This window comes from Puma concolor, chromosome E4 (assembly GCF_028749965.1).
Source record: "Puma concolor isolate L17-30 chromosome E4, mPumCon1.1.hap2, whole genome shotgun sequence".
In the NCBI taxonomy this organism is placed as follows: domain Eukaryota; kingdom Metazoa; phylum Chordata; class Mammalia; order Carnivora; family Felidae; genus Puma; species Puma concolor.
Genome location: NC_141683.1, coordinates 59,174,219 through 59,318,397, shown reverse-complemented (window position 1 = coordinate 59,318,397; position 144,179 = coordinate 59,174,219). Strand labels below are relative to the sequence as shown.

General features: G+C 45.3%; 1 protein-coding gene and 1 long non-coding RNA gene across 3 annotated transcripts; one reads left to right on the top strand and one right to left on the bottom strand.

Moving 5' to 3' along the window:
- The first annotated feature begins 32,382 nt into the window (after window positions 1-32,382).
- XCL2 (X-C motif chemokine ligand 2) lies at window positions 32,383-109,481 on the top strand. 2 transcript variants are annotated; one of them, XM_086694319.1, is made up of 5 exons: window positions 32,383-32,508; window positions 41,694-41,809; window positions 106,396-106,544; window positions 108,394-108,508; window positions 109,129-109,481. In XM_086694319.1, exons 3-5 carry the CDS (start codon window positions 106,484-106,486, stop codon window positions 109,289-109,291), a joined length of 339 nt encoding a protein of 112 aa, XP_086550445.1. In that variant the 5' UTR covers window positions 32,383-32,508; window positions 41,694-41,809; window positions 106,396-106,483; the 3' UTR covers window positions 109,292-109,481. The 2 variants fall into 2 exon arrangements, with proteins under 2 accessions (XP_086550445.1, XP_025782114.2); XM_025926329.2 differs by lacking the exon at window positions 41,694-41,809 and having other exon boundaries at window positions 32,410-32,508.
- An 18,431-nt stretch (window positions 109,482-127,912) lies between these two features.
- LOC147572716 (uncharacterized) lies at window positions 127,913-137,065 on the bottom strand. Its single transcript, XR_015246244.1, has 4 exons — window positions 136,459-137,065; window positions 135,622-135,681; window positions 130,566-130,640; window positions 127,913-129,276 (listed from the first exon to the last, which is right to left on the bottom strand). It is a non-coding gene; the product is annotated as an uncharacterized LOC147572716 (long non-coding RNA).
- Window positions 137,066-144,179: the final 7,114 nt, after the last annotated feature.

The following is a 144,179-nucleotide window of genomic DNA, read 5'->3' as shown; positions in this document are numbered from 1 at the left end:
TGGGGAAATAATGAGGCGTTACACTTGACTGAATTTACAAATTGACTGGGGTTGGCGGTGAGCGAGGACGAGTCTAGGAAGGTGAACATTCAGGGCTTGGAGGGCCTGCCCCAAGTGACAAAGTTCTTTGAGTCGTGTTCATCTTAGAAACTCACGCAAGGTTGCATTGTTAGGAATTTGCATTGTTAGGAAAAATGATGTTTCAGACCAGCTAAAAAAAAGACATAACCCTTCCGGGCCAAAGCATCAGAGAAAATCGGCACTTGAGAAGAACGCGTCTGGTCACCTGTGGCTTCAGATGCTCCCAGCGGCTACACCTTTTGAGAAGCGTGAGAGCCCTCTGCGATCTGGCCACATCCCTCCTTCCAACTTCCGCTTTGACCAAATTGGCCTCCTCGCTGTCAGCGGCCCCCAGCCTCGTCATGACGATTCCCCTTGTCTGGTTTTGCGTGCATTTCAGATTTCCTTCCACGGCTCTCTCCCATCTTCAGTGTCTAACGCAGACACCCCCTCCCCCAGGCAGCCTCTGGGCTCTGTCTCTCATCCTTCCTTTCCCGTCTCTGAAATTGTGCAGACTTGTGTGCTGTGCTACTGTCTTGGATTTAACTGTAGATGAAACCATAAAGGAAAACTGCTACAAAAGTTAGGATGACTTGGGGCGCCTGGGTGGCTCAGTTGGTTGAGCGTCCTCCTCTCAGCTCAGGTGTGGGTTCGAGCCCCCTGTCGAACTCCGTGCCGACAGCTCGGAGCCCGGAGCCTGCTTCAGATTCTGTGTCTCCCTTTCTCTCTGCCCCTCTCCCACTCACGCCTCTGTCTCTCTCTCTCTCTCAAAAATCAATAAACATTAAAAAATTTGAAAAAAGTTACGGTGGCTATTATGACGATGATGATGGCAGCATTCAAGGGTGTTTACTTTGTTTTCCCAAGCTGATTACAAGTCCTGTGAGGTCAGGGACTCCGTCATTGAGGTCGTATTCACCCCAGCACTCAGCGCAATGACTACTTTTCGAATAGATGCAGTCATCCTGTGGATGTACGTAGCAAATTTCTAGCCCAGTAGAAGAAACAGATATTCTTTTTCCCCCAATATATTTGTGACTTTAAACTTCAGGTCCGTTTCCGATAAACAAAAACTTTCCTCAGCAGAGCACATTTGACTCTCAGAAGGCTCGTATCTTCCCCCCACCCCCCCCCCCCCGCCCCGTTCGTGTCCTCTCTACTTTCCTTCCCTTGGCTGGGAAAGTAACAGGTAGGGGCAGGGGCATCTCAGGTGGCTGTGACTCTGACGTCTTGAAAGTATAAGCAGCTGTTCAGCCAAGCCTGCCCGAGCTCAGGTCGTAGCTGTTTAATCAGACATTGCTTTGCGTGCAAAATCAAAATGCAGAAAAGTGAAGAGGGGAGCGATGGGACATCAATACGGACGCCTGAGTCTTCTCCCGAAGCCCTCCTTCCTCCCCTGCTCCCTCACTGGGTTAGAGGTCCCACCAGGTCACGCTTCGTTGTTAGTGCTTGGTGGTACCCAAGGACCGAAGCTCCCTCGAGAGGTGTCTGCGTCTACATAGCTCATCGTTATATTCTTAATTGTGCAAAAATCTCATGAAAGAGGGTCCTGGGTCCATTTCTGGAGACAACCTAGGAAAAAATGTGCCAGAAGGAGGTAGGAGGAGATAAGGATCATGTGATACTTTTTTTTTTTTTTTCATCCTCCTGAAGCTCAGCATCTGGTACCCACGGAAGGGGAAAATGTAGGGAGAAAATGCGGAGAGCTGCTGGTGAGGTTGTTGCTGCCAATAGAAAGGCTGGAGGACCGAAGTCAGAGACCCAAGCCGAGATGTAAACATGGAGTAAACGCGGGAGGGGCTAAGCTTTGGAGGGACGGATATAGAGTTAAGTGGTTGTGGATTCTGGGATCTAACTGGGGCCTTCCGAGTGCATTTCATCTTTCACACCGTCACGGAGCCATTCTCGTTCTAAGCGACAGGGCACTGGTTATCCATCTGACGCGTGTCTCCCTCACGGGGCTAAAGTCAAGGTGGGGGGGGGGCGCTGCTTTTCTCGAGGCTCTGGGAGAGAATCTGTTTCCTTGCCTTTTCCACCTTGCAGAGGCCACCCACACGCCGTGGCTCACGGCCCCTTCCTCCCCCTGCGAATGCAGCAACGTGATGGGTCTCAAACCTTGCTCCCACCCACACGTTCCTTTCTCCAGTCTGCTGATTCTACTGCCCTCGTCCATTGCTGAGGACGCGGTGACGGGCTGGGTCCACCCAGATGGTCTTCTAGTGTCAGGTGAATCCAAAGTTTCCATCTGCAACCTTTCCGTCCTTCGCCACGTAACCTAACCTCGTCGCTGCCTCTGCCCTCACCCTCGTTCCCTGTTTCTTCTATACTGAAGTCAGCTCCATGTCTGTTCCAACACGAGCCCATCCTACCCCGCGTCCCATGCCACGATGTCACTCCCGTCGCGGCCTTGGCCATCCATCTCCCTCCGCATTTCACTCATAGCAGCCGATCTGAAGTGAGACGGGGTCTCTGCCTAGGACGCTCCTCTTGCCTGGACTTCTTCCTTCTCTTGATTCTGCGTCCCACTTCATGCATCCATCGTAGCCAGTCTTCTGACACCCTGGGCAGAGCTGGCCCCCCTCCCCCCCCCCCCCGGCTCACCTCTTCCTGGCAGCTTCTCGTAGGCAGGGACCACGCTCTACCTCTGCCTGGAGCCAGCCCCACGCCAGATACTCAAGAAACGTGTCGGAAGCGTGTGAAATGGGAATTCATTATTATTTTTGAGATGTATTCATGTGTTTTCCCTCATGCATTCCTTTACACGTTTTCCCTTCCTTGCTGCCAGAGGCATCGCTTTGCCTCAGGGACTACTAGGGTTTTTACGCAGGAATGCAAAAGAAAATATTAAATATCCAGCTCGTGACACCCAGAGCAGAAACCATCTTGAGTAATTTTTTGCGTGTTTTTTTTTTTTTTTTTTTAATTTTCAGTAAGTTTTGGAAACTAGGCTTTACAAATGAAGAAGACGTTTTAAAAACTTCTTTAGCTCTTTCATCATATTAAAAACCAGTTTGTGAGGCGCCTGGGTGGCTCAGTCGGTTAAGCGTCTGACTTTGGCTCAGCTCATGATCTCACGGTTTGGGAGTTCGAGCCCCGCGTCGGGCCCTGTGCTGACAGCTTGGAGCCCGGAGCCTGCTTCGGATTCTGTGTCTCCTCCTCTCTCTGCCCCTCCCCTGCTCACGCTCTGTCTCTCTCTCAAAAATAAACATTAAAAAAAAAACCCGCTTTGGTTGGAGTAGGGCACAGAGATTCTTCCATAAAGGTGGAGAAGACACTGTTTTGTGCAATTAACTTGAACATGAGGGTGTGTGGCTCTAAGGACAATAAGTCATAGAGGAGACACAATGAACCCCCCCCCCCTTTGGGTCCTGATGGATTCTTAGAAGGAGGGAAGTTATGGGGGTGGTTATGGAGGACCGTGTGCCATGGTTCCCCCAGGTAGACAGATGGGAAAGGCAGAAGCAGGGGACATTTTCCTTTGGGGACTCAGAGGAAAACCCCCTGCAGGGTGTTCCCTACATCACCTAAAACACTACATTGAGGTAAATGCTGAGGTGGGGTTAGGCAGCAGGAAACCTTGAGTGTAGCTTCCCGGGGTCTTTTCATGCTCCCAGGTGAAGTGAGAAGGATCTAGAAATTCCTGGATCAGTCTTGCTGACTGATGTGGCCACAGTTGATGGTGCTGGGGGCTGGGGACCCCAGTTGATAGCACTATGAGCTGGTGACCCCGTTGATGGTGCTGGGGACCCCAGTTGATAGCATTGTGAGCTGGTGACCCCAGTTGATAGCACTATGAGCTGGTGACCCCAGTTGATGGTGCTGGGGACCCCAGTTGCTAGCATTGTGAGCCGGTGACCCCAGTTGATAGCACTATGAGCTGGTGACCCCAGTTGATGGTGCTGGGGACCCCAGTTGATAGCATTGTGAGCCGGTGACCCCAGTTGATAGCACTATGAGCTGGTGACCCCAGTTGATGGTGCTGGGGGCTGGGGACCCCAGTTGGTGATGCTATGAGTTGGTGACCCCAGTTGATAGTGCTGTGGGCTGTACGGCAGAGTCTGGCCTAGGGGTCAAGTGGGCATCGCAGCCAGACCCCAGAGGGCCATGCCGTGCTAGCGGGAGCTGACGTGGGACCAGCCAGCAGGGAGCCCACTAGGCTCAAAGCAAATCAAGAGAAGGCAGACTGTGAATTCGACCAACTGTTGACTTTGGCCACGGGGACTGGCAGGGAGAGCACTGACAAGAAGCCACCATGCTGCAGGGGGCTCCTGACCTGCATGCAGGTCCACAGTCTCCCCATCGCCATGACCTCTGATGTACGTACAGATACTGTCTTGGTGGGGGCAGGGGGGAGAAATGGGAAGGGAAGAGCTCAGAAGCATGATGTTCGGTACCTAGTCTCGAGTTCGTTCCTTATCGTGTAAGCCCAAGGCATCCAGGAGTCTTTCTGTTTCTGAAGGTGGGAAGGGCTTGCCCCCATGGGCACAGCTGTCTAGAAGTGTTACGCTTAGCGAGTTATCTTCTGAATCCCATTCCTAATGGAACTAACGGTGTATTTGGGCCATGTAGATCCCTCCTGGCTGATTGGGCTACCGGGATTTTTTTTTTTTTCCCCTTTGCTGTAGAGTGGAAAAGTTCATAGCAAAACTAACTTGGGATCCTAAAAATGTTAAAGGCGTCCTGAAGACTGTTCCCAGTTTGCAGATGGGTTATAATTAAACTGTCATTTGCAAGTTGGTTGTTTGGAACTCAGAAGGGACTATTTTCACCCAGAAATAGTGTACTTAACCGGTGGCTAGGCTCCCAGACACGTGTATCTTAAAATGCAACCGAGATTCAGTATATTTGAAGTAAATGGTTAAGACCATGAAGGTACCATGCCAGAGATTAAACGAAAAAGAACAGAATAAGATTAAACCACGTTTCTTTTGAATGTTAGAGTCGTAGGGAAAACACATCGAATTAAATAGGGATAAGAGGTATATGCAGATTTTGAAGAGAATTTCTCAGCAATTTTCAGGGCTTTGCCGGCTCTTTGTAATCTGATTTTTGTGGAAATTCTATAGATTTACCTTCCTTTGTTATTGCTGCAGGCATCAATCTTATGCATATCGGCTATGACAATAGCTTTTACATTATTTTAGGAGATGGAGATTGGGGAGAATTCCTATTATGTGCCAGGCACTTGAGGTGCATCGGGGACGGAATAAAGTTTCTGACTTTGAGAAATTCCCTTTATTTTTTTTTTTAAGTTTTATTTATTAATTTTGAGAGAGAGAGAGAGAGAGAGCTGGGGAGGGGAAGAGAGAGAGGGAGAGCATCTCAAGCAAACTCTGTGTTGTCAGCATAGAGCCCGAGTCAGCAAGGCTCAAATTCATGAACCATGAGATCGTAACCTGAGCTGAAACCAAGAGTCAGACACTTAGCTGACTGAGCCACCCAGGTGCCCAGAGAAATTTCCTTTCTTATAGGAGTATTCAGGCAAACTAATATAGGGCAGATCTATCTATCTATCTATCTACCTACCTACCTACCTACCTACCTACCTAAGTAGTGATAAATATTTTGGAGAAAAAAATTGGAGTGAGAGATTAGATTTAAAAATAATTTTTTTAATGTTTATTTATTTTTGAGAGAGACAGAGCCAGAATGCAAGTGGGTTAGGGGCAGAGAGAGAGGGAGACACAGAATCGGAAGCAGGCTCCAGTCTCTGAGCTGTCAGCACAGAGCCCGACGCAGGGCTCGAACTCATAGAGCTGTGAGATCATGACCTGAGCCGAAGTCAGACGCTCAACTGACTGAGCCACCCAGGCGCCCCTGGAGAGATTAGATTTTCGTCAAGAAATATCTCTTTAAGGGAGCTGATAACTGACAGACTTCCTCAAAGAAGTAAGGAGCAGTCAGTGCAGACATAGGGGGCGGGAAGGATAGCCTAGAGGCAACAGCAATGCAAAGGCCCTTTAGCAAAGATGTGCTTGGGCATCCTCAAGGAAAAGCAGAAACCTAGTGTGCGTGGACTGGGGTTAGCAACGGGGGCAGTAGAACATGTGGTCAGCGAGGTAGAATGGCCACAGAAATGACTTTGGGTCTTATTCTAAGTGGGATTTTTCTGTGTATGAAATTCTAAGTTTTTCTTTTTTTTTTAAAAAAAAATTTTTTTTTTCAACGTTTATTTATTTTTGGGACAGAGAGAGACAGAGCATGAACAGGGGAGGGGCAGAGAGAGGGAGACACAGAATCGGAAACAGGCTCCAGGCTCTGAGCCATCAGCCCAGAGCCTGACGCGGGGCTCGAACTCACGGACCGCGAGATCGTGACCTGGCTGAAGCCGGACGCTTAACCGACTGCGCCACCCAGGCGCCCCAAAATTCTAAGTTTTTCTAAGAGAACTGAGAAAAAATTGTCTAATTTTTTAGCTCTCCTTTAGAGGAGAGCCAGAGTTGTATACCTTCTGATATTTTGTGGTAGAAATTTCTACACTGTTAGTGATAAAAGAAAGATAAGAGGAGGAGAGAGCATTTTTGTCATACCCCTGAGTAAATAGATAGTAAAAGGGTTCAAGGGATAACTAGTGAAGGTAGAGGGGGTGAGGTAATTCCCAGAATTGACCACCAGGTGGCGCATTGAGCCCAGGACAGCTTGGTTGCTGTTCGGAGCAGACCTGAGCTGGGAAGGGAACAGAGCAATCACAAATTTGCTCAGGCTGAGAAAGTCTATGCTTCTGTGCAGTAACTTGTCATTTGCTGAAATCATGAAAAATAATGACTCTAAGGTGACTACCTTAAATAGAGATAATCGTGAGTAATTTACATGACTATATATATATGCATATATATACACATATATAATATATTACATAATATTCCTTTATTGTTTCAATGACAGTGGTTCTCTCCTGGCTTCCGTATCTTATTTTTCAAGAATAAGGAGGGAGTTGAGACCTCTGTGTGGTCTGGGTAAGACCACTCTGCCCCTAACAAGCACCTTATCAATGGGAGGAGTGGGAGGGGCCAGAACTCTGGGTGATCCCGGCAAGATCCTGCTCCTCCTTTCCCAACACACATCATCACCACAACTACTGAACCTGACTGCATTTGGTCCTTGATCCCATTTGACACGAGTTACCACAATTCCTGGACTCCCAGGTCATCCCTCAGCCTTAAACTCTCATCCTCATAAGGGTCTCCTCAGGGTGTGGCAATCCTCCTTCCAGTCAGTTCCCTCCCTCTCCCCCCTCCCTGCTTTATTGTTCTCCATAGCACTTACAGCATCTGCCATTTATATAATGTATATATGCTAACGTAAGCTCTGTGTAGGCAGTGGTTTTTGTCTGTCGTGCTCACTTCTATATTCTCAGGACGGTGACAACGCAGTGTTTAATAAATATTTTTTGTGAGGTTAAGCATTGTTCAAGGGGAAGGACAATACCTGGTCTGAGCAGGCACAGGCATGAGAAATGGCAGATAGGATGTTCAAGAACTTCCACAAGCAAAGAGACTGAGTGTTTCTTGCCGCCTGGACAGCTGTGTGTGTGTGTGTGTGTGTGTGTGTGTGTGTGTGTGTGTGTTTAATCCCAAAGACTCTGTGGAGCTTTTATTAGAAGAACGGCTTAAATGACAAGTTTCACACGGTCTCTAATGCTCTGTAATGTTTGGCATTTGCTTACAGGCTTTTCAGCGAGGGAGGCTGGCTACCTAGAATGGGGTCACCGGGGGCAATTGTACAATCGACTTTTGTAAGAGCCTTGGGATGTCGCTCTTTTGCCCACTCACATAAGGCAGAGTTTATAGTATGGATTATTGTATCATACCCTATAATTGGCCATGGTTTGTATAGCTTATGTAAGGTCCATATGGCTGTTGCCCTCCTACCCCTTGGCTGGGCAAGTAGGGTAATGGTGGATACCTCCAAGCCTGCAGGGAAATCACAGCTATGGGGGCGGAGAGCCTGCCCACGAGACCTTACAAATTTCCCTTCCTTAAGTTTAGTGGCTTTACCACTGTGAGCCCCTGGAGGGCAGGGCGAGGTCTTGTCCATTTTCGCAGCCCCACAGGCCAAGCTCGACCCCTCTCCCCCCACCCCTACCCCCCAGGAGGCACGGTAGGTCTACCGTGCATGGTGACCTTGGCTGATATTGGCCTGGTGGCGACTTTCAGTTCTAAAAGGGAGTGCCCAACGGGTGTGGGGTCACCTTGATCATGTAAACACTGCTACCGGACCCGTGTACCTCCTCCTTCCTCCTTCGTGCAGCGTGACCACGTTACTGCTCATTAGCCTTTCTGCCAAGGGATAAGCCAGGGGACAGAGGAGGAAAGCAAACGAGTCCATTTTGCTGCACCTTTGTTGTTCTGCAAAGCATGTAATCAAAGGTGGGGGCGGGTAACGAAATTAATGGCTAGGACCACGACTTGAGATTATTTATGGCACAGCCCTTCCCATTAGATTGGCCTGGAGAATTCTTTTTTTATTAGCTCAGAGAATCTTGTCCACATATCCATCTGAACAAGATCCCACTGAGGTGAAAGAGAAATGTGGCTGTCACCGCAAAGTTGATCATGGCCTCAAACGGAGGTCTCTCTCCTCTCTTTTTATATTTAGCCTCCAAAGTGAGGTATAAATATCGCTTCAGCGGGATAATCTATTGTGCTGCAGGCGTAGCATATTAGAATTTCAATGTCTATTTATTTGTGGTTAAAATAAGAAAGAAATTGAGCTCTACTAATACAAGCTATATGGATCGACAGTGACTTACGTCTACAATTTATAAGTGAATATAGACGTGTTTTGGAGACACATGCCTAAACTGTTTCACTCGTAAGTGTGGATGATCAAACAAAGTTGGAGACAGTGATACGAATGGTCACCGGGGGCAAATTCCCTTAGCATATTGGAAGCCTCTCTGAATTGTATGGGATTCAGAACAAAAAGGATAGATTCATTTAGATAATTATTCTACCACCCAAATTTAATCACAGCTCAGGGTTTCTATTCCCAGAAATATTACTACATATTCCCTTGAAGCTCATGTCAAGACAAGGTGTCAAGGCAGAAAATTTAAAATGCCATGAAAGGGGTAAATAAACTTGCATTAAGTTGAAGTTCAAATATGGGAAATGACAGAAAAGTTTCTGAGGACCTCTGGGGAAAGCATCACAACCCGGCCCCCCAAGGAAGACGTCTCAGTCTGGTGTGTGAGGGCCAGAGGGGTCCCGTGCAGGGGTCCCTGTCTCTTGTGCCCTTCGGAGGGTCCTCATGTAGGGGGGACTAGAGGGAGAAACTACCGAGGAGGGTTGTGACAAGGAAGCTGGGGGGATGTTCAGGCCAAAGGATGGCAAGCTCAAGATGGGAGGGCTGTGGGCCGCTGTGCAGGGAGAAGCCAGGGGCTGAGGCCAGTGTCAAACTCAAGGCCAGTTTTTGTACCTGGTCCTGTGCTCTTTGTGGCTGTCTTCCTAGGAAACGACATCCTGACAGTGAGCCGGCCAATGTGAGGATCCGGGGCCTTATGGCCCCTTTTCCGTGTTCTATTGATTTGCTAGACCTGTGTCTTCATTTCACTTTAATATATTTCTCTTTGAATTACTGAAGCATCGGAAATACATAAGAAGGAGCTCCTTTTTCAGATTCCATCCTTGCCCGTCCGTGTGAGGCTTGTTGGTTGCATACGGACAGTGTTTAAGATGTGTGGCATTTAGGGGCGCCTGGGTGGCTCAGTCGGTTACGCGTCCGACTTCGGCTCAGGTCGTGATCTCGCGGTCCGTGAGTTCGAGCCCCGCGTCGGGCTCTGTGCTGACAGCTCAGAGCCCGGGGCCTGCTCCGGATTGTGTCTCCCTCTCTCTCTCTCTGTCTGCCCCTCCCCCGCTCGCACTCTGTCTCTCTCTCTCGCTCTCAAAAATAAATGAAAAGATTAAAAACAAAACAGATGTGTGGCATTTACCGGTGACTTCCTGGTCTCTGCAAAGTCACAGGGATGTCATTGCCTGCAAAGGTTTGGGAAACACAGCTCTGGTTTAATGCCTGCTCATTTCTCCACCCCCCCCCCGCCCCCTCCTCTCTGTTTGGGGGCGTTTAATGCCTAGTCGGTGCAGAATGCAAATCGACGAAGATTTATCTAAGTTGCTTTTGTTTAGCAACTGGCTGTTTTAGGGTGGCTTTAAATTTAGCCTCTCACTAATGACTGTGTGCATTTGGGAGGAGAGGCTGGCTTTGCAGATAATAAAGCAGCTGTGCGTCTATGCCTGCCTCCCTCATCACATCTTCCTCTACAACCAAACTTCCTTTCCGTGAGCCTTGGAAAGCTTTGAGGGCCTCCTCGATCCAGGCACCGCTGCGGCACGCTGCAGAGAATTCAAAGAGTTGGGGGAAAATAAGCCATTCTGGAGCAGAAGAGGGAGTGCGGGCTTTGCAATTGGGCAGGCTTGGGACTCCGTTTCAGAACCTGTCAAGTGGACGTAATGATCTTTATCTTGCCAGGTGGTTTGGAAATAAACGCTAGGCGCCAAGGTTTGGCCTCCAGTAGACGCTGCCGTTATTTCTAAGAGCCGGTACTTCAAGGGGGTCTGTGACGTGGTGACCAGTCGCGTGAAGGAAAATCGGAGGCAGGGAGGGGCGGAAGGCTGTCAGGAAAGCATTCACCGGCGAGGATTATTGTTGCTGCTGTTTTCGTTGCTAAGAGAAAGGAGCCCACGTGTGTCGTTCATTTCTCCGTCTCCTACAACGCTGACCTGCCTCCTTTCTGAAACCTTAGCTGCTGTTGCTAATGGGCGGCCTGGAGCCTGCTGTCTCTGGGAGATGGGCTGTGGCCAAGGTGCTGCATCCGGGCCCCACTGGGGTTCTAGAGGATGTCCATTAGCTCGCTGCAGGAGCGGGAGGGGGGCAGCTCGGGCCTTTGCAGGTATCCGTACACAACAGGAGAGAGTCAGAGAAGGAGGCCAAAGGCCGCAGGGAGCTCCAGGCCCCCGAGGCGGCTGGACAAGGGCAGGAGGGAGGAGGAGGGATGGGGCAGGAGGTGAGAGGGAGTGTGGTCTTGAGAGATTCAGCCGTCCATGGCCACCTTCTCGCCCAACCACCCCCTCCTCCGCTGTGCTTTGGAGTCAAGTGTCTTGCCTTTACCTTCCTTTCTCATCTCCAGTCTGGGAGAGCACGGCGGAAAAATTCTCCTTAGGAAAGGTCCTGAGGATCATTTTCTGCGACCACGTGAGCAGGCTCAGCGCTGCTGACGCCTCACCATCCCTCTTTCTTTATTTTCACCCTCATATCCCTTCTCTACCTCCTTCTACTCAATCCTCTTCCTGTTTTCTCCCAAGGGTCAAAACGAGAGCCGGGAGAGAAGAGGGAAATGGAGGGAAGGCAGCCCGGGCGTGGCTGTGGCTAGTTTCCTTCCTGGGTGGGGGGTGGGGGTAACAGTGCCCTCTTCCAGTGAGCTTCCTCAGGGCCATGGGGACCAACCAGCCCCTTTTACTGAGGCTGCTTTTCTAACAAGCCTTTTGGTCCATTCTTCTGAAGGTCCGTAGTGCTTATTTCTCTGGCACGCAACTCTGGTGGGAGAGGGCAGATCAAAGGAGTTGGAGGGGGTAGAAAAGCAAAGGATGAGAGATGGGACGGTTCCTGGTGGCATGGGTGTAGAGCCCTGGTACCTTCGGTGTTGATTTCCAGCCCTTCCCCCCCTCCTCTGCCATCCAGCCCAGGGAAACACCGCGTATGGCCATGGATCTCTTAATTCTGGCTCTGCCTTCCTTCCAGAGTCCTCTTGCCACTCCACAGCCTGGAGTTATTTCCCGCCGCTGAGTTACTCTATTCCACGTTGGCTTTCTCCTGTGGCAGCAATGAACACACTGCATCATCGTGACCTTTTGGTTGCCTTTTCCTGTCAGTGGACGGTGATGTCCTTTGGGAGAGGGACCGTGCCTTTCTCCTGTTGTGTCCTTTGGCACGAGGTGGACACTCTGTTGATGGATGCTGAATGTTGACTGACTTAATGGATTCTGCCGTGTAGAACCTGGCACCCGTTTACCCTCTTCCTCCTCTTCTGAAGCTCGCCTGGCCCATGTCCCTTTACCCCAGGGTATTCTTCTCTGGTGTTCAATATGAGAGTTGGCATAGAGCTCAGCTAGCACCTCCAGACCCTTCCCCAGACTCCATCCTCGGAATAAGTGCATAAATCGGCCATGATGAGACAGTGCCTTATCTTTGTGACCTTGAGAAAGTCTGACCTCGAAAGAAGAAATGTAGGCTTTTTTTTTTTTTTTTTTTTTTTTTTTTTGCGGGAAAGGGTGGCTCCGGGAGCAACTGAGAAGAAATCTAGTCTTCTAGTCACGTGAGTGGGCGCCACGTCTCAAATCACAGAACCGGGCCGGGCGGAGAGATACGCGCCGCACTCCGTCAGGTCACGGGTGGGTTGCCATCGTTCAGGCTCTCTCCAGTTCCTTGCCAGCAAGCGGAAATGAGATGATCCTTATTTTCAGTTGAGCCCAGCATGGTCATTTCTTGGAAAGTGCAAAAGGAGGCAAAACCTAATGGGATACAGAGGGAAGAACAAGCCAACGAGGATCCAAAGGAGGAGGGAAATTGCTTTTCGCCCTGGTTCCGGAATAGGTGATGGTCAGAGCTGGCAGAAGGCCCGGGGCATGTCAGCCATGCTGGAAAGGAAATGTTCTCGCTGTAAATCTTGTGTCCACCTCAGCCCCTCCTTTCCTGCCTTGCTCTGCAGCGTCATGCTCTCCATTGCGGAAGCCTCTTACACAGGCTCACATTTCTCTCCGAGTGCTCCCCCACTGCCTCGCTTCTGCCCCCGCCCCCCTCCCCCCGCCCCCCAGCACTCTGTCCTCTCCAGTAGAGCAGGGATCACATCCGGACTTTGGAGCGGTTGTGGGTGCACCTGTCTTCTTCTCTCCTAACAGACACACTGGAATTTCTCATCTGCGTTTCTGCATCGGGGCCTGCAGACAACTGTCCTCAAGCAGAAAGGACTACTCCACCCACTGTTACTTCCTTGAATCAGATTTGCCCGTTTGGCCAAAGTGCCTGACGGACAGGGAATTTCACCCGGTCCCAGAGTAGTTTTGGCTTCCCGGTGGGAAAGAGTTGTACCAGGAAGCTTCCTTTGGGCCCTCCTCCCACCTCAGATCACTCCTATCTTTCTGCCAAGGCCCTGTGGTCTCAGCTGGCTTTCCTCCTTTCCCTCTCAATTCATCCTTGGCGTTCTTTACTTAAAAGTCCCCCAAGATTGGGCCCGGAGCAGGTAACAGTGCCCCCAGATGTCCCTCTTTTACTACCTCGCATAGAGAAGTGATAACCCGTCTTACTGCTTTTCCTGGTCGGGGGCGGGGAAAGGCGGCAGAAAAACCGAGTCAGAGGATCACACAAAGCTGACCTTTAGTTCCTGACTTCCTGGTACACAGTGACTGGGAACCCTGCTAGAATCTGCGCCCTGTTCTCACTCTTCCACCTCCCTGTCCCCATCTTTACTGAAATAGAGGCTGGAGGAGAAAACTGAGTTAGAGAGATTCGAATAATACCTGGCATTTATGGAGAACTTTCTGAGTACCAAGCGTTATACTAAGTTCTTTACGTACTTTTTGTTTACTCTTTCCACCAACCCAATGAGGTAAGAAATGGAGCCTCAGATAGGTTGAATTACATGTTCAAGATACCCCAGCTATACAGTGATGGGCCAGGGCTTGTATCTTGCTCCAAAACAACGGTATTAACGAACAGTCACCTCCCGAAAGATATCTTCTAAACGCCAGTGTGAAGTTTGCATCTTTGAGACCCTCAGATGGATAAGCATCCATTTCACTGCTTCTCAAAGAAATAGACCATTATGGTCTATTTCTTTACTGTTGGTCTAACAGGAAATAGTCTGGTTCACTACTGACGAACCAGTTCTTAGAACTATGACCATAAACCTTGACTTAGTACAGGAAATGGTGTGGTTTACATGCTCAGCAAAGAGTGACCAGAATGAAATATTTGGCAAATTTTATACTCTGATTGAGAACTGGAGAGCTGGGGGGAAATACCTGAACATTTTTCCATGCTGCTAAACGGTTTTCCACCATGTGATTTTTAATGGCCACAGAGTACTCTATTGTATGGTGTGCCACAATTTGGTTGAATGAAACCTCAGCAGTGGGGGTGTTAGTGAAAACAGGAGTAATTTAAAGAGAGAGAATTTGAGGATTCGGTGTATAGGAGCAAGCGTTTTCCATCTTTAGAAATGTATGTGGGACGAGCTCTGTCCAAAGAAGGAGACCCATACACGTTGTGCGATTTTCCAGGTAATGCTAGGGCAAGGAGGGCATGCCTCTTCGTCAAGCTTCATCCCAGCCACTTCCATAGAGGTCATCCCGTTCAATCTTGTAGTCTTAGAGGAGGTCCGAGATTCAGGTTCTGGTTCTCTTAAACCATCTATAGACAACACAATCCACTCTAAAGACCTAATCCAATGGGGTCAGACTTGTAGCTTAGATCTGCAGAAATCTTTTTTAAGTGAAAGAAGATAGAAGCCTAACACCATTCCTAACTGGGGGCCAGCCATGGGAAGAATTTCTGGAATATGATTCTCTATCTTGGCTAAGTTTGAAAGAATAGTATATTCTGGGGAAAAAAAAAACCCACAAGGGGGTTTCCTCTGATGTTACCTACTGGCTAAGGATCAAAGCATTAAGAGAGGCACAAGAGATCATCTTTCCAAAGTGGGAAGAGTCTACAAAGATCACGTACACTGAATTAAGTCAGTAATTAGAGTCATGTCCTAGGATTGTCTCTATGTACCCAGCCAAGTCATTTCCTATTTTTTTTTTTTTTCAGGTCCCAGATAATAGATTCTCACAGCAGACCGTTGACCTAGACCCCTGTTTCAATAAGAACGGACAATAACGATGGGGGTCTCTCAGGAAGAAGCGGGTGGGATACTGAGATGGGAGGAGAGATAAGGAAGAGCCATTAGTTCAGTGGGGGCAGGGGCCAGGTCGCACCCTCGATTCCTCAGCACCTAGCATAGCACCTGCATAGTAGATGCCTAACACACATTTCGAGGATAACTCGAACAATTAGAGGTTAAAGCATAACTGTGGGCCGTGGGCTGCCCACTGTCATTCTTGGTATTACGACAGAATGTGCAGCATGTGGCGAAGAGCATGGAGTCCCCCTCCTCTCTGGGGGTTTGGGCTGGGCCTTCCTCAGCTTCTTAGCTGACAGGTCAAGAGTTTCCCAAGAGGTTATCTTACTTCAGTCTCCGGAATAGAAGTGACGGAGAAACTCGTAAGAAGGGGCGGTGGGAGGGAAGAGTGCTGGCTTTACTCCCTAGTAGCAGGATCCCCTTGTGTAAGCCGTGCTTTGAGCCATGGGGAGAAGCTGGGGGGCTGGGCTGGTGCCTATAGAGGGAGAGATGGCCTGGTTGGCCTTGATTATTGACCAGCCTATTATAATGGAAAGGTCGGGAACCCCAAGTTTAGATGGAAAGAATTCCATTTGCAATAAGTAAACCTGATCCTTACATAGTTGTCTTCTTTCCGGGAAGGTGGAAATCTCTTCCTCAGAACAAAGATATCCTGGTGGTGACCCATGCAGAACAGAAAGCAGATTTGTCACCTTCGGTTCTTGTTTTTGTTGGAAAGAGCTTTGGGAAGTCAAACAAGCCTGAGAAAGGAGGATCTGTTTCTCTTCTGTAAAGCCAGGTTGGCCATATTTATATCCCACCTCTTACACAACTAGTGTGAGAGTGAAGAGTTGGGGGATGTCTCCTGTAATAAGCTGCTACTAGAAAGCCCCGTCGTGTTGAGAAAACAAAGACACCCTTGCAAATGGCGGCGCTTGGAATGAGGACAAACTTTCCGGGGCGACAAAATGGTGGAAGACGTGGCATTTTAACAAATTGTTTCTAGTCTGTCATTAAGCCACGGAGCTTCCTCCTCAAGCTACTACTAGCTCAAATAATCCATATGGATGCAAAAGGGGACTCAAGGGCTTATGGAATCCCTAGCATACAAGCAGGAAGCCAGTTCTCCGATGTTACTCTTGGCCAGGAATGGTGTGGTAGCAAGTGGAGTGGGCACGAGTCACTCCAGACCTCGTCTTGGCACCTTGCTTGGGGAGAGGCATGCCGTGCCATGGTTCTGAGTACAGGCTTCGGAGCCACACCGCCTGGACAAGCTACTCAACTGCTCTGTCCTTCAGCTTCTTATCATCTGTAAAAGAGGGGTTGGGAAGAGGGGAGTAACACCTACCGTATCGGGTGATGTGAGGATTAAATAAGCTAATACACGTTGGGCACTTAGAAGAATGCCTGGTATATTTGGTGAGCGATCAGTAAATGTTTGAGGCTATTAACTCTTGAGGGCTTCCACCTTCAGTTCCCTCTTCTGAGCCTCTGATTCAAGGAACTCTGTAGGACAACTGTTTTCCAGAGCAGCAGGTGATTTCTAGGACAATGACGTGGGTACCACCTGTCATTTAGTGAAAATCTCTATAGTCGGAGGGAAAACAGCCCTTAAGAGTCCAGGTATTTTTGATTTATATATCACAATAAGAGTGGATGCATAGATTAGAGTAATTGGATTCCTATTACTTACCACTTATATTGCGATTAAAATGTCATTTCCAACACTGATGCTCCATTGTTTCCCATTCTTCTCACTATAAGGATTGCTATCTACATTTTAGCCCATGTCAGCAAAAAATTTATGGAATATATTCCATGTACCAGACACTGTGCTAAACTTGAATAGATAATGTCCTTTCCTGCAAAAAGGAGGAAAGGGAGACATAAATGTCCACAACCAAAATTAGGTTGAAGTATTAAATGTGAAGATTTGGGGGCCAGAGCCTTGGAATGAAAGAACGAATGGTGATTTTCTGGGTCAGTGCGTGTTGATAAAGTCTTCATTTGTTTTAGCCAGAAAATTGTCCCAAGGTCATTTATGCTGAAATGACCCAAGAGCCAAGGCTTATTTCAAGGCTCCGAGCGGCTTTCACATAGACGAAATCAATAACAAATATGGGCCCAGCCTGGGAGCCTTGTAATGATAAGAGCATGATATGAATGAGAATAAAATTTAAGCTCTGCACGGCTGACTCAAGGTTTTCCAATCGATTTACCAGCAGAATTGAATTCAGATTCCATAGCTGGTCCAGCTTCAGACTACACACTGCAACTCATTTCTCCACTGAGTGATCTCCCGTAAAGGAATTCTCTTTCCCAGCATAGGGAGGGCGCCTCCTCGATCCAGTCTAGCTTTTCTCTCTGAGAGTCTTGTTTTCTGGTCTCGTGGAGTTCTGGACTACTGAGCACTAAGACCAAAATTAGGACTAGTTAGAAAAGCTACTGTTAGAGCCCGGACAGTTGGTGACAGTGCCTTCCTAATGATCTGTTTGGGCAGCTGCAATTCGTGCTGTGTTATCAAGAGACAACTGGCAGGCCCAACCCTCAAGCCCCAGATTTTCCCCACAGCTTGACCCTATGCCTGCTGAAGAGCCCACAGACTCTCAGACTCAGCTCATTATGGTTATTCTCGAAATCTGCTTCCCTTCCATGGATACCAGGAACAACACCAACATTCATCCAGTCGCCAGGGCCAGAAATCTGAGACTCATATCTGTTTCACTCATGCCCGACATCCCAGGAGGTGCAAAGTCATTTGCACGTCTGAATACCTCTTGAATTTGTCCCAGCCTCTTCACGCCAAGTGAAACCTTGGGGGAGGAGAGTGCTGCTGGGATTATGGGGGCTGGGGGGTAATCTCTTACCCTGGAGCCACCTCTCCTTTCCTCATCCTTCATCTGGATTAATAGCCTGAATCTTGCCCTCCTCCACTCCACCTCCAAATTGCTGCCCAAGGACTGTTTCTCAAGTGCATCTCTTAGGAAAGCATTGCTATGAGTCTCTTGATAAAAAGAGTCGTGAAGGTCATGGAGAACTTTAGTCATAGCAGATAATGAAACAGTTTTAGCTCTGGTGCCTGAATATGACAAATCAATGCAGCAGCGAAGACAGTTTAGAAATAAACCCAAGAATATATGGGCATTATTAATGTAGATAAGGATGACATTTCAAACCTGTGGGGGGAAGTAAGGATTAGTGACTAGCTGTTCTTATCTCCTGGCTTCGACTGCAAGGGGGTCTCTGTCTGTGTGTCATGTGTGCCCTGGAATATGTGTTCCTTGGGGCCTGTGTGGCTTTCCTAGAGTGTTTCTTGGGACCCGGGTACACATGACTTTTGTTCATAGTCCATTGGTAAGAGCATGGCCACGTATAGCTGCAAAGATGGCTGAAAATGTAGTCACTAGCTGAGTTGGCCATGTGTCCAGAAAGAAGGAAAGAATGGATTCAGGGGGACAGTAGCATTCTGCCTCCTTCAGTCATCATCATCCCATAAATATCAGTTCAACACCTACTACCTGCCAAGCACATTCTAGGCATTCTAGGTATCTAGTGGACAGAATTGGCAAAAGATCCACGCCCTTATGGTTATCTTCAAGGGCAGAGCAGGAGTGAGATGGGAGCACACTCAAACGAAACACAAGAATCTATCAGATAAGTGAGATAGCCAGAAAGAAAGCAGAGGAGCTATATGGGGACTTCAGGGAAACAGGGGTGGTTTGTTGCAATTCTAAGTAGGGTAGTTTGAGAAGGCTCCTCTGAGACGTGGACATTTGAGCAAAACCCAGAAGGAGGCGAGGGAGTGAGTCGTGTGGATCCATGTGGGAGAAGAGCCATCCGGTAGAGGTCCAAGGATGTGCAAAGACCCCAGGCAGGGCGATGCTTGGAGCACTTGACAAAGAATAAGGAGATCCCCATGGCTGGAGCTGAGCCAGTGAGGGGAGAGTACTAGGAAATGAGGCCAAAGGGATATGGTGGGGTAGGGTCGAGGAGGAGCTGGCGGGTTGAGTGGATCCTTGAGGGCCATTGTCAGGGCCACTGGAGAGTTTTGAGTCAAGGCCTGTCATGCTCTGACTTACATTTGAAAGGCTGCTACATTACAACTCAATCCTGAGGGGCAAGGATAGAAGTTAAGAGACGATGGCAATAATCTGGGCGAGAGATGGCCGTAGCCAGGACCACAGTGGTGGTGAGTGGTGGGAAGGGCTCAGGGTTGGTGGGCCTAACCAGGTTTTCTAGTCAATTTGTACACAGGTTTCCCCACCCCACCTCCGACCAATGTGTTGGAATTCTAAATGAATGAATGAATGAGCAAAGACATTGAAAACATTTACATCTGAACACGTTGCTCTCCTATTTAAAATTCTCCACTGTCTCCTGGGCTTGGCCTAGGAGACTCCAAGATCTGGCCTCAACTGTGTTTCCAGGCTCATTTTCTTCCTTCACCTCCTCCTGGCTTGAATGCAAAACTGTTCCCCCTCCCTCTACAATCTCTTCCTCTCTCCACCACAACCCCCACCCTGGGTGAATCACTTCTGCCACTTTCACAAGCAAGGACTATCTTATCATTTGCCCAGCAGAAGTCTTGGGTCCTGGCCCTAGAAGATGCTTAGTAAAGTTTGTTAAACTGAACCAAATTTTTAGCTTTTGGCATCCACACCTTCTTCCTTACTCCCCTTTCTCTTTCTCGTACTCTCTTATTTCCTGCATTATTCTTTTTATTCTTACAAAAATGAGTGCAAATACAAACACAAGTGAGCTTACTCAGGCCGAACAAAAATTATCAGCTGTTGGGAAGATATTATAACTTATACTTATAAACCATCCTACTGAATGGGCAACCTACTGAATGGGAGAAGATATTTGCAAATGATATATGCAATAAGGGGTTAATATCCAAAATATATAAAGAACTTACACAACTCAACACCACAAAAGCAAATTACCCAATTAAAAAGGGGACAGAGAACACGAATAGACATTTTCCCAAAGACATCTAGATGGCCAACAGACACACGAAGAGATGCTCGACATCAGTCTCGATCCAAGAAATGTAAATCAAAACCACAATGCAATATCACCTCACACCTGTTAGAACGGCCAAAATAAAAAATGCGAGAAACACCAAGTGTTGGCAAGGATGTGGAGAAAAAGGAACCCTTGTACGTTGTCGGTGGGAATGCAAACTGGAGCAGCCACTGTGGAAAACAGTATGGAGGTTCCTCAAACAATAAGAAATAGAACTGCCGTGTAATCCAGTAATACCATTACTGAGTATTTCTCCATAGAAAATGAAAACACTAATTTGAAAAGATATATGCACCCCCCTATGCTTATTGTAGCATTATTTACAATAGCCAAGATATGGAAGCAACCCAAGTATCCATTGATAGCTGAGTGGATAAAGAAGAAAGTGGCATATATATATATATATATATATATATATATATATATATATATATACATATACATACATACACACACACACATATATATGTATATATACACACACATATATACATACATATATATACACACACATATGTATATACATGTATATATGTATATATACACACATATATATGTATATATATACACACACATATATACACACATACATATGTACACACATATATATATACAGACATATATATACACATATGTATATACACATATATATGTATATATACACTGAAATATTAGTATATATATACTATACTATATACTATATACTATATACTGTATTATATATATGGTATATATATACTGAAAGTGGCATATATATATATATATATATATATATATACTGAAATATTATTCAGCCATAAAAAGGAATGAAATCTTGCCATTTGCAACAACATGGATGGAGCTAGAGAGTATCATGCTAAGTGAAGTAAGTCAGTCAGGGAAAGACAAATATATGATTTCAGTCACATGTGGAATTTAAGAAACAATGCAAATGAACAAAGAAAAAAAGAGATAAACAAACAGACAACCAACCGACCAGACTCTTAAATACAGAGAACCAACTGATGGTTAGCGGGAGCGGGGGTGGGCGGGGGCAGGGGTGAAGATAGGTGCTGGGGATTAAGAGCACACTTACCATGATAATCACTAACACAATCATGATGTACAGAGTTGTTGAATCGTTATATTGTATACCTGAAACTAATGTAACACTGTATGTTATCTATCCTTCAATAAAAACAAAAAAAGAAACGTATAGCCACCTATACCTTTCTCCTCTTTTTCTTGATTTTGAAGACATTTGCCTCAAGGAGATCTGGACTTTGGTCTTTCGCTTCCTAATCTGATGCTTCTCCTATCTTATCACCTCCCCACTTTGTCTCCAGGCTTAGCAAAAATTGGTGCCCAGCTGCCAACAGCTGGATATGGACGATGCCCTGGACTCCTGGGCCAGGCAGTTTGGCGCTGACCTCGGTGGGATCCTAAAATGATGGCCAATCGGCCAACATCATTAATGGGCCCCCTGCCATCTTCCCGGCACCGCCTGTGGTTGCTTTAAGCGCCACAGATGAGTGTGAAATCCTTTTGCACACTCTCAATGAGAAGACTCCCCCGTCGCGGGGACGAGGCTGACATCTGTAAAACGATAGTGGATGTGACAAGCAGAGGGCACAAGGTGATGGGAGGCCCGTGTGCAGACCGTAGGGCCTGCTCTCCCAAGGAGCTGAACGGATGGGGGAAGGTGAGGCTGGGCTTCCTGGAGAGGGTGACGTGAGAACAGTATCTTGAGGAAGGCCTGGGCTCTGGCTCGTGGGGAGGCAGGAGGGGGCGGTCCGGAGGAAGAGATGGGTAGGAAAGGTGGAGAAGCCGCAGCTCCGCCAGATCGCTGTTTCCCGTGCACTTGAGGCAATGGCAGTGATCATGGTTTAAAAATAACTGGAGGCCATGGGTGTCAGCAGCAGCCAGCTTCTGTGCGACAGCCGGGTTAAGATGAGAGCCGGCAGGCCGCCGGGCCTGTTCAAACTGACCGCCTTGTCCGGGGCGCCCGCATCCACAGGCCTCCACGTGTCCCCTGTCCTGCTGTGTTCTGCTGGGGGGCCCGCTGGAGGCTGAGAATTGAGAGACATGTGCCAGGAGATGGAACACGGGGGAAGCCAGGGGACAGAGAGAGAGACACTGGCCCAGCTGCAGGAAGGAGCAGGTGCTCTGAGATGACCGTGGAGCTCGGAGCCATAGGCAGGTGGTGGCAGCCAGCCCTCGCTGAGGGCGAGAGGGAGGAAACGGGGTGATGAGCTGGTGCAGGGAACGGCCGGGGCCCGCCTCCGCCGTCAGCCCCTCTTCTGGTGCCCTCCCCAGTGCCCGGGTTGTGACACTCGTTCGGGGGCGCAGTGAGTATGGCTTCAGCGACAGCCCGAAGTCGAATGAGGACATCCTAACAAAGCCCCAGGAGACAGAGATCATTCCAGATGGAGGAGGAGAAACTCATTATGCTCACACTCACGCGGACTCGAAATCCAGACCGTTTCACGAAAAACGATCCTTGTAAACGGTCACGACCCGTGGCCCAAGTCTATTACGTGTTGCTGATAGGATCGCACGCAGTATAATGGTTTCAGAGGGTATTTTGACGTAATGTGTGTCTTCTTCGACCTAACAAATTCCAGTTTTAGGGATTCCTTCGAAGGAAATGACCATCGACGTGGAAGAAGGCTTATTGATGCGTTATTCACAAGGTTAATTGAAACATTACTTAATTTTTCCGTTATAATAGTCGTCTTTATTTGTAAAAATCCAGGTGTAAACTATCTTCTTTCAGTCTTTCCAAATTTTCCTTTTCATCAGAACAAAAAGGCACATAAAAACCTTCCCTGCTGTCATGCCCGTAGACCATGCTTTTCAGGCGGCAACCCCCCCCACCCCCCGCCATATAGGTACATCCTTCATTCCCGGTCGTGTTGTTTCCCCCCACATATGGAAGCATTGCTTTTACATGCGGAAAACTTGTAAACTAAACGCTTAAGAACAGAGACCTGACGAAGTGAGTCATGGGAAGTTCCTACGAGGAAGTACAAAGCAAACATCAAAAATAGTGCTTGAAAGCAGGGGTCAGCAAACTGCGGCCCATGGGCCAAATCTGGTGAGCTGCCTGATTTTTTTTTTTGTTTTTTATGATCCTCGAGCGAGGAATGGTTTTACATTTTTAAATGGTTACACAAGCACTTACATAATAGTCTTGATTTGCTTCTTGGCCTGCAAAGCCCCAAATAGTATGTAGCCCTTTAAGAAAGAGTTTGCTGATCACCGCTCTGAAAGAATACTTAATGAGGAGCAAAATTTTCATTACAGACATACGTAGTAGAAGATACAGTGTGGTTTGTGCCTAAGTTGTCTATCACTGAGTGACTGTCCCGGAATTTAGTAGCTGAAGACCGTAACCGTTTTATCTGCTCGTGATTCTGTGGGTCATGAATTTGGACCGGTCAGAGAAAGGATGTCCGGAGCTTGTTTGAGACTGGGCAATTGTTTGAACGACTGGGGGCTGTCTGGGATGGTTTTGTGGGTAACAACGTCCAGGGTCTTAATTCTCTTGACTGGGCCCCTTAGTTCCCCATTGCGGCCTTTCCACGTCGCTAGCCTGAGCCTCCTCACTGCAGGGTGGGTTGAAGGTGGTTTGGGTTTTTTACGTGGCAACTGGTTTCCCCCAGAGCAAAAGCAGACGCTGCCAGCCTCTTAAGGGCTGGGTATATTTTCACTCTGCTACATTCCCCTGGTCAGTGAGGATCATAAGGTCAAGATTCAAGGGGTTTGGGAGCGCGTTCTACCTCCGTCCATGCATGGGGGTGGGGACAGCCGTGGCGCCTGTGTTTCGAGCTTATCACAGGGTGTCAAATCAGTACATACACATAGACACATGCCCACGTTCATGGGCTTCTAGTGGTGACCACGGGAGCAAATTTTGGGGGATACTAACGTGCAAAAAGGACAGCCTTCCCTGTTTTACAGATCCATTCTGCTCAATTTTGCTCCTTCCTAGTTCTCCAGGACCGGGCCATGTGACACGGCCTTGTCCTCTCACATCTTCAGAGTTGCCTGATAATGATCAGAACTTCCTTTTGTCTTAGAACGTTTTGCACTTTTTCTCCTGGGTGACCTCCAAGGTATACAATTTCTGTCTTTGTCTGAGGCCTTTAGGTTTTAGAAGTGAGTAGACCTAAGAGATGCCTTGATGCTCGGATTTGGAACATATCGACGTCCATCTGGAAAATTTTCATTGGCAGGTGTTATCAAAAGACACCAAGAACCCAAGAGAAGGGAGCACAAGCACTTCCGGACTAGAGGTGAAGTTTGGGTGGCACGCTGAATCCAGCCTTGCTGACGTGTATGATCGTTATTGTAAGGGGAGAGGGCTGAAATGGCGAGAAGGTAGCAAAAGATTTAAACGGGAGAGGAACTCTTGTGTGGGAGAGACGGGATATTGTGTAAGTGGAACGCATGCCTTTGGGTGATGGAGGAATAAATTGCCGTTGCTCATTATACTGGAAGAATCATGACATCCGTGTAATTTCTTAAGATTCCATGAGGCAAATTCTACTATCTCTTTATTACCCTGGGAATAGCCAGAGGGGTTCACGATACCAATAACAGTGAGTAACAACTCAGTTCAGGGAGATGAGTCCATTAGGCCTCCTTAAGATGGCATTGGCTCTGTGGGTGGGGCCAGGGAGCTATGGATGAGCCACTTGGGTAGCCAGCATATCAGAGAGGGGTATTGACCGGGGTCTGGGTTAGGAACAATGGAGAGTGGGTTGAGGGGAGACATAGCACAGGACTACAGCGAGTGAGAAGGGCCCTAAAAATAATATAAGAGCTTGCTGGAGGTCAATTTCATGTATTAATTTTACATCCTACTAAGATCACTCCTGGTCAAATATTACACAGAGGTCAGTGGGGCCTTTCTGTCTTCTTCCAATTGAGAGCATTTCTTTTTTTTTTTAAATGTAATTTTATTGATTTAATTTATATTTATATACAGAGAGAGTGTGCAAACAGGGTGAGGGGCAGAGAGAGAGAGAGAGAGAGAGAGAGAGAGAGAGAGAGAGAGTCTTAAGCAGGCTCTACGCTCAGCACGGAGTCTGATGCGGGCCTTGATCCCACGACCCTGGGATCACAACCTGAGCTGAAATTAAAGTTGGATGCTCCACTGACTGAGCCACCCAGGTGCCCCATCTTCCAATGGAGAGCATTACTATGGAACTTTGCTTTAAAATGAGAAGGATTGGGACTAAGAAATCAGAATTTTTAAACTTGAGTTCCTAGATTCATTTTTTTATTATCTGTTCTCAAGTCTGTTGGCTCACTTTGTTATGCCAAAGAAATGGCATCTGTAAAATAAGGAAATGGTACTCATTTGATTGGTCTGGGGCTATTTGATTATGAACTGGATATGGGATGGCATGGGGGAATTATTATTAATTTTGTTCGGCGTGTTAAGGAGAAATGCCACGGTGCTTGTAATTTACTAAAATACTTTAGTAAAAAAAGGCTGTACATGTACAGCAAGATGCCCATATTGTGACATCCAGGAGATGGATGTTCAGATTATTATTATTATTTTTTTATTAAAAAAAATTTTTTTTTCAACGTTTATTTATTTTTGGGACAGAGAGAGACAGAGCATGAACAGGGGAGGGGCAGAGAGAGAGAGGGAGACACAGAATCGGAAACAGGCTCCAGGCTCTGAGCCATCAGCCCAGAGCCCGACGCAGGGCTCGAACTCACGGACTGCGAGATCGTGACCTGGCTGAAGTCGGACGCTTAACCGACTGCGCCACCCAGGCGCCCCTGGATGTTCAGATTATTAACGCTACTTGTCTCTGTTTAAGATTTTCCACAACTAAAAGTTAGAAAAAAATATCCATCATGCTTGTCTCACAGGATTGCTATGAGGATCAAATGAGACAATGGGTGGGAAATGTTTTATAAAGGGAGGAGCACTAAGCGGGTGTGGGTTGTAGTTCTTTTCCGTGGGAATGATAAAGAGCTTTTCCAGCTCTGCCCTTTTCTCGACAAGTGTGCTTTGTCTCTCTCTTTTCCTTCTGTCCTCACCTAGTCCAGAGGCTCAAGGGAATGTTTTCTGATGATATTTTCTCTCATTGGGCAGAATGGAGGCGATGAGGTCTACAAAGACCACCGGGGGCAAAGAAGGGTCTGGATTCCACTCCTCTCTATACGTGGGGAGTGGTCTCTTAGATGGCCAGCTAATTACAACATATCACAGCATCCATTTCTACCCACCAGCTTCTGGGAAGACCTCCATGCTTGATTCTAATAATTAATGCTTTTAATCTAAGAGAGAGAAGAGAATTATGCAGGGTTAATTACTGAGGTTTTGTGGGATTACCTTTCAGCCGTTTATCTCATTTTCCTCAGAACTTTAAATCCTTTGGAAAGAGAGCATTTGGGGCAAGCGCATTGGTAGGATATGCCTGTAGGGACATTGATTCTCCTCCTGTTCCCCCCAACTCGAAGGGTTAATCCTAGGAGTGGAATACACCTACATTTCCCCCTTCGATTTTAACGAAAAGAAATTAATGAGCTATAGGCCATCCTTTGCGATTTCATTCTCTCCTCGTATAGACATAAATTCTTCTGAGGAGTTGGGAGCACTGTACTATGGTAAGAAAAGGCACTTTAGATTTAGCTATTTGCATACTGATGCTGCTATACTGTCCCTCACGTGGATGATGTATCGATGACATCAGATACTAAATTGCTTGCTCTCTTGTACTTTGAATGAAACTCTGACTTGGAGAGAGCAAACTCTCTAGGCTGGCTAGAAGCCAGACCTCTCTTTCTTTCCCAACCGCTGGCACGCCGGGATTGTGGCTAACCTTGAAAAATCATTTTGCTTCTGCGGCTTCTCTCTCTACCTTTGTGAAATTAGAGCAATGGTGTGTTCAACCCATTTCTTTCCTTGGGGGATATGATTAATGGGAAGGATGCTTACAGGGTACTTGGGTTGCTTTAGAGAAGATGTTCTATTCAAGGCAATAATAGAAAATCTTATAAATCAGGACACCTCTGGGTGATATGTTGTCTGCATGCAAAATATTCCTGTTATTGTTCCATATTTTGCAAATTAGATCTCTCTAGCACAACCGGGATTCAATTGGATGGGAACTTTGTTCCTTCTCAGAAGCCCTGCTGCTGTTTTGTTTGGAGAATAAAAACATAAATCCTCAATCGGTGATATAATAATGATAAATAAGATTGACAAAACATAGGAAGTAATTAAGGGGGTTGGAGAGAAAAATTTTATTAGAAAAAAAAAAAATCGGAAAGGCTATTCAGTTGATCATTCCTAGCAGAAAATCCCTGTGAGTAACTAAGCATCAAGCACCCTCCTCAACGAGTTCCACGGTCCACTTGTTAGGGTGGACACGTGAAATCATTCCAGGAAAGCCTCCAGACTTTGATTACCAAGTCAAATCTGATTACCAAATGTTACCAAAACTGATGTCCTAACACGAAACAAACCGTAACCCTCGGCAACCCGGTATACGTCTAGGAGGCAGAAGACGAAACTGATATCGGACAATTATTTTGAGGAGACGTTTTTGGGGCAAACTCTTTTTTTTTTTTTAAGTCTGAAATTTACTGTCAAACTGGTTTCCATACAGCACCCAGTGCTCATCCCAACAGGGGCAAATTCTTCAACTGTGGATGATGAATCCTAATTATCAACCTCTTTAGAAGTCTCCTTGTAATTCTGTAGGGTGATGGCATTCAGCCTGATGGTCCTGAGCTGAGAAGTCACAGAATCAAGGAGATCAGGGCTGTAGAGACCCCTACAGATTACTGGACAAATCTCTCTCCTTTACAGAGGGTCACAAAGACCCTCATGAAAATATATGTAACGTGCTATGCAAAGTATTTATTCGCTAGTTCAACCTGAATATTTATTACATACCTATTATGTTTCAAGCAAACGTTTATTGATTACCTCCTTTCTGCCAGGTACTCTGGGAGATGGATAATAGTTCCCAAACAGAACAGTGATGAATAGGACAGATTGCATACAAACAAATAATTAAAGTGCAGTAAGCATGTTCAAAGAGCTATGGAAAATAGAGCAACTTGGTATTCCTCACATAAGAAATAGCCTAGAACGGCACTTCTTAAACTAATAAAATATTCTGATCTATAATATTAAGGGTCTCGGGGAAAAAATTTTGGTGATGCAAGGTTAAGAGATGAGGTGTAATTTTTTTCTTGGAGATTCACGGTGCACAGGAGTTCTGCAGTTAAAAAAATGCTTCTCACGTTTATGGGAGCGTGGACTTTGTCCATTGACCCAACCCTCTTCCCGTCTTTCTTTAACTCCTCTGCCTCCCCCTTTTTTCTCCTTCTCTATCTTCTTTTCCCTCCTTCCCCTCCTTTTCTTCTTCCTCCTTCCTGTTTTTTTCTGGCAGAACAGTTTCTACATCTCGCAGAATTCTCAAGTTCTATAGGACGCTGTTTAGGAAGCTCTGCAAGTGTTTTAGCCATTTCTCAGTTAACCAGAAAGCTCCATTAGCCAGGCGATCGTATTCTCAGAAGACTCCGCTAATGGGCATTTTACCGTAGTTCCAAATCACGGTTGGAATAAATAGTAATTAACAATAACAAACAGTAATAACAGTAATTAACAGTAATAGATCAACAGCTTTTCCTCATCGCATACGTAGATTGTTGAAGCAATAATTAATATCTTTTGGGGGGGACTTTGATTATTAACCAGAAATGAAGTCATTTGGAGATATGATATACCAAACGATTGCTTCCTGTTTTGTGCCCATTGATCTAATATGCCTAGCATGAGAAGTAATCCAGAGGGTATACGATTTCAGAGCAAATGCATATTTGAGGAAATGCTCCCATTTGCCAACGCATGCCGGCAGAACCTCTGAATATAGAAATAGCCCATTTTGATGGAAATGAGAGTAACAGAGAATGTTGCATCGCTTCTTCCTTGAGAATTTTATCGATACCAACATCACGAGTCCTTCCCTGGGGCAGTCAGATTACAGATCTGTCTTTCTTGCCTGAGATCTCATTTAGTTTAGAATGACTCCACATCTTTGCACGCTCTTTCACTGAGTTTATTATCTGTATTGCCTGTAAGTTGCTTTGTACATTTGATATATATGGCATATATGATATGCATAACATCTTGCATTGCATTTACACTTCTGGCTCTTTGTTGTTGTTCCAACACGGCTTAAAATTCTGCATTGTGGCAGTGAGGGAAATATCATCCAGGAGTGGTTTTGGGGGAGCGGGCCGAGTGATCTATTTCCATGTTATTTGTCAAGTCAGTCTCTCTGGGAAGATAGAAATAAAACCGGCCGGATTTTGTGTTCTTACGTTCCCTCACCCACCGAATTTTCTTTTCTAATCTCTTTTCTAATCTCTACCAACAATTGTTGGTAGCCAATACAGACCTAATAGCCAACAATGGATGGCCCAACAAAGTGCTCTGGCAACAGACTCTAGTGTTTGTTCAGATCTCAGCTCCGCTGTCCCTTCCTCCAGGAAGATTATACGACTGGGCTGTTGGCCCTTCTCAGAGGCTCCACACTGCCCTTCCTCTGTGGCTCTCTTCCCCCACCCCTGGGGTCTCCGGATCCGTTTGTTTATCGCAGCCCATCTCTGTCTCGTCCCTTCAGTAGGAAGTTTCCATATAACTTGTACTGGACCTGAGTTTTGCTCTTTGTGGCAGTATTTCCCTTATCATATTGAAGTCGCCTATTGGTCTATAGCCTTCTCTAGACTGGGTACAAGTTAGGTGAGGGCAGGAGCCCTGTCTGTCTGGCTCATTGTGGAGTTCCTGGCAGCTAGCAGAGCAGAAAGTCAATACACGTATGAAATGTGATTGAGTTGGACTGACCCCTGCTCAGCTCAAAACCTGTTGTACCGCCTCATGGACCTTGCTGGGCTGGTGTTGCCTTGCCCGTCTATCGAATGTCACGTCCGGTAAGCAACTTGCCCATTGTGACCTCAGATGGTGTTTCTGGATTTAGACCGCTGTCTTGTCCGTCCCCACAGAGCCCAAATCTCTTCCAAAGACAGATGGCCTGGAGTCCTCTTCCTCTCTCCACTAAGGCTTGTGCGTGAACTTCCAAATCCAGGCCAGCTCCACTCCTGCAGGATCCCTTTCTTGGAATGTCCCAAGTGAACCTCGTCCCTGTGGCTGTACCTTCTCCCCGCTCAGGGACTAAGGTCCCCAGGAAACAGGCACAGTTGTGTGCCTGACTGCTGCTAACTATTCTGAACCCAGGTTATTCTTGAAGAATAATAGCAAACTAGCTATTGGGTCTTCCCTGACTGTGAACCCAGAATGAATGGGTGGCTGTAGGTCTAGCAACCCTTCACTTTCCTTGATCTTCTCCTTATGTATCTCTCAGTGATGAGTCCACCTTAATCCTTTTTAATATTTGTATATTTTTATCTTGTATCCAACACCCTTCCATCTTTTGGAGTTGATAAGTTTTCAAACATTGTGATCTGTCCTCAATTTACCCCATTGTGATCTGTCCTCAATTTACCCCTTTTCGTGCTTCAGGGACAATGTCTGTGCTCTAGACTATTCTGGCTGCCGTCCTGTTCTTATTATAAAGTATATTGTGAGTCTGAGGAAGTATCTTAACCTCTTTGGGGGTTTTAGGTCGTTGCTTTATGTCTCAGCTTGGAAATGCTAAGAGTATCGTGCCAGGAATTGATTAACGGCAGTGATTTCCTGTATTCTTAGTTTGTGATCTGGCTCTTAATCCTAGTTGGGTCGAGAGCCATAATAATTATAAGACTGTAAATGTTACTGCCATTGCAGCTATTAACAACTAAAATATTTATTAAGTATTCTTTTGTGCCAAGTACTGTGCGGAGCACTTTGCACGCGTTATCTCACGTAATCTTCATAAGGCACCGTCAGCTCAGTTGTCTCTCCATCTCACAGGCAAGGAAACGAAAATTCACGGAGTCTAGGTAACTTGCATAAGGTTGCAGATTGGTGAGTGGCAGTCCCCGGATTCCTATTCAGATATGTCTGACATTGTAGTTAATCCTTTGAACCACTTTGCCTCAGCAGAGGCTGGTTCTGGAAACCTCATGGAACCAACCATGGGGAGAGTTTTCTTGGCTTCCCCATCTTGGCCCACCTGAGGCCAAACCTCCAAAGGGTTATTAGTCACTTTCTGTGCAGCACTAAGTGACCTGCAGTGACCCTGAGACTTTCAGTTTCCGTTATTATCCCTGTTCCTACCACACGCTCATCGAGGTATCCTCTCTGTTAATGGCAGCTGTCTTTCCAGCGGTAGACCCAGAAACTTTAGGGTCACGTCTTTCTCTCACATCCTACCTTTGATCCATTAAGAAATCCTGTTGGGTTGGGGGCCCTGGGTAGCTCAGTTGGCCAAGCATTTGGCTCTTGATCTCAGCTCAGGTCTTGATATCACGGTAGTGAGTTCAAGCCCCTGGGTGTGGAGCCTGCTTTTTGTTTTTGTTTTTTGTTTTTGTTTTAAAGGAAATCCTGTTGGTTCCATTTTCAGAATATGCCTAGAATCTGACCACTTCTCATCATTTGCACCTGCTGCCTGACTGGTCTAGCCACCATCACCATTAACTTGGATTACTGAAATAGCCTCTTGGCTTCCTCACTTGTCCCACTCAGCCTTTTGTAAACTTAAAAGTGATCTTTAAAATCATGTCCCAGAGGGGCGCCTGGGTGGCTCAGTCGGTTGAACGTCCGACTCTGGCTCAGGTCAGGATCTCACAGTTCGTGAGTTTGAGCCCCGCGTCGGGCTCTGTGCTGACAGCTCGGAGCCTGGAGCCTGCTTCAGATTCTGTGCCTCCCTCTCTCTGCCCCTTCCCAGCTCATGCTCTGTCTCTCTCTGTCTCTCAAAAATGAATAAATGTTAAAAAAAATTATGTGCTTGAATATATTGCTCCTCTGCTCCCAAAACCTCTTTATGAATAAAATCCCAAGTCCTTACAATAGCGCTGTGAGGCTCTTCATAATCCACCCACACCTCCCTTCTCCGATGTCTGCCCTTCCCCATGTGCCTTCTCTCCATCCCCTTCTCGGCCCCGTGCAGGCTTTTCAAGCACAGGGGGATGCACCTGCCTCCATGGTTGCGCACTGACTCTTTGCTCTTCTAGAAGTTTCTCTCCAGATAGCTCCATGGCTATACTCTCATCTTCTTCAAGTTTTTGCTCAAGTATCCCCTTCTCAGTATCCACTGTATTTAAAATCGCAACTCTGCTCAATTTCCAACTCTCTTACTCAGCTCCATTTCCCTCCGTATCTTTATCAACTTACACTTGCTGCGCAATATTCTTACACATCATGTTTCTTTCTTGTTATCTGTCTCCTCCCTGCAGTGTAGGCTCTGGGAAGGCAGGGGTTTTGTGTCTTTGTGTGCTAATATATCCCTGGCATCCCAGGAACAGTGTCCTGCTCACCGGATGTGCTCAATTAACGGCTCTTGAATGAATGAAGTGATGGCTGCTGGATTTTTACACATCAATCCAATGGGATTTGCAAAACAGGATTCAGGGCAGTCCAGGTAACAATGTTTTCTCAGACTTCAGGGTCGTGCTGTCTTCGTTAATAAAAAAAACAAATTTTTTTAAAAAGGTTTCTTTTGGGGCGCCTGGGTGGCGCAGTCGGTTAAGCGTCCGACTTCGGCTCAGGTCACGATCTCGCGGTCCGTGAGTTCGAGCCCCGCGTCGGGCTCTGGGCTGACGGCTCGGAGCCTGGAGCCTGTTTCCGATTCTGTGTCTCCCTCTCTCTCTGCCCCTCCCCCGTTCATGCTCTGTCTCTCTCTGTCCCAAAAATAAATAAACGTTGAAAAAAAAAATTAAAAAAAAAAAAAAGGTTTCTTTTTCTTCAGTTTTCCATTTTCTGGTCTGAAAAGTCATTGTCTTGTCAAGCCTTCCTTGGATTTCAAGTCTCTACCTATTGTCATTTAGATTACAATTTTCAGGACTTCACTTGTCTTCCATGGGGGTGAAGGTCCCAGATGTGGCTGCCTGGTCATTTTTATAAAGCTCATGATTATTCTGGTGCAGAGACAAATGTCTCCAACAATGCCCAAGACTCTGGTGAAACTGGCCTCAACTGCATGGGGTTATGGTGTCCAGGATCCGTTTGCTCGGGTCCTAGATGCCTTTCTTGGATTGTAACTGATGGCTGGACCATTAACCCATAAGTGAACATAGTTCAATGTATGTTTCTGTCAGCTGCTTTTCTGCTTCACACAGCCAGAAAAGAACATTCTGCAGTTTCTCTCCACCGATTTGGCATTTAATTGTGAGAAATACTTAGTTGGCAGTTGGGGAATTTCAATGCACGCTCCCTCTTCTATTGCGTTTGTAAAAACGCAAACGAGTGCTTCCCCTGACTGTGATCCCCCAAAGGTAGCACTTTGCAGGTCTGCATCCACAGAAATAGTTGTGTGTCCTTATTATTTGCTTTGCAGTTATAAGCTAGTTCCTTACACACGGCCTCCTAGCCTGTGGCAATTCATTAAAAATATTGTTTGAAGTACAGTTTTGAAAGTCTGTGCGTCTAGATCAAGTGGTTCTCTAGGCTCTACTTTATTCTTATATGACTATTTATTTTTTCAAGTGGCTCCAGTGCAATTTAAGCATGAAATAATAATGATGGATAATTCATCCACTTGGACAGCATTTTACAGTCTATGATGCTTGATGGAAGGTCAGGGGTTTGGATACAACTTTGAAACTCACCTTCGATATTTACAGGCTTTGAAACTCTGAGCACCTTACTTCTCCTCTCTGAACCTACTCTCCTTCACCTCTGCAAGGGTGGCGAGGCCACCCTGTGGGCCCATTATGCTGTTAAGATGGAGGGACAGTGCTTGTAGAGGGCCAGAGGGTTCCTGATGCTGAGCACAGGGCGGGGGGCGGGGGTGGCTCACTTAATGTGGGTTTCTTTCCTTCCCGCTTTCCCAGAGACTCTCTCCTGTTAGGATCTGCATTGCCTCTACATGCCTGTTCTAACTACCAGGATTCCATGTGGAGGAGAGAAGTCTTACCCTCACGGAGCGTACGTGTTAGAGGTGGTGACAGAAATTAGGAAAGAAAGACACACACACACACACACACACACACACACACACACAAGTGGGCAAGCAATAGTAGGCAGTGACCGGGGCTAAGAGGAAAGGTGGTCGGGTAATAGGGGGGGGATTAGGGTGAAGGTGAGATGGGGGGAGGGGCAAGGAAGGCTACTTCAGTCTATTTGATTCTATTACTTATTTATTTTTGTAACATCAGTTATTGTCAAGGTGGCTCACGTACAGCATTATACAGTGTGCTCTTGGTTTTGGGGCGTAGATTCCCGCGACGCATCGCTTATACCCAACACCCAATGCTCATCCCAGCAAGTGCCCTCCTCAAGGCCCATCATCCATTTCTCCCGTCCCCTGCGTACCACCCCCCATCCACTCTCAGTTTGTTCTCTGTATTTAAGAGTCTTTTATGGTTTTAAGGGAGGCTGTTTTAGACAGAGAACCAGATGACGTGCCAGAGTGAGTTAGGAGGCGAAAGTGAGATTTGAATCCATGGGTCTTGACTCTCGTCAACTGCTTGCATTTAAGTAAGCCTAAGTGCAGTAAAGCTGTCCTTCCATTCCCCGCCCCCCCCCCCCCCCCAGCTGGCGGGTATGGAAGAGTGACACACAGGCCCCGAGTTTCCATGTCCTCCGCAGAGTCCTTCAGTGGGGAAGACACTTCAGCTGGCATTTAGTTCTCAGTCACAGGGGCCATTTGCAAGGACGGCAGTTCAGGGCCTTCATTATCGGAACGATCCTGTAGCATTCACCTCTGACACCTCATTAAAACTTGTCCCTTTTCTTGACCTTTCAGAACTTCTGTGCTACCTATGCCAACGTGCCGCCATGTGTCCCATGCAGACTTGTCTTACCTGGTCCGTGTGTCTCAATCCCAGCCCCCTCCAGTAGGCCTGGAAGTTTTCTGGGGCAACGTCACTGAGCTCATCTTCCTTGGAGAGACCACCGGGGCAGGAATGTCAGGGGACTCAGCTTTTCTGGGGCCGCCACTGGCTTTGAGGGTGTAACTCCCAGGTTCACCTTCCAGACACAACTTTCATTATCCTAATTCATCTTTCAAACTCCCGCTGATCTCTACTATGTGTTTTCCAATACATTTCTTTCTTTCTTTCTTTCTTTTTTAAATTTTTCTTCAGGTTTATTTTTGAGTGAGAGAGAGACAGAGAGTGAGCAGGGGAGGGGCAGAGAGAGGGGGAGACACAGAATCCCAAGCGGGCTCCAGGCTCTGAGCTGTCAGCACAGAGCCCGACGTGGGGCTCGAACCCCCGAACCGCGAGATCATGACCTGAGCCGAAGTCGGACGCTTAACCGGCTGAGCCACCCAGGCGCCCCTCTAATACATTTTTTCTTTTGAAACTGAAGGACAAAGGGACTTTTAGACATGAAGTTTTATTCTCTCCAATATTCCTCCATTTCTTTGATAACAAAATTATCCTGAAACTTAACTATCTTTTTGGTACCAAGGGGAGTAGGAAATCCTAAACACTCAAGATGGCTCTTTGGAAGAATACTCTCGGTAAGTTCTCCTAGATTAGTTCTAAAATATAGGTCAGGTCCGCTGTATACATATCTAAAACAATACTCAGGCACTAAATGCTACTCATAAAAAATTCAGAGGAATTTAGAGTGGTTTTAAAGTTTAGTGCCAATGGCAAATTGAAAAAATAAGCCATGTGGTAACAGAAATTTCATTTCTGTGTTTAGTGTTGAAAAGTTACAGAAATCCATTGCCAATGATTGTGGACAATTGAGGTCTGGGCTATAAATATTGAAATTTTAGTTATTCAGATGAGGTCAAGAATGTTCTGAAAATTATGAAGTTATCCAAAATAGGTTCAGGTTGTTCTAAAAGTTTTAGGGCTTGGGGGAGGGTGATTGCCAGTATTTATATGCTAATTTTCCCCCCTGACCTAATTTAATGGGTTTGAAAGTTCCGCATTTGACCACCTGTCTTGATGGAATGAAGTCAACCAAGTTGGATCTTCCTGTGTTTTATTATTTTGGTGAAGATAATCGGTGAAGATAATCTATTGGTGAAGATCAGGAAAACAAGAATTAAAAAGGTAGTGATGGGGGCACCTGGGTGGCTCAGTCAGTTATGCGTCCAACTTCGGCCCAGGTCATGGTCTCATGGTTCGCGAGTTAGAGCCCCGCGTCAGGCTCTGTGCTGACAGCTTGGAGCCCGTTTTGAATTCTGCATCTCCCTCTCTCTCTGCCCCTTCCCAGTTCATGCTTGTACTCTATCTCTGTCAAAAATAAATAAACTTAAAAAAAAGGTAGTGGTAAAAAATTTTGAGGTCTTTGGAACAAGAATTATTTTTTGTTTGCTTATTAATAATTTAAATAAATTAGAAAAAAAGATTGGGGGAAAATGGTGATTTTAAGAGGAAAATATATTCTCTCAAGGTCCTTGTGTGCTAATAATGATTTGCTACTTGCAAATCATCTTTATTCCTTAAAGCGATTTCTCTAAGGACTATTGGTAGATTATACTTTACCAACCTCACGTATCCTTTTTCTACTTATGTAAAAATAATGAAACTGTATTTCTTTAAAAAAGTATTTTGTCATTCAGACTTCTCGCTAACGAGGTGGGTCTTCTGGTTTTGTGCATTTTGGAGATTAGACCAGAATGGATATGCTGTTCATGAAGGAACACTGGGCAATCAGTTCGGTTTCTATGGTTTTCAGGAAAAATTAAACATTTTGCAGAAAAAGTCAACATCCTTGATGGCGTCAATGTACTTGTAGTATTTCCGTTGGCTTGGGGAAGGGAAATAGAATTTATCTTCTCTCTGGCTTCTGCTTGATTTTACATCTAATACCGTATATTTGGTGACAATTGTCTTCACTCCTTGTGTCTTTTAGCTCCAGATTTCTACCTTTTAATGATTTGCTTGAAAAGGATGAAAAATAACACCAAATTTGCCTTGGAGAGCCGACATTTATTCCCATTCTTTACGGCATATCTTTTATTAAAAAAAAAACACAAGACACCACAGAGCCCATATTTAGCGTCTTGACGATGGCAAAGGTGTTTAAATCCAAACTTTTAGATCTTTATGTTTCTGAGAAGGGTAGTTTCAGAGGCATCAGGGAAATAACAAATCCGCATAGACCATTCATTTAACGTTTGTAGTAGATAATAATTTATTGGCCAGGTATTGAATGTAAATATTCTCTCTATTAAAATATCTATTATAAAATTTCACCATGGTGTATGCCTTCGCAGACAATGAGGAAAATTGTTTAGCTTAGTTTTTTCAACTTTTTCTTTTTTTAAAGTTTTTTAGTTATTTAAGCGATCTCTGTACCCAACGTAGGGCTCGGACCCATGACCCTGAAATGAAGAGTTGCATGCTCTTCCAACTGAGCCATCTGGGGGCCCAACTGTCTCAACTGTCTAATGGGTAGAGCTGCCCAACAGAACTATTAGACTGGTCCTCTGGGAAAAGTGAGTGCCTTCATGACTGGACAGCAGGCAGGGGCAGCAAGGCCATCTATCAGGGACACCGAGCACAGCATTCCTTCTGGAAAGAAAGGTGTCCTGGAAAGGCAGTATCGCTGACAACCACAAGAGTTTACGGCCAGTTCCCGTGACCTTGGAGTGCCAGCATAACTAAATCTGGAGTGCCCCAGATCAGTCATTTCTTGGTTCAGGCAGCAGTTTTTCCAGAAAAGCTGGTCTTTGCTAGAGCGGGAGCACTTCGCTGAGCTGCAGGTTAGACCCCTGGGTCCCGTTCTGTTCATTCACCAACTGGCCACGCACCTGTGGGCAGGAGGCTTCTTATCTGTGCACCTGCCCATGTGCTCATCTAATTAACGTAGGATCAGTTCTGCTGGGGTGAATTGACTCCCGATGTGGTCCCTTTCCTCCTCACATCCACTGGTTGCCTCAGAGTCGGCTTCCCCGTGGTGTGGTACGTGTCCAGGGAAAATAAACTTTTTATTAGCTGAGATAAAAATGTAGACAATTCTGACCAACAACCCCAAGAAGAGAAATTTTTATGGACACTTGCCCACCTCTTAAGGGTGGGTGAGAAGTTCTAGGTAGGGGCCAAGCAGGGATGAGAGAAAATTCTTAATTTGATCTCTAGGACACGTAACGAGAGCTTGAGAGGGTGCAACAAAAATGCATGGTCGGCCAACCCAACCCCGCTATGACCCTAGCAATATGCACTCTTGGTTTGTCCATACAGGTTTAGGGGGGCATCTAAGGAGGAAACCTACCAAACAGGTAGTGGTTTGGAGGGAAAGGTGGGAGGCTTTACATCAGCTGAGAGCAGTTAAGTGGGACCCACACCTTCACCAGAAGATTCCCCAGCCCCTCTGGGGTACAAGACTTACCACATGAGCCAGCACCCCGTTCTTCCCAGAACAAGGCGGGCAACTCGGTGACTGTATTTTGGGGCCACGTCACCGGACTTCAACGTGGGTTGTAGGACTGGTTCCTTCCCTTTATTTTCCTGCAGTTGCGGATAACCCTAAGTTTACTTTTATTCCTGGAACTTAAAAAATGATGTGATTTTGAGAGTTAATAGAACCCAGAAACCCTGACATCCACGCACTGAAACTGGAGCAGGATGGCTTCAGTGGTTTTTGTCCGGGGCGTGTTATGTTGACAAAGCAGGAGCTAAGATCTTGGGACCCTCTGAATGTCCTTCGCAGACATTTTCCCATGCTGTAGGAGTGATGAATTTTTCCAGTGTCATAAAGACTGAAAAACTATAAGAGAAAAGGCAGTAGAGTTACCGCCAATAAATCATTGATGATCTGAATATGCAAATGTCGCTGTAAGCAAGAGGGAATGTATTTGGGAGGAGAGCACAAGGGCTAGAAGTTTGTGATCCCGCCCGCCCTCTGACTTGGCCGTAGGTATGTGTTTGTGTGAACACGGGCACATCACAGAACCTCTGCACCCTTGTTGGCTCATCTCTAAAGTGAGGAGGAGGCCGGTTGGTGCTTCTCAGCGTTTTCAACCAAATTTCCTTTCATAGAAAAAGAGGAAAAACATCTGGCTAAAATTGACATATCTGATGGCACCAAATTGTTCACAAGTTCTCCTCTGCCTACAGGATATTACGAACTCTTCCCCTTGCCATTATAACCTGGTTCTGATCGATCCCTCCGCGCTGCTGTGACATTATGCCCGTCGTTTCCTGTCTTTGTGCCTTTGCTTCATTGTCCCCCCCAGCATGGAAGGTTCCTGTTCTTTTCCCTACACGTCTTCATGCGATGCATCTCTTAAAGCCTGGCTCCAATGCCATTTCCTCCGCAAATTTTCTTCCATTCCCTCCGGAAGAATCCCTTCTCTGTAGCTTAACCTTGCCTTTCTTGTGGCACAACTCTCTACTTGGTTTGTGCGTTCACCACCTTACCGCCTCTGCTAATTTGTGTTTTTCTCGGGGATACGCCTGGCTTCTTTCCCATTTCAATATTTCCCCACGGGTTCCACATCTAGCATGGAATCTTGCGCATAATTGTATTTCCATTAAGTTTCGTTGAATTAATAAACAAGCAAGTTTAGCCTTAAATGGGTTAAGCAAGAGAGTGTTGGAACAATAATGATCCGTCTGAATTGCTGGAAAAATCACTTCTAGAAATTGCCCTGTTGATCTTTCATTAATACTACAGCCTTTAGAAAAAGTCCGTAAGTGAAATTTACTCAACCCTCCACGAATCTTAAGTTCTTTTTTTCATATATGGTTATATTTTGTTCCTAATGCAGCATTTGCAGGTACCTATAATTCTGGTATTAACCACCTGGAGTTAGCTCAGACTTCGGGAGTTAAGATCACAGGTTCCAACAAGACTGCCTTCACTTCAGATGCTAGCCGAAAGTTTGGGGGCCCTGCACTTACGACCAACTGGCTACAGCCTGGGGTTCCTATGACCCCCTCACGTTTGACGTTCAACTAAAATGACTCACAGAATTCAGGAAAGTGCCATAATTATGATGACGGTTTCACTATAAAGGATACACATCAGGACCAGCTAAATAAAGACCCAGGTCTGGTATGTTTCCCAGTGCAGAGCTCCCATTGTCCTCTCCCCATGGAGTGAAGGCGTTTTCCCCTCAGCACACTGATATGTGTCAGCAGCCAGGGGACTCTTCTGAGTGCAGAGTTTTTATTGAGGCTGCATTAGGTAGACATGACCAATTAGTCATAGGGCGCACGTTTAGACTCAGTGACCAGTTCCCTTCGCTCTCCAGTGTCCAGGAGGCTGGGCTGATAACACACAGCTCAAAGCCCTGACCCTCTAATCACATGGTTGGTCTTCCTGGCATGATCAGCCCCCAGCCTGTGTCATCTCCTTAGCAGAAACTCAGAGACGGTGTCGGGGGGCGGGGGGGGGGCATGGGTAACAGATATTCCTACCAATCGGGAACTTCCAAGGGCTTAGAACACCGGTCCCGGCAACCTGGGACAAAGACAGAGAAGTTCTTTATTATACAACAGTGGGAAATAGAGTGTTATCCTCATTTTATAGGTGGCACTGGGGGAAGAAGTGACTTGTTCAGTGTCACAAGGCTGCGTAGTAAGGGAGCCAGAGCTCCAGCCCCGAACCTCTGACTTCGAGTGTCTTTTCACCGCAGCATGATGGCTTCCCTACGGGAAGGGTAAATTCGCATTGGCATTGTCATTTCATCCTCCAGACTCTTGGAGTAGCAGGTTTGACCTCAGTGTCCTCTTGGGAACCATGATCACTGTTCCCAGTGTTTATCAAGAGCTGCTCCTCCTTCGGTCTGGGGCTCACGAATGCAGAGAATGTGAAGTTGGCGGCCCGATCACCGGGAGGCTCCTTGTGTGACAGGTACACACAGTTTTGCAGACTTGGAAGGTGAGACATAAGCCCGAGCTACCCGCTTTGTTGAGCCGTGGGGAGCAGTGGAGCAAAGGAGTCGTAAATAGTCAATATTAAGTGTCTGTTTCTGTAGGAAACTCTCCGTTCAAGATCAGAGCATCTGTTCCTGGAAAGCTATCTATCTATCTGTCTCTTCTGTCCATATAATCCCCCTCCCCCTATCCCCCCCCCCCATCATCTATCTGTGGACCAGTTTCTAACAGCCCTGCAGACTGAGTGTGGCTGTGCCCTGCTTTTTGTATGGGGAAGGAGGAGTAGGAAGGGTTGAAGATCCCAGGCATGGCTGGAATACAAATTGCTGATTTTTTTTCCCACATGGCTGTCTTCTCCCTCGCCACCTTCCTTATCCCCCGCCCGGTGCCTCCTAGTCCCCTTTCTCAGAGTTTCACCCAGCAGTTTTCGGAATTTGCCTTTGTTACTTCTTTTCCTACACGGAGGCGTCACCCTCAGTATATGACCCCTCCTGTGCGTCAGGTGCAATTCTATATGTGTTGTATCTATTAACACCGTGATCTTCACTATCATAATCCCAGTTTACCTATGAAGAAACTGAGGCAAAGAGATGTTTAGTGAACTTGCCAGGGCCTCTCAGCTGGTTAGTGGTCAATCTGGGTTTCAAACTTTGGCGTCCATATGAGACAGGGAAATTGAAGGACTCCATCAAAATCTGCTCTTTGCTTTTTTTTTCCTGCTTCTGTTCTTGCTAGGACCTGCCTCTTTATGCACGCCTTGTAATGCAGATAATGTATGTCTTCCTTGTAAGGGACAAGGAGTTCATGATTTCTCTAGAATAGGTAACATCTAAGGAAGCACCAGGTGAGAACGAGTGGATGAAGCCATCGTGTGCGCATTCCAGGCCACCAGCGCTGGACATCCAGGTTCTGAGACCACCCCCTGGCTCGAAGGTAGGTTCTGAGACCCCCCTGGCTCGAAGGAAGAACAACTGGGCCCTTGTCTTAGTTCTAACTGGTTCCTGGATGCCTGAGAGGACGCGTACCCCAGCCCACAATCCTCGATAAAAACTCCAGCCCCTGGACAAACACAGGACTCCCTCTCCTTTCCTTTCTGAGTCTCCTAGATAGTGTCCATACCCGCACTCTCTCTCGATCTTCAGTGAACCCCGATTTCCCCTCCCACAGCTGGGACCCCCTCCACTGGTCCTGCGGGACCACCTCTGGGTCCCCAGACCCACCTGCTGGCGTCACAGATGCCCAAGTCTGTGCTCTCGGCCATCCCACTAAACTGCCTTGATTAAACGAAAAGAACTTTACTTTCGGAAGTCATGTGAATTTCAGTTACATTGCTGTCTTTCCTCCTTAAGGCTTGTGGGACCTCGGTCAAGTTGGGTAAACTGCCAGGGCCTCAGATTATAGGCAGAGTAAACCAACTGTTCCTTGATTTGGAGCCACCAGGACAGAATGAGCAGCAGCGCCCTGTGCGTGGGTACTAGCACACTCACGTCCATTTCTCCTTCTCCCTCGCATGGAGGGGTAGAAGGACCTCTAGAAGGGATCGCTCATCCCCTATTGAGACCTGTGCTCAGCCCTGGACACGCAGTCAGGTTACCATCTTCCAGGCAAGCAGCTCCCACCAAAACAGCCTTCTGAAGCTGCACCCAGCAAGGAGCTGCCTCTGGCTCCTTATCACATCCCCACAGCTGTGCCCAAGTCACTGCAGAGGAGGAAATGGCTTTTTTTTTTTTTTTTTAACTACAATTTTCCAGAAAGTGAGCTGCAGTGCCTGGAAAGCCCAGATATGTCAAGTCACAGTACAGAAATCTATTTTGCTCTCCCCGGGGCTATTTTTCTTTCTGTCTGTCTATGCTGCTTATAGTCTCTGCCGCAGACAGATTGTGGCCAAGAACCTGTGACATGGGCTTTCTCATCTGGGAAGCTCAGTAGAGGCCAAAGTGGGCCGCTGACATTTTTCCCTCTGGCCTCAACTGTACAGCTTAGCAACAGCAGGGTCATTGCCCTGTTTCTTGCTTTGTTGAGTGCCTAGATCCTTGCTTGGTATTTACCAACTTCTCTCATGGGTGATTGTTGAATTAAATAGTTGTGGGGCACTTGGGCGGCTCGGCTGGTGGAGCGACCGACTCTTGGTTTCGGCTCAGGTCACGAGCTCACAGTTTGTGAATTCGAGCCCCACACTGGGCTCTGTGCTGACAGCGCGGGGTCTGCTTGGGATTCTCTGTCTCCGTCTCTCGCTCCCCCTCCCCTGCTCGCTCTTGCTCTCTCACTCTCCAAATAGAGAAATCAACTTAAAAACATAAGTGGTTGTACGTGCCCGCCTGCTTTTATGACTTTGCATAGATTAATGTTGTTCCAGAACTTTCTACGGCCTAGAAAGTCATTGAAGGCATTCAGGCCGTCGGTCCTAAGGGGTTTCCTTGATCTGTTTTTAATTTTTCTCTCCAAATACTGATGCAGTCCAGCAGAGTGGAACAGCAGTGAGGTTGGTAACAGACAGACCTGCTTTCGGATCGTGATTCTGCCACTTAACACCGCCCTGACCCTGGGCACGTGCTTCACCATTTCTGAGCCTCATTTCACAGCTGCCAAAGGGGGTGATGGCAGCCAGAGAGCCCATCTAACAGGCGTGTGGATTGGAGAAGGGAGTCCTCTGTGGCCTATTGGCCCCGCTCCCTTGGCTGCAAACCATTCAAGGCAGCTTTTTAAAAAATTATTTTATTTAAAAATTTTTAAAGGGAGTAATATCTACTCCCAATATGGGGTTCAAAATCATGACCCCGAGATCAAGAGTCATATGCTCTACTGACAGGTGCCCCTCAAGACAGCTTTTAAGGGACCTCCCTCACAGGGTTGGCGTGAAGGCTAAATGAGATCGTGGGAGTAAAGAGTGTGCAGAAAGCAAGGAGTGAAATTGCTTTGCTTCTGGTGAGCAGAGTGCAAATAACCCCGTGCTGTTTCCTTTGAGCACCTCCAGTCCCACCACCCCCAAGCCCTCTATCTGTCCCATACTGCGGGAAAGTCCTGGACAACACCCGATAGATCGGCTGTAATCTGTCACTAGAGGCCCATGTCTCCTCTGTGGGTGTTGTGCCCCCCCACGCCACCTCAGAAGCCCTGCCAGCATTCGTTCTCCTCTTCCTCTTCACTTTCCCTCAGAGGAATTGTTTCTGGAAAGAAGTCGATCGCAGGAGTTGGAGCCTTTGAGCCTTTTTCTTCTTTCTAATTGCGGATCAGCAGGCTTTCTGTGCTGCTGGAGGTACTTCTGGCGTTCAGGAACATATGTGGTAGCTATTTGGGAAACGTGGACCCGTTCCTGGATCACAACGTACTTGCTTCTTCTGAGGCATAAGGCAGATCTGAAAATGGACCCTAGCCGGCCCAGTATCTTGCTGGCTGAAACACGTTCTCCTGGTTCCCTTGTAGATGCGCCGCATTTTCATAATCACATCTTTGCCAGACCCCAAAAGAAGCCAGCGAACTTTAAACTGAGTGATGTGCACCCCAACATTCCCTCCGTGTCTCTGACCCCACCCCACCGCCAGCCTCACCCAGGCCTCTTCGTGTTTTTCCTCTCCTTTTCTCTGATCTCTCCCGCTTGCTCTACAGAACAGTCAGGATTGCTTGCGTCTTTGTCCCCGAAGCTCTTGTTTTCAGACCAAGTAGAGAGAGTGGAGGAGAGCAGCTTCCAGTTTCTTCCTGGCTCCCGGATGTGCCCTGAATCCCAGACAGGAGCCACACGGAAGCGCCCTGTGACAGAGGTTCCAGGACACTGGAATCTCCCAAACGTCACCGGAATCTTTGGCTGGAGACGCGAGGGGATTGCTCATGGAGGACGAGATGGCGAGCTTCCTTAACAGGGATCCTGACACAGAGAAGGTGCTGGCATTTTACATGTTGAGTGTCCCAGTGGACCGAGCAAATCATGAATAAAGACATGACACTTTTATTGTCCTGTAGCCAGTCAAAAGGCTCCCAAAGACGTCAGAGCCGCACTTTGACACATGGCAGAGGAGTGGTGGTTTTTTTGTCCTTCTTTTAGGGCACGGAGGAGCTTGCTGGGGAGGAAGGCTGTGCATGTGGCACCAACTTGTGTCACCCTCCCCAGGGCAATCCCGGGACATCTCATTTCAGTTTCCTCCAAGAAGCAATGGTGGCAATTGGGCCCCGGGTGCTGTCCCAGCCGGGTGGCCCCCAAATGGAAGAGTGAACTGTGAGGGATAGTGGGGACCATTGTCATAGGTTCCGTACCATTAGACTTTTCAGGGGGTCTTACGGTCACCCCTAGAGGGGTCAGGCAGCGCTGTGCGTGTTGGCTTTGGGGGTCGTAGGTGCAGTTTTCTTGCACCTAAGCAGGTGCACCTAAGCAGGTGCAGTTTTCTTGTTTGCCTGATTGAGAAAACACTCCCCGGGATGACATCATAATTCTCGTCTGGTAGAAAGGAAGGTAGAAAGGAAGCTTCAGGTGGCTCACCTAAAGAATAAAAAGTTCTGAGCTGTTCCCAGAACCCATGGATACAAGGCTTCTCAGTGCAGTCATCATCTGTATATAATCCAGGTGTTAGCTCGGGTTTCAGATATGACTTACCTGCAACCCTTTGTGTGGACCTCCAATGCCTTTCCAAAGGCTTCTGCAATTGCACGAAAGGCTTATGTTTTGTCATTAGCTCTAGCTCTGAGCTTCTGCTGCCAGCGAATGAGTTTAGTTTCTAGATCATGCTTTATGTGCACTGGCTGTTCCACAGTGGTCGGTGTGGCTAAGGGAGCTCGGCTGTCTTCTATGACCATACCCGTGTGTGCATACACACACACACACACACACACACGCACAACACAGAGTCTTTGTGGATCTAGCAGACGTCACTGAAGGATTGCAGGCCAGGAGAAAAGGCAAAAAAGTGTGACATTTATTTTGAGCAATGTGGCAACTTCAAATTCATTATGAAATGCCTTTTGATGAACTCTCTTTGTTCTACTTGATCTTCAGCGTTTCGCTTAACTGTCTTTGAGATTAACAGCAGGGTCATTGCCCTGTGTCTTTCCTTGTTGAGTGCCTAGATCCTTGCTTGGTATTTGCCAACTTCTCTCATGGGTGATTGTTGAATTAAATGGTTGTGGGGCACTTGGGCAGCTCAGCTGGTGGAGCGACTGACTCTTGGTTTCGGCCCAGGTCACGAGCTCACAGTTTGTGAATTCGAGCCCCACATCGGGCTCTGTGCTGACAGCGCAGGGTCTGCTTGGAATTCTCTGTCTCTGTCTCTCGCTCCCCCTTCCCTGCTTGCTTCTCTCTCTCTCGCCCTCAAGAGAAAGAAATAAACTTAAAAAAATAAGTGGTTGGGGCACCTGGTTGGCTCGGTCGGTTGGGCGTCCGACTTCGGCTCAGGTCATGATCTCATGGTCCGTGAGTTCGAGCCCTGCGTCGGGCTCTGTGCTGACAGCTCGGAGCCTGGAGCCTGTTTCAGATTCTGTGTCTGCCTGTCTCTCTCTGCCCCTCCCCTGTTCATGCTCTCTCTCTGTCTCAAAAATAAACGTTAAAAAAAAAATTAAAAAAAAAAGTGGTTGTACATGCCTGCCTGCATGAAGTTCAGAGAGCAAGGGAGACAGAGGATATGAAGTGGGCTCCACGCTGACAGCAGAAAGCCCAACGCAGGGCTCGAACTCACGAACTGTAAGATCGTGACCTGAGCCGAAGTCGGACCCTCAAGTGACTGAGCTACCCAGGCACCCCATGGACAGTCTGCCCTCTTAGTTGGCCAGCCTCTCTCTGCCCTTGCTTCCTGTTTATTTGGTTTGTTTTCTCTAGCTCCTCCTGTACTCAGGGTTTCGTCTTTTCGACTGGTGATTCCCCAAAGATAGTTCCATTTCTTTCTTTCTTTTTTTCTTTTCTCTCTCTCTCTTTTTTTTGTTAGTTTTTATTTAAGATGGTTCCATTTCTGCGGGGATTCTGCTGTCAGATGTTCAGATCATCACCACACGTTCCGACCCGTGCTACATATACAACCAGAGCTGGTTTCAGATCTGTGCTTTCTGATCTGGACAGTGAAACCGAGGTCAGTAGGGTCACACGCGTTTCTATTTCATCTGCAGCCATTACGTGATAGCCTTTCAAGGAGCTGATTACCTTGTCCAGTCCATGTATCTTCATGGCCAGAGCGGGTTACCCCTGGGACCTCACTCGTTCTCAGCTGGTGTCTGATTAGCCTTCTCTGATGGGCTAACTGCTAGCCCTTCTGGATTTTGCCATCTGTCTGCTTTTATTCCTGAGGGTGGAGCTCAGCACTCACTTCCCCTTCTTGCTCTTCCCGGCCTTCAGTTAGGGGAAGCCCGCACCGACCCCTTCCTTCATCATCTTCCCTCTTCTGGATTCTACACCCGCAGAGGCATTGGACTCAGATAGTGCGTGTCTGCGATCTCAGGTGAATGGACGAGGTCCGAGGACTCTCAGGCTGGCCAACTGTCATTTTCCTGGGTCTAGAAGTGTACATTTCTAGAAATGTAGCTGCCAGCTCTGGTTTTAGCCCCGCAGGCCACTCTTACTGGTTTTTACATTGCTCAGAGACCAGCGAATGGGTTAATGTGAGCACTTAAAATAGCCGAACGTCCTCCCCCCAAGCAGTGTAGACAGGAGCTGAGCCACCGCAGGGGAAAGTCCACATCTCGAGTGCTAACTAGAGTCAGAGAAGAGGTAAGTCCCACCGCTTCATCACGTCAAAGTAGCTCTTGAACTTCAGAGGTCTCCGCCAACAGAGCTTGCGACAGGACCGGGGTTGACCGCAGGGCCTGTGGGTGACCCCATGCGGCCTGCTGCCCGCGTTCCCAGGCCTGCGTTCCACTCTGCAGATGGGGAGAGACATGAATTGCCAACATCTGTGGTGAAATAGCACTGGGGCAGGGGGATAGCACTGCGGGAAATACCCATCACCTCAAACGGCCCAGAGAAACCACTGCCGCAGAACAAAAGTTCCCTTCTCTTGCCGGGGTATCTGCACGGTATGGAGAGCTGGGCCAGAGGCGTGTGTGTGTGTGTGTGTGTGTGTGTGTGTGTGTATGTATGTGTCCAAACTCACTGCCAGGGGGCCTGCTGGGTGAGCGTTGGGGCTGGGGGCTGAGGAAGAAAGGAAATACGGGCTGGCGAGTAGAACGAGGAGTGTAGTCTGGTGGTTTGAGATGTTTTTCTGGGAGGGAAGGTGGCTTTTCCTCCACTTTGCAGGGGGCTCCTGGGTGCGGGGGGTGGGGGGGTGGGCAGGGGAGGAGGAGGAAACCGGGCTCTATGCTTAGTGTGAGGTTGCGAGGAGGGAGTCGTGACCTGGCCCTTGTCGAAGGGCTCCGCCGCACGTCAGGGTCACAGAGGAGCAGGGGCATCGTCGCTGGACCCCGCACGTGGAATCTGCCTGGGGCCACGGGCTTGGGTGACACATTGCCTACACTCACTTGGCCCAGGGCGGCCTGCAGGGGGCGACGCAAATGCCTTGATTTTAGATTTTAGCTGCGATGATGACCTCGCCTTCGCTGTCACTTCTTCAGGGAGCCTCGCCTGACCCCTCACAGTAAATTAAGTGTCCTGAAAAGTATCAACAGCTGTAATTTCCCTTATGGCTGCAATCAATCAATTCTACATCCACCTGTTTATTATCTATCACCCATCTGCGAGGTGACGTTCTATGAACATCTCTATCCCGTTCAGCCTTGTATCGCAAAGCCTGGCGTGGCCCCATAATTATTTGCTGAGCAAATGAATACGTTAAATAAATACTGCCCAAGCATCAATGGTGTGTCGGGGCCGAGGTAACTGCTCTGGCCCACTTTGCCCGTGGCTCACAGGCTGGTGGTGGAGTGATGCCAGGAACAACCCAAGCACCATGGGAATGAGCCCCAGGACAGGAATGAAGAGGTCTCAGGAGAGGATGGCAATTAGTAACTCTTATTTACAATGGGCAGTTATGAAGACTGAATACACCAATTCATCAATCTTTACAACCAGGCTGTGAGGGGGTGCAGGAGGAGCTTTATAATTTCCTTTTTACAGAATGGGAAACCAATAATCAGAGATGGCCTGAGATTTGCACAAGATACTGGTGTCAGTTCTTCCCCAAGGGCACTGAGTTCTCATTCCTTTTGAGACAGATCTCGAGGCATGAGAGAAAATTGACATTTAGAAATTGGTGGAAAGAATGGAAAGAGACATCCAAGGGGGCTGGAACGTTAGTAACATCATGGCTGTTGAACGTTCCATGTGGGAGCCACAGCACCAAGAATGTCAGGGAACATTCTAGAAGGAAATGTAGATCATCTAGCCCGGGTCCTTTATTTTACAGATAAAGAAAGTGTGGGAGCCCCCAAGTGGATCAGTCTGTTAAGCGTCTGATTCTTGGTTTCCACTCAGGTCATGTTCCCAGGGTCGTGGTTTCGAGCCCCACGTCAGGCTCCCTGCTGAGCATGGAACTTGCTTAAGATTTTCTTTCTCTCTCTCTCTCTTTGCCTCTCTCCACTGCTCACCCATGCTCTCTTTCAAAAAATATATCTCAAACAATATATATACATATATAAAAGAAAGTGAGACCCAGAGAGAGGAAGTTGCCCAGTCCACAGGAGCAGAGCTGCTCATGTGAGAGGGGCTAGCTAGAACCAGGCTTTTGGCTGCTTGGGACATCATATCTGCCCCCACAAGGTGAATCCTTTGAAGTGGGTTCTACCATTATTTTCAGTTAGGAAAATTGGCCTTGGGAGGGTGAACAACTTATCGAAATTCACATTGCTACTGATGGAGGAAGCTGGGACTTAATCTGGGTCTCGGATGATCCAGGGTCTGTGCTCTTTTTTTTTTTTTTTAATTTTTTTTTGATGTTTATTTATTTTTGAAGGAGAGAGAGACAGAGCGTGAGGGGGGAGGGGCAGAGAGAGAGGGAGACACAGAATCCGAAGCCGGCTCCAGGCCCCGAGGCATCAGCACAGAGCCCAACGCGGGGCTCGAACCCGTAAACCACGAGATCATGACCTGAGCCGAAGTTGGAGGCTGAACCGACTGAGCCACCCAGGCGCCCCCAAGGTCTGTGCTCTTAACTGCTTAGTTATGGTCTTCCAGATCTTCCAAAAATAGTTTGGGAGCTGTTTCATAGGGAAAGCATCATAGTACAGAAGCCAATGGCAGAGCGGAAGCTGGCGTCTACATCTTGGGACGGGGCTGAAAGGTGGGGCGGTTCCTTTCTCTTACATCACAGTTAGTCTAATTTCAAGGCCTTGGAGAAGGCTGTCCTTCCTCACAAGGACCCATCACACCTTTCGGCTCATATCAGGAATCCTATTAACTTTAATAAAGGTTTTCTTATTTCACAAGAGAATGCTTTCGACTTCCTTCCGAACAAGGGAGGCCACTCCCAGCGCGTCATTTATCCGCACGAATTGTAACTTGAATTTTGAGCAGGCTGAATTTGAAGAAGAGATGTTGAATGACCTTCGGGACATGCGAGAAATAACAAAGTTAGCGAGTGTGTATTCTGTGCTGCCTTAGGGCCGGGCCCAGGCCCAGGGCATACGTATGCTGTGTGTGATCTTTTACATGCTTTATGGAGTACTGTCTGGTTTTCCTCCTATTTTAAAGGTGAGGAAATGGATGTATAAAGAACTAAAGACATTAGACTAGGGTTACAAAGCCAGTAAATGGTTGATCCAAGGTGTGAACTTAGGTGGGTTGTCCGTGTTGTTAACCACTCTGTGGGTCCAGAGCTCAGGACGGGCCGTGGAAAGTTTTAATATGTTTGATAATGAGAGACATTACTAAGAAATGGAAACAGCCCATTAGGTCAGTAAGTTCTTGATATTACTCCTTTTTAACAGACGTGGGCAACTGTGGCATTGTTTATTTTCAGGGTGCTTTTCTGGTCTAGTTTGTGAAGTTTAGAAAAGTGTGGGAAATCCTGCGACTTGATCTCAAACACGCAGAAAACGTCACGCTGCTCACCCTCATGTTTCAGCTTTTCTCCCAGTCCTCGCTCCCAGTTTCGGACGGGAGATTCTCCGTTGGCAGCCGTGATTTCTGGGATTCCATTTCCAGTGCTCTCTCTGATGGTTTGCAAGTGGTCGATGTCACGATGGACTGGGGCTCCGCTAAAGCGGACACAATGTGTCACTTAGCAGCCACCTCCTATGTCCAAAAGGTCGTGAGGGTTTGATTACCTGGAAGGAAGGGAGGGAGGGAGGGAGGGAGGCAAATTCTCTTGGAAGCTTAAATGTTGAGGTTGGGACTAAAGGAACTCGCTGACCTCAGGTTAAAGCATGTGGAGAAGGGCCTTCGGCATTGTCAAAATTTCCCCTGTTGCTTGGGGCTCTGTGGCACCATATAGAGTCCATGGCCGTTGGAGGTCAGCAATGTCCAGTTAACCCAAGGGGTATGCTGCCTTCAACGGGGCAGATTGCTGAGGTGGGTCTGGCCTCAGACAAGAACCAGATGGGTTTTGTGATAGCTGTGAGAGCTATCAGAGTTTGTGATAGCCATCCGATGGCTCGGTGCTTAGGGTTAAAAACAAAGTACTAGTCAATACTGAGGGACTTCCAAGTCCCCCAAGAATAGAGTGCACTTGGGGCAAAGGGCCATTTTCTGTCAAACACTGGAGAGCTCAAAAAGGAACTGAGCACAAGGTGCACGGCATGGAGGCTGATTTGATGTCTGTCACGCACACGGAGAGGAGAGGCCTTGTGGAGGTTGATGCTTGAGGCGAAAGAACACTGTGGGCGAAGACTTGCTTCCCACCCTGACCTTTGCTTGTAAAGTTCTTCTCTCAATACATCACGTAACAAGATCCTATGCATTTGCCCCAAACAAAATAAAACAAACAAAAAACTAGCACTTTGCTGCTTACTTTCTTCCTCCCTTGTTATCATCAGACCGTGGCCTCCTAGAGGCAGGGGCTGTGACTCTTACTGGGTTTCTAGGGCCTCACTAGCATGGCACACTCAAGAATTGTCTTGAATAAAGAAGTCTTCCTTTAGTGCAAGGGTGGTTTGCTATTTGCAAGGCAGTGTGATATATCACATTAACAAGACAAAGGGTAAGAACCATAGGCTCATTAAAAAAAAATCTTTTTAATGTGTATTTATTTTTGAGAGGCAGAACATGAGCAGGGGAGGGGCAGAGAGAGAGGGAGACACAGAATCTGAAGCAGGCTCCAGGCTCCGAGCTGTCAGCACAGAGCCCGACGCGGGGCTCAGACTCATGAACCGGAGATCATGACCTGAGCTGAAGTTGGATGCTTAACCGACTGAGCCACCCAGGCGCCTCTCCCCCCTCCCAAATGATCATTTTAATAGATGCAGAAAGGGGCGCTTGGGTGGCGCAGTCGGTTAAGCGTCCGACTTCAGCCAGGTCACGATCTCGCGGTCCGTGAGTTCGAGCCCTGCGTCAGGCTCTGGGCTGATGGCTCAGAGCCTGGAGCCTGTTTCCGATTCTGTGCCTCCCTCTCTCTCTGCCCCTCCCCCGTTCATGCTCTGTCTCTCTCTGTCCCAAAAATAAATAAATGTTGAAAAAAAAAATTAAAAAAAAAAAATAGATGCAGAAAAAACATTTGACAAAGTACAAAATCCATTCATGATAAAAACCCTCAACAGAGCAGGTTTAGAGGGAACACACATCTACATAATGGCCATATTTGAAAACCCCACAGCCAACATCATCCTAAATGGGGAAAAACTGACACCTTTTCCTCTATGGTCAGGAACAAGACCACTTTCACCACTTTTTTTCAACCGTAGTATTGGAAGTCCTAGCCACAGCAATCAGACAACAAAAAGAAAGAAAAGGTATCCAAACCAGTAAGGAAGAAGTCAAACTTTCAATTTGCGAATGACATGACACTATATACAGAAAACCTGAAAGGTTCCACCAAAAAATTGCTAGAACTGATACACAAATTCAGGAAAGTCACAGGATACAAAATCAATCTTCAGAGATCTGTTGCGTTTCTATACGCCAATAATGAAGCAGCAGAAAGAGAAATCAAGGAATCTGTCTCATTTGCAATTGCACCAAAATCCATATGATACCTGGGAATAAACCTAACTGAAGAGGTGAAAGACCAGTACTCTGAAAACTATAAAACACTGATGAAAGAAATTGAAGAAGACACGAAGAAATGGAAAGACATCCCAGGCTCGTGGATTGGAAGAATAAATATTGGTAAGACGTTGATACTACTCAAAGCCATCTACACATTTAATGCAATCCCAATCAAAATACCACCAGCATTTTTCACAGAACTAGAACAAACAATCCAAAGATTTGTACGCAACCATGAAGACCTCACATAGCCAAAGCAATTTCCTTTCCTCAAAAAGGAAAGCAAATCTTGAGGCGTCAGGATTCCGGACTTCAAGCTATATTACAAAGCTGTAGTCATCAAACCAGTATGGTACTGGCACAAAAATAGAAATATGGATCAATAGAACAGAATAGAAAACTTAGAAATAAACCCACAATTATATGGTCAGCTAATCTTCAACAAAGCAGGGGAGACTATCCAATGTGAAAAAGACAGTGTCTTCAACAAATGGTGCTGGGAACATAGAGAGCAACATGCATAAGAATGAAACCAGACCGCTTTCTTACATCATAAACAGAAGTAAACTCAAAGCGGAACAAAGACCTAAATGTGAGACCTGAAACCATAAAAATTTTAGAAAAGAGCACAGGCAGTAATTTCTCTATCAGTCATAGCAACTTTTTTTTTTTTCTAGATAGGTCCCTTGAGGTCAGGGAATCAAAAGCAAAAATAAACTATTGGGACTACATCAACATAAAAAGCTTCCGCACAGGGAAGGAAACAATCAACACAACTAAAAGGCAAGCCACAGAATGGGAGAAGAGATTTGCAAATGACACATCTGATAAACGTTTAGTGTCCAAAATATATAAAAAACTTATACAACTCAACACCAAAAAACCCCCACATAATCCAATTTTAAAATGGGCAAAAGACACGAACAGACATTTCTCCAAAGAAGACATACAGATGGCCAATATATATATATGAAAATATGCTCGACATCACTTATCGTGAGGGCAACACAAACCAAAACCACAATGGGCCATCACCTGACAGCTGTCAGAGTGGCTGAAATCAATAACACAAGAAACAACAGGTGTCGGTGAGGATGTGGATAAAAAGGAACCTTTTTGCACTGTCGGTGGGGATGCAAACTGGGGCAGCCACTCTGGAAAACAGTACAGTTTCCTCCAAAAGTTAAACGTAGAACTACCCTACAATTCAGCAATTGCACTCCTGTGTGTTTACCGGGAGGGACACAAAAATACTGATCCAAATGGGTATATGCACCTTGATGTTTATAGAATCATGATCTACAATAGCCAAATTATGGAAACAGCCCATCCATTGATGAATGATAAAGATAATCGATGAAGGATAAAGAAGTGGTATAGATACACAACGGAGAATTATTCAGCTATAGAAAAGAATGAAATCTTGCTATTTGTAACAACATAGGTAGAGCTAGGGAATTTAATACTAAGTGAAATAAGTCAGACAGAGAAAGACAAATGCCATATGATTTCACTCATATGGGCAATTTAAGTAACAAAACAAACAAACAAAGTTAAAAAGAGAGAGGGGCAAACCAAGAAACAGACTCTTAACTGTGGGGAAGCAACTGATCCTTACAGAGGGGAGGTGGGTGGGGGGCTTGGTGAAGTAGGGACTAAGGAGTGCACTTGTCGTGATGAGTGCCGGGTGATGTATGGAAGTGCTGAATCACTCTATCAAAATACAAACTTAAAAATAGAAGAAGTCATCTTCTAGACCACTGCGTCTTCTCACCTGATCAGGAAATCACTCTGTTACTGATCCTCTTTCTTGCATCATATACATGACTCATTCCTCCAAAGCTTGTTCTTGTCCACATTCTACCCCAAAGTCTTCTACTGCCCCGATTAGAGGCAGGGACTTTTCCCTGGCACGATGGGCAGAGCAAACTCATTGGCAATGATTCTGTTGGTGTTATGTGGTGACAGGAACACTAACCCCAAGGTAGTCAAAGAAGCCAGAGTGGAAATGGTGACTTAGTTTGTCTACTCCTCAGTCTGTAATAAAGGAGTCTGCTCTCTATGTAGCCTGGTTTCTGACTTGGTTTCTGATAGCCACCAAGAGATTACAGACAACCAGATGAGACCTTCGACCTGCTTCCATGATCACTTCTCCCAATCTTCTTTTCCTCCTTTGGATGAAACATCTCTATTCCTACCCATGCCATGCCTCCCTCCAGGGCCCTGGACCCCACCCCCTTCTGTCCAACCAAGGATGTTGCTCCAGCTTTGTTTCTACTCTCTCTTGCCTTCCCTTCTGGACTTTCCAACCAACCCACAAACACGCTGTGCTGTCTCCTACCCGCAAACAAATTTCTCTTGAACATACATGTCCCATGAATACTGGCTCATTTCCCTGCACCCCTTGTGGCTGAACTCCTCAAAAGAGCTACTTCTACTAATTATCTCTGCTTCCTTTTCTCGCTTCTTCTCTTGAACACATCACAATGAAGTTTCTTTTTCCTTTGCCATTCAAAAAACTAAACTAAAGCCTGCTTGTGTCAAGGTCAGCAATAACTGGGATGATGGTTTATCTTATTTTGTTCACTTCAGTCCTGATTTGTGCCTGTGGTCTTGACATATTTTAATTATTAAGAGCTTCTTCCTTTACTCAGAAATGTTGTGATTTGGGCAAAGGTCATGTGGTTGTTTTACCTACCAATAGCCTTCACGTCCCAATGCAATGTTCAATTCCCATTTTGACTCCCCTGATCAGCTTATTGTACCCTTATTCTGGAAATACTGCCTTCCCTCGCCCCAGGGCATATTCTTCTCGCAACTCGCTGGAGGCTGTTTTTCAGTCTCTTCAGGGTCCTTGATTCTCTGTTCTCTCCATTTTCAGGCTTTGGACGACCTCATCCAATTTCCTGGCTTTACATTTTGATGGTGATGAAGACCAGAATTTTATTTTGTGCCCTGGCCCATCCTCTGAACTCTAACTCAGTCTCCATTTGGAATTCCCACAGGCACATCAAACACCACATCAAACACCATCTTCTGGTTTTCCCCCCAGTCCCTCCATCTCAACAAATGACAGCCTACTTCCCCTTCCTTGGGCCCATATCCTGCACTATCCTTGCCTCCTCTCTCTCTCTCTCTTTGTCTCTCTCTCATAGCTCCATCCGATCCATCAGCAACTCTCTCAACCTTAAATTCAAAATGTGTGCAAAACGGAGTTGTTTTTCTCCATCTTTCCAACTTTTTCTGTAGTCTAGGCCACCATTGTATTTTACCTTCTTTATTTTGGTCACCTGCTAACTGCTCGCCCTGCCTCTACCTTGCCCCTCACCTCACTCAGAGGCTAGAGGCCACACAGACACAGCCTGGGTGATTCCCGCAATGGCCTGCGATCTCCCTGATCTGGCCTGGTACCTCTCTGACCTCATAGCCTCGCACTCCAACTGCAGCCACGTTGGCCTTCTTGTGTTTGTAGCACACTGAGCACGTGCCCATTCCACTGCCTTTGCACTTGCTGTTCCCTGTGGTCAGAATTCTCTTCTCTTGGGTTTCCCCCATGGTCTCACTTCCTCGTGTCTCTGGTCAAGTGCCCCCTTGTCACCTTTCCTGACCGTTCTCACTCTGTACCATAACCTATCACTCTCTGCAAGTACTCTCTCTTCTGCCTCATCCTGCTTTATTTTTCTCTGGGATACTGAAGACCACGTGACACTACCTGATTGTTTTCTGTTTCTCCTGCTAGAAGATCAGCTCATGGAGACATGGACTTTATCTCCTTTTGTTCTAGGCTTTATGCCCAGCACCTGGAATAGTCACAGCATGTGAAAGGCACATGATACCTATTCGTTGAATGAAAGAATGCTTACGTCGATTTCTAGCCTTACGTGATGAGATTGAAGTCTCGTTTCCCAAAAATGTGCTGATGTCCAAGAGTTGGTATCCATTGGCAATCATGACAGATAAGCAAAAGATACTGAAAAAGAGAAAAGGAGAGGAGTATACAATACTCTTCGTGATATAAAAAGGTGATACCACCACGAAAATGTCCTCCAACAGAAAATTTTAAAAAACTATATCACACTCACATGGGGAATATTATATAACTATAGAAATGATTTTCAAGGGATATTTAATGGCCTGGGAAGATGCTGACAATATAGTACCAACAGAAAAAGAAAAAAGCTAACCAACTGGAGGGTCTTAAACATGTCAACACAAGTGTATGTCCTTGGGAAGAAAAATACTAAAAGAAAATCCCTCCAAACATGGTTAGTGATGATTTCTAGGTGGTAGAATTATGGGCAATTTAAATTATCTTTATATTTCATGCCTTTTTAAAAATATTAATCATGAACATTTCTTATTTTACCATCATTAAAAAGAACTTCTTATATACTTCTAAAGTGATAGCATTCCAGGCCGATTGAAGTAAGATACTCCCCTGAGTCTTGGTGAGTATGATAAAGGATTGATTTTGCCATGCCCATGCATTCTCTCCAACCTTAGTAAGCTCAAAGTGTGCATTTGAAAGTCAGCTGTCTGTGTTCGGTAATCCATAGCCTGAGAAAACACATTTTCGGAGTTCTTGGTAACAATATTCTCTTTGCTCATTCTCATTGGTTAGCACCTGGGTTGCCTTTATATAATAAGCAGGAGGCCATTCACACAATAATATTTAATATAGTAGACCTCTGGGTAATGCAGGCTGTGCATTTAACTATTGGTAATCTTACTTTGTGAGGCTTTATTGTTACCATCATTAAACTGCAAACTGTACACATGTAGGTTAATGAATAGAAGGTTACAGTGAATTAGAAGATTTCGTGAACTTTCCCCCAGTCTGACTCCCTAGTCCTGAGATAACTACTCTTTGAAATTGTGTAAATCACTCCTTTGCTTTTATTTATAGTGTTAGCACTTAACACATGTGCTCAATATATGGTTCATATATATAAAGGGACTCTACTGGATGGTTTACGTAAATGGAACCATACTGGAAGTACTTCTCTGATGTACTTCCTTCTCACAATTTTAATCAAAATGTTTTATGTTGATCTATGGAGCTGGAGTTTGTCATTTTTCACTGCTGTATAACATTCCATTGCATGGGTGACCGTTATCGATTCATCCATCCTATGGTTTACGGACATTTGTGTTATTTCCAGTGTTTGCTGTGACAAACAAGGCTGCTTTGGATATTCTTGAGTATAACTCCTAGAACACGTGTCCAAGAGTTTCTCTCGGTATAAACTTGGGAGTAAAATTCTGAGTCATTGGACACGTGCATGTTTAACCTAATTAGTTCTGTCAAACTACTTTCCAAAGTACGTGTGTAAATTTATACAACTAGAAGCCGCGAATGAAGTTCTCCTTTCCTTTTTATAGTTACCAACACTTGGTATTGTGCAACTTTTGTTTTTTAACCAATCTGAAAGGAGAGACTCTGTATCACTGAGTTCAAATCTGCTTTATCCTATTTACTAATGAGGTTAAGGTTAAACACGTTTTCATTTAATTTACGGATTCTTTGCATTTCCTCTTCTACCAAATACCTGTTCATAGGTTTTGCCCATTTTTCTAGGGTTTTTTTGCTTGTTTTTGACTGGTAGGGGGTGACTTTCTCCTGTAGGAGATATATTTTTCTGGATAATAATCTTTGCTCGTTATATGTGTAGCAAATATTTCTCCCAAATGATGGTTTGCATTTTTGTCTTCTTTATAGGTCTTTACATGAACAAAAGCTGTTAATCTCAATGTAATTAAATTTACCATTTTTTTTTAAGATTTCAGCTTTTGTGTTTTGTTTTAGTCATAAAGATCTCTACTGTATTCCAAAAGCTTTACACTGTTCTCACATGTAAGTTTTTAATGCACCTGGATTTTTTTTGTTGTTGTGAAATAAGGATTTTATTTCATTTCCCACTACCTGGCTAAGCAGTGGTTCCAGAATCATTTATTAAATTGCCTGTTCTTTCTCCGATATGCCGTGCCCTGTCAGTCACAGATCAAGTGAGCCCATTTGTAGGCTTTTTATTCTGCTTGGTGGGTCACTTTGTCTATCCCTTCCCCAGCAACCCGTTGTCTTCATTGCCTACCTTCAAACCAAAGGTTACTCTCCATCTTCTAGAGTATGTCTCTGTCCCCCCACTCCTTACCTTTCTCCGCCTCCTGCAGTAGTCTTGTCTGTCCTTGACACTTTGTTTCTAATTAGAAAGGTGTTGCAGTGCCTGTAGCCAGCCAGGGCCACAGTGAGGTGTCACTTCTCTCCCCTTTCCAATTGCTCTTTGGCTTTAGAGTTTTGAAAATCACACGATGAGTAGGAATAGTACTAGAGAAAATAGAACGGCCTTCGGTAATTTCTACATTTAGGGATTTTTCTCCCCCTTTCTTTTTGATCATTCTGCTTACTCTTTGGGCTCTCTGTTACTCGACTGTTCATGATCTTAGGGCATGTAGCACGGAGCTGATTTGTAAAATGGACTCTCAGAACCCTCAGGCTGCAAGTGTCAGCACGGAGAGCACACCTTAAATGTGTGACTTCCTGTGGCCGCTCAGTTTCATTTTCTGCTTCTTGGACAAAGCAGCCTTGGTGATCACACGTGAGGCCTGGAGGGATGGGAGAAATACTAATGCTAGGGCAAGGGACAGGATGGGCCACTGGAGACAGAAATCAATGTCACTTTGTGACACCTTGCAAACGCCCTGCTCTGCTCTCCTCGACCCTTTCTTCCTGCACAGCCACTCCCCCCAACATGTTTCACAAACTTGCAGGGGAGCAGGGGCCCGGTGACAGCTCCTCCTACCCTTTCCTCGTTGCTGAGATCCGCCCTCCAGTAGGCAGGGGAGTAGTGCAGCAACGAGAAACCCTGTGGCTTTCCCTAGTGGCCCCCGTGGGTGTGACCAAGTGAATGGGTACTCGTATGTGTGAGCATATGTCATTGTGGTGGGAAAAGAACAATAATTCTCTGTGCTCATTGTGGTGGGTGTCCCTCTCACTCCACCCAACCTCTTCTATTTTAATCTATATTGCCCCAGCCCTTGCGTCCCTTGCAAATGTCACTATGTTCTCCCCTGCCTCCCCTTCCTTCTCTTCGGTGACCTTTTTAGGACATCCAGTGGCAGGCCTTCACTTATGGGGGTTGGATGAATGGTGCAGGATGCCTCCCCCCTCCGCTGTCAGAGGGACTGAAAACCACGTTGCTGGAGTCCGGCATATTTTGCCTAAAAGAAACACTTCTTAATTTAATTATTATTTAATTATTATTACTAATGATCTGACTTCTTGATTTCCCACATAAAATGATATGGAAGTCTCTCTCTCTCTTTCTTTCTCTTTCTGTTCTTTCCTTCATAGTAACAGCTGAAAAGGGGAGGCAGATGGAAATGAAGTCACATCTGCGGCGAGTTGGACGTCTTGGGTTGAGTGTGTCACCCTCCACTGAGAGTCCTTCCCGGGTACGGTAGACTATTTTCACGTGCCAGTCCCAACTATGGGTGCAGTGAGGTGAAGACAACTATTTCATTCACCGCGTTTTCTTTTAGGGAACGCACTGTTTGTTTGGAAGAAATACTTAGCTCAATTGGTTGGGTTGAAGTGTGAGACTTCGGGGCATGCTCTCAACCCCTAGAGCTTGCTCGCTAGAGGCGAGACAGGAGATAAAGCCAAGTATTCTGTTCTTGACAGGAAGGGGTGGAGGGAGAGAGGAAGGGGGGGTGGCAAGAGTGACTCGATGAGAGACTGTGATGTGTGATGCAGGACCCTCTCCATCCCTGACCCCCCCGCCTCCCCGCTGTAAAATCCGTGAACTTGCTGATTAACTGCTTGCTCGTGCGAGCAGAATGCTGGACTCCAAGGAGCTGGGTTCCTCGTCAGTTTCTTGTCCTCACTGACGGGGAGCTGACACGGAAGTGTGTGTCAGCAGATGCCGGAGGCAGAAGGTACCATGAGAAAGCCTACATCGCCAGGAATGAGACGGACGGAGAGAGTTTTGAGCTGTGGAATTTGAGTCTTCAACCTTGACCTCAATGTCAAGGCAGAATCCAAGCTGGCCTCTTCACAGCAGCCAGATGAAACCCATGTCCCTTCTGTGCTGCATCGTTGGCTCGCTGATTCCAACTTTTGATGATTGGCGCCGTCTGTGATTGTGTGAGCTATAGGAACGTTGGATGTTTAAGGGCGTCCAGAACTCAAGGTTCAGGGACTCCCTTGATCTCAGAATAACCCAATAAATGTTTTTGTAGTGGTGGATCTATACACAAGACAATGTGTTATGTCTGAACACCAGCGCCACCATGGCCTTCAACAAAGCAAGGTATGCTGAAGTTGTGAGAGAAATTTCTGTGCGAATTTCATTTTGAATATTGTGTAATTAGAGATTCATATATCCATTACGTGTAAGAACCAACGTGTAGATTACTTCCAATCAGTATGGCAGAGGGAACTAACATGTACAGATACCCTCCACTCCGAGCACATAGAAATACTGAGTATAATATAATATAATATAATATAATATAATATAATATATAATAAATATAACATGGCATGAGAGAAATTAATTTCTGAATTCAAAAACATGGCAAGGAAGTCTGTGCACGGTGCCCACAGAAGCAGGCTATAAACCTCAGGTGGGGGGGAAGTTTGGGAACTTCAAAGACGAGATGATGTCTCAGACTCCTATGAGATGAAGAGTTGAACCTGACCTCCCTGCGCAAAGCCAGGTGTCGCAAATGTGCCACCCGTGAGATAGATGAGAAAATCTGTCTGAGAGTCTGGAGACAAGCATGCGAGGAGGTCACATATTCTGGGCTATGGGTTGAGAGAGAGTAAACTCAGAGAAAGGAGGATCTCACACCGAAGCTGAGAGAGGGTGTACAACCCAGATGTATAGCACCTGCACAGTGTTGAAGCTTTAAGCAAGGAAACCAACAATCACAGCAAACTCCCCCACCGATCCCAAAACAGCGAAGCCGGTGAGAGCCCAGCAAAGGCCAATACAACACTGCTCTGTGAGGACCTCCCCACCATGGGGAGCGTGAGAAGATGCTCCTTCAGAAGAAAACTTCTGCTACAGGCTTCACTTCCACACATAAATCTCAAAATATAGAAGGAATCCCATGGCCACGAGACAGAGAGCAAGCAGGAGGGAGAGGGAGAGAGAGACAGACAGAGAGAGAGAGAGAGAGAGAGAGAGAGGGAGAACAAACACAGTGGATGAGAGACCCAAAACTCAAAGAAGTACAGAAAAAAGAGACATCTCAGAAGGAGTTGTTTTTAAAACAACAATGGTTAGGGGCGCCTGGGTGGCTCGGTCAGTTAAGCGTCCGACTTCGGCTCAGGTCATGATCTCACGGTCCGTGAGTTCGAGCCCCGCGTCGGGCTCTCTGCTGACAGCTCAGAGCCTGGAGCCTGTTTCCGATTCTGTGTCTCCCTCTCTCTCTGACCCTCCCCGTTCATGCTCTGTCTCTCTCTGTCTCAAAAATAAATAAACATTAAAAATAAAAAGAAGAAAAAAAACCAACAATGGTTAAAATAGTAAAAGAAATAAAGGTTGGAAATCGTAAGGAAGGGAGGGATATATTTTTCAATGATGCCAATAAACAATTGAGGCTAATAATAATTACAGCCTCTCAATAGGCATTAGATCAGACACACCTGAGAAGAAAATCAGCAAATAGGACTTTAGGTTTAAAGAGATTAATTCGTATGCAGCACCGGAGAGAACAATGTGGGAAATGCAGTAGAGAGGTTATAGGAGACACAGAGTGGGGGTGAAAGGGTCCTGTATACATCTCACCGAAGTTTCAACAGGGGAACCAGAGGCATTGCAGGAGAAGAAAAACCCACAGTGACGATGTCTGAGAATTTAGCACAACTGATGAGAGAGATGCGTTTTCAGATTGAAGGAACGTATGGTTTCAAGAAGAATAAATAAATAAAAAAAATTATATACCCAGACACATTGTGGTGGAACTGAAAAACATCAAAGACCAACAATTCTTCGAAGCTACCAGAGAGAAAGGCCAATTACTTAGAAAGTAACCAAAAAAAAAAAACAAAAAAAAAACACAAAAAAACCTTACAGACAACAGACTTAAAATAACAACAGTAAACGCCAGAGGATATTATGGAATGATGTCTTCAAAGCGTTAAGAAAAAGTGTATGTCAGCCTGAAATTCCACAGTCAATTACATACGAATAGGAGACAAAATAACGACATTTTCTGACATACGAGGACCCAATTTCCTGCTAATTCTTAGTGAAAGAATTAATAAGTATATACTTCTGGAGGAAGAAGATTAAACCAGAGGGAAGGACTGGAATGTAAAAATCAACTGAGAATAGAGAAATTGGTAGGGATGCCTGGGTGGCTCAGTCAGATGAGCGTCTGTCTCTTGATCTCGGCTCAGCTCATCATCTCCCGGTTTGTGAAATCGAGCCCCACGTCAGGCCCTGAGCTGACAGCAAGGAGCCTGTTTAGGATTCTCTCTCCCTCTCTCGCTGCCCCTCTCCTGCTTGCACTCTCTCTCTCTCTCTCAAAATAAATAAATAAACATGAAAAAAAAAAGAAATTGGTGATACGCTGGTGATCCCAAAGTACATATAGATGTAAAAGAGGATTATTTGGGAGAAGAAGGGTTAAAAACTAGGTGTAGTTAAAATGCTACACAATGGTAGCGTAGGAGACAGGGGTTTTACGATTTGAATTCAAGAGTTCTGAAATTTTTGTGTGAGGAGGGCAGACAATAAAGAAATTGCTAATTTAGATTTTCTTGAGGAAAATATGCACGTTAAATAAACAAACTCCAAACAAACAAGCTTTCCCCCTGCCACTGGTAAAAAGACGTGTCACAAAAGAAGACACGTCACAACATAAGATGTAACGATGACAAGTAGGCACATTAAAAGAAGTTTGCCCGTTAGCTGCTAAGGAAATGCAAATCAGCACCACAATGGAATATTACTACCTACCTATTAGAGTGGCTAAGATGAAAAAGACTCAAAGGCTCACCACGCCGCGTATTGGCAAGGATGTGAACAACCCCAAACTCTCATACATCGATGGTGGGAATGTATAATGGTAGTTTAGCGATTTCTCAAAAGTTAAGAATACACCGACAGGATAATCCCACCCAGTCATTCCACCTCTAGATATTTACCCAAGAGAAAAATAAATACATGTTTCTATAAATAATTATACAGGAACGTTCATAGACGCTTTGTTTATAATGAAAACCAACTCAAATGTGCATCAGCAGAGGAGTGGGTAAACGAACTGTGGTATATTCACACGGTGGAATACTATTTAGCAATGAAGAGGACGGAGCTGTTGAGGTGCGCTAGAACGTGGATGAATCCCAAAGCAGTGTTGGGGATGTAGAGGCAGGAAGGGAAGAGGGAGAAGCAGTATGTGAAACAGCTTTTGTGAGTGATGGGTATGTCCATTTTCTTGATTGTCACTTCATGGCTACATACATATGTCAGAACTTACGAAGTTGGACGCTTTGAACGTGGGCAGTTTATTGTGCGTTAACTATACCCCAATTAATACATCACATTATTTTTGAAACAGACACGTGCATTTCAGAATTTAGGAGTGACCACTAAAAGAAAAGGAATAGAATATATAACCTTCAAATTAGTGGAGGGAAAGGAATTGATTCTATTGGATAAGGAAAAAAAAAGAAGTAGTCAAAAGTCTGGCTAGAAGAAAAGAAACGTAAGACGGGGATAGCAAACTTTTTTGTGTGCATAAGTCTAAATAGTAAAATTTTTTTACTTCTCAGGCCACGTGGCCTCTGATGCGGTTCCTCAACTTTGCTACCAAAGCACAGAAACCACGGTAATAATGCATACACAGCAGAGTTCCAATCCCATTTCATATCCAAAGCAGGTGCTCGGTTAGATTTATCCCAAGGGCCGTATTTTGCCAACCCCTTGTATACATAAATGCAAACGTAATTACAATGTAAGGGGAGTAAACCTGCCTCATTGAAAAAGTAGACTGTAATGTTCAGTCCCACGTCATTTACAAACCCACTTGCAACATGATAAAGACAGGTTGAAAGAAGTCATGGCAGCAATGTGCCACTAACATAATAAATAAAAGTCAAGAAGATAATAGCAAATCTAGCCAAACCACCATTTATGGATCCAGATACTATTGTAAGCGTCCAGTGGTTGTCCGGTCAGGAAATACGGAGCTGGAATCCAACCTAAGCTGGGTGTCTTCAAAGCCCACATTCCTAAACGCCACCACATTTTGACTGCCAGACAAAATTGAATTTGAACGTACAAAGTGATGTTACTTAATAAAAGGAGAGAAAAACACCTAAGAAGTAACAACTGCGAACCTATATACATCCAACGACGTCAGCACAAATACACACAAATAGATACACCCGCACACAGACAGACACAGAGAGAACATAACGAGGAGCAGTCGACAAATCCAGAATCTTAGTAAGAAATTTCAAGACTTCTCTTCCAGATCGTGCAGAGGAAGCACGAGAGCAAATACACGTGAAGGCATCGGTACAGATAACGGCTTTGATTTTATGTATTTCATTTTGTACCCAACATATAAGAAATGTGTATCCCTTTTAAGTATCTATAGAATATTTCTGAAAATTGGCCACAGTGCAAGATAAACATAAAATAATGACCATTACTAATATTCTTATATGCCTACAAGAATAGGAAGAAATATGAAGATGATGGTGGTGATGGTGATGATGACATTCTAATGAAGTTGGCCAAAAAACCCAGTGAGGTACTGAGAAACAAATCCGACAAAATGTTTGGAGAGACAGAATGGCGTAGTGGATAAACACAAGGACTCTGGGGCCAGCGTATCTGCACTCAGATCCTGGCTGCTGGATTTTCTATATGTGTGGCTGTTAGAGGAAGTCATTGAGAGGATGCGACTATTGGTTGACCCAATAGTGAGGTAGGCTTGGGCAATGGTAGACTCCTCACCCCCTCCCCCTGACCTTGGGATGTATGTTCAACCTACAGTTCTCATAGTAGAAGCTGTCTCAAGGTCAGACCCGTGAGAGAAAAGCATACTGTTGAGACCATATACTGAATATGGGACTGGACCCAGTTAAGACCTCTGTATTAACTTTTAAGGTTTTGGTGAGTGGTGTGGACTTGTCTTTTGGCCATCCAAGGCAGCCTCGTATGTAAGCTCCCTTGATTATGGAAACTCCCACTTACTAATCTGGAACGATCTGCCTTATTCTTTGGTCTCCCCTGCTCTCCATGTATGGGAACCGGTTTTGAATTTCACCCAGGGAACTCTCATGGTTGTGAACCTACAGTGACTTGATAAGGTGAGTCCCTTGACATCTCATTCGTAACATAACAAAGAATAGGGGAAACAATGGTTCTGTGTCATAAGGGTGTTATGAAAATGAGTGACTAATTTATAAATGAATTAAAATAGTGGTGTGGTACATATACATGTTTGTTAAATGAAAACCTAAACATGAGCAAAACCTGTAGCAGACATATTGTAAAACATAAAAGCAAACCTAAATCAAGGAGCACAGACCAAGATTCAACATTTAAATATGCCAAATCTCCCCAAACTAATGAATGCATTCAAAGTAGTTCTAATAAAAAAATACCATCAGAGTTTTGTTCATTTTCTTTTGTCAAGCAGAGTCTAAAATTCATATATAATAATAGATGGTCAAGAATTAGCAAGACCATTATAAGATGAACACGGAGAAGAGACTTAATAGAGCACACAAGTAAAAAAGGATATAAGCATGAGATTAATCAAAGAATCCACAAAAACAGAGTGCACAGCCCAGAAAGAAACTAAATCACATAAGAGACCATAGAGATAGTGCTAAAAATCACTGGCAGGTAGGATGGACATTTTTAAATCTATTTTGTATAGTTTCTGGCTGTAATCCACAGAAAAAGCGTAGTTTATAACCTAGTAACAACTTAGTATATATGCATGCCTATGTGTTTTCTGAAACACCATTTACTCTTGTCACATGCAATGTAGTCTGATGTTTTCCATATTATTTAACTTTCTGAGAAATGGGGGCTAAGATCCACTAAATTGTTTTCATGTCTCATTAACAGATTGCAGATCTAGAGTCTGAAAAATATTACACTATTATATATTAATAAAGGATATATACTATTATATACTAGTATATAAATATATACTATAATAGTATAGCTAATAAGTGTATGGAGAAAACTCGCTTTTGGTGAAAAATATAAAACTACATACTGACCTCACATTATACTCACCACCAAATTCCAAACAGATTAAATGACCAAATGTGAAGAACCTTTCAGATGTCATATGATTTAATATTTTGATGGCATATTTTGATGGAAATATTCTTAAGGGAAAGGGAAAATAACAAAGGGAAACATTGATTAGTTTGACAACTTCAATTTCAAACTTCCCAATTACTTCTACATGGCTGGGGAAATAATTTGCAAGATTGGTATCCAGAATATTAAAGGAATTTTTAAAGACCAGTAAGAAAAATCTAACAAGCTAATAGAAAAATGGGCAAAACAGACTAAGAGACCATTCACAGAAAAGGGAGTTTGGAAGGCTAACAAATACACGAAAAACACCCGGACTTTTTACTAATCAGAGAAATGTAAGTTAGAACAATGAGATGCTATTTCATAGCCATCAGAGTGGCAAAAATACAGACTGACCATACCAAGTTTTGGGGGAATCGGGGAAATAAGAATTCCCATACCCTGCTCTTGGGAGCAAACCGTAAAATATAGACAGTAAAAAAAAAAAAGTTACAGGGTAGTGCTTGCCTCTGCTGGGGGGGGGGGGAAGGGTAATAACATGGGGGTGGGGCTTACTAAAAAGACTTCACTGTATTATTTTTTAAGCATATCTGGAGGAAATGAGGCACTATGTTACTGTTAATTCTGAGTAGCCAGGACGCTGATAATTGTTATTTCATTCTCTGTACTTTCTTTAAATGGAAAGTCTTTTTTACCTAAAAAAAGATATGTAAAGAAAGACATGCTTATGAAATTTACTTTTCTTAACTGAAGGCACGACCCCATAAATGGAATTAGCCATCGGCATTAGCTACAGTTCAAATCGCCGCCCCCTCCGCCTCCCCCCACCCCTGCCTCATTCCCATGCAAATTGTCCCTAAGGTCCATAGCTGGAGGGGTGGGGGCGGATTCTGATAAACACCGTTGTTGCCCCTCGAGGTTGAGCGCGATGCCTCTGCACTCTGATTAGGTTTGTGTAAGCTGCAGGGAGACCTTCTGAATCGGTGTCCCAGGAAATCTCAATCCTTCAGGGGTTCTCAAGGTTGAGCAGGGACAGAGTGGGGGAGAGAGGTGTCAGAACCACCAGGCGCTTAAAAAAATGCACCTGTGGGTTGAGAGCTTCCGGCTGAATTTCTCAATTACTTTGATTCCATCACAGTTCATTGATGTCCATAATATCCCGTCTTGACTCTGGTCAACTTCAGAGAGTAGGTTCAATCAGTAATTGTTTTTGTTTGTTTGTTTGTTTGTTTTGATGTTTTTATTTATTTTTGAGATGGCGAGAGAGCACGAACTGGGGAGGGGCAGAGAGAGAGGGAGACAGGAACCGAAGTGGGCTCCACGCTTGACAGAAGAGAGCCCAATGCAGGGCTCAAACTCGGGAGCTGTGAGGTCATCAGGGTTGCTGTGTTCAGTTGAGCAGTTTGTACACTGTACAAGAGTGTCCAGTTAAGAAGGCAGGAGGAAGCTGCAACTCCCCTAAACACTCTTCCTTCAGCCCTGTATCTGTGCGGCTGCTTTCCTAGTTCGTCCAGAGGGGATGCCTTTTTATAATTTGCACGAGGGAGGCATACAGGCTCGCAGGTAGTCTGGCCGCAGTTGAGTACCACCCACAGAACTTAAATATGTTCACTGCAGAGGTACCGCTTGAAATGCGAGGGACTGTGTGTTTATCTCAAGGAAGAAATGACTCGGAAGACATATTGATGAAACGTCAAAATGTTAGGACCCGAAAGGATTTTAGAAAACATGAGGTTTAAACCATCATTTTCATCGTTTCTCGGCCTTTTGGCCAAGCTCAAGTGTCAACCTGTAGAAAATGACTCTGACTGTTTTAGAATTTAATGGAAAGCTGGATATCCACTGCTCTGAAGCTGGTTAGTGGCCGAGCGAGTCACAGACACAAGTCACGTGGCATCAGAATTTTCCAATTCAATGCAGGAGACCTGGGCTCTGCCACCAACACCCGATGTCTAGTCCTGCCTTCTCCGCAGGACGCCCGTGGACAATCCGGCCACATCTCAGGCTGTGCGCCTCGCCTCTGAAGCTCTGTCCGGGCAGTCATTCTTCTCTCAGATCTCCCCGTATCCTGTCCCACTTCTGAGTCTGGCACAGGAACTGTGGTTGGCGTGATGGCACTTTCGCGTGTAATCTAACAGCAAATAGAAAAATCACTTTCTCTTCTGATGTGATCTCTTCTCCTTGATCTAGGACAAGGGGAGGGGGAAGGCTGAACATCTTGGTCTCGCTCTGCGTCTGTCGGGTATTATTTTCCTGCCACGGGCGGTGCTCCCCCGGGATGAGGGCACAGCTCTGGGGAGAGCTGTTCTGGAGGGAATTAGGTCTGGCCTTGGTATTGTCATTTCCTTAGAATGTCAGAGAACCGGGGGGGGGGGGGGGGTGTGCCGCCTTTCTTCCCACCGCAAGTGGGGCACAAGTCACCATCTCTCTCGGAGTTCCTCTGTCTGACGTCGACAGGACCTCAGCTGGGGCATCCGGACAGGATCGAGGTTCCAGAGGGGACTGTATGAGATGGGGGTTCTGATGGACTGCCTCGAGTCCTCGGGCTATGCCACATAGCGGTGCCTTAGGCAAGCCGTTTTATCCCGTGAGCACCTGCCTCGTCACGAACGAGATGGACATCACCATACCTGCTCTGTTTTCTCTTACCAGGCTCGTGGGAGGATCAAACAAGGTAAGGGACGTGAACGTGCTTGGATCGTCTGTGCACGAGTCCTGCGACCCTCTTGGGGATTCCTGGCAGTGAGCCCTGGGGCTGGGGAATGGGGGGCGCTCCTGCAAGCTGGAGGAACAGGGTGTGTGTCCTCAGGTTCCCATGGGGCTCTAGATGCCTTCAGTGTGGGAATGCAGCTCCTGACCATCTAGGACACGTACTGAGTATGGTTCTCTGGCAATGTATTTTTGTGCTCCAGAGTCCAAACGAATGTTTGGCAGAATGTTTGCTTTGCTGTGCAGGCTTCCTTTAATTTTTGGTGTCATTCCTCACACGTTGAGCATCGCGGTAGCTCGCAGGGCTCATCTCTACTCTTGACATCGTGGCGCCTCCATGGATGTTCCTGGTTGGAGAAAGGTCCTGTGAAGAAGAGGTGGATGGAAGAAGGAGCAGATCGAAGATCTTGGAACTCAGGGATGGAAGGAAAACATCCCTTCTCACCTTTTCTCTCTCCCTCTCTCAAGAGGTCCTCCAGACTCTTCCCAATATATCCAGCGATGCATCATTTTCTGGATCTCAAGACAGCACATTCCATTTCTGGACCACTGCCACTGGGAGAAAATAATGGAGAGTGTTAAGCCGAAATCTGCTTCCCTATATTTTCAATGCATTGGTCTTAGATAATACCCTGTATTATCTCTCCACTTAAACAGACCTTCCCTACATTATGCAGCCAAGAGATGCTGTCATAAAAGTTCCATGTTGTCTCCAGGGATTAAATCAGAGTTTCAGGCTTGGTAGAAACCATAAAGTTTGTTATTTAAATTCAAGTTAGTTAACATACAGTATAGTCTTGGCTCCAGAAGTAGAACCCAGTGATTCATCTCTTGCAGATGACACCCAGTGCTCATCCCAACAAGTGCCCTCCTTCATGCCCATCACCCATTTGACCCATCCCCCCACCCACCTCCTCTCCAGCAACCCTCAGTTTGTGCTCTGTATTTAAGAGTCTCTTATGGTTTGCCTCCCTCTCTGTTCTTCTTTTTGATTTTTTTTGCGGAACCTCCCTACTGTTCTCCCGCACCGGTTTGCATTTCCACCAACATCGCGTGAGGATTCCTTTTTCTCCACAACACTTGTTTCTTGTGTTTTTGATTTTAACCATTCTGACAGCTGTGAGGTGATATCTCACTGTGGTTTTGTTTGTATTTCCCTGATCTTCAGTGATGTTGAGCATCTTTTCATGTGTCTGTTGGCCATCTGGATGTCTTTGGAGAAACGTCTGCTCCTATCTGCTGCCCATTTTAAAATTGGATTTTTTTTTTTTTTTTTTGGTGTTGAGCTGTTTAAGTTCTTTATATATTTTGGATGTGTCATTTATCAGATGTGTCATTTGCAAATATGTTCTTTCATTAGGTAGGTTATCTTTCAGTTTTGTTGGTTGTTTCCTTGGCTGTGCAGAAGCGTGTTATTTTGATGTAGTCCCAATAGTTTTGTGTGTTTGCTTGTTTGTTTTTGCTTTTGTTTCCCTTGCCTCGGGAGACACATCTAGAAAAATGTTGCTATGGCTGATGTCCGAGAAATTACCGCCTGTCCTCTCTTCCAGGATTTTTATGGTTTCAGGTCTTACACTTAGGTCTTTGGTCTATTTTGAGCGTAGGGTGTAAGGAAGTGGTCCAGTTTCATTCTTTTGCATGTTACTGTCCAGTTTTCCCAACTCCATTTGTTGAAGAGACTTTTTCCCAGTGCATATTCTTGCCTCCTTTGTTGAAGACTAATTGACCGTATCATTGTGGGTTTATTTCTGGGCTGTCCATTCGATTCTATCGATCTATGTCTCTATCTTTTGGTGCCAGTACCATACCGTTTCGATCACTACAGCTTTGTAATGTAACTTGAAGACTGGAATTGTGATATGGCCAGCTTTGCTTTTCTTTTTTAAGGTTTCTTGGGCTACTGGGGGTCTTTTCTGTATCCACACAAATTTTAGGATTGTTTGTTCTAGTTCTGTGAAGAATGCTGGCGGTATTTTGATAGGAATTGCATTACATGTGTAGATTGCTTTGGGCAACATCAACATTTTTCTTCTAAGCCATGAGCATGGAATGTCTTTCCATTTGTTTGTGTCATTTTCAGTGTCTTTTGCCACTGTTTTATAGTTTTCAGAGCATAGGTCTTTCACCTCCTTGGTTAAGTTTAATCCTAGGTATTTTATTATTTTTGGTGCAGTTGTAAATGGGATTGCTTTCTTTCTTTATCTTTCTGCTGCTTCATTATTGGTGTATAGAAATGCAACAGATTTCTGTAAAAATATAGGAACATTAAAAAAATCCCTTAAAACAGTGTACAAAGGACCCATCTGTTGCACAGCTATTATGCTAGACAACTTTTTTGGCGATGTATCTACAGCATAAACACAGTTGACAAAGTGCCTGCCCTCAGGAAGCATACGTTTGAACGGGTGTAAGTCCAAGCATCAAGTGAGCAAGACAATTTCAGAAAGTGATAAACACTGTGAAGAAATGAATAGGGCAACAATACAGTCACTCTAAATTTATCTATGACTTTGGAATAGTAAAATATGAGTTATTTTACTTTTCTTTATGAGTTATTCTTTGGGGATATGGTTATAGTGTTCTTTCCTTATCCACAGGTAACAAAGATATTCTGTATTTTCTCCTTCCTTCCTTCCTTCCTTCCTTCCTTCCTTCCTTCCTTCCTTCCTTCCTCACTTCCTCCTTTCCTCCCCCTCCCTCTTCCTTTCTTGCTTGCTTTGTAGTTGTTTTTTAAATCTAGGCATTTAATATATTAGGCATCTATTTTTGTACATGGTGTAACATAGGAAACATTTTATTTTTTCCCTGTAAACTAAGCAAAAGTTTCCAACAACACAAGTGAATAATATATCTTATCCTCATTTGGTCATGGTATATATATATATATATATATATATATATATATACACACACACACACACACACACACACACATATATATATACACATATATATATACACATAGACACATATATATGTATATGTATGTATATATATGTATATATATATACACACATATATATACACATAGACACATATATATGTATATGTATGTATATATATGTATATATACACACACACACACACACATATATATATATATATATATATATATATATATACACACACACACACACATACCATGGTATATTTGGTCATGGTATATATATATATGTATATACACAATGGTATATAGATATATAGATATAGATATATACACAATGCATTTCATAACCATAATTCTGAGCTTTTTATTGTTCTGATTGTTCTTCTTTAGGTTAATACTAAAGCATATTTTATTCACACAGCTTTGTCTTATGCCTTAATATTAAGGACAATTTTTTCTTGTCTGTTTTTCCTTTTGCAACTTGCTTCAGCTATCTGTGAATATCTTTGTATCATACAAGTTGAAGAATGAGGTTAGAATATTTCTTCCCAAAATGATTTGGAAGTTCCTATTGGAATTACATCGAACACTAGAGTAATTGGGGGGGGGGGGAACTGACATCTTTACAATGTCTGTCACCTACTTCATCAATACTTATATATGTCTTCTGTGTCTTTTAATAAAGTCAATTTTTTTTATATTAAAGCAGGATGGATATATTATGGAGCAGAATGCAAAGTTATGGATTTTAAAGATAAGCCATAGGGCTTCAAGGAAATATCCCACTTGCGATGTATGGCAAGTCTCCTTATCCAGACTTTCTCACCGCTGGGTCTCTGTCCTCTGTGCATAAAGACCTGGTTGAACAAGATTTAGGGGCACTGCCTTTCCCCATTTCCCTGCTCTCTTCTGCCTGCGGGGCTAAGTGGATGGGTGCTGGAGGCAGATCACTTGTGTTCAAATCCCTGACCACAATGACTAATTGTGGAACCTGGGGCATGTGCACCAACCTCCTTCAATTTTTAGTTTCTTTCTTTTTTTTCCCCCAGGAATAAAATGGAGAATCAAATAAGATAGTGCATGCCAAATGCTCAGCAGAGTGCCAGATGCTCAGCAGAGTGCCAGATCTGGAGTGAGTGCTTACTTGTTAGCTACTATGCCGAACAATTTTAAGCTACAGTCACCATAATGTAGCATGTGAGTACCCGCAAAGGCAGCTGCGGTCTAAAGCTATTCTTTGTTCTGTTCAAAATGTATAACTATACATTTGTATAGTTATAACAAAATGTATAACAAAATGCGTAACGATATCAAATGCGGGAGGGTAAATAGTCTCGGTAAATAAAGAACTGAAATAAGCCATAAGAGAGTAAAGGTGAGGCGACAAGAAGCTGATACAGTACGACATACTTAACAGAAAGGAGATAAAGGGTTTGCAGTGACAATTAGGAATCATTTCGTTAGTAGATATTATATCGGGAGTGACATTAGGGATCCAGAGGCCGAGAGAGACTGAGGGTTAGTACTTAGCAAGAGTTTTCACTAGTCTGGGCCTGGGGCGAGGGCAGAAGCAACAGGAAGCAAAGGGTGAAGGGTGTTATATTAAAAAGTTAAGCTGTAGTTGGGGAGGAAACCACAGCTCTGAAGATGACATTTTCTTGAAGGAATTGGTGAAGGCAACCGCGTGAACAAGTAGGTGTTGGTGCTGACACTGGGGAAGGTGGTTGCCCGGGCACGGGGCTTCTTCCGGTGAATTATCTCCGAAGTGAACATCCCACTCCCTTTAGGCCCCACTGGGAAGAGCGTGGCCCCCAGATGTCCAACTCTTAGGAGCAGTCGCCTCTATTGCTACTGGAACTCTGAATAAATACGCAGGGTTAGATCCAATACTGATCGGGGGCCCCTGGGTGGCTCAGTTGGTTGAGTATCTGACTCTTGACTTCGGCTCAGGTCGTGATCTCATGGTTTGTGAGTTTGAGCCTCGCCGTGGGCTCTGTGCTGACGGCTGGAGGCTGCTTGGGATTCTCTTTCTCTCTCTCTGCCCCTCCCCCACTCTCGCATACTCTTTCACTCTCTTTTTCTCTCAAAATAAATAAATGAACGTTAAAAAAAAAATCAAACGCTAAGCCGTAGCAGTTGAAGCAGGGCAGTGGTGGGTGTGGGTTGAAGGGAGAACTCAGGCTCTCTCTGGACATGACTTTCCTTTTAATTGTGGTCTCAATAGTGATTTTTCTTATTGCGGAAACGTAAGGGTAGGTAATTCATGCTTAGTGTTTGTTTATAAAGCTCTTTTAGTGAAATTGCATTTTTATTGAAAAAGTATCATTACTATAGATCCTAGAAAATGCTAGGAAACAGTTTAATGGTAGGTCAAGTGGCCAATATGATTAGTTCTTGGTAGAAGGAATGAGATTGAGAGCATAGTCTGGAACACATAACCACTTTCCAGGGGGCACACACGTATAAATTCAAATTATAAATATATACATTGTTGGAAGAAGGGTAAATAGAGTTGGTCGATACCTTGGGCATAATACTGTCAAGCTTTCCCCTGGATCATTCCCATCAGCATCCACACCTGATAGCATTTCGCCCATCTAACAACCAAAATGAACAAAAACGCTCCCTCGATCCAGTTTCCTCCTTTCCGCTACAGTCCCTTTTCTTTCCACGCCTCTATGGTGACATTTGGGAGGGAGCTGCCTCCCAGCGCTGTTCTGCGTAAAGGGTTAAACGTAGCGGCTGCGTCCCGTTCTTCTCCCAGGCTCTCTTGAACTCTCCTCAGTAAGGTTTCCGCTCCTACTGGCCCACTGAAGCTTCTCCCTTCCGGTCGTCTGTGCTTGTCGTGTGTTAAACCCAGCTGGCACCTCTGAGTCCTCATTTTCTGACCGATCTCCGGCATTTGACAAAATCGCTCACGCTGTTCCAACAAATACTCTCCTATCTTGGTTTCCAGGGCACCACATGCCCCCGGTCTTTCTTCTGTCTTTCTGACTACTTCTCAACTTCTCTTGCTGTTTCCTCCTCGTCTCCCCGTCCTGTAGACTTCGGGGTGTCCCAAGGCTCAGTCCTTGACCTCTTCTCCGTTTCTGTTAGCTCTCACTGTGTTTGCGCTTTCATCCCTTATCATGGCTTTAAATGCCCCAGATATGCTGATGACTTTCAGTGATTACTTCCAGCCCAATATTTCCTCTGAACTCCTGACCTAGCTCCCTGTCTACGTGACATTTCCATTTGGATGCTTCCTAAGTGTCTAAAACTCAACGTGTCCCAACCTCTTCATATTCGTCCTGAAGCCAGCAGCTCCTCTGTTTCCTTCTCTCAGTTAATAAGAGGAGACACCATTCTTTCAGCTGCTTATATCAGAAAACTTGGTGTCACCCTCGACTTGACTCATTCGCTACCGTTCTACACCCGGTTTGTCAGCAAATTGCATCAGTCCTACCTTCAAAATAGAATCAGTGTTTGAGCCTTCCTCACCAACCCCCCGCCACCACTGGTCCAATCCTCCCTCATTTCCCACTTGGAATAGCCTCCATGTGGTGTCTCAGTATCTATCCCCCTGCCGTCTATGGTTAGCACAGCCACCAGACTGACCCGTTGACCTAGGTCAGATCGTATCACACCTTTTCACCTTCTTATCCAGTGTCTTCCCACCCCCACCCCCACCCCCAATTCAGAGTCAAAGTCAGTCTTTAACAACAAACTATAAGGCCTGGAATGGTCTGGCACCCTGTCACCTCTATGACTTCATCGGCTACCTTGTCCCCTTTGATTTCTCAAACCAGCTACTCTGGACCTGTTGGCTACTTCTTGCCTGGACCAGGCAAACCCCTGCCTCAGGGCCTCTATATTTTCTGTCTCCTTTGCCTGCCTAGAATGTTCTTCCCTCCTTTGCATGCTTGACTCCCCCATTTCCTTCAGCTCTTTTGTTCAAAACTTGTTTCCTCTGTGGGGCTTTTTCTAGCGACCCTCTCTAACAATCTCGGTTACCCCTTCCCCAATATTTCATTCTCCTCTTCCGTGTTTTGTTTTTTCTCTTTAGCGCGCACCGCTTTCTGGTATATAATATATTTTACTTGTTTAATTCTCTTTATTGTCTTGCTTTCCGGCCAAAATGTTTGCTCTTCGAAGTCACGGATTTGGTTTTGTTTACTCTTGTGGCCCCAGTTCCTAGGGAAAAAAAGAAACTGACATGTTGCAAGCCTCAATAAGTATTTGCTGCGCCGATGAATGTAGCTAAACGAATTGTGGGCAAAAGTAAACATTTCCTAAGAACTCACTTCTACTACTGTTCTTTCCAAACATACATTTACAAAGGATGCTTTCATCCTCTCGAGATGAATGATGCTGGCCGTTGGTGGCCACAGAACCACTGTAATCTTTAGCCACCAGAACTTTCAGATACAGAGAAGCGACAGCATTAATTGCCACTGCGTGTGTGTCTTAATCGGTCATTTATCAAGGACCTATTTCGTGCCTAGGACTGGCCATCTGTTGCACTGTCACTAGAAAGGGGACGTCCGGAGGCCCTCAGCTTTATCGTCTCCCCACTGAGCGACCCTGTGTAGATTTAGAGTCACTAAGTCTTGCCGGGCCTCAGTTTCCTCCCCGTGAGCGGAGACAGTGGTATGCCACATTCCTGCGAGCTGTTGAAGGGTATGTGAAAGTCTAATACAGGCATTACTGCACACCGCTTGATATCGCCACCAAAGAAATACACCGTCACTGGAAATAATTATAGGTAACACAGATTAGAACCACTATGTAAATAAAGACCATTGCTCCGGTATTAAAATGTTTTTACCATGTGCGCTTTTGCAAGCATTACAGATATGGCTGCCCATTCCTTCCCCTCAGCGGGAAGTAGGACTTGTCAGGGAAGACAGGGGCCAGAAGAATAGAATTCCACCCCCCCCCCAGTTTTATTGAGATACACTTGGCATACAGTGCTGTGTGGGTCTCGGGTGTACAGATCATGGATTGACTTACACGTACTGTGAAGTGACCACCACAGCAAGTCTATTTGGCAGCCATCATCTCATACGGATACTCCAAGGCCAGCAGTGGGATGTGGAAAACCACCAAGGAAGAGTCTTTAAGCTCCTTTTCACATCCTCATAGGCACTCAGTGGGATGAAAAATGCCTGTGGCTTCACGGGTGCCCGGCCAAGGAATGTACCGTGAGATGGAAAATGGCGGTCCAACCAACAAGCCTTCTTCAAGGGGCTATCATGTTCCTGCCCCTGAGGGGAGTACAGGCGAGACTGGGTCACTGGTTTTGGTTGGCTGGCCGACAACCTCATCAAGATTCTCTTACCTTGTATCTGATTCCATGTACCACTCTGCGTAAAGACTCCAGGGGCTCCCCCCAAACACCCCAAAGTTGACATCCACATGCGTTGGTTTAATAGGCGAAATTCTTTGCCATCTGGCCTCTTCCCACCTCTGCTTCTCGCATCTCACTCCACACCAGCTTGTCCCATCAATATCCACATCTTTGCTTTCTCCATCCTTGCCATACCATTGGGTTTTTCCTTTGTCCAGAAAGCTGGAGCATCCTTCCTTCCTTCTTTAACTAGAAATCCCGACTCATCCTTTGAGACTTAGCTGAGTGATCAGTCTTCTTTCCTTATGTCCCACCCTTACCCACTTGGGGAGATGCCCCTTCTCTGTGCCCCCAGAGACCCCTTTGTTGTTTTTAGTTACTGAATAGTTACTCAGGGTCACAGTTTTTTTCTTGATTCACTCATTGTCCCCAGTACTATCACTGGGCTTGGAACTGCTAGATGCTTAGTAAAATGTCCATTGTATGAATGGGTAAAATATGAGCGAATTGTCAAATATGAGGTAATGATTGCAAAACAGTTTTACTTGTTGAGGTGCTTGGGTGGCTCTGTTGGTCAAGCGTCTGACTTTTGATTTTGGCTCGGGTTGTGATCTCATGGTTTGTGAGATCAAACCCTGTGTCGGGCTCTGAGGCTGATGATATGGACCCTGCTTGGCATTCTGTCTCTCTCTCTCTCTCTCTCTGCCCCTCCCCTACTTGTACTCTCTCTCTCTCAAAATAAATAAACATTTGTTTTTTTTTTTTTAATTTTTTTCTTCAACGTTTTTATTTATTTATGGGACAGACAGAGACAGAGCATGAACGGGGGAGGGGCAGAGAGAGAGGGAGACACAGAATCGGAAACAGGCTCCAGGCTCCGAGCCATCAGCCCAGAGCCTGACGCGGGGCTCGAACTCACGGACCGTGAGATCGTGACCTGGCTGAAGTCGGACGCTTAACCGACTGCGCCACCCAGGCGCCCCAATAAACATTTGTTTTAAAAAACCCCAATTTTAATTGTTGTGTGTAGCCTAGGACATGAAACCTGGAGCTCACATACAGCGAATATCCAGAGGCATAACCTCAACTGCCATACCTCTGGTCCCATGCCCCTCAACACCACGGAGTTTGATAAACTACTTTCAGGGATTCAAGGAGCATCCTAGTCAGACTCACACCGAGAAGGTGCTCAGGAACCCCCCTCATAAAGTAAAGGTAGTGCTTCTCCAGAGGTGCGAGGTAAAGGTCATGGAGAGCCACAGGACCATAAAGGTATCAGAGGAAATGTGCCTTTGCCACATGCACCCCACATAATACAGTACACACAAAGCACGTCACGTTAGGATGCTGTAAACCAGAGTCACATGGTGAAGTATCAGGAAGAGAGAATCACAGTGGGACACGTATGTCGTGGCGAATGGAACAAAAATCAGCTTTTCCGTGCATACCACGGCTCACCCAGAGCCACGCATTTCTAGAACGGCCCACCTGACTCGGTTGGCTCTTTTCCCAGCCTGCTGGTTAGGCGGCTGCACGGGTGGTCCCGCACCCGGGGGGGGGGGGGGGGGAAATGTCTAGCTGAAAAGAGGGGCCCGAGAACCTTAGAGTCTCTCTCCCCTGGAAAGTCTAATGAGAACCAATTCCCTGGTGGTCTAGTGGTTAGGATTTGGAAAGTCTAATGAGTAAGATTTCAGGTGGGTGAATAGCAGAGGCTGAGAAGCTTGGCGGTGAGGAGCAGGCCAGCGTTTTCCCCCACAGCCTTTACGTCTCCTCTACACAACGCTTTCGAAATAGAAGCCATTTCCTCTCTGTTCTACCACCTGCCCCCAGCGTCAGCTTCAAGGTGGTCTACCACAAACATTCTATACCGACGGTGGAGAAACTGCCAACCTTCCTGCCAGGCACTACACCGAGCAGGGGAAGATTCAGCCCGGGCCAGACCAAAGAAAAAAAATCGCCTTTGATGTTCGGCTGGTCAACACAAAGAGGGAACGGAGGTGGCAAGAAGCTCTTGGAAAAAAACACATCACCTCTTGAAGTCTGAATGTACACAGGGGAAGGGGTACTGGTGATCTGGAGACTCTGCTTGGGAGATCCCTGAGTATGGGAAGTTTTTTCTGGACCTAGAACCAGCGTAACACCTAGTCCTGGTAGGGACTTGAAAATACTCAATAAACGATTGAATAAAGGAAAGAGGAAAGACGGGATTATTCTCCAGAGGATAACTGGGTGCTTTCCACGTAGGGGGAAACTGAGTAGAAATCAAATTTTGTCTTGTTTTCTATGGGGGGAAGGGTCAAAAAACCAAACTAAACCAAGACCAAAGCAAAAAACCAAAAAACCAACAAACCGAAACACCCAGGAGGGCTCAGCTATTTCCCTTGAATAACAATGGAGAGTTTGCACCATGGAAATCACATAATTGCTTTGAAGAGACCTTTTCCCACCACACAGAGGAGATATTTTAAGTCGTGATTAAGACTTAATTGGGATGGGGGCGGCTTCTTTAAGGGTCAGGGTCTAGGTATTGAATAATACTCTCAGTTGTTATCATGGGTGGGGAAACTGCACAGATAGTTGGAATAGACCATCCTAAATGCAATTTGACTGAAGGAAGTGGTATTCCACACAGAGGGAACAGTGTGCAAGAAGGCACTGAGGTATGAGAGAGCAATGTCTAACAAGTAACTTAATAAATGAGGAAGGATCAATAGGATTTAGACAATGATCCTAGAAGTTCTAAGCAAAAGGAGAAATGTAGTAATTAATTCTATTCTTATGAACCAGCAACTATGGAATCATGGACCAACTTTCAAGAAGAGGTGCCTGAAAATCAGAGCTCGAGTTTAAGTATATAGCTTTTGAAGCCACCCTTACCTAGAAGCCGCCTCTGGACCCTTTCCCTCCTCCTACCTTAAATAAAATGTCAAAAAGGTACTGCATTCTTTGATTCTTCCTGGAATAAACAAATCTTCAGGTTGCCTCAGTCGTAGAGCGAGAAGGAAAGGAGGAGTTTGTTTTATGGCTCTGTTACTGAATCTCTGTATTTCAGTTTGAGTTTCAGAATGTTCCTTGTTGGCCTTCCTATTTTTTTTTTTTTTTAATTTTTTTTCAACGTTTTTTATTTACTTTTCGGACAGAGAGAGACAGAGCATGAACGGGGGAGGGGCAGAGAGAGAGGGAGACACAGAATCGGAAACAGGCTCCAGGCCCTGAGCCATCAGCCCAGAGCCTGATGCGGGGCTCGAACTCACGGACCGTGAGATCGTGACCTGGCTGAAGTCGTACGCTTAACCGACTGCGCCACCCAGGCGCCCCTTCCTATTTTTTTTTATTAAAAAATAATTTAAAAAATTAAAATTAAAGAAATAATTAAAAAGTAATTAATTACATAATTACTTCTTTTGATTTGGTCTTTGATACCCTAGTTATTTTGGACACCATTCATCTGTCTGCTTGGTTTCCCTTCCCGTGTCCTGAAAACTGCCCCCGTCGCCATCCCATATGTGAGAGAAACCATGTTCTTATAATAGAGTCTTCATCCCCCTGGCAATGGCTGATTGATCCAGGAGTGAGCATTTGACTCAGACTCTGGGCAGAAGCTTGGGACTGGGTGTAAGTGATTCCAGGTTTAGTCTGGATGGGACTACAAACAGAAAATGGAAGCCAGGCTTCAGCAAATGGTTCTGGGAAAACTGGACAGTGACATGCAGAAGGATGAACCTGGACCACTTTCTTACAGCATAATAAGCACACAAAAATAAATTCAAAATGAATGAAAGACCTAAATGTGAGACAGGAAGCCATCAAAATCCTGCAGGAGAAAACGACAACCTCTTTGACCTCGGCCACAGCAACTTCTTACTTGACATGTCCCTGGAGGCGAGGGAAATAAAAGCCAAAATGACCTATTGGGACCTCTTTGAGATAGAAAACTTCTGCTTAATGAAGGAAACAATCAAGAAAACGAAAAGGCAACCGAGGGAATGGGAGAAGATTTTTTGCAAATGACATATTGGATAAAGAGTCAGAATCCAAAATCTATAAAGAACTTATGAAATTCAAAACCCAAAAAAAGAAATGGGCAAAAAACATGAATAGACACTTTTCCAAAGCATCCAGATGGATAACAGACACATGAAAAGATGCTTAGCATCACTCATCATCAGGGAAACACAAATCAAAACCACAATGAGATACCACCTCACACCCGTCAGAATGGCTAAAATGAACAACTCAGGAAACAACATATGTTGGCGAGGATGTGGAGAAAGGGCAACGCTTTTGCAGTGCTGGTGGCAATGCAAACTGGTGAAGCCACTATGGAAAACAGTATGGAGGTTCCTCGAAAAATTAAAAATAGAGCTACCCTACAACCTAGCAATTGCACTTCTAAGTATTTATCCAAAGGATACCAAAATGTTGATTTGAAGGGGCACATGCACCCCAATGTTTATAGCAGTGCTATCAACAATAGCCAAAGTATGGAAAGAGCCCAAGTGTCCATTGACTGATGACTGTATAAAAAAGATGTGGTATATATATATATATATATATATATATATATATATATGCATATATATATACATATATATATATATATACACACACACACACATACACACACACACATACACAATGGAATACTCCTTGACGATCAAAAAGAATGAAATGTTGCCATTTGCAACAATGTGGATGGAGCTAGAGGGTATTATGCTAAGTAAAGTAAGTCAGTCAGAGAAAGACAGATATCATATGATTTTACTCATATGTGGAATTTGAGAAACACAACAGATGGCCATAGGGGAAGGGAAGGAAAAATAAGATAAAAACAGAGAGGGAGGCAAACCATAAGAGACTCTTAAATACAGAGAACAAACTGAGGGTTGCTGGTAGGGTGTTGGATTGGGGGATGGGCTAACTGGGTGATGGGCATGAAGGAGGGCACTTGTTGGGATGAGCACTGGGTGTTCTATGTAAGTGATGAATCACTAAATTCTCTTCCTGAAATCATTATTACACTATATGTGAACTAACTTGGATTTAAATAAAAATAATAATAAATAAATGAAGCGATAGATAAATAAAAATAAATAAAACACCTTTAAAAAGAAAAGAAAAAAAAGCCTCATGGTCTCAGAGTTGCACGTAGGGCTGCCCGACAAAGCAAATAAAATTACGGACGGTCCAGTTAAATTTGGATTTCAGATGAACAGCATATGACTTTTAGTACAAGTATGTTCCAGGCAATAGTTAGTATATACTTATACTAAAAATATGTGTTGTTTATTTAAAATTCAAACGTGACTGGGAATCCTGAATTTTATGCGGCACCCTGGTTTCAGGAGACTTCAGAAGAATTCGGTCCAATCTTGATACAGAAGCATGCTCTGCAGAGAAGCATTTCAGGTTCCTGCCCCACAATTCACTCAACTCCCCATCTTCAAAGAGCAACAAATCATGTAGGAACAGAGTGTGCCTGGTGAGCGTTTTGCGTTCACATGAAAAATCTGGGGGGGGGGGGGAGGGGAAAGGAAGGCTGAGTATCCAGGTAAATCAGGAAAAAATCCCATTCATGTATTTGTTCAGCAAAAGCAAAAGCAAGTATTTTCTTCTCTCGTTACTGAATTAAATAGGTAACCATCTTCACAGAACCTGACTCTAAAATGTTCTGTTAGGAATTTTCACTGTCAAGTACATAAGATTTTGCATGATATTAACGCTATATTAATAACACTCACTAATATATGTTGAGTGCTTAATACATGCCGGAAACAGTTCTACATAGTTGGCACGTGCTAACTCACTTAATTCTTGCGTCAGGTCTGTACGGTAATTAGTATTATCGCTTCTTTTTTTTCTATATAGAAAAACGGAAGCACCGAGAGGTTAAGTGCATTAAGCAACTGGCTGAAGTTCACGCTCGAGCTCCGTGATTGTGCATCTGTAACCATGTACAATCACAGCACTAAATATCTTCTCGAGCATAAACCTGTGTGTAGAAATTTTCTTGTCACAAGACTCTAGCATATGTTCAAATGAAAATTTTTGGTTTTAGTTTTCAGGGAACTTCGGAATGGAAATTCTGTCCTTTAACGTTCCATCGTGATTCTATGTGCGCTGCCCTTGTTGCTGTACCAATTTTTGTTGTTGAAGAGTAAAAATTAGGGGAGTATTTTCTATTTATTTATTTATTTATTTATTTATTTATTTATTTAGAGAGAATGCATATGAGCAGGGAAGGGACAGAGAGAGAGAAAGAATCCCAAACAGGCTCTGTGCTGTGAGCACAGAGCTCCGTGTTTCCAGCACAGGGGGTTAGAACTCACCAACGGTGAGATTATAACCTGAGCCAAAATCAGGAATCGGATGCTTAACTGCCTGAGCCACCGAGGGGCCCCAGGAAATATTTTCTTTCTTTCTTTGTTTTTTTTTTTTTTATAAAGTTTATTCATTTATTATTTCTGAGAGTGAGAGTGATAGAGAGAAAGAGAGAGAGAGAGAGAGAGAGAGAGAGAGAGAGAGACAGAGAGAAGCCAAAGCCTAGACTCCGAGCTGTCAGCACAGACCTTGACATGGGGCTCGAACTCACGAACAGTGAGATCGTGACCCGAGCGAAGTCAGACGCTTAACCGACTGAGCCACCCGGGCGCCCCAGAAATATTTTCTTTTGTTTTCAGTCTGCTACTTTCATCTGAGGATTTAAATGTAAAGAGCGAAAGTGTTTATAGTGAAAGGCAAATGAGATTGCATCTTCCTGTTCTTTCACCCTTTGTCCTTCTAATGTTTCTTTTATTTTTGAGGGAGGGAGGGAGGGAGAGAGAGAGAGAGAGAGAGAGAGAGAGAGAGAGAGAGAGAGAGAATCCAAAGCAGGCTCCAGGCTCTGAGTTGTCAGCATGGAGCCCAACGTGGGGCTCGAACTCAGGAACTGCGGGATCATGACCTGAGCGGAAGTCGGATGCTTAATCGACGGAGCCACCCAGGCGCCCCACACCCACCCCTGGCCTTTGTCCTTCTGTAAAGCAAAACATTTCACCAAACCAAGTTGTTTTAACTTCCGCCTGGGTGGCCTAACGTCAGCATTTATGGAAATGTGGAGGGAGCCGATAAACCAAGGAAAGCAGTTCTGGGTTACCCGACATTAGAGACAGCAAAGAGTGACTGGAGAAAGTTTGCTTCATGTGACTAAGTTTAGCCTCTGGGGAAGGTCTCATGGTGGTCTGAGTCTAGGGAGGAATGGTTTTGAAAGTATTCATCACCGCTGGTGACGAAATTTCACTGCAGTTTTGGTTACTTTCAATAAACCACATAGACCCGCTGTGGATTAGACTGGGGACAGCACGCATGCGTGTGTGCGCCTGGGGGCGGGGGGGGGGGTGCGGAGTGAGGGGTAGGAAACTGGTAATAGCTGTGGTGTGATTTGCCTCCTCGCTGCTGCTGCTCTCTTAGGTGAGGAAGCAGGCTTCAGCAGTGGTCCTCTCGCTGTCAGTAGACCTTTCCGCCTGTGGTTTTTTGTGCTACTTTATAAAAAACAATCCCAGATGTTGTTTTACTCCTTTTCGGTTGAGGTGGATTCTGGGGGGTATTAATGGTTCTCCTCCCCAGATGTGGGTGAAAACAAGAAACACGTGGGCATCACTGATTTAACCCAGGAGCTGCACTTCTTGGACTCTGTCTCGAGAAATGATTGGACAACTGCACCGGGATCTATGGGAAAAGATGTTTCCTGCAGTCTTGGTAAAAATCGCCCTCTCCCCGGGGCGCCTGGATGGCTCAGGTCATGATCTCACGGTTTGTGAGTTCGAGCCCCGCCTCGGGCTCTGGGCTGACAGCTCGGAGCCTGCAGCCTGCTTGGGATTCTGTGTCTCCCTCTCTCTCTGCCCCTCCCCCGCTCACACTCTGGCTCTCTGTCTCAGAAATAAGTAGACACTAAAAAAAATTAAAAAAAAATCGACCTCTCCCATTCAAGTGTTCTGAATGCCCATCACGATGAGATTAGTGAAATGAGTTTTGTTACCTGCATCAGAGATCCTCGACGGTCATTAAAATTGATACGACTTCTATATTTGTGGACTTGGAATATGTCATGAATATTTTAGGTGAAAAGACAAAGAGGCTAAGGGCCCGTATATAGAGTATATTTTCATTTTTGTCATCTATCTGTACCTATGTGCCTAGCAACTATTCTGGAAAGACTGGCACAGAAGTACTGGGAATGGTTATCTCTGGATAGTAGAATTTGAGATGATTTTAACTTCTCTTTTCTGTTTTCCAAACAATTTTCTAGAGTCAATAGTCATCAAATGGCTCATAAAAAACAGAAATAAATAGTCCATATTACTTCATCTTTGTTTCTGTAAATACCATTTCCACAATGCAGCCATCCCTAACTACTAGAACAGATATAGAGAATTTTTCCAACGATATCTGGTCTAATGTAACTTCAATGGACCCATCTTAGTGGGAAAGGTTATACTTGCTCTGATGAATTTTATGCTCCCTTGTCAAAGATCAGTTGGCTCTATTTGTGTGGATCTATTGCTGGTCACTTTAGTTCGTCCCACTGATATAATGATCTATCCTTTTACTAATACCACATTGTCTTGATTAGCGCAGTCATTGACTTTTCAGAAGTTGCTACGGCAGGTGTCCTAGAGAATGTGACCTGTGCATTATCCAAGATTCAAACTCGTGCCTCTGACCAGTGCCGTGAGGACCCACCTGTAGGCAGTCCCACAGTGTAATTTGGGAATTATTCCTGACTAAAACATGTTCTGTTGTTTGCAACGAAGAACTCGCATGGAAAGAATGATCTCTGTAGAGAGAAAGTCAAGTTTTATTTTTTAGTAGTAGAAGCTCTATGATTTGAGAAGAATAATTAAACATTAGTACAACATCCAAACAAAAGAAAGAATCAGTGAGTCTTCGAACCAAGGTGGACCCATAGAAGTTACATATTTACACTAAAATATCGTTAGAAGTCTCTGTACCTGTTCTCGTTAATGAGGCATGGGTTCGCTGTAGAAGTAGAATTTCTAGAAACGCTTGCTCCATATAAAACAGCACCTCCACCCTATTTCCAAAATCTCTTGCCACCTGCTTTATTTTAACTCATGGCTCTGTATCATCACCACTTGACACATTTTTGCACATTCTGTGTGTTGTTCTTCTCGCTCTGCTAGAATCTAATGCCGGTAAGAGCTGAGGCTCTGTTTCACTATTGAATTGTCAGCCCCTCAATAAATATTTATTAACTGCATACATAAATAGAAACTAACACTCTTGTAATTTGATTCTTTCCTCTCAGAACTAGAAACAGAAGCCCTGTTCCGTTTAACTCAGACCTAGCTACTTGACGCTGGTAGTGGCCCAGTGTGACCCATAATATAAGGGGGAAAAAGCCGATGGATATGGAGACTAGAATAGGCCTTAAAATATAATCTGGCCAACCCACCATCTTTTTACAGATGGGAAAACGAATTTACAGTGATGGACCTTCTCCCTCCCTACTGATCTCGTCCAAATCTGAACTCGTAGACCTAGGTTGATTGGTTCACTTTATGCCAATGATGGGTTAGAAGTGGAAATCTGCGTTCTCCCTTGAGGAAACAGGACTGAGATATGAGAACTTCCATAGACATAGGAAGCCATATTGCCACTATTACGACAAATGCCCATGACAGACACCAATGTGCAAAGGGGGGGGGGGGGAATCCACCTTAATATTTTTAACAACTAACTCCATTATAGGCATAACAGCTGAATAACTAATTCACTCTCTTCTCCCCACTGAAAGGGAAAAAAGTGTTTTCTCCATTTTGACATTTTCTTCCTTGAATTTCTGTATGTGCACTTTTTGGGATGGGGAGGCTCCTGCCAGAAATGCCTAAAGTACACCTGTCACTTTTAAACTGCTCTCAATACATTCACTTCTAGGAACTGTTTATTAATAGGATTAGCATTTCCTCACACTAGCATTTTAAGCACAAAATAAGCAAAGTTTACATATTTATGCAATGCCTTCCATGCCGGTTATGCAAATGTAATTACCACTAGCAAATTTGTTTTGGCTGAGAAAACTCCAGATGCTGGAAAAACATCTAAAGGTATTTTTTTTTTTTAGTGTTAGGATTATCAACTGATGCTATCAGTGGGATAATGATTCCATCTTTGGCTTTGACAGTAAACCCAGAAATTCATGAACGTGGCTATTCCAGCAGGAAATAAAAATATAAGGATTAAAAAAATCTCCCAGGGGCGCCTGGGTGGCTCAGTAGGATAAACATCTGACTTCAGCTCAGGTCATGATCTCACAGTTCTTGGGTTCAAGACCCGCATCGGGGTCTGTGCTGACAGCTCAGAGCCTGGAGCCTGCTTGGGATTCTGTGCCTCCCTCCCTCTCTCTCTGTCCCTCCCCCGCTTGCACTCGATCTCTCTCCACTCAAGTCATGTCATTTACAGAGTGTCCATCAAGGAGTAGATGTGCTCTAATCAACGTGGGTTTCCCCCATTGTATTGTAGTTTTAGACCTTTGCTCTAACTGCCACTAAGCCCTGCTAAGGATGTGACAGAGTAGGCCTTGGTTTCATCACTGTAACTTGTTTTCACATTTGTAAAAAAGATGGTGGACCAGCAAGATTATTATTATTATTATTATTATTATTATTATTATTATTATTTTTCAAGTAGCCTTCACACCCAGTGTGGAGCCCAATGCAGGGCTTGAACTCACAAACCTGAGATCAAGACTTGCACTGAGGTCAAGAGTCAGATGCTTAACTGACCGAGACACCCAAGGGTAGGCCTCTGATGAGACAGTATTTGATCAATTTGATTCTCCAGCCAACTCTGGGGACCCCTTCAGATTCAATCCAGTATTGTACCTCCTAAGGTAACACGCGCAACTCTCAGAATCCGCCTGGGTTCTGCATGACAGATGTTTACTGGTCGTGGCGTTAACACTCTATAAAGTGATTGAGCCTCTGTCATCAGGGAGTCAATTTTGTTTTTTCACTCTGTCCTATCAAAAACAAAATTGAAGAAATTTTCACTAGAGATGAAAAGAAAAGATCCTTTTGGTTAGTCAGACAATTAGGGATCCATGGCACTCATTATTTGACCATAAGGAGGTCTTGCATTTGTGACTGATCCTTTGGGATCAGATGAAAATGTCTTCCAGCTGGAGGTCAAAGGTATCTGGTGGCATGCCCATATCTTCGTTTTGATATGTCAGATACGGGGAGGAGACCAGGTACAGGGTGACAGAGAATCATAGGTTTGGCAGACGCCAAAAAAATCAGTCATTATTATTCATCGAAATAAAGTCACAACCTCTGATGAAAACCACACATCTCTTCCTTGTCACCAGCTTCTCTGGAAGACTTGGCTCCGGTCTCAGAGTCTTTGTGATGATTTCAGTGTTTGCCTCTTGATCATATTTGCTGCCATTTATGGAGTCCCTTTTATGATCCCGACATGTTGCATGTTCTGGTTCTAATCCCGATGCCTGTGAAGCGGGGAGAATTTTGATTCTCCCTTGTGAGAAACCCCTCGTAGTGGCTGAGCTGGGATATGGAAAAGACCCACTGATCTGGTTTTATAGCTCATGGTTCCCAGGGCAGTGGTTTCTCAGGGAGAGGGTCCTTCTGAGGGCTGCTGGCCATGGAGGTTGGGCCTCAGGTCCTGGCCAGTGCGTGTTTCTTTCCAGGCCAACTGAGCCTGCTTAACATCCGATTGAGGAGATCCATAAATGCTTTCAATTCTGCACCACAGAGGATTTTACGTTGATGGCAGATTTCGTGACCAAAATGACAGCCTTCTGATAAACCCAAACCAAAAAACCCTACGCCTTTGCTTACGGATTTTAATTTCCTGGCAAAGTGACTAACGTGACATCATAGAGACTAGGCGCCTTTCTTCTTCCCAGCCTAACCTTCCCTGGATGGTTGTTTATTTTGACTCTATGGCTTGTTCTGGTGAGATTCCCCACTGACCTGGGAACAATGAGCAGTGTAATGGAGACTATGTATCAGCAACTTCTGTGTGGTGGTCAATGTGCCACATTGCCTCTGTCACCTTGAGCCTGTGGACTCCTGACCCTAAGTGATACCTGCCTATGCAGTGCAGAGCAGTGGTTTTTAACCTGTTGATAACCACAAGCCATTTAGAAATTTCTTTGAGATTTTTGGTGTCCCTTTTATCGAGACACAAGGGTGAATATGAACCCACTGAATGAGAATATGCCTGCCTGTCCCTTGCACATACTTTCACTAACAAAGAATAAATAAAATACCTATAAATGACACAGGTGCTTGAAATGTCAGAAGCTAGGTCTTACTGGGTTTCTTCTTCACCCTGTCAGCCTGACCATGAGATTGGTAACTTCCTGGGGGAATTCTCATAAATGTTTTGGTGTATTTCTTTACGCCTCAACCGCCCCCCACCCCCCTGCCGCATGTTTTATGTAGTTGAATTCTACTGAACATAATTGGCTTCAATAATGCATACAAGTCGGGGATTCAAGCTTTTTCTATAAAGAGTCAGGCAACAAATATCTTAGGCTTTGAAGACCATGTGACTCAGCGACTCTGTTGTCGTAGTGTGCAAACAGACATCAACGATACACAAGCAAACGGGCATCGATGTGTTCCAGTAAAACTTCATTTACAAAGCATGAGCTAAGCGTGTTGTGCTGACCCCTGACGTATGCTGTTGAAACAAACTTATTATTAATAATATCTATCAGTTATAGATAATATCTGTCTAGCACAGTTCATTAGAATTCACTAATGAAAACACCCCCCCCAGCATGGGGGTTTGACCATCCTCCATAATTTTATGGGTTTGACTATCGTGACTCAAAGTCCATGGCAGGAAATAGCTATTTTTTTCCATGTAATTCTTGTATTTTGGAGGGTAAAAAATTATCCTTGCACAATATCTTATGTAAAAAAATAATAATAACCTATCAAAGAAAAGTTAAGCCATTCCTTATTAGGGATTTCTGGAACTACCCGGCCTCGGTTATCGCATTAAGTGGTTACTGAATAAGACATTTTTTTCTAAACTGTGAAAACAAGATGTACAATTTTATTGGTAAATCAGCAGAAGCAGAGTAGTAATCAGGGAGGAAATGACCAGACACAGGATTTGTCCACAGGTTGGAGAATTCAACCGAAAAATGTATCATCCAACTGGATTTCTACCTAGCACCAGCTTCTCTGTCTCCATCGGTGTTGAATTCACCACCAAACTATCTCCAACCCTTCTTGCTCGAGGACAGGCTCTAGCTTGGACCCTGCCATGGTTAGCACCTACCCCTATCATCCTACACCATGCCTACACCATACCTCCCTAGACAGAATCCATGCTCTAGATTGGTTTCTTTCTTTCTTTCTTTTTTTTTTTAAAGATTTTATTTTTTTAAGTAATCTCTACACCCAATATGGGGCTCAAACTCATGGCCCTCAGATCAAGAGTTGCACACTCCACCGACTGAGCCAGCCAGGCACCTCTAGATTGGTGTTCCTGAAATGCATCTGCAGTAGGTTTAAGGCTTCCGTGAAAAAGGGTTCTGTAACTTAAAAGTGTTTAGGAAATGCTGGGATAGCCATGTTTTACCACGGCACTTCTCAGAGCTTTTAATATGCACGTGATTTCATGATGTGCAAAATTTCCCAAGGTTATTAGAAACGAACTCCCTTCTTGTTTTTTTCACAGAATAATTTACAGAACTAGTGTTTGGTATGAATTATTTTGAGAAATCCTTATGGATCTACCTGTCTTGTTGTTCTTCGGAACTTAGCTTCTTTGTGTACTCCCTTAGGGACCTTCTCTGCTTCACAGGGTGATAGTCTATCATGTAATGTATTAACCATAGTCCAAAGTTAATACCTGAGAGTGGGGCTATATGCCTTATTCATCCCAGGAGTATTTGAGGCTCCCGGACATCCAATGTTACATTTCAAGTAATTGATCAGGCTACTATAGCACTTGTCACGTTGCAATGCGTTATGATCGATAGATGATAGATAGATAGATAGGTAAATAGATAGATAGATAGATAGATAGATAGATAGATAGATAGATACAGATGTAGATCGTTCACCAGAAGATGAGTCATGACTTATTTTTTTCTTTTCTCTTGTTTCTAAGACAGTATCTTACACGTAGTAAGAACTGTCTTCAATAAATAATTTTATGAGTGAGTGATTTTAATGGAGAGATTTTAGGTATTATGCCAGAACGATGGGAGAATTTCTTTGGGTCAGGTCAGCTTTTGGTGGAAACTCAAAAATCAGAATATATTATTGACTTATTTTCATATTACTCACTGGCAGCACCTGTCAAACTGCTTAGAAACTCCTGGGAGCGCACATAGGTTACTTCCTCAATTCGTATTAGATGCTTCTCTCTCTCTCTCTCTCTCTCTCTTTACTTACCTTGAACTTAAAGATAAAAATGTATCCACAAACTACCTAACTTTCTTAATGTCATTTTTCTAATTGCATTCTTGTCTGATAGACTGTGGTCTAATTTACATGGCGAAAATGAAAGAGCATGGTTACAAAGTAGACTTGTCATTTGTATGTTATCTGAGTATTTTGTTGACATAATATTACCAGTTTCCACCGTATTTCCATGAGGTTGATGGATGTAAATGTCGGAGCACTGAGTCACTGAAAGGCCCAAATGGTTGGCTGATACTTCAAAGCTAGTTTGTGGTAGAACCTTTCCTGATATTCATGTCATAGGGTTTCTTTTATTCCCTCTTCAGTGGTGTTTCTTTGTGACATGTCACTTATTTAATAAGTCAGAAACATGTAGCTGAAGTGATAAGTAGAGTTGTGTTCATGATTGATTTGGTGAGCGTCCCCAGAGAAATATCAGAACTACAGGATACTTTCCCATCATAGAAACTCCTGGTCTAGATCTTAGACAAGATAAGAGAACTAAAATGTTTTATCTGTATTTTTAAGCTGAGCTTTTCTGTCAGAAAACATATTCTTGAGGTTTGCGGGGAGTATCTGTGGCTCCTGTTGGAAATTAGAATGGCATAAATATGTACGTAGCTCGGATCCTCACTTTGTGTGTGTTACTAGCATTGCAACAGTCAGGCGATTTAGTAGAAAAATAGTTGTAATAAATATGACAAAGCACTTTCACCAATGAAAAAGAAAGATACAAACATCCCCGTGGAAATGGACAAACATTTGAAGAGGCAACTCGTAAAAGATTCTCAACCTCGCTAGTAGTCAAAGCGACTGAACAACAATAAGATAGAATCTTCAACCTTTCACCTATAAGTTTGCAATGGCTGAAGTGATTGACGAAACCCACCGTTGGTAGATCTGGGACAACAGGTACTTTTCATGCCTTGTTGGTGGGGGTGTAACTCAGCTCCCATTTTTGACTTTAAGCTGCAGTTTCATACATCATACATCCATACCCATGAACTGGCTGTCCAGGTAATGAATTTGGCTTTGTAGACCAGTGGACAAGGAATGACCACTGAGAGTTATCTTATGTGGCACTAATTTGCCAGCCAACTTCATGTTTACCTATTCATTCAACTTTTGCGCATCTTCTTGAGAAAGCAGTGTGTGTGAAAGTAAGACACCATCTTGTGCAAATTTCCTGGGGGGAACTTATGATGAAGAGATACACAGAAAAAGTATGAAAAGTTCAAAAACATGTATATTCTCCTTGCTGGGTGGTCTAGGGTTAAAAAAAAAAAAAGAAAGAAAGAAGCCAGAGGCTAGCAGCAGGGGAGTTGTAGTGCATCAGAAGACATCTAACAGGGCATTGGTTTTGTGGGTTCGAGCCCCACATCGGGCTCTGTGCTGACAGCTTGGAGCCTGGAGCCAGCCTTGGATTCTGGGTCTTCCTCTCTCTCTGCCCCTCCCCCGCTCATGCTCTGTCTCTCGCTCTCAAAAATAAATAAACATTAAAAAATATTACAAAAAAAAAAAAGCTGGCTTTGGAATCTGGAAGGCCTGAGTTCGAGTCTTCACTCTATTATCACTAAGCTTTGTAATTGTGAGTGAATTCCTTAACCTCTCCTAGCCTTAATTTTTCATCTATAATATGTAAATAATGACTCTACTCAATGTATTATATTGTGATAGGGATTAAATGGGCTAATGCCCTCAAGAGCTTAGCACAGAGCCTTATGCACTTCAAGTGTACAATGAATCTCCAGCCATCGAATGCTGTAGAAAGGTAGTGAAAGGATATAATATACACAGGTATTTACCTAGAGAGCTGTCTGGAGGAAGGTCCATGGATAGTGGCTAAATTGCCATCTCTGGGCAGTGGGATTTGGGTGAATTTTTCTTTTTTTTCTTTCTTTCTTTTTCTTTTTCTTTTCTTTTCTTTTCTTTTTCTTTTTTTTACTTTTCTGTAGTGTCTGATTTTTTTTTTTTACAACAATTATACTGTTTTTTTTTAATCAGAAAAAAGATAACAAAATGATTTGAATTTAGGGAAAGAAGCTAAGTACAATTTAAGAGATGTTATACTGGGAGCATGTTTTAAAGAAAATAATAGTCACAGTAATCTTTCTTTTATTTAAAATATTTTTTAAATGTTTTTTTATTTATTTTTGAGACAGAGAGGACAGAGCATGAGCAGAGGAGGGGCAGAGAGAGAGGGAGACACAGAATCCGAAGCAGGCTCCAGGCTCCGAGCCATCAGCACAGAGCCTGATGCGGGGCTTGAACTCACCAACCGCGAGATCATGACCTGAGCCAAAGTCAGACGCCCAACCAACCGAGCCACCCAAGCACCCCTCTTTCTTTTATTTTTATCTTAAAAAAAAATGGAACCTTGTGCACGGCTGGATTAATCATAGCGGATTGGCTGCGTCCAGGCATGCGAGGCCTTAACTGTTCTTTCCAGGCACGGATCTCAATTACATTTCCCAGATGCAACCCCCTTCTCCCACTCTCTCCTTGTTTCTAGGTGGGACCAGATACCTAGTTCCTCCCAGTGAAACATGACCAAAGAATAAATGTCACTTCCAGATCAAAGTAGTAAAGAATAGGCATGCCTTTTCCATGGTCTTCTGTTCCCTGTCCGGCAGCAGGAAGAAAGGACTCCCAAGCCCCGAGGGCTGGTTTTGCCCAAAGGTAGCAAACCTCCTACTGGAGGGAGGCCTCCAAGAGAGACAGCTGACCAGGAACTTCTGCATTGATCTTTGTGTGAGTGAGTAGTAAGCTTTTATTAGTGTTATGCCCTTGAGAGTTTGAGCTGATTTGTTACAGCGTTTGGTCTTATCTGAGTTCTACCATTATACATCATCCTCTTTGGTCCATGTATGACCCTCTTGGATTCAATTCATTACATCGTATAATGTACCACCACAAACCTACCCCCAATGAGAAGAACATTCCGAATAACTTACATCTATGTGCTCCTTCCCTTTGATCTATATCTATATCTAATCTATATCTATATCTATCTATAGATCTAGGAGTAGAATTTTTTGAGCTGCACAGTATTTAAATGTTCAGCTTTAAATGATAATGCTAACTGCTTTTCTAAAGGTTGTACCAGTTTCTAATGCCATAAGTAATACACGTTGTTCCATATCTTTGCCATCACAGAAGTATTATTAGACTTCTCAATTCTGGCCATTTGAGTAGGAATAAGATGGGGTCATGCTGTGGTCTTGATTTACATTTTCACGATCACTAGTGAGCTTACGCCAAAATCCCTCTGAAGAAAAAGATAAGAAAAGAGGGCTTGCCTTGCTAGAAATTAAGGTTAACTTATAAGGCCACAGTAAATAACCTAGAGTAGTGTGAGCCAAGCATAGACAAATTACCAATGGAACAGACTAGAGAATTTAAAACAGATGCACATAGATGTGGACCTTTGATATATGACAGTAGTGTGGGAAAAGGAGAAGCTACTCCAGAACCACAGCTAGAAAATTCAGTTATCCAAAGAGAAAAGAAATGCATTTGGATGTCTATCTCACATCGCATACAGAAGTAACCACCAGAAAGGTTAACCATTTAAGTGTCCAATGCAAGACGTTAAAACCGTTAGCAGGGGTTGGTCTTTCTGGCTTTGGGTAAGGGAAAAACTTATTAGGGCACAAAAAAACAATAACCACAGAATAAAACATGGAGAAATTTGGTTACATGAAAGTTAGTATTTTTTGTTTATCGAAGACATGGCAAAGAAAGTGAAAAGAGAAGCTATAAACTGAGACAAAATATTTGCAACAGATGTAGCAGACAAAGAATTAATATGGTGAACACATAATTTTCACATATTGCTAACAAAAATAACAAATGATCTAGTAGAAAAATGGAATGCATTCTACAGAAGAAGACATTAAAAAAATTTTTGTAATGTTTATTTATTTTTGAGAGAGGCAGAGACAGAGCTTGAGCGGGGGAGGGGCAGAGAGAGAGGGAGACACAGAATCCAAAGCAGGCTCCAGGCTCTGAGCTGTCAGCACAGAGCCCAATGCAGGGCTTGAACTCACGGACCATCAGATCATGACCTGAGCCGGAGTCGGACACCCAACCGACTGAGCCACCCAGACGCCCCCAGAAGAAGACATTTTTATGTGGATCATCTATTATGTATGAGGAAATACAAATTAATTTTTTTTCAGATGAATAAAAATATTCAGATCAAAAACTAAAAAGGAAAGAGAAGATATATTGTGTTTCCTTACTTATATCCTTCATAATTTGTATCTTCTTCCCTCAAAAGTGAATGGATTCCTTCAAAAATGGATTCTACCATTCCAATGTGAGGTCACACACACACACACACACACACACACACACACACACACGGCACTGATGTTTCAGAGTATAAATGTTTATGTTTGCTTGTACTTATGCATGCTTACTCACTCATAGGCTTATGTACTCTTAAACATTTACATTTATTCCAAATATATAATCCAGCACCTTCTCTGTGTCAGGCATTGTTCTAGACTCTGAGGAATGAAAAAGATGAACAATTTCTGGAAAGAGATGGCAAATTTTAAAAGTCAGCAAGTAAATTATTGTTATATTACATGGTGCTGAGTACTATGAATGGAAGTAGAGAAGCAAGGGGAGAGCAAATGATACCAGAATTGGCGTGTGGGTACAGTTTTCAATTGGGTGGTCAGAAAAAGCCACAGTGAGACAGCAATGGGAGTGAGACATGCTTATGTCTATGGGAAGAGAATATCAGGCAGAGTAAACAGCAAGTGAAAGGGCTTAGAGGCAGAAGCATGGCTGGCATGTCTGAGAAACAGCTAAGAGGTCATAGTGACTGCAGAAGAGGGATAAGGGAGAAAGAGTGGCAGGAGACAATGTTAGAGAGTGAGAAAGGAAAGCATAGGTCATGGAAGCATTTGTCAATTCTCGTGAGGATTTTGGGTGCATATAATTATATGCATAGTAATTTTATAATTTTTGTATCCTCTTGATGAATTAACCCCTTTGTCATAATACGATGTCCTTTGCCTCTTCTGACATTTTTGATATAAAGTCTATTTTGTCTTAGTATAGTTACCTCTGCCCTCTTTTGGTTTCCAGTTGCATGGAATATCTTTTTCCATCACCTTACTGTGAACTGATATGTGTCCTTAAAGCTGAAGTGAGGCAACACATAGTTGGTTTTTTTTTTTTAATCCAGTCATTCTATGCTTTTTGATTGGAGAATTTAACCCATTTATATTTAAGAAATTATTGATGGGTAAGGACTTACTGATGCCATATTTTTTTTTCTGGTTGTTTTGCAATTCTCTTGTTTCTTTCTTCCTCTCTGTATTTATTTGTGAGTTAGACTTTTAGCAGTGTCATTCTTTGATTCCTATCTCTTTATCTTTTGTGTGTCCACTATAGGTTTCTGCTTTGTGGTTACCATGTGGCTTGCATAAAACATATTACAGATATAACAGTCTATTGTAAGCTGATAACAACTTAACTTCAATTGCATATTAAAACTTTTTATTACCCAACCCCCCACATTTTATGTTTTTATGTTATAGTTTGCCTCTTTTTTATATTGTGTATCCATTAGCAAATTATAGTAGCTATATTTATTGTTAATACTTTTGTTCTTTAACATTTACACTAGAGTTAAGTGACTAACATACATTGGAGCACCTAAATATATCAAATAATGGTAAGAGATCTGCAGGAGAAAGAACCAATAATACAAGAATAGCAGGGGATTTCAATACTCCACTTTCAATAATGGGTAGATTATTATTTTTTTTTAATTTTTTTTAACGTTTATTTATTTTTGAGACAGAGAGAGACAGAGCATGAACAGGGGAGGGTCAGAGAGAGGGAGACACAGAATCCGAAACAGGCTCCAGGCTCTGAGCTGTCAGCACAGAGCCCGATGCGGGGCTTGAACTCAGACCGCGAGATCATGACCTGAGCCGAAGTCGGACGCTTAACCGACTGAGCCACCCAGTCGCCCCTAATGGGTAGATTATTGAAACAGAAAATCAATAAGGAAACATTGGACTTGGACTACTATTTAGACCAAATGGACCTAAGAGACATATACAGATCATTCCATCCAACGGCAGCAGAATACACATTCCTCTCAAGCACACACAGACCATTCTTCAGGATAGATCATACTGTAGGTCACAAAACAAGTCTTAGCACATTTAGGAAGATTGAAATCATACCAAGTATGTCTTCTGAGCAGAAGAGTATGAATTAGAACTTAGTAACAGGAAGAAAACTGGAAAATTTACAAATATGTGGAAATTAAACAACGAACTTCTGAAGAAACAATGGGTCAAAGAAGAAATCAAAATGCAAACTAAAAAATATCTTGAAACAACTGAAAATGGAATCATAAAACTTGAGAGATTCAGGAAAGGTGGTTCTAAGAGGGAAGTTTATAGTGATAAACACTTACATTAGGAGAACAAAAGATCTCAAACAACCTAATTTTACACACTTCAGGAAACTGGAAAAAGAAAAGCAAACTAAGCTTAAAGTTAGCAGAATGAAGGAAATAATAAGGGCCAGAGTTACAAGAGCAAATTCTTTTTTCTTTTTTAATTTGATTTTATTTTCTTTATTTTCTTTTATTCTATTTTATTATTTAATATTTCTCAGTTTTAAATTTTTTAAAACTTTTTTCCCTTCTCTTTTCTTTCAATAATCACTTTAAATGTAAATTTACTAAATTCTCCAATCAAAAGACATAGGCTATCAAAATGGATAAAAAGCAAGACCGATCTATATTCTGCCTACAGGGACTCACTTTAGACCTAAAGACACCTGAAGATTGAAAGTAAGGGGAGGAGAACCATCTATCATGCTAATGGACATCAAAAAGAAAGCCAGAGTAGCCATACTCATATCAGACAAACTAGATATTTAAAAAAAATTTTTTAATGTTTATTTTATTTTTGAAGGAGAGAGAGGGTGTGAGTGGGGGAGGGGCAGAGAGAGACAGACAGACAGACAGACAGAATCTGAAGCAGGCTCCAGGCTCTGAGCTGTCAGCACAGAGCCCGACATGGGGCTCGAACTCACAAACCGCGAGATCTTGACCTGAGCTCAAGTCGGACGCTCAACCGACTGAGCCACCCAGGCGCCCCCAGACAAACTAGATTTTTAAACAAAGACTGTAACAAGAGATGAAGAAGAGCATTATATTATAATTAAGGGATCTATCCACCATGAAGATCTAACAATTATAAATATTTATGCCCCAACTTAGAACACCCAAATATATAAATCAATTAATCACAAACATAAAGAAACTAATTGATAATAATACCACAAAGTAGAGGACTTTATTATCCCACTTAAACAATGGATAGATCATCTAATCAGAAAACCAACAAGGAAACAATGGTTTTGAATGACACACTGGACTGGATGGACTTAACAGATAAATTCAGAACATTTCATCCTAAAGCAGCAGAAGACACATTCTTCTTGAGTGTACATGGAACATTCTCCAGAATAGATCACGTACTGGGTCACAAATCAGCCCTCAACAAATATAAAAAGATCGATATCATACCATGCATATTTTCAGACCACATGTTATGAAACTTGAAATCAACCACAAGAAAAAATTTGGAAAGACCACGAATACTTGTAGATTAAAGAACATCCTACTAAAGAATGGATTGCTTAACCAAGAAACCAAAGAGGAAATTAAAGAGTACATGGAGTCAGTGAAAATGAAAACATGACAGTCCAAAATCTCTGAGATGCAGTAAAGGCAGTCATAAGAGGGAAGTATATAGCAATCCAGGCCTTCCGAAAGAAGGAAGAAATGTCTCAAATACACAGCCTAATCCTTGTCTGGAAAAAAAAACAGCAAATAAAGCCCAAAACCAGCAGAAGAAGGGAAATAATGAGGTTAGAGCATAAATCAATGATTTAAAAAACAAAAAACAAAAAACAAACCAGAACAGATCAATGAAACCAGGAGCTGGTCTTTGAAAGAATTAACAAAATTGATAACCCCCAAGCAAGATTTATCAAAAGTAAAAAGGAAAGGACCCAAATGAATAAAATCATGAATGAAAGAGGAGAGATCGCAACCAACACCACAGAAATATAAGCAACAATAAGAGAATATTATGAGCATTTATATGTCACAAACTGGGCAACTTGGAAAAAATGGATAAATTCCTAGAAACATATAAATACCAAAACTGAAACAGGAAGCAATAGAAAATTTGAACAGACCCATAATGAGTAAATAAATTGAATCAGTAGTCAAAAAACTCCCAAAAAGGGTCCAGGGCCAGATGGCTTTCCAGGGGAATTCTACCAAATATTTAAAGAAGAGTAAATTCCTATTCTTTTGAAGCTGTTCCAAAAAATATAAATGGAAAGAGAACTTCCAAACTCATTCTATGAGGACAGCATTACCTTGATTCCAAAACCAGACAAAGACCCCATTAGAAAGGAGAATGACAGACCAATTTTCCTGATGAACATGGATGCAAAAATTCTCAACAATATACTAGCACACCAAATCCAACAATACATTAAAAGGTTATTCACCACAATCACATAGGATTTATTCCTGGGATGCAGGGATGGTTCCATATCCACAAATCAATCAACATGATACATCACATTAATAAAAGAAAGGAAAAGAACCACATGATCCTTTCGATAGATGCAGAAAGAGCATTTGACAAAATACAGCATCCTTTCTTGATAAAAACCCTGAAGGAAATAGGGATAGAAGGAACATACCTCAAGATCATAAAGGTCATATAGGAAAGACCCACAGCTAATATCATCTTCAATGGGGGGAAACCTGAGAGCTTTCCCCCTAAGGTCACAACAGGGATGTCCACTCTCACCACTGTTGCTCAGCATAGTGTTGGAAGTCCTAGCCTCAGCAATCAGACAACACAAAGAAATAAAAGGCATACAGATTGGCAAGGAAGCAGTCAAACTTTCACCCTTCACGGACAACATGATACTCTATGTGGAAAACCCAAAAGACTCCACCAAAAAATTGCTAGAACTGATATGTGAATTCAGTGAAATCACAGGATATAAAATCAATGTACAGAAATTGGCTGCATTTCTATATACCAATAATGAAGCAGCAGAAAGAGAAATCAAGGAATTGATCCCATTTACAATTGCACCAAAAACCATAAAATACCTAGGGATAAACCTAACCAGAGAAGTGAAAGTTCTGTATGCTGAAAACTATAGAAAGTTTATGAAAGAAATTGAAGAAGACACAAAGAAATGGAGAAACATTTCATGCTCATGGATCAGAAGAACAAACATTGCTAAAATGTTGATACTATCCAGAACAATCTACACATTCAATGCAATCTCTATCAGAATAACAGAATTCTTCACAGAGCTAGAATAAACAGTTCTAAAATTTGTATGGAGCCAGAAAATGGAACCATAATGTTGAAAAGAAAACCAAAGCTGGAGGCATCACAATTCTGGACTTTAAGCTGTATAACAAAGCTGTGATCATAGAGACAGTATGGTACTGGCACAGAAACAGACACTCAGATCAATGGAACAGAATAGAGAACCCAGAAATGGACTCGCAAACGTATGGCCAACTAATCTTCGACAAAGCAGGAAAGAGTCCCCATTGGAAAAAAGACAGTCTCTTCAGCAAATGGTCTTAGGAATACTGGACAGCGTGACATGCAGAAGAATGAACCTGGACCATTTTATCACACCATACACAAAAATAAACTCAAAATGGATGAAAGACCTGAATGTAAGATAGGAAACCATCAAAATCCTAGAGGAGAAAACAGGCAACAATCTCTTTGACCTCGGCCACAGCAACTTCTTATAACATATCACTGGAGGCAAGGGAAACAAAAGCAAAAATGAACTATTGGGACCTCATGAAGATAAAAAGTTTCTGCACAGCGAAGGAAACAATCAACAAAACTAAAAGGCAACAGACAGAATGGGAGATTTTTGCAAATGACATACCAGATAAAGGGTTAGTATCCAAAATCTATAAAGAACTTATCAACCTCAACACCCAAAAAATGGGCAGAAGACATGAACAGACAGAAGACATGAACAGTGAAGAAATGGGCAGAAGACATGAACAGACAGTTTTCCAAAGAAGACAACCAGATGGCTAACATACACATGAAAAGATGCTTAACATCACTCATCATCAGGAAGACAGAATGAGATACCACCTCACACATTTCAGAATGGCTAAAATGAACCACTCAGGAAACAACAGATATTGGTGAGGAGGCAGAGAAAAGGGAACACTTGTACTGCTGTTGGGAATGCAAACTGGTGTAGCCACTCTGGAAAATAGTATGGAGGTTCCTCAAAAAATTAAAAATAGAACTACCCTATGGCCCAGCAATTGCACTACTAGGTAGTTTTTTAAATTTTTATTAAAAAATTATTTTAAAGAATGAAATCTTTACATTTGCAACTACGTGGATGGAACTGGAGGGTATTATGCTAAGTGAAATTTAGTCAGTCAGAGAAAGACAAAAATCATATGCCTTCACTCATATGAGGACTTTAAGAGACAAAACAGATGAACATAAGGGAAGGGAAACAAAAATAATATAGAAACAGGGAGGGGGACAAAACAGAAGAGACTCATACATATGGAGAACAAACTGAGGGTTGCTGGAGGGGTTGTGGGAGGGGGGATGGGCTAAATGGGTGAGGGGCATGAAGGAGGGCACTTGTTGGGATGAGCACTGGGTGTTATTTGTAAGTGATGACTCACTAAGTTCTACTCTGAAACCATTATTACACTATATGTTAACTAACTTGGATTTAAATTTAAAAAAATAAAGAAATCCTGTGGTCATGGGTTGGAAGAATTATTATTGTTAAAACGTCCAGAGTATCCAAAGCCATTGATAGTTTATATAATCCCTATCAAAATTCCAATGGCTTTTTTCACAGAAATAGGAAAAACAATCCTAAAATTCATGTGGGATCAGAAAAGATCCTTAATAGCCAGAGCAACCCTGAGAAAGAAGACGAAAATGGGAGGCATCACACTTCTTGATTTCAAACTATATTCCAATTCTATTGTAATCAAAACAGTATGGTATTGGCAAAAAAACAGACATACAGTCCAAGGGATCAGGGTCAAAAGCCCAGAAACACACCCATACTTACATAATCAATTAATATTTGACAAGTGAGCCAAGACTACTCAGTGGGGAAAGGACTGTCTCTTCAATCAATGGCGCTGAGAAAACTGGATATTCACACGTAAAATCGTAGAATTGGACCTCTATCCCAAACCACTCACAAAATTTCACTCCAAATGGATTAAACATCTAAATGTCGTCCCTAGAACCATAAAACTAGAACAGAACATAGGAGGAAAGTTTCTTGACATTGGTCTTAGCAGTGATTTTTCAGATACGACACCAACAGCACAAGCAACGAGGTAAAAAATACGTAAGTGGGACTCTGTTAAACCCAAAAGCTTCCGCACAATATAAAACAACAACAACAATCAACAAAATGAAAAGGCAGAGTGGGAGAGAATATTTGCAAGCCATCTATCCGATAAGGGGCTACTATCAAAAATATATTGGCAACTCCTACGACTCACTCATTAGCAAAAAACGAAATTATCCAATGAAAAATAAGCTGAATAGACGCTTTTCCAAAGACGTACAGGTGGCCAGCGGTAATGTGAAGGTGGTTGGCCATTAGCGACCGCGCATTCGCACGCTAACACATCAGCCTGTTTTGTCCCAGGTTTCTATTTTCTTGTCGCCTAATTCTTCCCCACCAGAGGCCGTAGTCCTGCTTTGAAAAACTGGAAGTGAATAATTCACTCTGAGAGTTTAACCAATTTCGTTTCAGTATGCTAAAGAAAAATTCAGCCGTGGGTCAAATTGTCTGTTTGATTGAAAGCCTAAGAGGAAAATCACAGGCACAGGAGCCTGCTGTCTAGTGGGAGACGCAGAAATATAATTGAGCAGGGCAATAAACTCTAAAAACGGTGGTGGAGACAAAGCTCCAAGGGAGCACAGACAATGGCGCAACTCAATTTTATCTAGAGAATTCAGGAAAACATGCAGTTTCCAAGTATGGAGCTGGGATGGGCATTGGGAAGTGATATGTGGGGGGGTATAAGCGCGGATGGTATATTTGGTTGAGCACACACACATTTGTTGAGACTAGGAGGTTTGGGAACTGTGCGTGAGGGGCAGAAAGGGAACCTGAAAGGGAAACGTTCTATTGATCTTGAACGACCTTGTGTATGACAAGAAGAGACCGGAAATAGATTCTGTAGGCAATGGATATTGGCAAAGAGCTTCTCAGGAGGGAAATGACACCATTGAGACATTAGAATGATTGGTCTGGCAGTGTCTCGACAATAGATTGGAAAGGGGGGGGAGACCTGACACTGGGAAACCAGTTGGTCTACTGCAGTGGTCCTACCGAGATTGACGAGGGCTTGCCTAGAGCCACGTGGAAAGAGGAGCAGGTGTACTGAACAGCTACCTAGAAGGTGTACTTAGTGCACCTTGGTTGAGGGCGACATGTGAGTGGATAGCAATGAGTCTACGATGGCCCCAGGTTCTGTGTTTCGATAATGGATGGACAATAGCATCATTTTCCAGGTCAGGGAGGAATAGGAGGAAAAGCATTTTGAGTGGAGTACCAGGAAGGTGCCACGGATATACTTGAGTCCTGCTAGAGGTCTGCGAGTGGAAACTACATTTGGGGAAGACTCCATGGCGACAGGTAGCAAGAACTAGAAGATGGTCTTACGATTTTGCCGAGTGATTCTACTTCTGGTTACTAAGGGGAAATGACTCCATATCTGTTAATGAAAACTTACCTTATAGACGGGATCTATGTGACAATGTTAGAAGGGAGGGGTTTAATGTGTGTGTGTGTGTGTGTGTGTGTGTGTGTGTGTGTGTGTATCACAAAGACTGTGAAGGACCGTGCGAGGATATTTTACACTGATGCTAAAATAGTATTTGGTCACAAGTGCGCAAACATGTGTCTACCCATAGAGACTTACTGGAAAAAATGTTAAAGATGAACGCTGGCAGGATGGCATGATCAGAGACAATTGTCTCTTTCTTTCTTTCAAAAGAAAGTTCATGTCAGGCCAACTACTTATCAAGAGCTTTTTAGAAGGTAGATATTAATTTGTAATAAAGCAAATATGTGCATGCAGACATGCTCCAAACACTCTTATTTAACTGCTTCTTGGGTATGGGGGTGGGGGGGGGGCGTGTAAAGAAATGGGAGTCATTCGAATGAGGGTCCGGGAGAGAAATGAGAAGAAAAAGGGGTTGAGAAACTCAGGGCCCGAGCAGCAGCCCTTTGTCCCCCAAGGCGGTTTCTCTGGATGGCATCAGGGACCTGGGGGGCCACGGTGGGGGAAGCCTCACGTCACAGCGGATGTGACATGAGACAGGTGGGGAAGCAGGACCGCTGTGACCACCGCACCTCATTTCCTTACACTGTCCCCACACTGGGCCACGGTACCGATGTGTCCTTGGGCCATGCCTGCAGCGGAAGATTTGAACTCAGATCGGTGGCAGAGATGAGACAAAACCACGTTCCTCGTCTGCTTGCATTTGGTTTCACTGACACATTCACCACAAGGGGCCAAGGCCACAAGGTGTGGGGTTAGCGCGAGTGGGGGGGCGTGGGGGGGGCAAAGGAACTTTTTCTTCGGAGAGAAAGGCATCTGTACTGCAAAGACTTTCCACGATTCCACACCCACCCCGAAAGCCCCCTCTTACCACAGGAAGTGCGCTCACCACTGGAGGAATAAAGAGGCTCTTGAGAGCGGTCGCATCTTCACTCTGCCTGCACAGCTCAGAAGGACTTCAGCCATGAGACCTCTCGTCCTGGCCCTGCTCGCCATCTGCTTTCTCACCGAATTCATGGCGGAAGGTAAGCCGATAGGTTCTGCGTGAGACGGGCAACAGATAATGCAGGCAGGTGGGCACACGTCTGGGGTCTGAGTCAGGTTCTGACTCGAGAAAACTGCTTTCCCCGGGGTCAGCCTCAGACTTCCCCTGCGCAGAATGGGAAGGGTAATTTTGCTTTCGGGGGACTTGATGGATGCCGAAGACAGACAGAACTCGCTTAGAGTCTGGGCTCCAACTTTTCGTAACTGGGTGACTTGAGGGTACGTTTCGTAGCCTCTCTGGACCTACACTTACTTGTAAGTTGAATATCATGACAGACACTCTCACCTGGGCTTAACATGTAAATGAAAAAAATTAGGGCGACTTAGCAGATTTCCTCATGAGTAATAACATCTTGATTAACGTTAGCCGTGGCCTGGTGGTGATGATTGTCTATGCCTTTGTAGCTTTTGCCTGTTTAATAGCTCCCTTGATCCATTCTCAGAATTTTGGAAATTTTTGCCACAATGCGAGGATGAATTGGAGGGTGTATGTCTTGAGGCAAATCATAAATTTCTGTTTGAAAAAATGAATGGGAGCTCATGCCTTCATACCCAGGAAATCAGTATCACCTTCAAGTAGGAAGGAGAGTCTATGATTACTGCTATGAATGTTGTTCCCATTAATGATAAACTTCTTTAGTTTATAAGAGACCATGTGATAAGGGCTGACAGATCAATGCCTTATACCCATTCAGAGAATCCTGTAAGACAGACCAAGATGAGACCCAGCTATACTAAGCCTCACCTGACTGTTCTACATGTTTCTTTCTTTTTTTTAAGTTTACTGATTTATTTTTGAGAAAGAGAGAGAGAGAGAGAGCAGGGGAGAGGCAGAGAGGGAGGGAAAGAGAGAGAATCCCAAGCAGGCTCCGCACTATCAGTGTGGGACCCGACGTGGGGCTCGAACTTACAAACCTGAGATCACGACCTGAGCCAAAATCAAGAGTCAGACGCTTAACCGACTGAGCCACCCACGCACCCTTACGCATCTTTATTTCTTAAAGGATCATTTCCCCCCACAGTTGATTGGAGTTTACTTCTCATGGCTCTGGCAGTAAGAGGGACTATCCTTCGAGTGTAATTAAGGTTTCAGCTAACTCTCAGTCTCTTAATTTGTAGCCAAGTTTCCTCCCTGAGTCACTTCCCAAGTTTCTACCCTGAAGGACCGACCGCTACGCGTCCCACTGGGGTTTAGCCTCTAGCAATCTGTGCTCTGACTCAGCTCAGCAATATGAGCGAGGGCGATGCCTTCAGCCGTAACACACGTGCACAGATGCTGCTGGGAATAAGAAGATGTGGGGGTTTGGAGTCTAGAGGATTCTTGGGGTCTTGGGGAATCCATGTTAGGTGCTTCTCAGAGAAAAATGCTGTTTCCCAAGCAGTGCCCCACATCAGGCTCAGTGCTGACAGCTCAGAACCTGGAACCTGTTTCGGATTCTGTGCCTCCTGCTCTCTCTCTGCTCATGCCCTGCCTCTTTCCCTATCTCAAAAATAAATAAACATTAAAAAAAAAGAGATTCTACCACACTCTTAATTATTATTACCCCTCCCCAGTTATTCCCCCTTCTTCAATGTAAGATGGCTGTCTAAGCTGAAGCGTAATCCCCCTTGGGGGGGTTTCTACTGAGGACGAACAGTTGATGAACGACATCCTTTATATATCTCACACTTTAACATTTAAAATAATACATGTGGCTCCCCCACATTTTCTGTTGCCGTCCCCAAATTACTCTTTATCACATCACCCTTTGTCAGTTTATTCGTAGCATTGCAACATTTATGCTCTTTGAAACGATATTTTATTTTTGTTTGCTTGGTTTTCTTCACCAGGCGTGGGGAGTGAAGTTCTAGAAAGGAGCATCTGCGTGAGCCTGACGACCAAGAAACTGCCAGTTAAAAACATCAAGACCTACACCATCAAGGAGGGCTCCATGAAAGCAGTGATGTGAGTTTGTTTCCCCAAAAGCTGGGCTTGATGGGACACAGCGTATAGAAATACTGCCCTCCTCAGGAAGTTGGCCCAGAGGAAGACTTCAAGCGAAGCAACAGCCCCTTTGTTTTTCTGTATTAGCCACGTCTTTATGGAGCACCGAGTGGCAATTTTTGAAAGCAATTTGGCAATCAGATAAAGAATATCATCCTTCTGTCTGATTTAGCTTAGCGGAAGAGTCTGACTGGGAATCGGATGAATATTGTGCTTCGTTCTGAAGGCTAGGTTGGGAGATGGCTGGTTTGGGTCATGATCTGACCATAGGGCCACACTGGTGTGAGATGCTTCCCTTCCCCTCCTTTCCCTCACCCCTCCCTTCCCTTCCCTTCACCTCCCTTCCCTTTCCTTATGGTGTGCTAAAGTCGGGCGCCATATTTTAGCAGTTACTGTATCTTGAGGAAATGCGTGACGAACTAGCCTACAGGGAACCATTGTCTTTCCAGGATCTCATTTTCAGAAGAGCAGCTCCCCCAACACATAAGTGCAACTTTACCCAAAGAAATTAAATAAGGAAATCACCTTTGTCCCCAAAACAAGACGGATGTGACTGACTCTATCTTTGCCTTGCTTTGCAGATTCATTACCAGACGTGGCCTCAAGGTCTGCGCGGATCCACAAGCCGAGTGGGTGAAAAAGGCAGTAGAAAACGTGGACAAGTCCACCAGAAGAAACGTGAAACAGACCAAGCCAACAGGAGCCCAACATTTCACCAATTCAGCTGTGACCCTGACCACATAGTGGCCTTCTGGCACCTTGTTCCCTCGCTAGCCCGCCAGCTCATTTCCCTTTACAAACTCCTGGACTAATTAGATTGTATTCACTTTTTATAAAAGTGCTGCACGAGTCCACTTATTTTCTTGTATTTTTATTTTTCGTGTCTCTCATATTCATGTAGATGCTTTAATTAATAAATATTTATTACTCAGAAGAGTCTCAAAGCCTATGCATTGCGTGTTGGGAAAGGGAAATACATCACGTAAGTTCTAGCTCCGTCCTAACCGTACCTCCCTTCGACGGTACTCATGACGGGAGCGATTTTGGCCAGTGTCTGTCAGAGACGAGAGCTGTATTCACCATTCTCAGGTTCCAGCTTGCAGTGGTTCTCCACACGCGAGTCACAAGTGACAATGGTGACCGTGGAAACGATTTAAGATCTACCTCAACCTGTTTTCCTAATAGAGTTCTGTTTGTGGAATAAGGGAGAAAATACTGTTGTTGCATTTCTATCCTGAGTGTCCACCTACTCAAAAAGTGGCTTCAGTCATGTTTGATCTCTAGCAAATTCTCTTATCCCTCTGTGTTTCTTTGGGTCTCCTGCGAAAGAACGCAGACACAGGACGTGTCGGTTCTTTGTCAAGGTAGCAAAGGTCAGACGTTTGGTGAGAAGATACTTTATTCAAATGACCGTCAATGCTCTTTGAATGGGCAATGCTGCCTTTCTGTGACATCTGTAATTGTCACCACTTCAGGGAGCGTTCTAGGCACGCTTGCCTGCCAGTAAGCTTTTAAACACCTCAAACACTGTCAACCTGGAACATTCCTTGAATGTGATCACAACTTGCGGTAAAGTTTTAATGAAATGTGCATCCAGGCGCTCAATATCCCAGACCCACGCTCTCTCACGTTTTCATTAAATTGCCGATTTGATTCACGTTTATGGCTATACTACCCCAGTAGCTGGTGATGTGGACATCTAGGTCTGACTCTAAACTGCAGGAACTTACTGTGCTTTGATCATTTGAAGCGAAGAGAGAGGACTTACTACTCTCTAGTCCTCAGGGGGCACTCCACGCTATCAAATGCTTTCAGAGAGTAACCGAGGGCAGCTGGTTGGAATCAGCTCACTTCTAGTCATTCAGCTAGCGAGCCAGAGCGGAAACCACCAGAAAGCTGCTTCCCAGGACACTGTGGACCCATCTATCCCTCCCGCTTCAATTTGCCCACCCTAAGTTGGAAAGCCGGTCTTGAAGAAACAAGCACCAAGGATAAAATACTCGCTTTGTGAGGGGCGACTCATGGCAAAGTCACGGATGGGGAAGGCACGGATTCTTGAATGAGCTGCGTATGTGCCTCTCCCCAATGTCTCCCAGACGCTACAGGTTTTCATGAGATCATGGGATATGTGGAAGAATGTATGTATGTGCGTCTTGTTAACTTATCACATTATCTAAAGAGGTGCTGTGTGATGCCGAGGGGTTTCAGCCAAACGTTGTACAGCACCTCCCTCCTTCTCTCTCTCTCTCTCTATATATATATATAGTCAAAATTTAATTTTTTTTTTACATCTTTATTTATTTTTGAGAGACAGAGAGAGAGACAGAGCACACGTAGGGGAAGGGCAGAGAGAGAAGGAGACACAGAATCCGAAGCAGGCTCCAGGCTCCGAGCTGTCAGCCCAGAGCCCGACGCGGGGCTCGAACTCACGGACTGTGAGACCATGACCCGAGCCGAGGCCGGACGCTCAGCCGACTGAGCCACCCAGGCGCCCCATGTATATGGTCAAAATTTAAATAGCACAAAAGGGCTGCCAAGGAAACCCACAGTCCCCGGCCCTATGAGTTCTCTTTTCTAATCTTCCTCCTTACAAACAACTGCTTTTCACTCTTTTGGTGGAGGGTCCTTCCCATAGTTACCTTCAAATCACCAAGAGTTTCACACCACTGTCTTCCGGGTTGTCGATTTGGACATTATCTGTGACTGCCTCTACGAACCACGAGAACTTAGCTCACTTAGCCCCAAGTTTCTGCCGTTGTCTCTGTATGATTATGTGGCTATTTTCAGTTCGTTCTGTTTATAGCTTTAAGTCATAAACCTATCATTTATTTCTTGTCCTGTCACCTACGGGCAGCATGTCCTGACTTTGCATGTGTTAGTACCGTTCTGTTTTCTACAGCAAAGACTTAAATAGGGGTGACTACGTCACCAGCGCTAGTGGATTGCTTTGCAACTGTTAAGACAGTGAATCGCATAACCGACCTCGATTGGAGACAAAACAACGAACGTGTGCAAATTGTGAGGCCTACAGCTCAGATCCGAGCCCCTGGAGGTGTGGTCCGAGTTCAAGCTCGTGACCACTAGGTCGTGCTGCCTTCCTCTCCTCAGAGGCCAGTCCCCTGAAGGCCAGACCACATACACAGAACCCACGAAGAGACGAGCAGGCCTACATAATACCTTCATCGAACCAACTAATTAATTCGTTCGTGTTCTTTCTTGCACTCATCCGGCAGACCCTTACGTGTGCCTGATGCACGCAGTCTGGATGCTTTTCTGGGCCCTGGGATGCAGGGTGGGGGAGGGGGGAACCAGACACAGTCCTTCCCTGCGGGGAGCTTACCCAGCTCAGGGGACAAGTTCACCAGAGGGCCACAGGGGTGACGAGAGGGAGAGCGGAGAGTGGGGGCAGTCACTGGCAGGCGTAAAGCTGTCCTGGCTTCAGCCTGGGGACAGGACGGGCTGCCCCTGGAAAGTAGCCTTTAACCTGAGATGGAAGGCTGAGCCAGTTGTCCAGAGGCGTTCCAGGCAAAAAGAACGAGCAACCGGTCAAGCTGCCTGCAGGCGAGAGAGATGGGTTGAGGAAATGCACAGGGTTTCGTAGGACTGAGGGACAAAGAGAAGGTTAGAGAATAATCTGGGTGGGGGCAAAAGTGAGGGAGAGAGATAGAGATGTCGCCGGGGCTTTGTCAGCCAAAACAAGGAGCATGCCCACACGTGCAAGGCTGTGGGAAATGAGCCTGGTTTCGAAGTAGAAATTGAAAGGCAGAGAATGAGGCGGGGGGGGGGGGGGGGGGCTGGGGAGCCAGTTGGGAGGTGGTTCTGGACCTGGTGACTTTTGAACTTGGCCTGGCCTGGGGTGACACGTTTTCCCTTTTCCTCTCGGGCCTTTTCTGCTTAGCCCGGGTGCCCATCAGGGACGCGTGACTGCCTGACTCTGACCAGGTGGCTCAGCTGTCACGCCAAATGCCTCAGGCCAGCCAGTTGGGTCCCCGATTCCTGGGCTGCGGGCGGCCAGGGCCGGGATGCAGAAAAACCGCATTTGTGGAATGACCTTATTATTTGCATTATTTACTGGCTAAGACTGGATCTGTGGGACCAAGATGAGTCAACCACCAAGAGGAAGGAGGAGGCTGGGTTGAGAAGCCATAAACCTGGTATCGGTGGGGGTTTTAGAGATCCACAGCCCAAACCTTTTGATTTTTCGGTCTCCTGCGAATTTGCTGAGCCCTTGCCAAGTACAGGGGGCACAGGATCTGGTCCGCTGTTATGGAGCCCGCGGTCTCGTGGGGGAGAAAGTGCAGTCCCCAAAGCCGTTCCCACTTGGACATTCCCAGAAGCTCAGCTCAGGGCTGGTCTCTTCTCAGAGCTTTGGGATGTCCCCAGCCTAGGTGACGGCCTCGCATGTGCCCACTCGGCCCCTGGGTTTAGCTCTGTTATGGCTCATCTCACTCTGAAGTACCAATTACTTTTCTTTATTTCCCGTCTTCGTCGTGGAGGTAGGGACTGTGAATTTGATCTCTCTGTTTCCTAGTGCCTGGCATAGTGCCCGGGACATCGCAGGCTTCCAATTGGTGGGATATAGACTACATTATATGTATCTCTACTCTAGCAGTTATTGGAAAAAGCAATAGGCATGGAGAAGAGAGAAGAGGTCAAAGTGCCCCAGGGAGGCTAGGAAAAGCTCTGCAGAAGAGGTGATGTAAAAATTGCACCTTTACACCTGAGAAGGAGCTTTCCGGGAAGAGATGCTACAGGCCGGTGCTCCTTCCCCAGGGCGGGGTCCCAGGTATGAAAGCCCGGAGGCAGGAGAATCCAGGAACGTCAAGGGACACTGCTTCTTTCTGGGACTGCTGGGGTGAAGACACAGGGGGTCATAAAGGCAAGGTCGCTGAGGCTAGACTGAGAAGCCCCGAATGCCCTGGAAAAGGGGAGGGGTTTCACGGGAGCACCCCTCGGCGGGGCAGCGTGATCAGATTGAGGTTGGAAATACTACCTTGGGGTGTGTGTGTGTGTGTGTGTGTGCGCGCGTGTGTGTGCAGAAAATGGTTGGGGGTGGGGGGGAACAGCGAGGTGACCGCTGCATCAGGCCGGGCTGGAGGAGGTGGTGGCCCGAATGAGGTGGCGGCGGTGGGAATAGGAGCCAGAGCCCCAAGGCGGGACCGGCATGGCTTTGGTTGTCAACCGGATGTGCGGGCGGAACCAGTGGGAGGAAGGAAGTGGGGCTGTTCGAGGCTTCCAGCTTGGGTGGCTGGTCAAGAAAGAGCACAGGTGATTAATAAGATTTTCGTCGAATTTCTGGTGAGGTTGCTAATGGATCCGGAAGTCAAACAGAAGGAGGAGGCCTGGGAGCGTAAAAAGACTGTATAGGCCCCAGCGCTCCAGTCATTCAGACAAAAACCCGAGCTACACTCTTATTCCCTTTTGACAGACCCTCTTTTGCCAAGGGCGAGGTAAAAATAAGACTGAGTATCTGTGAGATGCTCTGTGCCCCTTGGGGAAACAAAGGTACCCATAAATGGAATACAGTATCCGCTGGGTGAGTCACCAGTGTTATTTTAAGAGGGATTTGTCACTCGGCAGTGGGAGGCAAAGAGGAGAGGAGAGATGAATCTGTAATGAGAGAAGAGAGAAAAGAGATACAAAAAAAGGTTGGGAGTGGGAATCGGGGGTGACTGTGAGGCAGTGTTTGAGGACAGGGGGGTGGGGGGCAGAGGCCAAAGGGCCTTGTCTTTTTTCTTTCCTTGGGAGGAACTAGTAAACATTGGGACAGACGGCTGAGGGGGGGAGGGCACAGGAATGAGCAGGGGTGATGAGCGAGGCCAGACTGAGATGGTCTTAATCTGAACCAGCAGATGCTGTGTGAGGGGCCATTGGATTCTGTTTCTCTGAAGACTGGATGGGGGTTGGGGGGAGAAAGGGGTAGATGGGGGAGGGGAGCACTGGGAGACTAACCCAACATAAGCAGTGGGGGAAAGAGAGAAGCCAGGGGTCCTCGTGTGATCTCCCTCCCCCTTTCTCACCACCCCGGGGTAGATACTAGTGTGGCCCTTAGGAGCCTTAGCTCCTCCTGGACTCCTGTACTGTCTTTACCACTTACTATACAGGTGACCACGGGAAAATTCCTCAATTCCTCGGTGCCTTCGGCCACCTCATTTATGAAATTGGAGTAATGATAGTGCTGAAGATTATCGTGAGGGTTAAAGCAGTTAAAACACAAAGGCCTCGCACAAAGGGAAGGCTCAACGAATGTTAGCTTTTATTATCCCTAAGTGGGTAGGATGGGAAAGGATGTGGTAAAATGGAGGGTGGGTGGAAAAAGGAATAGATACGTGGCACATCCACCAGATTTCCTGGAAGCTGACACATACTGGCTGCGGCCTCGGTCTCCATCATTTAGGCGAAACTGGATTGAGTTTCCTCCACTTTCTTTATAATTGCATCTAACCCACCAAATCCTAGAGTGTTCTATGGAATACTTGTACCACGAGAGTCGCCATTTTTTTTTAATACAAGCTACTATGGCCATATGCATTTAGGAAATGATCACACTATCCCCCCTCCTCTTGGAGGATCACGGTGACGTAGCTTCTCCCAGTCTCAGAGAAGTACTGTGAAAAAGACAGTGTTCAAGCTCACTTATCTCACTGCGTCCTCAGGTTAACCTGAGTACAAAGCTCCTTTCCCTATATCATTTGCCAACATCCGAGGAACACCTACGTTTTTCAAAACACTGGAGACCGAAAATCTACTCAGATCCATAACCTTGCAAGAATGGAGCTGCAATCCGGTAACGGCACCAACACAACCAGAACGAGGCATCTACTCCAGGTCTGCTCATTTCTTGTCTCTGGTGGAGCCTAGAGACCCACTTTGGAAAATGTCTGTTATCGTGGGGCTTGTGTGTGGGTGTGTGTGCATGTGAGGCGCTCCCGGACCCTTTGGTTCCTTTGTGTTGTCATTGACCAGGTACTGCCTAAAGTGTCTACTTACCAGCCCCTGTTGGATACCTACTATGAATGAGATGTCATGCCAAGTACTTTGGAGCCAAAGGAGAATACTTGAAGGATCCTAAACTTTCCTCTTCCTCTGGCTTTGCGTATGCCTTTCTTTATGCCCGGAGAGCGACACCCTGCTTCCTCTTTCCTCCTTCTCCAATCGTCATTGTCCATCTCAGATGCCACCTCCTCTAAGAAACGTTCCCCGTGCTTCCAGCTGGATTTCATCGGTGGCTTCTCTCAACTTCCAGCCTTTTCTTAGGCTATTCGTTGTACTCTGTCTCAAGTTGTAGCTATTTGTGAATTTTTATCCGTCAAAAAAAAAACCCACCAAAAAACGGGGGGTTGTTGGCAGGAGGGACTGTGTCCCATTCATCTCTGTATTTCCTGTAGTGCCAACAACAGGGCATCCCCAGAGTCCGTGCTCAACATACAGTTGCTGAGTTAGAGTTGTTAAAAGTAACATAAGGTGTGGTCCCTGTCACTGAAGTCATTTATGTTGTGGTTGTGGAGACAGTACGCACAAAGGGTACAAAGGTACCAAAGGGTACAAAGGGTACAAAGGAGGGCACAAAGACAACAGAAGGTAGAGGTGAGTAGTAACTGGCTAGTTAATGGGATGGACTGAGGATGATCTTATATTTCTTTCAAAGAATCAGTTCCAGTTGATTGGTAGCGATCTTCTGTATTTGGTGAGATCTTGAGGGTACTTCTTGGCTCCGTGGAAAGAGGGCTGTGGTCAGTTATTGGTGTCTTCCTGGTGATATGAGCTCACTGGTGGCATGAATTTAGATTATTTGGTGATGCTTATGGTCAACAACGCATGAGGCTGAGAAGAAGCAGGTTATTAGGGGCCGATTGGGATTGGTCACAGAGAGCTTGTGCCATGGATAAAGATATTGCAACTGGACCATGGAGAGGGAGTAGGAATTACAAACTCATGGGGAGGGGCGCCTGGGTGGCTCAGTTGGTGGAGCGACCGACTTCGGCTTGGGTCATGATCTCATGGTTTATGAGTTTGAGCCCTGCGTCGGGGTCTGTGCTGATGGCTCAGAGCCTGGAGCCTGCTTCTGATTCTGTGTCTCCCTCTGTCTCTCTGCCCCTCCCCCACTAATGCTCTGTCTCTCTCTGTCTCAGAAATAAACATAAAAAAAAATTAAAAAAAAAAAAAACCTAACGGGGAGAAGTGATGTAAGAGAAAAGGTATGGTGGGGGTAAAAGACCAAGATATTTTTGTGGATTATTTAATGAATTTGCCTCTTCTCTTAGACTATCAGTGAAGTCAAAGCTCATTTTTGCTCTCTTCATGACTGTATACCAATGGCCGGCAGTGTGCCCAGAACAGTACAAACACTCAGCAAATATGCACTGAATGAGCCAGGAGCATGGCCAGGAGAGTTAACCCGACAAGTAGGATAAATGCAAATGTGGCTTAGGAAGGCTTCTTGAGACTGAAGAATTACCTTTATTTTGCAGTCCCTCTGGAGAGGTGAAATTATTTAGGGGACAACTTGAGTTCCCCTGAGACATCGGTGGTGTATTTGAGTCCCTCTGGGGAGGTGAAATTATTTAGGGGACAACCTGAGTTCCCATGAGACGTCGGTGGTATTTGAGTACTCTATTTCACAGCTGAATTAAGGCGATGCATTTAGATCCGTCTCCCACGATTGGACCTCATCACAGCCTTACACACCTGTACCCACGCCAGTAGGAAATGTAAGTCTCAGTAAAGCGTGGGTGCCCAGAACACGTTTCTGGGGCTGTGCACAGAGGCTCCCCAGGTTCCCAGGGAGAGAGCACTCTCGCCTGTCGCAGGAGAGCAGGCCGTTTGTGAGTGGGCTTCAGGGCCGGGACATAGTCATGAACGGAGACACCTGCAGCCTGAATCCTCTCCTCTGGCCTCATGGCTCCACGAGGGGCAGCTCAGTTTGGGAGGAAGATTCATCTCATTCCGCAGGACAATTGCATGAAAAGAGCTGTGTGTGAGGCCTCCCCGCACATCCCATCACAATGGGTTGAGAGAAACAGTGAATATTTACACATCCAAGCCGTGGACTTTCCACCTGGACAAAATATGGGCCTTCGTGTTTGGTTTTCATGGTAAACAGACAAGGCAAGTGGGTCATTAGTGTGGTGTCGTGACGGCTTTAATCACTCCGGTGATTATTTTTCTGCCTTGGCTGGAATTCTCGGACTGACTCCCTCATCGCAGTGTTGACATTTTGTGGCGTGTCTGGAAGAAGTTGTCTCGGGTGTCAAGGAATCAGAATTACTTAAGTGTTTTGATCGACAACGGCAAGGGAATCTACTGGTTAGATTAGATGACAGGTCGTTCTACTCATTGCTATCAACAGTCCTTTCCCATTTGTCCAAGAAACCATTTGGCCTGTGTTTGGATTAATGCTCACATTCACGTGGACTGAATGTGACTATACTAAATTTTACATCCCATGTAATAGACTTGTGATATTTAGTAAAGAATACTTTGAGGATGGACATTAGATCCTTTTTTTTTTTTTTTGAACACTAGATTCTAAAGTGAGTCGCTTAATGTAGTTGGGGTTGTTTCTTGATCTGCCTAGTGATTGTACTGGGGTGTTCAGTTCGTGAAAATTCCCTTAGTTGTTAACTTATGTGTATTTGTCGCTATGTGTGTTATCATTCAATAAAAACGGAAAGAAGTTCACCTGTTCTCATCATATTTAATACTGGAATTCTTTAAGAATCCACAAGAGTTAAATTTGACAAAATTTTGTATTTATGTATTTATTTAAGGATTTTATTTTTTTTTAAGTTTATTTATTTATGAGAGAAAGAGGGAGAGAGAGTGCATGCGAACAGGGGAGGGGCAGACAGTGAGGGAGGGAGAGAATCCCAAGCAGGCTCTGTGCTCTCAGCGCAGAGCCCGATGCGGGGCTCAGACTCATGAATTGTGAGATCGTGACTTGAGCTGAAACCAAGAGTCAGATGCTTAAATGACTGAGCCACCCGGCTGCCCCTTAAGGACTTTATTTTTAGGTGATCTCTACACACAACATGGGGCTTGAACTCACAACACCAAGGTCAAGAGTTGTGCGACTCAGTCCTCCAACTGAGCCAGCCAGGTGTGCCCCAGTAGGAGATTGCCTTAAAGGTGAAAGTTTTAAGGTCCCTAGAAGGGGAAGAAGACAGCTATTTCCCATTACGTTCACCTTGAACAATTAATTTCATGGAGTTGATATGATATTAATCATAATCACCAGTGTGGAAATCTTGCTCCCCCTGCCCAATGAAGTGTTTCTCCATTTACCTGGTCAAAAGCAAGATCAACAAGCAGAGGAAAACTGCATCCAAATAAAAAGCTCCCAGGACACCCTTGATGTATCCTCCTGGCGTATTATCTTGATGCCTTGAAAGTAAGAAACAACGCCAAATGCCTCTGTTTGCAAGTGTCCTTTGTGAGAACATTTTCCCTGAGATCAGGGAGGAAGATGGGAATTGTAATGTTTACAAATGAGGACGAAGAGGCTGCCCAGCCAAGGACTCAGCCATGGCTTTGACTCTGGTCGGGTTCTGTGTTCTATGTCCTTCAAGTATTCTGCATTGAATATTTACTATTTTAATAATTAGGATCGATGTAAATAAGGATCGTTCGGCAACAGACACGCACAACTCTTTATCGAGTGTCCATCCCGTATAAAGCAGAGGGCCGGGTGCCTTGGGCAGTGGAGAGGATCCACAAATCCTTTCTAATTAAGTGTGTATCTTCCTCCAGCCAGGTCCTTGGCTTTCTCAAGTTGGGCGGGGTGCGTTTTAAAAAGTACGAGCAAACTGCAGTAACTCGTGCATTAATGCTCTCTCTTAAGACACTGGCAAACTGTGTTCGAAGCTCTGAGGACCTGAATGTGGCACGGAAGTTCAAGAATAACGATGGGAGCCAAGCCATCCTTAATTAGCACAGCTAAACCCAGGGCCTGTGACTAGGGAGGGGCAATCTGCAAGGATCGCGTGAAGGTACAATGATTTCTAACTCCAGCTCCTACCGAATGAACGTGATGTATCACTTCGTGCGCAAATATATAGTATTTTATTATTCTGTGTTGAAAATGGATGCATGAGTGATTTCAGGGTTTGCCGACAGGCTTCACAACAGATCTTGGGGGAGGAACCTTATAGACCGCCTAGGAATTTACGGCAAGGAACTTAAAACACTGTTTTGTAAAGCTGGCTGCGGATTTCGGATGGAAAAGCTTGTCTCCGTTTTGCTACTATCCTGTGTTGGCATACGAGCCTGGAATATTTTTTTCCTCTTGGGCCACGATGGTGTCAAGATGCATTTTTTTTTCCTCCAAGCATCATATTAAGGTTGTGTTGAGCCCCATACTGGAATTGGGGTTGGTTGGCTGCAGGATGCTTACTTTGCCTCCGGTCGTAACCATGGTGATGACTCTCAGCCTGGGCTACATGACCGAGTCCTCTACCTCACCTTCTGGAACCCCAGAGAGAGGACGAGGGAGGATATTATTGGCTTTCTTTCTGGCTAATGGGTGTGGTCTTTGGAGGGAGCACCATCTTCTATATAGCACCGCCTCTATGTTCACAACATAGGGACGTCCGTTACCAAGGGACGGACATGGGGGCTTGGTAATAGCTTCCTGTGTTTTTGGAGGAGAGGTGGATCCTACTGCCATTACCCAAGGTGCCGTATTCCCTTTCTGTTCTTTCTTTTCTCCCTTGCCCTAACTAATATGCTCAGAGCATTCTGGTTTCATCACCATGTCCGTAAGTACGTCTGTATGTTTGGAATATGTCGAAGCTATAAAGGAAGAGATGGAAGGAACAAAACTGCAAAAACGTAGTCTCTTCGACACTGAGATGAGCTTAGGCATAAATATTTTATTCTTTCCTGGATTACATCTTGTGTGCACACCTCTTGAGCAGAAAAACAATTTCAAAAGGTAGAGCTATCCTCTGATTACACTAATAAATCACACGGGTTGCTACGAAGATGTGTAATATATTACACTCTGGAGGAAGAAGGTTACTATGATGAATTGGTGTCATCCGTCTTACATATTCCTGCCCTTCTAATCTTGATGTTAGATTGGATTTATGTGAGCGCTTGGAATTTTTAATTTTTCTGAAGTGTGTTTATTTCAACTTTTAGGACAAGAAGGTTAACTTCTTTACGGGCTGGAGCAAATGTGAGAAAGCCAAGAAAGCATGGCTACATTTCTTAATTTTTTGTAGATCAGGCTGAGGTACACGGACTCAGAGAATTCAAAATCATTAAGACCATTAACTCTGATCTACGAGGAACGGAGGAAACAAAACTTTGCTCAGCGGGATCTGGTTTAACTGCTTTTCTTGGGAGTCTGTCTTGATGTAGTGATGATGACTCCATGGCATTGGAGTCAGACAGCCCTGGCCTCAAATTCCAGCTTGAATAATCACTGGCTGTGTGACTTAATCAACTGCGACACCTCTCAGACCTTCAGTGTCTCCCCCTGTGAATAAGACCTATCTCACGTGATAATTATGGGACTCAAATGAAATAAAGTGATGAACAAAACAGACCAGAGACAAGATCCCTGTCCTCATGGAACTGCCTTTCTAGGCAGGGTGGTGGGGAAACTGTGCGCGCGCGCGCACACACACACACGCCAATCAAAATGTGTCGGGAAGTGATGAGTACTGTAAAGAAAAATGAAACCATTGTAAAAGGATAGGGATGATGGGGGGCAGAGGGGGCAAGGAGTGGTCTTCTTCTTTCAAGAGGGCATGGTCAGGGAGGTCTTCTTTGATAATATTGGGGAGACCTGAATGACATGAGAGTGGCCATGAAGACATCTCAATGAAGAATATTCCAGGCAGGGGGAGGAGTTGAAACAAAGACCCTGAGGCAGGAACAGGATTGGTATGTTGAAGAGCAGGGGAAGACCTGTGTGGCCAGGACTGATGAGTGACAGGAGAATACTGGAGGGGGCGTCAGGGGGCTCACAGAACAGAGCAGGAGCCCCCTGTTGGCCACAGAACTCCGGATTTTATTCCGAGCTGAATGAGGAGTCATTAGAGATTTCTGGGCAGAGTCATGATGCAATTTGTTTTATATTTTGAAAGGATCCATCAGGTGCATGAGAAATAGATTCTAGAGGGTCAAGGTGGAAGCAGAAAGTTCAGTTCGATTAGTAAAGTAACCTAAACAAGAGATAGTGGCTGAGGTGGTGGGTAGGAGAGGTGGTGAAAAAATGGTCATATTTGGAAGATTGTTTTCTATTTTTTAAACAACTCTGTTGAGGCATAATTTACATACCATACACTTCATCCATTTTAAATGTACAATCAGTATTTTTTGAAAATTTCTAGATTTATGCAACCATCACCCCAACCCAGTTTTAGAACATTTCCACCAGCCCCCAAAGATCCCCCGATTCCCGTTCACGTTTCACTCCTGTTCTCACACCTGGTCCCAGGCAACCACTAATATGCTTTCTCTCTCTGTGGGTTTGGACGTTTCATATGAGTAGAATCATACAACATGTAACCTTTTGAGTCTTGGTTCTTTCACTTAGCATTTTCTTTTTGAAAATCTAGGTTGTGGCATAGAACAGTAGTCTATTCCTTTTTCTTTGCTGAATAGTATTCCGTTGCGTGAAGACAGCGCGTTTTGTTTATCTGTTCACCAATTGATGGTCATTTGGATGGTCTTCCTTAATGACTGCTATGACTAATCCTTCTGTGAATATTCATGTACAAGTCTTTGTGTGGACATAGGTTTTCATTTCCCTTGGGTAGATACCTAGCAGTAGAATTACTGGATGTTACTGTAAGCTTATATTTGGCATTAAGCATTTCTTATGTTAAGAAAGTGAAAAACTGTTTTCCAAAGTGACTGTATCATTATGTATTAACACTCAACAATGTGTGAGGACTCAGGTTTCTCCATTCACTCACCAGAGCTTGTTATTACCTTTTTTAAATTGTAGTCATTCTAGTAGGTATCTTGTGATTTTAGTTTGCGTGTCCCTCATCACTAATGATGTTGAACATGTATTGGCCGTGTGTACGTCTTCTCTGATGAAGTATTTAAGTATTCGACTCACTTTTTGATTGACTTGTTTGTTTCTTTACCTTTGAGTTACAAGAATGCTTCTTATATTTGGGACACAAGACCCTTTGTCGTATTTATGCTTTACAAATATTTTCTCCCAATCTGTGGCTTGCCTTTTAATTTTCTTGACATATATTCTAAAGCATAAAATTTTTAAAATTTGATAAGGTCCAACGTATCTACTTTTGGTGACATATCTAAGAACTTTTTTTTCATTTTAAAGGCAAATCTAATGGAATTTGATGATGGGTTTGATGTTGGGTCGGGAAGAAAAGATGAGTCAAAGATGACTGAAGATTATGTTCTGAGCAATCAGAAAAAAAAAGGAATTTTCATTTATCAAGTGAATAAAGACTGGGAAGGAAAAAGTTAGGCAGTGGGAACCCAAAGTTGTTTTAACCAAGTTACATTTGCGATCTTCGTTAGGTGTCAAAGTGAGGGTGTGAACCAGGCAGTTAGATTTAGATGGTTAGAGTCCAGCTGTTTGAGATAGAAATACAAGAGTCATCACAGAAAGAGAGTATTTAAAACCACAGCTTGTAGGTCATTCCTTAGGGTATGAATGCGCACAGAAGAAAAGATTTCAAAGCACTGACTCCTGGAGCACTTACATTAATAGAAGTGAGGGAGAAGGAGAGAAATCAGAATGGAGATTGAGAAGGGTGTCAGGCATGTCAAATGAACCACGAGAGTGGTGTTCTGGGGGACAAGTAAAGAAACTGGCTCAAGGTACAGATACGTGAGGGCCGTAGGACCGAGAATTTGTTGTTGGATGTGGCAACATGAAGGTCATTGGTGTTCTTGGCAAGCACAGTATTCGTGGAGTAATGAGGACTAACGTCTGATTAGAACGGGGGAAAGAGAGAAGTGAAGGAGAGAGTACAGCGTGTTGTTAGGGATGACTTTTAGCCATAACGAAGAGATGAGCCACAGTGAAGAGAAGAAACATGGGATAGTAGCTGGACGGAAATGTGGGGTGGAGGGAGGTTTCTTTTCCTTCCGCGCCCTCCTTCTCTCCCTCCTTTCTGCTCCCCTCCCTCCCTTCCTTCCTTTTAAAAAATATGGGTGATACTACAACAGACAGGGGGAAACTGATGCCAGGAGAGAGGGGAGATAATTGTAGAAGTGAGATCCCTGAGGGTGTGATTGCTGAGCCTTGGAGAATACGTGCCTATAGAAAGGAGCATGAATGGTTGATCATTGTAAAAACAAACCGGGTTGTTCATAAAGAGAGGTGTATATGCTGGAACTTGGTGGTGGGAGTACGGGGAAGCTTGCTTCTGTTTGATCTTACTGTTTCAGGGTTATCAGCTGAGAGGGGAAAGGAGGAGAGAAAGGAATTGTTAGTTTGGGGAGAGAGAAGAGAGCAGAAAGTTGATGTCTAGGAGAGTGGGAGTTAGTGGATGAGATTGAAGGAGGGAAAAGGGGGCATGGATGTAAGGGAGAGATAGTAATGATGAATCCTGGAATCGAGGGGAGGTGAGTGAGGACCTTAGGTGACAGCCAGTGGAAAGGTGGTAAGGTCAATGTATTCGGGGCCATAGTGGAATGCGGTCAAAGAGTTGTTGGAATCAGGATACTAGAATGAATGAGATCCAAAGATAGGGTATGTGGGTCAGAAACCAACATGACGGGGTGCCTGGGTGGCTAGGTCAGTAAAGTGTCAGACTCTTGGTTTCAGCTCAAGTCATGATCTCACGGTTCGTGGGATGGGGCCCTGAGTTGGGCTCCACGCTGACAGTGAGGAGCCCACTTGAGATTCCCTCCCTCCCTCTCTCTCTGCCCCTCCCCCACTCATTCTCTCACTCTCTCTCAAAAAAAAGTAAACATTAAAACAAGAAATCAGGGGCGCCTGGGTGGGCCGGTCGGTTGAGCGTCCAACCTCAGCTCAGGTCAGGGTCTCACGGTTTGCGAGTTCGGGCCCCGCGTCGGGCTCTGTGCTGACAGCTCGGAGCCTGGAGCCCGCTTCGGGATTCTGTGTCTCCTTCTCTCTCTGCCCCTCCCCCACTTGTGCTCTGCCTCTCAAAAATAAATACATGTAAAAAAAAGGAAAGGAAAAAAAAAGTCAACATGACAGAGGAGATGTCATCCTCTGGTGATGGCAGTGTGTAGAGTATGACCACAGGAGTGAGGATCTCAGGCACAGTGGAAAACAAGGGGTAGGGAAGGGGGAGAGCAGGCCAGTATTTGAAAACACAAGCCACGTGGATATTGACGCCGGTGAGAATCACAGCAGGTGTGATGAGACAGAGTCCAGCACCGGAAGTGAGCATTTTCAAGTAATGAAGAAGGTCAGGATCCTTTGATTCTCAAGAGCCTGCAACCCAGAGGGTGGGTTGGTAGTATTGTCTCATGATCCCGTCTCCGGCGTCTGCAGGGAAGGCAGGGGAGAGGGAGAAGCAGCAGTTTGCAGGCACCAATGAATGCAAGGAGGCTGCTTAATCTGTCGCCAGATGAGCCATGTTTGACGGGCAGGAGACAAAACGGCCATCATGTGCCTGGTTCAGGGCAGGTGCGCCGAGAACATTCATTCCCTTTTCTGAGTTGGCAGCAGGCGCTTCCAAACCTGCACATCTTGCTTTTCAAATTGTCATTTGCCTTCGCTTCTAGTCTGCGGCGGCATGGCCTTCACGCTACTTAAAATCTGCTTTTTAAGGCACATCCATGCTTGGTTCTGTTCTAGCGGACGGCAATATTTCTTGGGACGCGCGCGCACACACACGCACACACACGCACACACACAGCGATCCTCCGGAACACCCTCAAAGCAGCCACAGACATGTCATTTTCCCTCAGCGTGACGCACCCTGAAGGTGGGGTGGTGGGTCAAACTTAGTTCTCTTCCTGTGGCTGTGAACTTGCGTTTTCTCTACGTGAAGTTACGTAACTGTTTAAGGGACATGAAGCCACGAGCGAGGCTCCTTTTCTGCTGTTGTGTTTGCACCCAGGCAACGTCAGCTTTTTGGATCTAACGGGGTCCCAGGAACAGGCATGCAGGCTCTACACTCGCACCTGTGGATGCAGCTCCCGGGCCCCTTACGAAGCCACATTCCTCCCAGCGTTTCTGGGGATCCCTAAGAGGGCTCTTAAAATGATGATAATAGCCTTACTCCTCGCCGCTGTGGCTTCTGCGACTGTGCAAGCTCAGCAGCCCTCATGGTCAGCAGAGCTGCTAGTCCGGCCACCTGATGGGTGTGCTGAGCTGAGTCCTGCCTCTCTAGGTGGTCTGTCGCCTCCTGGTGCAGTGGCTTACCTCCAGGACGCTCTTTGGCTGTAAGAGTGAGAACGTGCGTTCCAAGGACGTGTAGGTGGGGGAGGGGAGGGTCCCATAAGAGGACCACTGAGCCCTGAGGTGTTAAAGCGGGTGGCCATGCAGTGGGTTCACACAGCCCCCCACCCCCCGCCATATATCCAGGTATCTGAGTTCACACAAGTTCAAAGCATCCATTCTCATAAACGCTCGGTGACTCCCTCCCATTCAGAGAGTCTGGTCATCACAGCAAAGGTCCTCTGTCCGTTTCAGACTCTGTCCCATGTTCCTGCAATCTCATGGCAACGCGACCCCAGTGACAGCTTTCTCCCCGTGACCACCACAACAAAGGGATCCAACCGCGATTTCTGCATGTATCCCAGAGCCAAGGATGGATTTGCTGTATGTTTTCCCTTCTTTCTCTCGGGTTTTCACCCTCTTCTAGGCTCAATGACCCTGTTGTCGATCGCTGGATGCAAGTAGATGCTTGGGGGTGGGGTGCTGTTCCCCTCCACAAAGGAGACCCGCTTGCCATGCATCTCATTGTGCCTCTGTCCCGCTGGATCAGATAGAATTTGACCTAAGCACACGCCCAGCAGCTGAGAAGAAAAATTTATTATATTGGCATAAGAACTTCTGCAAAGAATGGGTAGAACCTGTGAATATTCCATTTTCCATCCCTATCGACTCAACCGGGCTAAACCCAATTTATTCATTCTGATATAGACCCCAGAGTCTTTTCAGTGTCAGCTCTCACCATACTCCCTGTCGGTTCTGTGTATCCCTCAATATGTCACGGTTATTAGAGTATATGCCTTTAAAGTATTTTTTTCCTCATGGGCTCTTACAAGCTCCTCCCCCCCCAAAAAACCATAAAAAGTAAAATTTGTGGTTATAATACTAAATCTAGAGGACACACAAAAGTAAAAAGGAGAGAACAAAAATCAGCTATAATCTTAGGATCCGTAGATATCACGGAGTCGTTACTAATTCTCTTTTGCTTTCCCTCTGCCCCTAGGATTCTTTAAAAATTGAATGGGGGGGCGCCTGGGTGGCTCAGTCGGTTGGGCGGCCGACTTTGGCTCAGGTCACGATCTCGCGGTCCGTGAGTTCGAGCCCCATGTCGGGCTCTGGGCTGATGGCTCAGAGCCTGGAGCCTGCTTCCAATTCTGTGTCTCCCTCTCTCTCTGCCCCTCCCCCATTCATACTCTGTCTCTCTCTGTCTCAAAAATGAATAAAACATTAAAAAAAATTAAAAAAAAAATAAATAAAAATTGAATGGGGATTATATTTAATTTTTTGTGCCTGCCTCTAAAGATAGCAAATGTTATAAGCAGAGGTTCCTTTAGGATCTTATTCCTGATGGATTTGATTGAAGAAACAAACCAGGTGAAATAAAGTGAGATTTTAGTACAGCTAATATGAAGCATCCGCCGCTGCTGATTTTCCTTGGAGGCAACCCTGGAAGCCTGTTTCGGAGCCGAGCTCCTACTTACTCTACAGTCTCAGCCACAGGAAGAAGAAAACATTAAGCCAAAAAAAAAAAAAAAAAATGCAGGCTGATGTCTTTTCCATTTTTGCCCCGCCTCAGTGTAATAGACCTGTGCCTTCACTTCCGTGGAGTGCGCCGCCAGCTGCTACGATTGGTAGGTGCCACTAGGACCTCAAGATGTTGGGAAGAGGGACAGATCATAAACGCTACTCAGTGGTTCTGAGTTTGGTGAGATTTTTGTCCCTACCCAAGAGATGTCTGCAAAATGACCCGTGGGTAATCCGAACTGGCTCGGCCAACTCCTATTTCAAGAGAATTGAGAAAAGGGGATTTACGGTCACCCTGTCTGCCTATTTTCCAGGCTGATGTTCACAATATGTTTTTTGGGGAAGGCTGGTTCTGCTGCTGTTTCGTTCTCCTGACGAGCCCTTGCCTTCCACGGGGCAGGACCACTTCATGTTGGAAATCAGCTAACTGACTTGATTTTGGCAAGAAAGGCTCGTAAATCTGAGGTACTAAAGAACACAGTGATGCAAACTCTTCTTAGAATATGTATTTATTTTTGGAAATGTGTAGTTATATACACGATACCCACAGGCTCCGTGAAACAAAGCAACATGTATGCTGACCGGTGTAATACACATTTAATTCCATCATTAAAAGAAATCTTTTGTTTGCTCTGACACCTCCACTTTTACGCTTATGAGGGGACGGAAATGTCAAATTTAGCACCGCGGGGAAAACTGTCCATCGGGTTCAGGAGGAACCGAGGCAAATGGTTAAGTTTGATGGTAGGAAAGCATCCAGACCCACGTTGTTCTGTTGCGCAACCCCCGCTTTGCAAGTCAATCTCTTACGTCACATGTACCACAGGACTGATGATGGGCCCTGGAGACAAGCGTGTCCCCTGCCCCCTTCCCAAGCCAGCGGCATGAACAGTTAGTGAGTTTGTCATCTTTGAGATCATCACGGAGACACAAATAGCAAGTGTACATTTCAGTCTACAAACAGAAGTGTATGAGAAACCTAGTTTTCTTTGCTTTCCAAATCTCTCTCCAATGTTAATTTCAAGCCATGTTTTGCTAGGATGGGGCAGTGTCTTCTCAGCCAACTTGGAGTCTTCTCTCCCCACTACCATTATCATCCTAGGGTTTAGTCTAGCTTGAGGAGATATGGGAAAGCCATCGCATGGGAGCAAGGGTCCATCCAGTGCTCGGTTCACACGGGCATCCGCTGTTCCATGCAGCCACCATTGGGACATCCCCCCACTTGTGTCCACGTGACTGTCTCCTCTAATCCCCGGCAATGGAATCACGCCGCTGCTTTTGTGCCCCATCTGGGGTCCCAGAACTTCTTCCAAGGCCCAAGCTCTGTCTGTATAGTGTGGTCTTTTCTGGAAGAGCCATCCTCCTGCTCATCGCAAGACCCGGTTCACCCTCACTTCCTGCAAAAGACCTCTCCTTGTCCCTCCAGAGCCCATCTCCCCTCTTTTCCCTTTAAGACTCCATGGTGTTCACCTAGCACTTGCCATGCAGGGATTGTCTTGTCCTGAGGGACCAGAGTCCTTTTCACAAGTGTCTGTAGGCCTTTCTAGGAATGGGCTCAGATCCTCACTGATACGTCTTCCTCAATGAAATTAGCACTCCATCCTGCCACCAAACACCCCTCAAGCTCACGTACAGAAGCAAAGAAAGGAGACACAGGTAACAAGTAGAAAATGCAGACGCATGTAGGTTACCAAGATTATGCCCACAAACCAGAAACGTGCCGTGTATATGTTTGATCTTCTGCACTACACTATCACTCAAAGGCGGCGTCTCTGTGTTAATGATTTTTTTTTTTATCTTCACCAGCATCCAGCCCAGTGACTCAGATGATGGATGCATCTGTTCTATGCTGACCCTAAGCACGATGAAGAAATAAGAGGGAAATTAAAAAGAAAATAAAAATCCCCACCAAAACGATATTTCTTCTTAAGATGTTGACCGGAAAACCACACACACAGAAACGATAGATAGATAAACCCTAATAATGGACTGCTCTATCAGCTCTGTTAGTAACACAACAAATTCAGTTCCGTTCAATCAGGGTTGTCTCATTTCTTCAAAGTGCTGCTGGACGAGGCTCTGGTGATAGAGAGAAAAATAAGACATGGTTATAGGGTTACATTTGATATGACTGCTTAGGATTTCCTAGCGGGTAGGCGTGTTATGCACTCATAAATAGGAACACAGATATGCAAGAAACTAGTATTTTCTTAAATAAAACATTCATTTTTAAGACGAACCCAAGGGGCCCAGCTAACTCCTGGAGAAGGGAAACATAAGGTACGGGGGATCAGAAGTCACCTACAACCTCTCAAGTGGGAAGTTCCTCAAAAACCAAAACACGCAGGGGCGCCTGGGTGGCTCAGTTGGTTAAGCATCCGACTTTGGCTCAGGTCATATATGGTTCATGGATTAGAGCCCCGCACCAGCCTCTGTGCTCAGAGCCTGGAGCCTGCTTCGGATTCTGTGTCTCCCTCTCTCTCTGCCCTCCCCTGCTCATGCTCTGTCTCTCTCTCTCTCAAAAATAAAAAAAACCTTAAAAAAAATTGAGAAAACCCCCCAAAACATGCAATATTGTGTTAGCTTCAGGTATAATAATACAATGTTGCACGGCAATTATACCTCAATGAAAAGAAAACAAACTTTTTAAACAAAGAAAAAAACCAAAAAACAAAACAGATGCCATTCTTGGTAGGTGACTAAGGAGCGATTCTATGCATACGGCTGTATACAGATCTTTATTAAAACCCGAGTCACCGGTATTTGGATAGGTCTTGCACAGAATACACATACCCATTGTTGTGTAAACTGAGACACTTTGGGAAGTCAAAGGGAGCACTGTTCTTAACAATTACTCTGTGACCACAGCCGACATAAAGCTGGAGTGCGGCCATCCTCGTCCCGCAATGCTGTGGCCATCCTCGTCCCGCAATGCTGTGGCCATCCTCGTCCTGCAATGCTGTCGAAGTGAAGGAAAAGAATTAAGGGCAAACCCAAACATAAAGACACTTGAAGACCCTTAAAATCCCTTCTCAATATCAAACCCTCGCTGACTCAGAGGTAGATTCTCCTCTCCTTTGCAGTGAGAGGGAAACAGTTTCCCCAGAATAATTTCACAAAATTTCTTCCACCTCCAGAGCTTACCTTTTGTGAAGTCCCTGCACCGGGGCTTTCCTGTTTTCAGATCTGAAATTATAACAATGTTTACTTGTTTTGGGGCTGGTGGGAAAAGAACCAAAAAATGGTGAATATTAGATGCCAAGAAGACAGTATTATTTCAGTGTGTTTGCATGGGACGTTGAATTTGTGACGGATGCTGAGTATTGAATATATAATTAAGTAACTTCCCTGTAGGCGATTTTAATTTTTTTTCGCGTTTATTTATTTTTGAGACAGAGAGAGACAGAGCATGAGTGGGGGAGGGTCGGAGAGAGAGGGAGACACAGAATCTGAAACAGGCTCCAGGCTCTGAGCTGTCAGCACAGAGCCCGACGCGGGGCTTGAACTCACGGACCGCGAGATCATGACCTGAGCCGAAGTCTATGGTTAACCGACTGAGCCACCCAGGCGCCCCTAGGCGATTTTAATAACATACATTAGTTCCTTTTATAAAGTAGTACATATACACTTATTGTAGATAATTAAAAAAAAGTAAGACAGATATACAGAAGAAACCAAAATCACCTATCAACCCATAGAGAGAAAACATATTAGTATATTTCTATTTGTGTATTTCAGATAGTTGAGATTATACTATATATGTACCTTTTCCTTCTTTTCTTTAACTTTTTTTAAACATTTATTTACTTTTGAGAGAGGCCACTCCACATTTTTCAATACGGAGGGGTTTCATGCAGGAAATGTGAGGCTTATATAACCTTGTATACAGCGTCGCCTTGGAGGAGAGCACTTGGAAGAGATCAGGAAAGCCCAAGGTCTGGAAGCCAAATTATTTCTGCGATGCCACTGCTGCTGAGCACCTGCCAGAGGCTGGTCCCCCACCCCCGTCCCCCGCCCCCCCCACCCTGTGCCTAGAACTCCCGCCAGAAATAATGGCCTCTCCTTTCCTTCCGCCTTGCAAACCACGAAAAGTGCCACCCACTGAGCAGATCCAGACACCTGCTGAGAAATAACAGTATCCGGGCTGGCAGCACCTGTGACGTCCGGGAAAGCTTAGGCGGACAGGGAAGATAATGCGGCGCGTCGGTTCATGTCAGGGCCACAGGTGATGCGACAAATCCGACTTCACTTCATTTTTCTCCCTAATTGTACATTTCAGTTATTGCTCCGACCCGTGGCTGCGAATGCGACGGCGGTAGCTCAGATCACAGCGCTCGCGGCCCCACCCGCATCCGTCTTAAGTACGCGCCCCGTGTCGGTTCCGCCTGGGGGCCCGGGACAGCCCACCCGCGGTTCTCCCCCCACCCCCGAGTCCACTCCCGGCCCGGCCGTACCTCCAGCCGCACCGCCACTGGAGGGCAGCACCTGCCCGCCACCCGTGCAGCGGGAGCGGCTCCGGGGCTGGGTCCCCCAGCTGCGGCCCCTTCCATTGCCAAGGCGCGGCTCCGGTTCCCCCCCCCCCCCCCCCCGCCCCCAGCGGGCTTCTCCCGGGAGGGACGGCTGCTCCGCGCCAGGGCCGCCGCTTGTTTCCTGAGCACCGCACCGCGCTTTCAAGGCCGCCGTCTCCTTTATGGCAAAGCATCTCCAGCCTGTGTGGATGCCCCCCCGCCCCCCCCCCCCCCCCCCCACCGCCGAGGGTGGACTTGACCCCTGGGCCTGGGTGGATGCCCTCTCCATCGGCCCCTACCTCCAGCCGGGCTTCCCTTCCGGAAGCTCCTTTCCCCTTGAAAATCAGCTCACGTGGGGCCCCGGGGTGGCTCAGTCGGGTTGGGCGTCTGACTTGGGCTCAGGTCATGATCTCCCGGTTTTGTGAGTTCGAGCCCTGCGGCGCGGGGCTCCGAGCCTGGAGCCTGCTTCCGATTCTGTGTCTCCCCCTCTCTCTGTGCCCCTCCCCTGCTCACGCTCTGTCTCTCTCTCTCTCACTAATAAATAGACGTTAAAACATTTTATAAAAGAAAATCAGCTTGCGCAAAAGGACGCCATTAACTGCCAACTCTGACATTTCTTGGCACGTGGGTTTATCGTCTGAACCTGTAGCACCCAGCGCTGCCAGGAAACTTTTGGACATCACTCTTTGCCCACGTTCTTCCCATAGATTCCCAAACAACGGAATTACTGTATACAAGAGCATAAACATGAAGGTTTGATACATACTGGCAAGTTGATTCCAAAACCTCTTACCAATTTATACATCCGCCAGCTAGTTAGCAGTGCCTCTCCTGGAACCCTGGCTCACTGCACTTTTTGCTGAGTGGTATTTTATCTGTATCTATTTATCACCTAGGTAGATATTTCCCCATATTATATACATGGGATATGTAAAGTATACATATCCTATTGCATAATGTATAACATTTACAACATAGATCTATTTCCCACAGGCTGCTTTGTTCACCATATTAAAGCGAATCATGCCCCAACCCTCTCTCTCACGTATATCCTTGAGGCTCCGAAAACCAACACCTTCTAAAACTGTGAGGAAAGTAACACCCTCCTCATATTTGTCTCAGTCAACGGTAATTGTGGCAGTTTTAATTGTGGACGGAATAAAAGGTGTTCTTCCACAAGTTGAGGGCGTAGATCACTAAGGAGTAGGTTGAGCCGTGGGTGGCCACAATCCCAAATACCAGTGGGTTAAACCAGATTTTTTTTTTTTCTCTTTGTCATAGCAGGTCTCCTAGTGGCTCTCCCCTGGTATGAGAGCATCTGAACCAGGTTCATCCACCTTCCTTTCCCAAGTTTGTATCCACCCAGCAGGGAGGAGGAGGGGAGGGCACGCTTCTGCTTGCTAGAAGATACTTTGCAGAAGCCGCACATACCCCTTCCTCTTAGAGCTCATTGCTCAGAAGGTAGCCAGCCAGCCAAGTTCAGCTTCAAGGAGGGTGGGAAATACAGTCTCTGTCCAAGTGTCAGATGAGTTTCAGCAGGGAACACATACCAAGGAACAAATAGGGGTCCCTGTCCCAAAGGCACAGAAGTACAAGATATGTTGGGTTTTTTTCCTTAAATGGCAACAGTTTACTTATTTCCTGGAATGCGTGTGCTCCTCCTTTACGTAGAAAATACAAAGCTGTGGATAAGAGCCTATTGTTTTCCTTTCTTTTAAGTATAGTCTGCTTTGACGTAGATTATAGCTTCAGAGATATTTCAGATTCATTTTGGAATTCACATGGCTGCAATTTCTCATGCTTTGCTCCCTTTCCTCGCCCAGCCTCTCTGTCTTGCCATCGACGGGTCTGAGAATACACACTCAGACGTAGCAGGTGACGTTTGCTTCCCGTCCTTCCCTTGATAAAAGAACAAGGAAAGCTTTCGAAAACGTCAGGAGGCAGAGAAAGAAACTAAGAGAGAAGAAGGAGAGATAGCAGGTCTCTGTGCTGAGCATCTCAACTTAGAATGAATATAGCCTCCGTCATGCAAATTAAAAAAATCCAATTTGGACGGGCCAGGGAGGTTTAATGGAAAGATACACATCAGGAGACTTGGCAATTTACAGGGGCAGGATCTCATCATGCTTCTGTACACATCTTGTGCATCTCATCAAGCACACAACAGGCCGAAGTTACAATAATCCAATTTCATAAATTATTGGCCAAATAAGTGAAGACAGTGATGTAAATTTTGGGGATTAGAGACCGTAAGCCAAGAATAGGCACTAGCTTGAGCAACGGATCTCAGGGAGCCCTGAGTCTGCTTATCATCCGAACCACTTGGCGAGTAGCCTTTCTGCTGACCAGTTGGTTGGGCCAGAGTTCTCTGATCACTTGCCCATCTTTCCGTTCAGTTTTCGCAAACCTCTCCTGAACCACATATTCATGCAGTGTGCTCTACTAGAGAAATACTTTCTAAATGAAGCAGTGTGTGTATAGTTGATACAGTGATGATGAACTTGAAGTTGAGGGTATTCGCATAGTAAGTGGCAGAGAGTGGGAAACTTCCTGCTCAAGGTTCAAACGCTCATCGTTTAGGGAGTCCAGCCCCCCAAATTCTTCCGAGGTCGGCGGATCTTCAGGTGCCCCCAAATCTGAGCTGTTGCTATAGGCTTTTAGCCTCTGGTTAAGGCTGGCTTCCACGCCGCCCCTAGCTTTGGGTGTCTGACCATGTGACTGAATTCTTGTGAACGGTGTGTGAATTCAGTCAAAACATATCTGGAAAGACATTTAACTGAAAACCTCAGAGTTCAAGGAGCTCTATTTGAGAGTATGCAAACGTACAAGAAGAGGATGCACAAAAAAAAAAAAACCCAGTGGAGGGGCGCCTGAGTGGCTCAGTCAGTTAAGTGTCCGACTTCGGCTCAGGTCATGATCTCACGGTTTGGGAGTTCGAGCCCCGCGTCGGGCTCTGTGCTGACAGCTCGGAGCCTGGAGCCCGCTTGGGATTCTGTGTCTCCCTCTGTCTGCCCCTCCGCCACTTGCACTCTGTCTCTCGCATTGTCTCAAAAATAAATAAACATTAAAAAAAAAATCCCGTGGGGTGGATCTGATGAGTCTTGACATGGGGGCAAAAGTGGGTTAGCCTGGGACATCAGGACTTAAGCCAGCCTGGGAATTGCTGGTGAGGGTCTAAGTCTTTGGAATCATTAGAAGCTCAGTCATAACAACAGGAGGAGGATGGGGCAGGGACTGTTTTTTCCTCTTTACAGTTGAGTGCCTGCCCAAGGTCATACAGTGCAGTGCAGGGCAGGGGGGAGGGGAGGGGAGGGCACTGTGATGAAAATACAACTCAGGTGTCCCGACTTCTAGGCCAGGGCCCTTTCCATTATGCTGCAGCCGCCTGCTTCCAAGAGAGCCACATTCGATGCCCAGAAAATGCCATGCAGAAGCCTGCTGTGACTATTCCAAGTTTGAGTGGGGGTGGCTGGGGTATATGGTGGGTAGAGCCAGGGGAGGGCTGTGAGGAGGCCATCCTGCCATCCTGGATATGGAAGCCTTTTTTTTCTGGTTTACCCGGTTCCAGCTGGCATAAACAAGGCAGAGCTGAAGATTAAATGCCCTGGACATTATTAAGCCCATTAGGGTTCTGGATACCTCCCCCCAGACTTCTCTTTACATCCCCAATCAAGTTTGATCAAATTTCTCACCTGTTCATGAAGAGATGTCCCTCTTCCTCGCCTCTCCTCAAGGAGCAAATATTCTCTCATCTGCTTTGGGAAGGAAAAAAAAAATTCTTTTAGTCCAGAGTTCAAGTCACCGAGATAAAAAATGCGTTGCTGTCCTCTACCCTGCCTTGGGGGACCAACTTGTCTCAGTCCGCCCGGGACTTTCACAGTTGAAAATCTCATGTGCTCCCTTTAATCCAGGACAAACTGGGGTTCTAGGTCATTCTTGCTGCCTGGGGTGGGGGTCAGGGCACTGAAGCAGACCCTGCAAAATGCTTTGTTCTTGCTAGATAAAGACAGTGGGTGTGGCTACCTACATCTAACAAAGGCAGAAGGATTGGTGAACTGGGCTGCTAGCCTCTTGCTCTGCAGGACAAGGAGCGTCCCCATGAAGGTGAGGGCAGGTTTTTTTTGAAGCCCGGTCTTCCAGTGTGAACGGAGAGGCTCCTTGGGGTGGAAGAGAGTGGCTGCGGCCGGTGGGAGAGGAGGGGCTGGGTGCCTCATGCTTGCCTGCAGGCAATTAGGCCTGTCTGAAGGAGCCCGGGGAAAATTCTTGTTCCCAGGGTAGAACATTCTGGTGAAGTCAGGCTGGGGGCAATTACCTACAACGTCAATTAGCCTATGGGGTAATCGACAAGAGCACAAACCAGTCTGTGCTTCCTTTCTCTTGGCTGGCTCTCCCTGGCCCACGCGAGCGGGCGGGACCCTCACCTGCCCTGCAGGTGCGGGGAGGCTTGCGCGGGGCCCCTTCCCAAGTGTTCCCGTTTCCTGAGGAAGAAGGGTTCCCTGCTCAGGAGGAGGCAAGGCCGCCTTTCTGACCTGTCACAGGGTATTTGCCGCGTCTGGATTTGTTGTCTCGGGGCGCGGCTCTTTGACAGCTGCAGAGGGGAGGACGGTCCAGCAGCATCGCAGCTTTCACCGTCTGGCCACGAGTTTGGATGACCGGGAAGCTGAATTCAACGCCCCTGCGCGCGGGGCTTATGCAACCCGCCGGCAGCAGCTAGGCGCAGGGCTCCAGGGGGCGTGCGGGGGCAGGGAGGCGGCGGGGCGGGCACCGCACTGCAGATCGCAGCCGGGAAAGCGCGCTGGGAGGTTCGGCGCCCGCACCGCCGCAATGCGGAGCCCGCGGCGGGGCTGGAGGAGCGAGCCCCCCGAGCAGCCAGCCCTGGTGCTCGGGCGCAGAGCCCTAAATCTGGCGATGCTCCGGGGGTGGGGCTGGGGATGGCGGGGAGAACTGCCTTGTGGCAATAGGTGGGGGCGTGCAGCATGGGAGGGAGCTCAGGAGACCGAAGAGAGAAGAGAAGGTCAGAGGCCTTCCGGCAGTTTCTAAGGGGGAAGGCAAGGCGGCAAGCCCCTGTAACTGATCAGCAGCAACTGTTTCTCTTTCGGGGCCGCTGCCCCGCTCTTTCTTCCCTGTAACTTGCAGCCACATCCCTCCCCGTCTTTGATCCTCCTAAACCACGGCCCACGGCTGCCCCCCTCAGCTTCCCTGCTGGAGTCCTGTTTGAGGACGCTCCCATGCTGCACCGGGCAGGCGGTTGCAATTCCACAATATTTATTTGACTTGATTCTGCACAAGAAACCAGGTTAGGCCCTTCGGGGCATATTCCTGGCCTCTGGGTATTGCAGGGTAATGGTAAGAAACGACAAGGGCCCTGATAAATAAAGCACATAGCCAAACGTGGAACCTGAAAACCTCGAGGGAGTTACAAAGTATCTTTTGTATATTTTCTCTATAGCTTTTTTTCCCCTGTAGGTACAAACTGTGAGGAACTTTGTCTCACCTCTGCAAATCTGATTGGGTAGTCCAGAGAAAGCTATAGGTTTTCTTTTCTTTTCTTTTCTTTTCTTTTCTTTTCTTTTCTTTTCTTTTCTCTTCTTTCTTTCTTTTGTTTTGTTTTGTTTTGTTTTGTTTTGTTTTGTTTTGTTTGTCTATAGGTTCATTTCAGCTTCTATCCAACATCAGGAAATTCACTCTTTCGGTTCGGGTGGAGTAAGCCCGCTTTTAAAATCAGACAGACCTGGGTATAGGCCTTGGTGCTGCCTTTACTTGCTCTGTGTTCTTGGGCGCGTCCGTTCACACGGTCAGTTTTCTCAACCGTGAAGTTGGGCTTAGAAATAAAAAGAGGTTAAGAGCACAGGCTCTGATGTGTCGATAGGAATCCACCACTCACTGACTGTGTGACCTGGGTAAGTTGCTGAACCTCCTGGTGCCTCAGTTTTTTCACCTGGAAAGTGGGCATGCTAATACTACCTACCTCCTTGCGTTGCTATAATGATTGAATGTATTAATAGATGCATAGAGCTTAAAATAGCGTCCAGCACAGAACACATAATAATGACGATAACAATTTCATCACAAGGTAGCTATGCCGTCTGAATTAGACAGTGCACATAAAGATATGGGGAGAATAAATATGCATACAGGTGACCATCACCCTCCTTTACTTCCAATGAGTTAGGGAACAGCAGAAGAGCCCTTCTGGACTAACGTTCTGTACCACGGAATTGAGTCTAGCATGAGTAGATAATTTTTCCTTCTTTTGCCACTTTCCCTTTAAGAAAATGGAAAGTAAGGGCGCCTGGGTGGCTCAGTCGGTTAAGCGTCCGACTTTGGCTCAGGTCATGATCTCACGGTTCGGGAGTTCGAGCCCCGCATCGGGCTCTGTGCTGACGGCTCAGAGCCTGGAGCCTGCTTCGGATTCTGTGTCTCCCTCTCTCTGCCCCTCCCCTGTTCATGCTCTCTCTGTGTCTCAAAAATAAATAAAACATTAAAAAAATTAAAAAGAAAATGGAAACTGAAGTTGATATAGGGGATGATTATCAATATGACATAACTCTTATTACATTACAAGGTTATGCTAATGCACACTTTTCGAAAAAGTAAAAAAATTATGATTCACATACAAATATAAAAATGAATAAACTCCAAATACGTTATTTAACCCATTCATTAATTGGGGAGTGAGTAAGATGCTAACATCTGTTCAAAGGATGATCTGAAGAACACACACACACACACACACACACACACACACACACCCCAGCAGGAATGCAGAAATGAATTTGGTAATTGATGCCACACTGGTTAACAATCTAGTGCAGGGGCACCTGGGGGGGCTTGTATGTTGGGCGTCCGACTTTGGCTCAGGTCGTGACCCAGCGGTTTGTGGGTTCAAGCCCCGCGTCGGGCTTTGTGCTGACAGCTTAGAGCCTGGAGCCTGCCTCAGATTCTGTGTCTCCCTCTTCCTTCTCCTGCCCCACTCACGCTCTCTCTCTCTCTCAAAAATAATTAAACGTTAAAACAATTAAAAGAAATCTGTAGTGCAGCCAAATACAGCATGTGGGTTAACTTCTTTTACGAGATGGAAACCAATCAAATCTCTACCGGACAAAATTCATTTGCATTTCTATAGGCAAGGATCGTTTGCTTTACTCTCAGTTTTCCAAAGCTTAACTTCTATTCCTCCAGAGCTCTAAAGCTGTCCAGTGAGCGGAGACAGGGGAAGATGCGCGAGTCCATAGTATCCAATAACCCTCAGAGAGTCTGTGGTGAGCCTGTGCCTCGGTCATTGCTGCAAGAGCACCCAGTCACGTCCCCGACAGTTAAAGATAAACCAAGTGATAAACTACCATGTTGGAAAGAGGGGGGGGATTTATTTGCGGGGACGTATGCACACTTGTCCGTTGATTGGGTAAAATGAGACGAACCTATATTTGTGATGTCACCTTATCCAACACCGTGGGTCCCCAGGATCAAGACTGCCATCCTTCAAATGTGAAACAGTTTCGAGGTGGTAGGTGACACCAGCAGAGGCTGCTCACAGGCTTCTCAGAGAGCTTCTGTGGCCGGCCCACTCCTCTTCCAGAGGCACTGAAGCCTTAAGAGAGAAATCATGCCCCAGGTCTGCAAGGGGGTGAGACGGAAACCCGAGGTTGGCTCGGGCAGGGAGGATCTAGGCTCCTGTGGCCTGATCTGCCCTAAGCCCCTGGGCCACAAGCTCCCCATGACGTATGTCCGCTCTTCGAGCACCGTCTGTCGTGAGTCCGTGAGCCGTGTTCCGTCTCCATGAAGTGGGAGATTTTTTTTTTCCCAGCTCCTTGGAATACAGCTATGGGCTGAGAGATCAGGGGGACAGCTTCCTCGGTTCCTTACTCAGACCACGTGATTGGGTCTCATGGGAAGTGATTCTAGGGGGTTCTCAGAGCCTGTTTTCCGTTGCCCTTGCCCGAAGACCGCAATCACAGTGCGGATGAGCGTTTTCCGTCTTACCATAGGAGAGGGACGCCGACTCTTGATAACGAAGCGGCAAATGGCAAGCGGACGTTCACTGTGGTTTCTCTGTCCGCAGATGGCCACTAGCGTGGGTGTGGGGGATGGAGGGCCAGAAGACACACTTTGTGTCCTGAACGGATGCCACCCTGTTCCGACCGCCTGCACGCTGCCAGGAGCCGCTAAGTGCTGTGCTAATGCCGTCTTTTCACGCTGCTGGACGAGGGGCAGGGGGCCAAGGGATCTTGTTTCTTCCTTCCTTTGCTTCAACCTGAGCAAAGATCTTGTTTTTTCCTCCCTTTGCCGGCTGAATGGCTTTCCCCAAAGTATACCGGGCCCTTGGGATTTTTCTAACCAAGAGAGCATTGCAATTGGGCCGCATTAGAGATCCACGCTGATTTTGACCTTCAATCTAAATAATTAGAGCCTTCTTATCTAACTAAACAAAGAAGATCTGGGGCAGCACGGGACAGATTTAGAAATAACCCACCAGGAGATCAGAACTCTGCCTGAGGAGGACAGCACTGTGCTATAACCCAAATGGGAGAAAACTCATCAGATGGAGGCAGAGACATGCCTCTCTATCTGCATTCCCCCCCCCCCCCTTTTTTTTTCTTTTAACAGAAAAATGACTTTCAACAAGCCCCTTCAACAGACAAATCAACCTCAGATGAAATCCCCAGCGGACCTCCTTCCCTGCAAGGAATAATAAACTACTCCTGGGCTGAGCAGCTGTCCAGCATCACTGAGGGCTGCTGTTTCCTTCCCTCTGGTCCTGGGAGAGCCCCGAAGCCCCTCCTCTCGCTCCTGGCCAGTGCTGCTAAATTTAGCTCTTCCAGCATGTGCACAGTCTATATTTAGTGCCTGAGAGTCAGAGCTCAGCGGACAATTCATCAAGCCATCCGTCATCCCTCTATCCAAGCGACACGTAGAGAAAAATCCTTCCAAAGACCAGCTTGCCCTCTGCTGGGGTGGAAGCCATTCTGACGATGGGGAATCCACGGGGCCAAAGGGGTTTTCTCCTCCCGCAGTGGTGTTAGGACTGCCTGAGCTCACCAGGCCCGCAGCCAAGGGATGGAGCGTGGCACTGGAGAGCCAGAGGGCAGCGGGAAGAGGAGGGAGGGAAGCCGGACTCGGGGAACGGCCTGCAGGTGCGGGTGCGCTTGTTCTGTCCCCTTGGCGATCGTAGGCGACCGGGTGTGGATCTTAAGGCTCCAGCTTAGATGCCACTTCTTCATTGGAATTGCCTTGAGACCACTCAAAGTGGGTTAGGAGCCCCCGCCCCGCTGCACACTGTATAGAAACTACCCCCTGCACTGTAATGTGCAAATAAATCACCAGGGGTGGGGGGGGGGCGGTGTTGAGATGAAACTTCCCATTCTGTGTGTCCGGGGCCTCAGATCCTGCATTTCTTATGAGCTCTGGGGGCAAGAGATGATTCCATTTGGACTTTTCCAAGAGGGAGCACATGTGTTCAGGAGCAGTGTCGCAAAGAATAGGACAGTGACCTGGCGTTATAGACAAATAAAGAAGAATCACGAGGAGGGTCTTACCCTGAGAACATTCAGAATATCGGAGGGCGCGGTGGTCCTTTGCCGGTAGCCATTTGAGAAACCCGAAAGGGTAGGGGATTCCTGAGAACAAAGGGGTGAGAGCATTTCTTAACCTTTGTTGTTCTCCCGGAGCATAGGACTCCGGTGAGTTTCAACCTGTCAGAGTGTAAGGTGGGGACAGTGAAGTGTGGAGTCGGGCTCGGATAAGCGACAGGTGTCTGTGGACCAGCGTAACCTGGAGGCGGTGGTGGTGTGGAACTGGCTGGAACCTGTCCTTGAGAGCTTATTGTTAAACATACAGCTGGTTGCTAAACCACTGGTAGGTTGAAATTGGCCATGGTGGGAGTATTTATACCATGAAAATTGGCAAACACTGTAAATCAGTGTTCCTCTTCTGCCCACTCATCTCCAGAGCTTACACATTTATCAGCAGCCCACTGCCCAGAAGGCCCTGTGGAGGAGGCAAAATTCGAAATGGACCTTAAAAGTTGGGTAAAGGAGCATCTTGTCTCTCTCCTTCACAAGGTAGTGCCAGAAAAGAGACGGCACGATCCTTCGACTCCAAGATGAAGTGCCCAGAGTTGAAATATAAATGAATTAAGCATTGCTTTAAGTAAGGACATACGGTCTGGACAAGAATTTTAATTTTAATTTTGAGATGGGACAGAAGGAAAGTTGTGACACGTAGATACAGTACTTGGGAGCCGTTCCCAAGCATCCAGAGAGTTCTGTTCAACAGGCGTCTTCCGAGCATCTATAATCTAGCGATTGTATTATGACATCTCTGTTGAGTGCCTTCTGAATTGTCCAAAGCAAGATCACTTTGTTTTTTATTGTTTGGTTGTATATTTTGTGGCATTATGATTACTCTTTAAACAATGTTTTTAATGTTTATTTATTTTTGAGAGAGAGAGAGGAAACAGGGGAGGGGCAGAGAGAGAGGGAGACACAGAATCCAAAGCAGGCTCCAGGCTCTGAGCCATCAACACAGAGCCTGGTGCGGGGCTCGAACCCACGAACCTTGAAATCACGACCCGAGCTGAAGTTGAACACTTAACCGACTGAGCCACCCAGGTGCCCATGGTTACTCTTTAGAAGTGTGACCATTGTATCTACCTCCTTTTTAGTAAGTAAGCTGATACCCTGCACCATTCAGCGATAGCCAACAACATAATTCAGTACGGGCATGGAGAAAAAGCCATGTTATGCCATATCAGAGTAAGATATTCAACACTTGTCGTGCATTTCTCTTTCAAAGGGGGCTATATGGTCCAGTCCATCTCTTCGAATCACGGTTCTTTCACTATTATTGTTATTAGAAAAATTTTAATTCCTGTATAGTTAACACACGGTGTTGGGGTAGTTTCAAGTGTATGGGTCAGAGTTCTCTCTCTCTCAATTGTTCCTTAATTTTTTTTTTTTAACGTATACACTGCAAAAATCAAGAGTGGTCAGACGAGAGTAAGATTATGTCAGGACAAACGTATTCCTCCTACAGAAACGGAAACAGAAACAAACCCTTCCGAGGATATATCAAGTTCAGGACTCTGCTTTGAAGAATAAAGAGGAGGTAGTTAGACATAGGAGGTGGAAGGAATTCCTGTAAAGGGAGTAGCATTTCGTCGTGCTGTTACGCTCTAAGGCATTCACGATTGTCGTCACCGAAGCATGGAAAGGCTTGGGGTAAAATGAGACGTGGGCTAGAATAAGGAGGAAGAAGGTCAGAATCAGGCAGCGGTGGTCACACCATTCAGAGCTTTATGGTTTGATCTTACTTGGGAGTTGGAGCTTTATCCTAAAAGCTCCAGGGGACTCTCAAAGGATTGGGATCAGAGCAGCAGAAGTGTGGTTCTAGGCTGAAAGAGGATTACGCAGAAAGCTGGTAGTGACCCCAAGTGAGGGGGCTCTGTGCAGAGACTGGCAGGTGGTTGAAAATTCAGTTCCAAAGGTGTTAAGGGGGTAGTGTCTGCCATCTTGGTGATGTGATGTGATTGATTGATTGATTGATTGACTGGATTTGGGGATTGAGAGAAGGAAAAGAATAAAAAAGATTCAAAGGTTTTTGTGTCTAAAGACTGAATGGGTAGTGTACCATTTACGGATTGGGAATACAAGAGAATTTGGACCAAATGCATTCGACACATGTCTGGGGAAGAGCCCCTTGGAGAAACTCACAAACGTTTATAATTCCTTTATGTTCCCTAGTAACTTGTGATGTATTTCAGCTGTAACGTGACGTAAGTGGCCTGTCTTCATGATGGTTAACTATGGGTATACAATAATGATATGTGTAAATCAAATAGTATATGACTAAGAATAGACAAATGTGAATCTATATACCAGTGAAAACCTCCAGTAGCTAGCCTTGCTCAGCCGAGTGATGAACTAGCTCACTGAGTCACGAGCGTGCTCACGTGAATTCCACTGACTGCCTTATAATCTCTTTTACTATCACTTAAGCTTCCATTTGTGATGAAACACACTTCAGATAATTATTTTATTGCTTGATCTTCTAAATCAGCAGTGGAAACAAAACACATTATTGTTTTTAACAAAATTAACTCACCGGAACCCATTTTTGAACGCGTGGGGGTTTGCAAACCGCCATTGTAAGAACATTGATATTCCTCATTGTTTAGTAGAGACCCGACATCGAATAAGTATATGTGCTCCTGAGGGTAATATTGAAAACCCTTTTTTGAAAAAGAAAATCC

Bases quoted from the DNA above. Each gene is read 5' to 3' on its own strand.
- XCL2 (XM_025926329.2), top strand. From the start codon at position 32,432: ATGAATGAAGTGATGGCTGCTGGATTTTTACACATCAATCCAATGGGA. The intron at 106,545-108,393 runs GTAAGCCGATAG...TTTCTTCACCAG, and splicing joins CACCGAATTCATGGCGGAAG to GCGTGGGGAGTGAAGTTCTA. The intron at 108,509-109,128 runs GTGAGTTTGTTT...CTTGCTTTGCAG, and splicing joins GGCTCCATGAAAGCAGTGAT to ATTCATTACCAGACGTGGCC.